This window comes from Dysidea avara, chromosome 10, assembly GCF_963678975.1.
Source record: "Dysidea avara chromosome 10, odDysAvar1.4, whole genome shotgun sequence".
Lineage (NCBI taxonomy): Eukaryota > Metazoa > Porifera > Demospongiae > Dictyoceratida > Dysideidae > Dysidea > Dysidea avara.
This window is the reverse complement of record NC_089281.1, coordinates 23,858,989-23,968,495: the sequence shown is the minus strand read 5'-3', so window position 1 is coordinate 23,968,495 and position 109,507 is coordinate 23,858,989. Positions and strand designations below refer to the sequence as shown.

Sequence of the window (109,507 nt, the reverse complement as noted above, 5' to 3'; positions counted from 1 at the left end):
ACAAATCACCCTGTAGGGAGATCAGCTAGAAACTACACACAATGTAAGGAGTTCAGCTACAAACAAATCACCCTGTAGAGAGTTCAGCTAAAACAAATCAACCTGCAGAGAGATCAGCTACAAACAAATCACCTTATAGACAGTTCAGCTACAAACAGATTACCTGTAGAGAGATCGGCTCCAAACAAATCAACCTGCAGAGAGATCAGCTACACACAGATCAACTTGTAGAGAGATCAGCTACAAACAAATCACCCTGTAGAGAGATCAGCTACAAACTACACACAATGTAAGGAGTTCAGCTACAAATAAATCACCCTGTAGAGAGTTCAGCTAAAACAAATCAACCTGCAGAGAGATCAGCTACAAACAAATCACCTTTTAGACAGTTCAGCTACAAATAAATTACCTTGTAGAGAGATCGGCTACAAACAAATCAACCTGCAGAGAGATCAGCTACACACAATTCAACTTGTAGAGAGATCAGCTACAAACAAATCACCCTGTAGAGAGATCAGCTAGAAACTAGACACAATGTAAGGAGTTCAGCTACAAGCAAATCACCGTGTAGAGAGTTCAGCTACAAACAAACCAACCTGTAGAGCGATCAGCTAGAAACAAATCACCCTGAAGAGAGGTCAGCTACAAAAAATCACCCTGTAGAGATATCAGCTAGAAATAAATCACCCTGAAGAGAGGTCAGCTACAAAAAATCACCTTGTAGAGAGATCAACTACAAACAAAACATTTTGCAGAGTTCAGCTACAAACAAATCAACCTTTAGAGCGATCAGCAACAAACAAATCAACCTGTAGAGAGATCATCTAGAAACAAATCAACCTGCAGAGTGATCAGCTACAAACAAATCAGCTTGTAGAGAGATCAGTTACACACAAATCAACCTGTACAGAGATAAGCTAAAAACAAATCAGAGTTCAGCTAAAACAAATCAATCTGCAGAGAGATTAGCTACATACAAATCACCTTATAGATAGTTCAGCTACAACCAAATTACCTTGTAGAGAGATCGGCTACAAACAAATCACCCTGTAGAGAGATCAGCTAGAACTACTCACGATGTAAAGAGTTCAGCTACAAACAAATCACCCTGTAGAGAGATCAGCTACAAACTAGACACAAAGTAAGGAGTTCAGCTACAAGCAAGTTACCCTGTAGAGAGTTCATCTACAAGCAAATCAACCTGCAGAGCAATCAGCTAGAAACAAATCACCCTGAAGAGAGGTCAGCTACAAAAAATTACCCTGTAGAGAGATCAGCTAGAAACAAATCACCCTGAAGAGAGGTCAGCTACAAAAAAATCACCCTGTAGAGAGATCAGCTAGAAACAAATCACCCTGAAGAGAGGTCAGCTACAAACAAAACACTTTGCAAAGAATTCAGCTACAAACAAATCAGCTTGTAGAGAGATCAGTTACACACAAATCAACCTGTAGAGAGATAAGCTAGAAACAAATCACCCTGTAGAGAGTTCAGCTACAAGCAAAACACCCTGTAGAGAGTTCAGCAACAAAGAAACCACCATGTAGAGAGTTCAGCTGCAAACAAATCACCCAGTAGAAAGATCAGCTAGAAGAAGTTACCTTGTAGAGAGTTTAGTTACAAAGAAACCATCATATAGAGAGTTCAGCTACAACAATTCACCCTGTAGAAAGATCAGCTAGAAGAAGTCACCTTGTAGAGTGTTCAGTTACAAAGAAACCATCATGTAGAGAGTTCAGCTGCAAACAAATCACTCTGTAGAGAGTTCAGCTACAAAGAAACCGCCATGTAGAGAGTTCTGCCTCATACAAACCCCCTTGTATAGAGAATTCAACTACAACAAATCACCCTGTAGAGAAGAAGTTACCTTGTAGAGAGTTCAGCTACAAAGAAACCATCATGTAGGGAGTTCAGCTACAAAGACACCACCATGTAGAGAGTTTAGCTGCAAACAAATCACTTGTAGAGAGTTCAGCTAGAAACAAACCACCCAGTAGAGAGATCAGCTGGACGAAGTCACCTTGTAGAGAGTTCAGCTACAAAGAAACCATCATGTAGACAGTTCAGCTGCAAACAAATCACCCTGCAGAGAGTTCAGCTACAAAAAAATCACCCTGTAGAGAGTTCAGCTAGACGAAGTCACCTTATAGAGAGTTCAGCTACAAAGAAACCATCATGTATAGAGTTTGGCTACAAAGACACCACCATGTAGAGAGTTTAGCTGCAAACAAATCACCTGTAGAGAGTTCAGCTAGAAACAAAATACCCTGTAGAGAGACCAGCTAGAAGAGGTTACCTTGTAGAGAGTTCAGCTACAAAGAAACCATCCTGTATATAGTTCAGCTACATTTCAAGTCACCCAGTAGAGAGATCAGCTGCAAAAAAATATCCTGTGGGGCATAATGGGCATGTAATAAATATATGTATATAATTTGTATAATTACTAATAAAATCAAAAATAATTGAAGTACTAAAATACTTCTTTAAGTTCTTTTCTTCTTCCTGTAGTAAAGAAAAAAACACATGGGTTAAAAAAGCCCCAAAGCCAGCCATAGGCCGGCTTTGCAGTATACAAATACAAAAAGAAGTGATATCTAATCAAAAACAGCCAAGCTGTAAACAAAATTCACCTGAATTGTTGTTATTAAAATGTAACCATTAACCTACCATCACAGCCATTTCTTGGCTGCCACCTTGGATTTCACATCTTTTTTCACCATGGCCTTTTTGGGGGCCGCACCTTTTTTTACAGCTTGGCTGTTTTTGATTAGATCATATTTACGGCATACAACAGCATGCTGTGACCTTTTCTAATTTTTTTTATTTTGGTCTTCAACTTACAGCATTTCTAGATCTGCCACTGCATTATATTCAGAGTTCTTCATGCTGCAGTTTGCTCACTAATGTGAATTTTAAACCTTTAGATTTATACTGGTCAGTATCATAACTGACACATAGTCTGTAAACAGTACTGATATGCTAGTTCATGCCAATGCTCAGAATGCTATAGCCTTTCCACAAAGGTACAGCACAAGTCTACTAGTTGAACACAGTTGTAATCTTCTCACCAGGTATATAAGTACTTTGATCATGAGTTTTAAGTGTTGTTAAATGATATTGTTTTTGCATTTTGTTTGGAGTGTTATTGTGAACATAAATGGTCAACTCTGCATGTTATCACTTGTGCTTATGCTACATGTCTTCTTGTGCACGTACATACCTTCATTGTGCTTACTTACTATTTCTCAGCCTCACAACTAGACTAAGCACCCTTACTTAGGCACCATCACTCACATTTTATCCACTCAAGTTCGCTCCTCACAGCTAACTTCAAGGCTTATATAATAATATTATTATGTTAGCTTGGGTGTAGTCTCCATCAGTTGCAAAAGAAATTTGTTGGAGGCATTATATGTATGCAGGGCTGTATTTTTATTTAGATATTTCTTTATTTATGTATTTACTATAAGATCACCTCTTTACAAAGACCACCTCTTCATATTGCAATAATAGCTATAGGTTCCTACCATCTTATGTCAGACCACTTTATCAAAACAGCTATCAGACTAGGCTCTTCATTGATACAGTAGGTTGTAGTGTACTAGTTATACATTTTACTTGCGTGGAATATTTTTGTATGACACATTCTGGTACCGTAGTATTATCTATGCTGGTACAAACTAAGCGATGATGGACTGATGGTATATGACTTGTGGACAAAGAGATGATATTGATATGAGTCTTGAAATACATGTTTGAAGCTTACCAAATATCACCATGTAAAGTGGTGGTCTTTATCAAAGGTGACCACAAAGTGATACTTAGCCATCTTAGAGATCTAATTACAATGTGGTCTTTGTACATAGGTGGCCTTTATAAGAAGGTGATCTTTAAGAACCCCAGTGAACCCCGCTGATTTGGCTGGTAACAAAGCCAAAGTTTGAAGTGCCAATATAAAGAATTGCGCAAAATCTGTTTTTATGAGCAGGGTAATACAGTGACCTCAGTGTAATGCAGCGAAGGGTCATTGTTTCATTATAGAAAAACGTACGTGACAAGTCTGGTGAAAATTGTATGGATTAAATTGCAATTTATTAATTTCACCCAAAATCTCGAGTGCTTTATGAAAACAAAGTACATAGCCTTGAAGCCTAATTGAAGGATGATCTGATTATCTAATGAACCCCATCGTTTTTCAGTTTAGTATTGCGACTATTGAGGATCACGTGAAATACTAGTGCAAAGAATGCAATTAAGAGCAATATATTTAAGTAGCGCTTAATGCGCGTCCAACTTCCTCTGAATGCACACATGGATTTTTTCCATATGAAAATTGTAGACACCAGTCTGGTCATAAGGTGCGTGTAATTATCATTTTCAGAGGAGCTTTTTGTATGTTTAACACGTTCTTATGCATTACCTTGCCCAGAGTTTCTGTTAGTAGAGCAGTATTTGCATCCACATTGTTCTGCTAGTTTTTTGAATAGCCGACTTATTCTAATAGTCTGTCTTGATAACTAAAAGGTGATAGCAGTGAGCTGGGTGGTAAACAACGTGTCACGTGTACTTGGATGTTTTTAGTTTGTTTTGCTGCTCCCAAATATCTTAACATTTACTTCATCACATGCACTTAACAAACAGGTGTCTACCACAAGTATATGCATCATGTGTGCTCAATAAGCATATGAACCTAAAAAACCAGTACCACAATGCTATACTTTAGACACTCCTTTTATTTCAATTTCAACATGGACTGTCTTTATCAATGCTGGCCACATCGATGAAGGTAAAGCCATGTATTAAGACGTGCGGGAGACCAAAACACAGTGGTACAGTTTGGTGTAAGAAGAGGAAAGTTATAAATTCTGAAAATATCCCACCTATAAAAAGGGTGAAATCCAGCACAGAAGACGTAAGTGTTAATTATATTTATTAACAGCATGTGCTCTCAGTTGCTGTAATTATTTTGGGAGTATTTAAGTGTGTACACACCCAACCAAGTTAGCCAAATGTTTTAATAGTAAAAGCAGCAAGAGTAAGTACTCCCTCCATAAACTCTGGAGTAAACTTAGCAGTCAGGTGAAGGGTTGGTATAAACAGTGGACCTGGGGACCGAGTACCTGGGACCAGGGGACCCGCGGGAACCCAACTTTTCATGGAATTTTTATACTTTACAATGTTTATACACTCTATACTTGTACTAGATATCTTTGCATATCTCAACATGTAGTCTTGCACAGCCAATCCACTTTTTCTTCGTCACACTGAGTACCTAATGTGACAGAAATTATAAGCACCACTGAAAAAGAGTCTATTACATCAAGTTTAGAAACTGTGAGCAAGCAAAACATCTTCAAGTGATCGCTGCAAGTTACCAGCAGCTCAACAAGCACTGAGATTTCATGTGTCATGTACTGCTTGCATAGACCACTTCTTCACACCCGGGGTATTAATCGAGGGCTTTAAATTCTTACAAGGCTTTGATTTTGTGCATCACATGACACATGAAATCTCAGTGCTTATTGAGCTGCTGGTGACTTACAGTGATCGCTAGATGCTGTTTTGCTTGCTCACAGTTTCTAAACTTGACGTAATAGACTCTTTTTCAGAGGAGCTTATAACTTCTATCGTGTTAGGCACTCTGTGTGACGAAGAAAAGTGGATTGGCAGTGCAATACTACATGCTGAGACTTGCAGAAGTATCTGGTACAAGTATAGAGTGTATAAACATTGTGAAGTATAAAAGATTTCGCGAAAAGTTGGGTCCCCGCGGGTCCCCGGGTCCACTGTTTATACCAACCCAGTATTGCTTGGAAGCATCTATTTTGTGTCAACAATGGTAAAACTGGTCTGTAGAAATGTAACCAGCTGAGCAAAGAAACCAGACCCGTTTGCACGTTCCTCAAACTCCATGTTATAGAATCCCTGTTATCTATTGTAATTATGAAAGAGTGGAATCCAAATGTTTCTTCAGTCTTGTATGATGAATAATTTAGGAGTGCACTTATGAAAAAGCTAGAAATTTGATTTTCACAGCAACAATATGGGAAATAATTTACAAGCGCTCACTTAATCATAACTCACAGACAACCAGCTGGACAGACGGGACTTGGATTAAAATTTTCACTACTTTTACCATAGGTGATGAACACCACATGGCATACATGTAGTAACTGGTTGCTTAACGATACTTACTAGGTAACTGTTGCCAAAATAAATGTACTTTTGGGCTATAGCAATGGTTGCTAAGTGTGGTTGTCTTTTGAAATGATTGTTTTTAAATGTTTTTGCTTAGCAACCATCTAGGACGGTGTTTGTCCAGAACCCATGTTAGCAAAAAAGCAGCCTGTGTAAGAGATATGAAGGCTGTATAAGACCTGTAATTACTTTCTGGGTAAGTAAGATTTGCTTCTAGGTGGGTTGTTCGTGCCAGCTTAAAATATGGGTGAAGCAAGTTCTTGAATGCGTTGTGAAAGCCTTTCACAATGAGCTGTACAGGAGTAAAACAACCGGAAAAGGAATATCTAGCCTAGTAGACTACAAGGAATAACAAATTTATTTGTGATGAAAGGGGGCGTGTCCTGTACTTATGCGAACGGAAATGAAGGGCAGCCTTGTGGCTTTCTCAGTTTCTCTAAAGAATTTGTATCGGGAAACACAATAGGCAGATTATAAAACACTCCTGTGCATAATTTGTAGTTTGAATATAGTGTGAGATGCACTAGGACTATTCCAAAAGAGTAATTTTCGTCACGTATGATATTTCTATGCTGGTTTTTCATGGCCTTGTTTTTTCAGGTATGCACCATTTTAAGGGCAAGACCTACTTGAACAGTACTACTGTACTATTTCATACAGTGGTTGTAGCAAACCCACATTTGTTTCTTAGCTGTTTGAAGCTTACTTAGGGTATATCCTAAGTGTATATGGCATCCACGGCATGGCATCCACCCAACCTTAGAATGTTTTCCGCAATGAAAATAACCTCTATGGAATAATCCTAGTGCATCTAGCATCAAATCGACCAGAAGATACTTACAAAAGGAATTTAAAAGAAATCTCCCTGACCAAAATTTAAATAAGTTTACAAACTTTCAACAAAGATAAGGGACATTAGTTTGCTCCATAAATTATAGTATAGGTATTGGTCAGTTGTGGTTACTATCTTCACCTGGTAATTTTCATCATTTAAGCACCATGTCAGCAAGGTATGTGTAAAATTAGTCTTATTGAATTTTTTTTTACAGAACACCCTGGGAAGACACCCCCCAATAGAAAATAAGACAACATGTAAGGAAGTACATTCTGTATGAAATACTTGACATTATTATGTACTGACAGCGAATCGAAAATGAACTCGCTGTGGCAAGTACAGTGGTTGCAAGCACCCAAACTGTGGAATTTGCCCTGAATGTTTGGTTATGAAGCAGTTTGGGGGACAAGGGCGAAAAAAGAAGGCTTGTAGCATGAGAAAATGCTCAGCCCAGTCAGTTGAAACCATGACCTCTGCAGTTCATGGCACAGGTACATACATATGTAGGTTTATGTTTTTACTCAGAAAGGATGGGCATGTGCATGAGAGCACAAACATTTGTATTGATTCAGAAATCATTCCCAAAGTCCTTGTACGGCATCCCATAGTTCAGCCTAACACTGATTGAAGAAAGTGGTACATGTATAATGCTACAGTCTGCGGTTAAAAGAAGTGGACACCGCCAACACATCGTCACAGAAACGAGAAGCCTTTTCACTTGTTTTTATTTGGATTCTATAGTTTTTCACAACTAAATGTAATATCATGGCTATTGCCAAGACTTCTTATTATGTCATCTTTATGTTCCCGTTAGTAATATGTAATTAACTGTAAAAAATCGCTGTGCTTCCATCCTCTCTGACTTTTACTTTACCCCACCCAATTCATTTTATTCCAATTAACAGACATCTCTCAAAAAGACAATAAGAAATTGTTAGAAGTAAGTGTGTAGATAAAATAATATTAATAACAAATGTGACTGAATTTTTTACAAAACCGTCAATGTACGCACTACATTACTTATGTAATAAACAGCATTTAAAAACAATTGGTAAAAAAACACAAGTTCTACAAAAACAACTTACACAAGTATTTATCGCCTCACTAGTTAGTGAATTAACACTCTACTCAACTAATCCTGGGTACCATTGGGTTTGCCTGTCCACTGGGAGTTTGGGAAGCTTTGTTTCATCTCCGTACACAGATTAATTTCCAAGTTACATCTGTTTGTTTACGTTGCTGTGACAAAAGAATTTACTGACGATCTTTGCTCAGTGAATACACCTTCCTTATCGAGGACAGACGTATATATTGAACACTAACTATACCTCAGTAGATTGACAAATTCATGGTGAACGTTTCAACTTCATACATCATTGCATCAGTAAGTTATGATTGTACACAGCTCAACTTACGAGGCTAAAACTTGGCAAGCCCATTCATCTGTTCCTATAGATAACATAAAACCAATAAAACAAAATTTTAAAAGTGTGCGTACATTGACGGTTTTGTAAAATTGGGTCACAAATGTATCCAATGATGTTTAGAAACCTGTAGGCACAACAAAGTTGTCACTTGCACCAGAATCCAGTAATCTAGCTAGTTTGGTCTCCGAGTCTAAGCCACCATCATCAATGCTAACAAACATTACAGATTTCTTGAAAGATCAAAATCATAAAGTCCACACTGTGGCTGCTGATGGCAACTGCATGTACCGTGCTTTGTCTCATCAATTGTGTGGCAGTGAGGAAAATCATTTTTTATCTACGTAGTTTGTTACTGCAAGTGGTCAAGGGTAACAGTGATATTTACAGCAAGTACTGGATTGATGATATGTCTTGGGAGTTGTTTTATTTGACCAACACGTAGAAGACATTGGAAAACCTGGAATTTGGGGGGACTCAAGTAGAACTTCAAGCGTGTAGTGATTTTATTAATCTGGATGTATATGTTTGTTCACACAATGCTTATGGTATTGTCCGATGGGAAAAGAAGGCTACTCCCAAAAATTGGATGAATCAGATTCCCCACAATCTATGTACAACTACAAGATGTAGACACATTGAACTGTCTTTTAGCAACAGCCACTACAACAGCGTTGTTCCCACTCAGGATGAGGTGCCACCACCTACTATCTTAGAGCAACACTGTGATGCTGTTGTGATTGATTAAGTTATACGTATAATACAGCAGCAATGCAGAGAAACTAAGTAACTTCCTTGTATTTCCTTTGCTTATTGAAATGTTATGTTTGGTCATCAAAATATTTACTTTGAACGATTTATTAGTACAGTGGAGCCTGTGTTACTGGTCACCTGAATTAAGTGGTCGTCCTCATATAGCAGTCAAGGGACAAAAGTCCTGAATATCTTCCCATACAAATGCATGCGTTGTGGTCTGTATTGATCGGTCAACTGTCTAATGTGTATACCAGCCAGTCACAAATTCTCTGAATCTCTGTATACACTATACATACATGTAACTTCGACTCCATGTTTAGCAGTCACTGCCTTATAATGATCAGCTAGTGGTAGTTTGTTCGGTAAACACTTAATGTACCATTGGTATACTGTTTTAATTTACACGCAATTGTTATACTTTAATGAACACTTCATACCTGTCAGGCTTAACATATTTATTAGCCATTGGAAACCAGCTGACCTCTTTTGTAACCGTACCACTGATGCTAAGTACTGTTCTATGGAATGTTGTGGTTAGCGGATGTCTCTTAATATTAATTACCTTTTTTATGATGGTCGTAATCACTAAAATGCTGCTGACCGTTCTGTGCAGGTTTCTCTAGCCACCTATACATATAAATGCCATTGATATCTGGTCCCAAGGTTACTGTAACAAACAGGTTCCACTGTAGTGTTGTTGTGATATAGGAAGTTGGTCACATATCATTTGACGAATGGAAGTGTTGTGGTACATGGAAACTTGCAAACTACACAAGACAAACATGGTATTTTTGTAAGCCAGAAGAAGTTTAGTTGCACTGGGGTGACTGTTTGCATTTTGATATTTCAGCTACTTTTAATTAATATCAACAATTACAGTGAAATGATGGTTGTAGGTTCACTCAAGCCCACCAGAGAGTCAAGACAACCTTAGAACAGGCTAGACTGATTTTAGACATGTTTTAAGATGCAGAGTTTAAAAACTGATACCCACAAGGACATCAAATATGTTAGAGGTAAACTAAATACCTACTGTAATTAATGTCCACTTTGGGATCAAAAAAATTCATGCAATATAGCATAGCTAATACACCTATCAATATTATTGAGTCAGCCACACTCCCTTCTTTTCAGGTAAATGTGGGGTAATAGCAGGTGCTTTGATCCGGTTTGAACCTAAAATTTCTCTCACTGGTAGGGCATTTGACTACCACAAATTTATTTTGGTGCTGGACACTGTAAAGCTGAATAATAATAATATTAACTGGTTGCCTTCTGTAAGGAAACCTGTTTTCAAAAGTATCTTGAAATTATTGAGAATTAAAGTCAAATCCCACTGCCCGTAAGTGGCAGTATTGACAGGTATATTAGCACAGTCTAAGCCCTGGTAATTTGGAGGGGGGGTAGGACAAGGCCACATCCATGCATAATAAAATCGTGTAAGTAGTGAAAATATTCACGTGAGCTGAATAGTCTCTGTTGAAAAAGTAGGGCAAGGGGCTCAACAGGGCTCGATGCATATTTCAGTTCTACTTACAGTAGCTTGTTGTTTGCAATGGTGTGATTCACAGTCAGAAAAACACAGCTGTTACAAAGTAATTAGACACACAGTGATGGTGATTAGTGGTGGTCATGACTTTCATGTTAACAGAAGCAGTACCATGATCATCAATGATCATAATACAATAGTTGTATGATTTGTTACTTTCAACAGTTGGTATTACTACGTAAAAACTAAATTAAAATATTTTTGTTAGCCTTTCATTTAGCACTTCGTAGTGCACGTGGTCCTGTCCTACCCCCCCTGCTGGTAACTGGAGCACAATTGATCTGCATTCATGTTTAACCGTACATTTATGCACTTGTCATTCATAACCCCCAGTACGGGATATGTAGGGGAGATCTTTGCCCACAAAATATCCTCTAGTCTTGTGCCCAGACAAGGGTCTAGTTGCCACGCAATAGAAACACTTGACTGGGTTACACAAAGCCATATAACATTACTATGACATCACATGTTACATAATCAAGGCCCATGACCTACTCCATTGGGGATAGGCGGTTTCTGCTTAAGCTGCAAGTGGTAATGTGAATACCATCAAAAACTATTGTCCACAGGAAATGATAAAAACATGAGTTTTAGTCACATGAAATATATAGAATACATTAAACGCATTCTTGATTCTGATGGTGACTAATTTGGTCAGTTATAATCAAATTTTTTCTATTGTGTGTCACCAGACCAACATGGTCTGGGGAGGAGAATAAGTATCCCCAGGTGTAAAATGTTTTCCACTGAAAAGTTTTTCATTTTGAACCTAATGTTTCATTTCAGTTTACAGATGATAGTAGAATTCCAACAGGGGGTCTAATATAGTGGGTTCAAGGAATTGTCAAATTCCCACCCTGGGGGTATGGGGTTAAAATTGATAGGTGCATTATTAACCCCAGGTTCATAGATTTAAATCTATCAGTGGTTTGACATAGGGAGCCACATTTCTGTTACAGTGATGTAAAAATTATGCCTCAACTCACTTAAATAGTCCACCTACAACAACAGAACCAAGTCCTGCAATACCAGTAATCAACACGACCAGAGTTCTGATAATAAATTCAAACCCACAATCATAAGGTTAGCTCTAACACACCTGTACACCGGTGGCGCGTACTAATCAGGTACCTCGTTGGGATGGTGATCGTCATCAAAACGTATCTATCTCAATTGCACAATCGAAGGGGTTAGAGTTCAGCTTTGGTTTCTTCTTCACCTTTAGGGTTAGGTTCTTCTTACTATATACAGCTTATTTCGTTAGTCACATTTATAAGATACAAAAGAAGGGAATCAAGGGAGCTAGCAGCGGTAGCATAATCGGTAGCACACTGGACCATCACACTGGGATCCTGGGTTCGATCCCTCTTCAATACTGCACTTTTTTTTCGCCTTTTTGGTTCACCGTTATTTTTCTAAGTTCTGTAGGGTTATGAAATAGGGTGAAAAGAGTGATACCCCAATTTATAAACTGCGCAAATTCACAGATTATTATTATTATTATTGATTAGCAAAACCCATTGGGTAAATCGCTAATGTACAAAAACAAAATTTTAGTATCTATGCATTTTGCAAACGGTTCTTGAAAGAAAGTAAGTAATTCTATATTGTCAAGATATTCCATATCTAATCAAAAACAGCCAAGCTGTAAAAAAAGGTGCGGCCCCCCCAAAAGGCCATGGTGAAAAAAGATGTGAAATCCAAGGTGGCGGCCAAGAAATGGCTGTGATGGTAGGTTAATGGTTACATTTTAATAACGACAATTCAGGTGAATTTTGTGCCACTTGGTCTTGGCACCAAATTCACCTGAATTGTCGTTATTTTTTTACAGCTTGGCTGTTTTTGATTAGATATCACTTCTTTTTGTATTTGTATACTGCAAAGCCGGCCTATGGCTGGCTTTGGGGCTTTTGTAACCCATGTGTTTTTTTTTCTTTACCACAGGAAGAAGAAAAGAACTTAAAGAAGATTTGTAATAGTTCAATTATTTTTGATTTTATTAGTAATTATACAAATTATATACATATATTTATTACATGCCCATTATTTCCCACAGGATATTTTTTGCAGCTGATCTCTCTACTGGGTGACTTGAAATGTAGCTGAACTATATACAGGATGGTTTCTTTGTAGCTGAACTCTTTACAAGGTGACCTCTTCTAGCTGGTCTCTCTACAGGGTGATTTGTTTGCAGCTAAACTCTCTACATGATGGTTTCTTTGTAGCTGAACTCTCTATAAGGTGACTTCGTCTAGCTGAACTCTCTACAGGGTGATTTTTTTGTAGCTGAATTCTCTGCAGGGTGATTTGTTTGCAGCTGAACTCTCTACATGATAGTTTCTTTGTAGCTGAACTCTCTACAAGGTGACTTCGTCCAGCTGATCTCTCTACTGGGTGATTTGTTTCTAGCTGAACTCTCTACAGGTGATTTGTTTGCAGCTAAACTCTCTACATGGTGGTTTCTTTGTAGCTGAACTCCCTACATGGTGGTTTCTTTGTAGCTGAACTCTCTACAAGGTAACTTCTTCTCTACAGGGTGATTTGTTGTGGTTGAATTCTCTACAAGGTGTTTTGTTTGAGGCTGAACTCTCTACATGGCGGTTTCTTTGTAGCTGAACTCTCTACAGAGTGATTTGTTTGCAGCTGAACTCTCTACATGATGGTTTCTTTGTAACTGAACACTCTACAAGGTGACTTCTTCTAGCTGATCTTTCTACAGGGTGAATTGTTTGTAGCTGAACTATCTACAAGGTAACTTCTTCTAGCTGATCTCTCTACAGGGTGATTTGTTTGTAACTGAACTCTCTACATTATGGTTTCTTTGTAGCTGAACTCTCTACAAGGTGACTTCTTCTAGCTGATCCCTCTACAGGAAGATTTATTTGTAGCTGAACTCTCTACAGGGTGATTTCTTTGTAGCTGAAATCTCCACATGATAGTTTCTTTGTAGCTGAACTCTCTACAAGGTGACTTCTTTTAGCTGATCCCTACAGGGTGATTTGTTTGCAGCTGAACTCTTTAGGTGGTGATTTCTTTGTAGCTGAACTCTCTACAAGGTGACCTCTTCTAACTGATCTCTCTACAGGGTGATTTGTTTCTAGCTGAACTCTCTACAGGTGATTTGTTTGCAGCTAAACTCTCTACATGGTGCTTTCTTTGTAGCTGAACTCTCTACATGATGGTTTCTTTGTAGCTGAACTCTCTACAAGGTGACTTCTTCTAGCTGAACTCTCTACAGGGTGATTTCTTTGTAGCTGAACTCTTTAGGTGGTGATTTCTTTGTAGCTGAACTCCCTCCAAGGTGACCTCTTCTAGCTGATCTCTCTGCAGCGTGATTTGTTTCTAGCTGAACTCTCTACAGGTGATTTGTTTGCAGCTAAACTCTCTACATGGTGCTTTCTTTGTAGCTGAACTCTCTACATGATGGTTTCTTTGTAGCTGAACTCTCTACAAGGTAACTTCTTCTAGCTGATCCCTCTACAGGGCGATTTGCTTATTGTTGAATTCTCTACACGGTAATTTGTTTGAGGCTGAACTCTCTACATGGGTCATTCCATGTCAAATCAACAAGGAATTTAGGGTCACCTCTCGGATTTTGACGAAACTTGGTGTGTTTGTAGTACCTGTGGTGCTTATCACTCATGCAAATTTTTAGCTCCATACATTCCATAATTTCTTATTTACGACCACAGATATTTTGAATATTTCATGAAAATTTGGTCCATCTCTAGTTATAAAATTGAATGCAACTTTGTACTGTGTAAATATTTTTAAACACAATTTTCGCTGATGGAAGACTGTTGATTGACCTTTCCAGTGATCCCTAAATTATGGGATATCTACTTAATTATGGTTCAAAAGTACTTCATTGAAAACTTTAATCCTTTATATTTTGAAAAATGCTGCTTGAAATTTTTCAAATTCTTTTGTGAATAATAATTGGGTCATAGTCTATATTTGATAAAATTTTTGTGGTGGGACCACAATGGGTTCAAGAGATATAATGAATTATGTTGTGGTATGTAGTGGAATTTGCAGTCTATTATTGCTGTATTAGAGTGTATACCTCCAATAACCACTCACAACAAGGCTATGCCAAGTTTATCTTACAGAGTGAAGGTGTCTAGGTACATTGCAACCTGTATTAGTGACCACCTGTATTGAAAGGCCATTTATGTGCTGCAGTTAAGTTATACGTCTTTAATGTATAGCACCACAGCATCAACCCTTCTAGCTATCCAAAAATGGTCCTTATTAGACAAGCTGACTATAAATTACAGATCTGACCACCATGTGTCCATAAACATCATGTAAATGTTGTACCATCTCTTCACAAGTACCTTCTTTATTAAGTTGAATCCCACTGTAGTGGACTTAGCCATATTTAAGTTCTGTATGTGGCTGCATATATACATACAACAGAACTCCTCAGAAGGGATACCTGGATACCTTGATAACCAGGACACCTGTTTATACACTGTACTCCCACTCTAGCGGTGCACATACATTTAGACCAAGATACTTCTGTGGCTTCTGTAATATGAGCACTTTATTATGGGAGGGGTTTTACCATATACATGCATTAATTGTACCTCAATGTATGAAATTAATTACTACATTACTTTATATTCACGACCACTTTTAAGATCAAGTCATAAATTCATACAAATACTCATGTAGGAAATAAACATGTTGACCACATATTTAACATTTAACTGTACTGATCTTCAAAACGTGAACACAAAATATTTGACAAACCATTAATTTTAGTAATTACAGTACTATAAATCACGCATTGAGGTGCAAGCAAATGTTAATAATATAAAAACTCTTGGTACAAGTAATGCATCTACTGTATATAGTGTAACTCTTCTATTCCCTAGACCATTGATGAAGTGTTCATTGTTGAGAAACCACAGACTTATCTTGGGTCCAAAATGTACGCACAATTATAAAGTGAGATCATGAGGCTATCAAGGTACCCAGATATCCTTTTTGAGGAGGACTATTGTACCTATACAGGGGCGGATCTAGGATTTATAAAAGGGGGGGCTAACTCAAGGTACTAATCTCTTGGGTAGAGGTGTGCGAAGCACACTTTCTAGCATGTAAAGCATGCTGGAACTAGGGGGGTCTGGGGGCATGCCCCCCCAGGAAAATTTTGAAAAATAAATGCTAAAACACTGCAATTTGGAGACATTTCCACATAAAATTCATAATATTTTCTGCCTGTAGATATTTTATATACTGCCTTTAGATTATAGGTATGGCTCTCTGAAGCATTTTGCTAATGGAAAAGTTTGGGTAGGTACAGACAACCAAGTACATGATGCACCCCTCTCACAATTGCACAACACTGAATAGGTGCATGTTAGAATAATGTTGAAAGTGAAAAATTTTGAAATTTGAACAATACAAGATTGAATCTGAGAGCATTTTCAATGGAAATTGTGAACCTGAATTAAGTATTGTCATACATATTAACTACAAAAGTAGATGAATGAAGCCCTTTAAACAGACCATTTCATTGCATGTATAGGTGCTGGCAGATTTGGAAAAATTCCATAACAGAACCAACTACATGTTTCCGGTGAATGTTCTATTAGAGTAGTTAGCTGACTGCTCTATTAGAGTATCTTGATCTTGTAAACTTCCAATGCTGATCCGGGTCCTTGTTGCATAAACTTTAGCATAAATCCACTGATAATACCTTGGAAAGATGTTTATAAGGTGATTTTATGAGTATTTGTATTATTAGTGATCCTAAGACAAAATTTCATTATAATACTCAGCATATTGATCAAGTAAAGCCTAAATATGAAGGGGGGGGCTTCAGCCCCCAAAGTCCCTCCCCTGGATCCGCCCCTGCTATACAGCCATATATGTAACTTGAATAGTGTAGAGTGGGGATATGTATGTAAGTGCAGTATGGCAAGATTTTGCTTAATACATAAGGTATAACTGAAGAAATGGTACAACATTAATGTGTTTATGGATGCATGATGATCTCATTTATAGTCAACCTATCTAATAAGGACCATTTTTGGATTTGCTAGAAAAGATTGATGCTTTGGTGCTATACGTTAAGATCCAATTAAAGTATAAATTAGCTGCAGCTTATACAGCGTACAAAATATAGATGGTCTTTCAATACAGGTGGTCACTAATACAGGTTGCAATGTACCTAGACACCTTCACTCTGTAAGACAAACTTGGCATGGCCTTGTTGCGAGTGGTTATTGGAGGTGTACACTCTAATACAGCAATAATAGACTGCAAATTTCACCGCATACCACAACATAATTCATTATATCTCTTGAACCCATTGTGGTCCCACCACAAAAATTTTATCAAACATAGACAATGACCCAATCATCATTCACAAAAGAATTTGAAAAATTTCAAGCAGCATTTTTCAAAATATAAAGGATTAAAATTTTCAATTAAGTACTTTTGAACCATAATTAAGTAGATATCCCATACTTTAGGGATCACTGGAAAGGTCAATCAACAGTCTTCCATCAGTGAAAATTGTGTTTAAAAATATTTACACAGTACAAAGTTGCAGCTGATTTTGTAACTAGAGATGGCCCAAATTTTCATGAAATATTCAAAAATATTTGTGGCCATAAATCAGAAATTATGGAATGCATGGAGCTAAAAATTTTTATGAGTGATAAGCACCACAGGTACTACAAACACACCAAGTTTCGTCAAAATCCGAGAGGTGACCCTAAATTCCTTGTTGATTTGACATGGAATGACCCACATGGCAGTTTCTTTGTAGTTGAACTCTCTACAAGGTGACTTTTTCTAGCTGAACTCTATACAGAGTAATTTGTTTGCAGCTGAACTCTCTACATGATGGTTTCTTTGTAGCTGAACTCTCTATAAGGTGACCTCTTCTATAGCTGAACTCTTTACATGGTGTCTAGTTTCTACGTGATCTCTCTACAGGGTGATTTGTTTGCAGCTGAAATCTCTACAGGGTGATTTGCTTGTATAGCTGAACTTCTTACATTGTGTCTAGTTTCTAGCTGATCTCCACAGTGTGATTTGTTTGTAGCTGATCTCTCTACAAGTTGATTTGTGGGTAGCTGATCTCTCTGCAGGTTGATTTGTTTGTAACTGATCTCTCTACAGGGCAATTTGTTTGTAGCTGAACTCTCTATAAGGTGATTTGATCTCGATTTGTTTGTAGCTGAACTCTCTAAAGGGTGATTTGCTTGCAGCTGAACTCCTTACATTGTGTCTAGTTCCTAGATGATCTCTCTACAGGGTGATTTGTTTGTAGTTGATCTCTCTGCACATTGGTTTGTTTGTAGCTGAACTCTCTACAAGTTGATTTGTGTGTAGCTGATCTCTCTACAAGTTGATTTGTTTGTAATCGATCTCTCTACAGGGTAATTTGTTTGTAGCTGAACTGTCTATAAGGTGATATGTTTGTAGCTGATCTCTCTGCAGGTTGATTTGTTTTAGCTGAACTCTCTACAGGGTGATTTGTTTCTAGCTGATCTCTCTACAAGTTGATCTGTGTGTAGCTGATCTCTCTGCAAGTTGATTTGTTTGTAGTCGATCTCTCTACAGGGTAACTTGTTTGTAGCTGAACTGTCTATAAGGTGATAGGTTTGTAGCTGATCTCTCTGCAGGTTGATTTGTTTTAGCTGAACTCTCTACAGGGTGATTTTTTTCTAGCTTATCTCTCTACAGGTTGATTTGTGTGTAACTGATCTCTCTACAAGCTGATTTGTTTGTAGCTGATCTCTCTGCAGGTTGATTTGTTTCTAGCTGATCTCTCTACAAGTTGATTTGTTTGTTGCTGATCACTCTAAAGATTGATTTGTTTGTAGCTGATCTCTCTACAGGATAATTTGTTTGTAGCTGAACTCTCTGCACAGTGATTTGTGTGTAGCTGAATTCTCTAGAGAGTGATTTAATTGTAGGCGAACTCTCTACAGGGTGCATGACTTGTTTATAGCTGAACTCTCTTCAGTGTGACTTGTAATGTTCTGAATCTCTACAGTGATATAATTGTAGCTTAGCTCTCCACAGGGTGACTTGCTTCTTGCTGAACTGTCTATAAGATTAACTTTTTGCAGCTGAAGTCCCTACAGATTAACTTGTAATGTAATAGAATTCTATAATGGAGTAAATACATTAGCTGAATGCTCTATTAGGGTGAATGTTCTATTAGAGTATCTCGATCTCGCATTTGCTACACAGAGTTGGCTTTCGAATCATAACTCAGTGGTTTGTAATCCAATTCTTCTATACTACTGCAAGGACTTTCTATGAAGATTATTCCAGCTATACACCGATTTTCAGCTCATTGCTCTTAGCGGTTTGCCTAGTAGGCGTGAAAACTAATATTTTTTTATTCATAAAAATCGATCGCGTAATTATGACACAGGTTGGGTTTTGTGTCATATCTCCGTGGTCTTAATCTCGATTCCTTTCAAACTACCAAAAGGCACTCCTACGATGGTTACTTCATCTACATAGCAATTTTCAGCTCATTCCATGAAGCGGTTTACCCTGTAGGCGTGACAACAAATCGATCTTGTTTTACGCGAATAATTGGTCGTAACTCCTGAATCATTCATCGGATTTGCACCAAATTTGATGCTAGGATGCGCCTTGGGCTCCCTTTCTGTGTGCCAAATTTCAAGGCGATCGGAGCACGCGTTTGCGTTTTATAGCAATTTTTGCAAGTGTGCGAAAAGACGAAGAAGAAGAAAAAAAAAACGAAGAAAAAAAAACGAAACTTTGGCCGCTCATATCTCGGAAATGGCTTTAGTGATTTCCTTCACATTTGGAATGTAGACTCCCCTAGCTGGCGGGCAACTCTGCAGCAAATTTGGTTTCAATCGGATAAGCCATCACCGAGATACAAAAGTGTGAAAATGACGTTTTCTTTCTTCCTGTCAATATACTCACGGTGTGGCGCGCCGGCTTCTTGGGCCGCACGACACACTATCGTGTGTCTTGATCCAGTCTGGTATTGATCTTGGTAAGAAAGAGTTACTATATCGATTTGTTCTAGCATACAACTGTAACAGATTGCGCCTAACATATTTATGTGACGCTTAGAGCGCGTCCAACCTCCTCTGGGTCTATAGCCATGCAGATGTTTTGAGAGTGTGTGGAGAAACTACGGCCTTGTTACATGGAAAAAAACCTCGAGACTACCATTTCCTACCCATACTAAGAAATTCTCTTCTACATGGTTTTATTGAAACAGGAAATGAGATGAATCGAAATAAGCCCTACTGTCACAGTAGAGCAGATATGGTAGTTATAAAAGAAATCATAAGTCAATTTAGTGATGATTTTTTAAGTAAATACTCTTTGTCCACACCAGTGGAGGTGTTATGGAATGAATTCAAACAAATGTGCTTCAAGTGCTTAGCTCAAGTACCATCTAAGTTTTCTTCCACTAATACAAAGCAACCATGGGTGACCTCTCACATTAAGCGCTTATCTCGTAAAAAACAACGACTTTACAACTTAGCCAGGTGCTCAAATTGTAATCATCACTGGGATACTTATCATAGTTTTAAACACAAAGTTCAACAGGAATGCCGTAAAGCTTACAATGATTATATTGAAGGGCTAGTTGATTCAAATGGTTCTGTGTCAAAAAAGCTTTGGACTTACATCAAGAGTCAAAAGAAAGACCACTGTGGTGTGGCACCATTAAAGGTTAATGATGTTGTAATCAATGATAGCTTAGTTAAAGCACAAACACTCAATGAGTACTTTACATCAGTATTTACTCCAATTACAACAGAGACTCCTCCAGAGTTACATGTCCAATCTGCACCGGACATAAACCCTATCATAGTTGACACTAATGGTGTTTCTGAGCTGCTGCAATCTTTGGATATCCATAAAGCTTGTGGACCTGATGGAATACCAGCCCGTCTACTGAAAGAAACTAGAGAAATTATTTCTCCCTCCTTAGCCTTCATTTTTCAAGCCTCATTACAACAATGTTCGCTACCTTTAGATTGGAAAAGGGCAAATATTGTACCACTCTTTAAAAAGGGTGATCGTTCTCTTCCTAGCAATTATAGGCCTGTTTCATTAACATGTATCTGTTCAAAACTGTTAGAGCACATCGTTTATTCACATATTTACTCCCATTTTGCTAAATATAATCTTCTGTGTGATCAACAACATGGGTTTAGACAAGGTCGCTCATGTGAAACTCAGCTACTATTGACAATCAATGACTTTGCCGAAAGTTTAAATAACAATGATCAAACCGATGTCGTACTACTAGATTTTTCAAAGGCATTTGACAAAGTGTCCCATCAACACCTGTTCCATAAACTCCACCATTACGGTATCCGAGGTAATTTACTTGACTGGATTAAAGACTTTGTACTGCAGAGATCTCAGTGTGTGGTGGTTGAAGGTCAACAGAGCCACTTAACAGCAGTTACCTCTGGTGTTCCTCAAGGTACTGTCCTTGCTCCACTTTTGTTTCTCTGTTTCATAAATGATTTACCAAATAACATATCATCCAAAATCAAGTTATACGCTGACGATGTATTACTTTATGCCACCATTCGCACAGAACAGGACTGCAATCAGTTGCAGAAGGATTTAGATGTACTGGGAAAATGGGCAGACAATTGGAAAATCAGTGGTGTTTAACCCACAAAAATGCGAATTTCTTAGGATAGCTAACAAGAAACACACAATACTAGCTCAGTATAATGTTCAAAATAAACCAATCAAGGAAGTCAACCATGCCAAATACTTGGGTGTAACAATAAGCCAAAATCTATCCTGGTCAGAACACATAAAACAAATAACTTCCAAGGCTAACAGAACTAAAGGTTTTCTTCAGCGTAACCTCCACAATTGTACACCAACAATTAAGGACAGGTTGTACAAAGCAATGGTTAAGCCAATTATAGAGTATGCAGCTGTTGTCTGGGCACCTCATACTAAGAGGGATATTGATATGATTGAGAGAACACAACGACAAGCAGCTAGATTTGTGACCAGCAACTACTCCCGTTACGCTAGTGTCACGCAAATGCTTACAGACCTTAATTGGCCTACACTTGCACGATGCAGAGATGAACTGAAAGCCATAATGATGTTTAAAATAATTAACCACCTTGTTGACATCCCAGTAAATCCGTTTCTGACATCCATATCCACTGTACATAGTACCAGAGGTCATAATATGAGATTTATGCAACCAATGACACGGATTGATTCTTATATGTACTCCTTTTTCCCTTCGGCAATCAAAATCTGGAATGATCTACCCCAAAATGTGATTGACTCCAATGATATTGATCAGTTCAAACAAAAACTAGCTATTATTTAATTTGTATACTTGTATGTATGTTGTGACCTGTGCACTATACTCTAATAGAGGTCTGCACAGTATTACCAATAATAATAATAATAATGCTATAATTGTAGTAACGTGACAATGAACAGACTTTATTACTTAATGAGTGTTGATGTAATTGTACGGTTGTATGACGTCATTAAGTAGCTACACTTTTATACTTGTAAGATTGTGTTGTAAGTCAGTTGCTATATGTGTTGAGTTAAGTTATTAAAAGTATATAGCTATTTATTAAGCGTGCATGTTTTGAACTAGCTTTAGGCTCCGGCTAGAAGATACAATAATTGGCGACGAGGATTAAACTTTATAAACAATACTGAAGATTCTCAACACACTGAAGTCAATAATATGGCTACTTATGGAACGCCCAGTAGCTTATGCCTCCCACACCTTAACACCTGCTGAGAAGAACTACAGCCAGCTTGAGAAAGAAGCCCTAGGTGTGGTTTTGTTGTCAAGAAGTTCCACAACTACTTGTTTGGGAGACACTTCATAATTGAGTCAGATCATCGCCCTTTGTCCTACTTGTTCAATAGTTCAAAGACAATTTCTCCTACAGCTTCCTCAAGAATTACAAGATGGACATAGACCTTGGAAATGCTGATGCACTAAGTCGATTACCACAACCTCAGACTACAGATGCGGATTGCCAGCCAGCAGAACTAATTCACCTATTACAACATCTGTCATCAACAAGAATCAATGCTGCTAGCATCAGAAGATGGACAGATACACATCCAGTATTGTCAAAAATCCGTCAGTTCATCCTACAAGGGTGGCCAAATAACCAGCTTGATGAGGAATTTCAACCCTACAGCAAACGAAAGACTGAGCTGTCCGTGCTTGATGGTTGCATTCTATGGGGAACCAGAGTTGTTGTTCCACCACAGGGCAGACAATCTGTTTTACAAGAGCTTCATGACACTCACCTTGGTGCCAACAAAATGAAATCACTTGCAAGAGCTTATATCTGGTGGCCTAAGATGGACACAGAAATTGAGAACCTTGCAAAGTCATGCCTCACCTGTCAGAAGACCAGTTCATCACCAGCCAGAAGACCAGTTCATCACCAGCCAAAGCTCCACTACATCCTTGGAATGGCCAGCACTTCCTTGGAGTAGACTACATTTAGATTTTGCTGGACCCTTCCTTGGTCATATGTTCCTAGTACTAGTTGACGCCCACTCAAAATGGCTTGATGTTCAGCTAATGCAATCAATCACATCTGAAAACACCATCTCAAAAGCTTAAAGATATTTTTGCAATTCATGGATTACCTCAGAAAATTGTCACCGACAATGGACCATCCTTTACCAGCTCAACCTTCAAGGCCTTCATGGAGAGAAATGGTATCAAACACATTTGTTCTGCTCCTTACCATCCTTCAACTAATGGCTTAGCGGAGAGGGCAGTCCAGACATTCAAACAGAGTTTACGACAGATCCAGGGCACTTCAATTAAAGAGAAACTGAACAAGTTTTTGTTTAAATATTGTATAACACCACACACTGTCACAGGAGTGGCCCCAGCAGAATTACTCATGGGAAGACGTCTCCGATCCCACTTAGATTTATTGAAGCCAGACTTAACTGAGACAATTCAAAGCGAGCAATTAAAACAAAAATTGTCACGTGATAGTGAGAAGTCTTTTAGAAGATTCAGTGAAGGTGACCCAGTTTGCATTGAAGATTTCAGTCATGCCAAGTCAAAATGGGTTTCAGGAACTATTCAAAAGCCAACAAGCCCAGTGTTATACAGTGTAATTTTGTCTGATGGGAAAATAGTAAGGAGACATATTGATAACATCAAGGCTAGATACAATGCTACAACCAATGAAACTAATGGATCAGAGTTTGACTTAGCTTTTCAATCAGAGCCAGAACCAACTGAAAATACACAGCATTCTAGTATTCCTGATCAGTTAACCACATCTGATGACACTACTGAAACAACTACAATGTCAACATCAAGACCATCACAAATTAGAAAACCTCCTGCTAGATATGATGACTTTGTTGCTACTGATGAAGCCTCAGAACTTGAAGGAGGAAATGTAGTAACGTGACAATGAACAGACTTTATTACTTAATGAGTGTTGATGTAATTGTATGCTTGTATGACATCATTAAGTAGCTACACTATTTATACTTGTAAGATTGTGTTGTAAGTCAGTTGCTATATGTGTTAAGTTATTAAAAGTATATAGCTATTAAGCGTGCAAGTTTAGAACTAGCTTTAGGCTCCGGCTAGAAGATACAATAATAATATATACATGTACTTTAATTGATACTTGTTTATGCATCAAGCAAGATTCCAGGTGGTAGTTTTCTCTGTGCAGTGCTTAGCAATTAGACATTATAAACGTCTACTCCAAAGAATCTGGGGACTCTACAATAACCTCTATCAAAATGATGTCACAAACAAAATGGCTGCTAGGACTTCTTGGCTGAAATATGACCAATCAAAAATTTTCTCCATAGGCATCTGTATTAATCCCCTTCCCCACTATTGGACACCATTTTAGGTTTGTGATGTCATTTTGGATAGAGGTCATAGAAAAGTTTTGTGCCTGGGTAAATGAGTATTGATTGGCCCTTGACCACTTTCCACAGTTGGCTTCAGCTAGGTCACCTTATCATTACAAACTAGTTTATGGTTGGCTGTAGGACCAAGCCTTTAAGAGAGGATGAAGGGTGCACCAGGATGAAGCCAACTGTGGCTATCCACATCTCTTATGAAATGGTCATGGGCCAGTCAACGTTAACATACCCAGGCGCAGAACTTTCTATTGTAGAGTAAACTTGGTTTAAAACAGGTGTCAATTAAAAGTGCATGCAGCGCTACTGTGCATAATATGGCAGGGGCGTATCTAGACCAATTGTGATGCCCGGGCAAACCACTAACCTTGCAAGCAACTAAGTGAGCAACCTGTGGGATGTTCATACGTACACTCATTAAAAATTGTTTTTATTGCAAAGCATGGCTAGCTATTCTGTATAGCTGCTAACTCTATCTGTATGGTGCATGAACATAAACATTTATACAGCCTATCTAGCTAATCGCTACTGCATGATAGTAACCATTAGGGAAAGCACATTAGCATACCGTAAATTATCGCGTAATCTATATCACTTGATTAGTCTGGTCTTCCTGGCCACGAGGTAATGATGAAATGCCTCGCGGAATACAGTACGGATGTTCATACGACTGGTTAGTCTTTTATTTAGTCTATAGAGATTAGAATGGTAGTGAAGGGACACTTTCCTGAGCCTGTTTCGTCTCGAAGTTAGAGAACTTACTCGCTTTAATGTCACATCGGGTAGTAAAAGTTAGGTTAGGGTTAGGGTAAGAGTTAGGCAATCATTTATAATCTGCTAGGTTAGGGTTAGGCAATCATTTCTATTCTGTTAGGATTAGGGAACTGGATACGGGTAGTAATATTAGGTTAGGGTTAGGAAGTAGTTTTAAAATATATGTACGAGGTTAGGGTTAGGCAGCCATTCAGAACTCAATAGTGTTTGACTTTTATAGCTAGAATTAGGAAGTATTATACAAGTAGTCACAGTAGCGAAGCGGTAGTGCATGTGGCTTGAAACCGAGCGGTCGGAGGTTCGATTCCCGCTGTAGTAAACTTTTTTATTTTTCACTCGAGACTTTTCAGTTTTTTTCTAAGTTCAGTACAGTCTGAAAACGTTTTCAAGACGTTGTTTATAGATACCCACCATCGATTTCAGCTAGGAGGGGTATAAAAATGATGCACTGAAATTCACACTTGATGTGGCCTTGGAGCTGCAAGTCCCGGAGTGAACGCACCCGGACGATGACGTATCACACAACGTGTGTTTGTGTGACGTCATAAGGTCACGTGAGCTTTAATTTCACGGAGTGCTAATGTGCTCTCCCTAACGCCTAGTCTGCATGATTGCTACCTAATCGATTGTGTAGTAGTAGTAATCACGTGCAGCGCCACAACACACTTAAGCGATCTTGTGTGATAAGTCCTCCTCCAGTCCTCCATTGAAGATGTGACTCACTAAACATGACAATTCATCCAATGAATGGCTCTGCTTCAGTGAACCCAGGTCTACAAAGAATGGCGGCAAAACTGGCAAAAATCCTGGTGATCTCCCACCACTGCGACTAATACAATTGTGTTTTAATAATAGCTCACATCACATATCACACTCCACTCCTAAATCGTACAACACTGACTCCACACCTCGCTCCACACTGTTCCCCTTGTGTCGCGTTGTATCTAAATAAATTCGGGCTCTATTAGAGGACTCTGTTTAGGCCACTCCAAATAAATTCTCTGTTTCCCGTCCACCGCCCGCATCTGGTTACTGTCAGCTCTAAATATTCCATTATTCCGTATTCTTCTATTATTTTCCGATTATTCTTGCAAACTGACAGGCTTAGTAAAGCTCACGTGTCAGCAGTGCTATCAAGTCAGTACAAACTTCACGTTTGTGTTATTTTTGCAATTTAAAAAGGAAGGACAAGCTTAAGCATGCTTTTATGCAGCTTTTTATATGGTTGTGCTAGGAAAATACAGGGAAAAGCTGCCATTCTTATAATGAAGGAATGGAAATGGACCGCCCGCCCGCATGCAAATATGCTTGAGTCCAGGACGGGAAACAGAGAATTTATTTGGAATGGCCTTAGAGCAATATCACAGACCTCGCACCAACTACAGTAACAGCCAACTGTGAACACTCACACGTCACGTGGAGAACACATGGCGCCATTTTCTGATTTTAACTAAACGCGCAGCGCTAATTGTTTCATATCGCGGCGCACCCCTTTTTAGAGAGGGTGCAAGTGTCGATGGCAGGCAGAAGCTGTTGGAAAAATGGCGTAGAATTAATGGTAACGGTGATGGGGAGGATTTATGTGCTAAACGCGATATTTTGAGCGGCTGCGTGACCCAACTATTTTCTGATGCCTGGGCAAAGTGAAGTGATGCCCGGGCAAATGCCCGGGTATGCCTAGTCTCGCGTGGCCAGACCGCTTTTTCCGTATATTTATTAATACTTTACAGAACTGTACAGATCAATAAACAAAATTAAACAATATTTAAGAGCTTATAACAATTAAATTACAGAACTGAAGGTCTACCAGTGTCTTATTATTATTATTGGTAATACTGTGCAGACCTCTATTAGAGTATAGTGCACAGGTCACAACATACATACAAGTATACAAATTTAATAATTGCTAGTTTTTGTTTGAACTGATCAATATCATTGGAGTCAATCACATTTTGGGGTAGATCATTCCAGATTTTGATTGCCGAAGGGAAAAAGGAGTACATATAAGAATCAATCCGTGTCATTGGTTGCATAAATCTCATATTATGACCTCTGGTACTATGTACAGTGGATATGGATGTCAGAAACGGATTTACTGGGATGTCAACAAGGTGGTTAATTATTTTAAACATCATTATGGCTTTCAGTTCATCTCTGCATCGTGCAAGTGTAGGCCAATTAAGGTCTGTAAGCATTTGCGTGACACTAGCGTAACGGGAGTAGTTGCTGGTCACAAATCTAGCTGCTTGTCGTTGTGTTCTCTCAATCATATCAATATCCCTCTTAGTATGAGGTGCCCAGACAACAGCTGCATACTCTATAATTGGCTTAACCATTGCTTTGTACAACCTGTCCTTAATTGTTGGTGTACAATTGTGGAGGTTACGCTGAAGAAAACCTTTAGTTCTGTTAGCCTTGGAAGTTATTTGTTTTATGTGTTCTGACCAGGATAGATTTTGGCTTATTGTTACACCCAAGTATTTGGCATGGTTGACTTCCTTGATTGGTTTATTTTGAACATTATACTGAGCTAGTATTGTGTGTTTCTTGTTAGCTATCCTAAGAAATTCGCATTTTTGTGGGTTAAACACCACTGATTTTCCAATTGTCTGCCCATTTTCCCAGTACATCTAAATCCTTCTGCAACTGATTGCAGTCCTGTTCTGTGCGAATGGTGGCATAAAGTAATACATCGTCAGCGTATAACTTGATTTTGGATGATATGTTATTTGGTAAATCATTTATGAAACAGAGAAACAAAAGTGGAGCAAGGACAGTACCTTGAGGAACACCAGAGGTAACTGCTGTTAAGTGGCTCTGTTGACCTTCAACCACCACACACTGAGATCTCTGCAGTACAAAGTCTTTAATCCAGTCAAGTAAATTACCTCGGATACCGTAATGGTGGAGTTTATGGAACAGGTGTTGATGGGACACTTTGTCAAATGCCTTTGAAAAATCTAGTAGTACGACATCGGTTTGATCATTGTTATTTAAACTTTCGGCAAAGTCATTGATTGTCAATAGTAGCTGAGTTTCACATGAGCGACCTTGTCTAAACCCATGTTGTTGATCACACAGAAGATTATATTTAGCAAAATGGGAGTAAATATGTGAATAAACGATGTGCTCTAACAGTTTTGAACAGATACATGTTAATGAAACAGGCCTATAATTGCTAGGAAGAGAACGATCACCCTTTTTAAAGAGTGGTACAATATTTGCCCTTTTCCAATCTAAAGGTAGCGAACATTGTTGTAATGAGGCTTGAAAAATGAAGGCTAAGGAGGGAGAAATAATTTCTCTAGTTTCTTTCAGTAGACGGGCTGGTATTCCATCAGGTCCACAAGCTTTATGGATATCCAAAGATTGCAGCAGCTCAGAAACACCATTAGTGTCAACTATGATAGGGTTTATGTCCGGTGCAGATTGGACATGTAACTCTGGAGGAGTCTCTGTTGTAATTGGAGTAAATACTGATGTAAAGTACTCATTGAGTGTTTGTGCTTTAACTAAGCTATCATTGATTACAACATCATTAACCTTTAATGGTGCCACACCACAGTGGTCTTTCTTTTGACTCTTGATGTAAGTCCAAAGCTTTTTTGACACAGAACCGTCTTGCACTGGTAGCCATAATTAATTACTTATACAAATTACAATAAGCTATATAATTACAAATAATAATTACAAGGGTAGCTATAAAGAGTACAAGTTAAAGAATAAAATAGTTTGTAGGAGCTGGAATGTTTAAACATTGGAACAGGGGCAACGGAAATAAAAAGTACATAGGTTATTACTGTCAAAATTGTTAACAAAATGATTCCAAAAATAATTCTTGAGTTTGAATTTGATAGTTAGGAGGGTTTGGGATAGGTCAATTAATGGTAGAAGTAGGAATTCATTACACTGTTTTTAGATGCTATCATGTGGGTGGGGAAAAAAGGGTCAGGTGCAACTCCAATAGCTGTTTACTTCTGAGCCGTCCCCACATTCCGGGGACGCTAATTGAATAACATTGGTCACAAAGGAGGTGCCATGACGTCAGTAAAACTATGAAGTATTCCCACACTCCTGCTCCGGTTGTGAAACTTGTTACACGATGAGGATTAACTTTCAAGACGCTATAAAAGAGACGTCGGAGCAAATTAAGATTCGCTTAAAGGATAAACAGACCTCTAGTTAACTTACTGACGTCATGGCACCTCCTTTGTGACCAATGTTATTCAATTAGCGTCCCCGGAATGTGGGGACGGCTCAGAAGTAAACAGCTATTGGAGTTGCACCAGACCCTTTTTTCCCCACCCAATATACGGAAAAAAGCGGTCTGGCCACGCGAGACTAGGGTATGCCCGGGTGTATAGCTACGCCACTGAATGTTCTGAATCTCTAGTGATATATTTGTAGCTTAACTCTCCACAGGGTGACTTGCTTCTTGCTGAACTGTCTATAAGATTAACTGTTTGCAGCTGAACTCCCTACAGAATAACTTGCAATGTAATAGAATTCTATAATGGAGTAAATAAATTAGCTGAATGCTCTATTAGGGTGACTGTTCTATTAGAGTATCTCGATCTCGAATTTGCTACACGGAGTTGGCTTTCGGATCATAACTCAATGGTTTGTAACCCAATTCTTCTATACTATTGCAAGGACTTTCTATGATGATTATTCCAGCTATACACCGATTTTCAGCTCATTGCTCTAAGCGGTTTGCCTAGTAGGCGTAAAAATTAATACTTTTTTATTCATAAAAATCGATCGCGTAATTGTGACACAGGTTGGGTTTTGTGTTATATCTCCGTGGTCTTTATCTCGATTCCTTTCAAACCACCAAAAGGCACTCCTACGATGGTTACTCCATCTACATAGCAATTTTCAACTCATTCTATGAAGCGGTTTAGGGGGCATCTCCAAACTGATTTTGGTACGCTTAACGTCATAATGACGCTAACTTCAGATCCCCCTCCCCCCTCCTTAACGTCACACTATGAAAACAATGCATTGGCAATAGAAGCACAAAACGTTATATTCTTTACCTGAAAACATAGTATAGCTGCTTAATCACATCACTTTCTCTGTTCTATAGCTGTTTACACTATAACTGCTTTAGTAAAAATTAATAACGTCATGGGCTGAACCCCCCTCCCCCCTAACGTCATTATGACGTTAAGCGTACCAAAATCAGTTTGGAGATGCCCCCTTACCCTGTAGGCGTGACAACAAATCGATCTTGTTTTACGCGAATAATCGGTCATAACTCCTGCACCATTCATCGGATTTGTACCAAATTTGATGCTAGGAAGCGCCTTTGGACTCCCTTTCTGTGTGCCAAATTTCAAGGCGATCGGGGTACGCGTTTGCGTTTTATAGCAATTTTTGCAAGTGTGCGAAAAGACGAAGAAGAAAACAAAACGAAGAAAAAAATCAAAACTTTGGCAGCTTGTATCTCGGAAATGGCTAGAGCGATTTCCTTCAAATGTGGAATGTAGACTACCCTGGCTGGCGGGCAACTCTGTAGCAAATTTGGTTCCAATCGGATAAGAGTTCACCGAGATACAAAGGTGTGAAAATGACGTTTTCTTTCTTCCTGTAAATATACTCACGGTGTGGCGCGCCGGCTTCTTGGGCCGCACGACACACTACCGTGTTTCTTGATATTGAATTTCTTGCACCAGTAGCAATTGGTTCACAAAAGGTCTAACTATGAGAGCTTAATTCCTTGAAAATAGATTGATACTCCCTAATAGAGCACTCAGTGGAAAAAGCAAACTGCAATAAAGCTCTCAAATGCATTGTGCATAATTCCTTAGATTGATACTTTCTAATAGAGCAGTCACTTTTCAGTAAATAGTGAATTGTTCTAATAGCATTCACTAGCATGGTCCAAGATTATTGTAAGAAATGTTATTAACTTAGGAGCATAATGGGAACACCTAAGAGCATAATTGGTGGGAAATCCCTGAAAGCATTTTGGGCAAACTTTTGCATATTTTACTCCAGTATAGTTGTGTGCCAAGTTCACATGAGCAAGTGAGTTAACATATCAATGTTAACTTAGCTATAATTAAGTGCTAATAGTATTGGCCTATTAAAATTTTTTTTATAGATGTTCTGATCATGTCTGGTGCAAGGCCAAGTCTAACTCTCCAGTTGGAGAAACTGGCTATATTGTAGATTACCCTTCCCAACCTGGTTGTGTACGCTAGAAATTGTGGACTACTTGGATTAAAGGGGGATTTGTTAATATAAATTGGTTGTGTTCGTGATGATAAGGTGATCTACCAAGCATCAGCATATTGAAGAAGACAAAGAGAATAGAAAGCTAGAGATTATCAAAGATTACTTGAAAGATAATGACAATATCACTGATCTCAGTTGTGAGATTATCTTGATCTTCCATTTTGTTTCTTGACCTCTGAACAGTAGCTGTCACGTGTGAAACTAGGGGGTCTGGATTCAGTGGAACGGAATGGAATATATAGTACTAGTGGACTGGAATGGAATGGTGGAAGCTTGGCTCAGTGTATGTACAAAAAAGGTGTACCCACAAAACTAATAGTAACTGACAACTAAAACTAGGAGCAAGCTAATATCTGGTGAGGCCAAGAAATGAATGTTAATCTATATAGCATTGATCCTTTATCATTGACTCGTGTAGTCTGACTGCATTCCTGATTAATTCACTGTAAATCTAATTGGCTAGTGAATTGGTACTTTTTCCAATAGCCATTGTAGAGAAGAAAAAAGGCAGCCAAATTACTACTTATTAGCCAATTAGAGTTACAGAGAATTAATTAGGAATGCGGCAAGACTGCATGAGTCAATGATAAAGGACCAAATTTTTATAAATTATAATTAGTTGGCAGTATTAACATTCATTTCTTGCCCTTAACAAATATTAGCTCCTTTAGTCATCAGTTATATAATTACTTTTAGTTTCATGGACATGTCATTTTTGTACAGCCAAGCTTTTTTGCAAGGGATATTGCTGTATTACAAATTATTATATATAACTCTGAATTTTCTGGGCATGTTAAAGACCATCCTATGGGGATACACTCTAAACCAACAAGGTAGCAGCAATTTAAACATTAAAAGTAAAACGGTCTTTATAAAGAGGTGACCACTAATTGAAATTATTGTTCCATTCCACTGAATCCAGACGTCCTGTCACCAGTAGTTTTGTTTTAAATATTTATGTGATGGCTGTACAACATTTAATTCATAGCTACACCTCCTACTGTTCATCTTCAATGGTAATGGAGTACTGCAGACCATAAGATGGTTAAGATTACAACACAGCCACAGCTGTATACATTTTTTAAAATGGAGGTCATGGAAACTGTAGCCAAGTTCTATGTATGTAGCTAAGTAAGCACAATGGTTAAAAACTTGGAAAGCTTAACTGTCAACAATAAAATCTATAATGTTCAAAATAAATATAGTATAATATGGTGACAACTAAAAATAAAATTAATAACTCATTGAGTAAAGTTTAGTGGCTTTAGTCTAAGTGTTGTCTTTGATTGCTTCTTGAAAAGTTTCAAAGAATGTCCCCTGGTGTTTGATAAGTTTAATGTAAATAACTGCAACCATTCAATATCGTAGTACCATTTCAAAATCTTATAGATCCCCTCGCTTACATTGGCAGTAAAGTTAATATAACGCTATTTTCTGTAATCTGGTTATATATGGAAGCCTTTCAAATCCTTTAACAAGTTTAGTGGCTCGTACTAGCACTTTTTCAAGAATATCTATACCCTTAGCCAAATAAGGGCACCACAATTGCATCAATTTCTTGTTCTCATTTACTCTATTAGTTAAGGTGGTTAGCACTATATAGCCTTACACCAACCATTGTATGCAGTACAATAGATCTACAATATAATTAACTCGGAACAATAAAACGTGCAATTAAAAGCAGTCAGCAGGAGTGTCTATATTAATAGCAAGAGCAATGACTCTTGCTTATAGTACTATGCACATATAAAGCAATGGTAATTATTATCATGCGGTCACTCTTTTATTCCTTTAGTTGCAAGTTCCTCAGTTACTCTGTTCAAGTAGGCTGGGTCTGGATAACCATAGCTACAAGAAAAGAATTCAAAGTATACTTACCACTTACATTATAATTATTATATTTATAATGTATTTAGGTAGCTTCTTAATTCTTCTATAAAATGCACACCCTTTATCACTTTGAGTATGAATTTGTTAAAATGTGATCAAACTGGGCTATTATTATGCAAATAGTTAACACCATAATTTGAAAATAAAATTAGCTATGAACTAAACTAATGTAAATTATTAAACTTTATTAAAGTTTACACACATGTACTGAGGTATTGATAGCATTAGAAGAGTAATTAATTGTTACACAAAGAAGCTTGGTAAAATTTATATCATACATGCTGTACAATAATAACCTTTGTGGTCCTCCCAGTTTGCTTGTCTTATGATGGATGTCATTCCAGACCACTACATTACTAACACCAGTTGTATGAGAGGTCCCGATTGTAAAGACCAATTTAGCATCAAAAGCTTTCCTAAGTAGTCGATAAACTTTTTGTCCTTCTGGTGAGTCTGGCAGGTAAGCAGTACGTGATGTGCCATAAAAACGCTGTCCAGGATTAGGATGCTCTGGACCTTGTGTTCCACCAGGAATAAAGTAGTTAATAGTGATGGTACCATACTTCTTGTAACCAGGTAAGCTTTGACGTGTAGTGTATGAATTCATGGTACTACCTTTTGGTTGATTTCCAGTTATTTTCCTCAATGGTAAGGTACAAGCAGGACAGTATGGCTTGTACTTTAGAGCTTCATCCAAACATGACTTACAATATGCTTGCTTGCAGTGTTTGCAAGATGTCACTGCTGCAAGAGGAAGATGTTTTAGTGACTCCAGGCAGATTGGACAACCTAAATATAATGATAGCATAATCATGCGCATAGTAACAAACATAATTTCAGCTATCACAGTTGTAAATGTCATCGCAAAAAAGTTTACAGGCACAATAGCTTAGTAATATTGTGACAACTCACTGTCTGTTTCTTTCTTTTCTTCCTTTGTAGTTGGTGGCAAACTTTTGTTAGGTAGTGTAACAGCTGCAGAGAAATTGGTTTGTCCCTTAGCTCCATTAAACAATCTTTTCTCTTGCCTGTTAACTCCTTGTGAGGACAGGTTCGTGGGCTGTTGACTTAAGGGATCATTAGCAGCCATCTCTAAATTCAATGTTGGTGTATTAGCAGTTGCAATAGTAGTTACAGCAGACGAATTATCACTGTAGTATTTACTGATGCCCATTTCTGCACCAAGTAAAGACTCCAAACTTTGTTTCTCTCTATGGAACACATTGAGGAACACTTGATAAGTAGGATCATCAATGATGACAATGCGTACATCTGTCAGAAGTACAGGATTACTACATTTGTAACTACAAAGTGTTGAGAGCATAGCATCAGCCACAAGCTCTTTTGATACACCAAATACCCCTGAACTGATTGGTGGGAATGAAATAGACTTGACTTCAAACTGTTCTGCTATTTTCAAGGCACTTGTACAAGCATTCTTCAGTAAGACACCACACTTGTCTCCGTGCTGTTCTGCCTTGGGGCCAACTGCATGGATAACCATTGTACATTTTAAACCTCCTCCAGAAACTGTTGCGACTGCATCACCTGTCGACACACTTTTGCATTGACTAATTAATTTTGTAGATGCTTTCTGTACTTCACCATTACTGGCTCTATCAATAGCAGCAGCCACACCCCCAATGTGTGCTAAGTGATTATTTGCAGCATTAACTATGGCATCAACATATTCATGTACAATGTTACCAAACTTTATGGTGACTCTCCTGGAGACTTTCGGCAGGTCAATAGAAACTGATTTTGTTAATGATGCAGAGCTTTGAGCTGAAGCAGCCATTTGAATTGAAGCAGTAAGCCTCTTTTTTACATGTTGCATCTGTCGAGCATCATTAGATAAGCATTTGATTTCTCCTTTCTCTGCATCATACTTGAAATAAGTGTGGTTGAAGGTTTTGTTGTACTCATCAACTATTGCACTTGCCTGTTGTACATCACTAACTGATACTGAATGTTCCTTTAGTTTACCACCCATCATCAGCTCACGATAAACAGTAAATAGTTCCTCTTTAATCTTCTCCTTCTCTGTAGCGTTGTCACATTCAATGTTAATGGTCATTGTCTGTTGATCATAAGACACTGCTGAGCGTTGGTAGGCTCCTGTCTTCTCCATTAAAGCAAGGATGTCAGGATTGAGGTTAGATCCTTTAGCGGAAATGCTACCAACTAAATCTTCTGACACATTTTCTCTCAATTCTGGCTGGTCAGTAGCAACTTCACTGCTACGATCAAGTTGGCTGGTGGCTGACTCATCAGGGCTAAGCTTTGATACAACAGTAGAAATGCCACCATTGGAATTATTAGGGATAGTTCTTGCTGATTCTGGATAGCTAATGGCTGCTTCTTCATTTTGACCAGGGTCAGTAGTGTTGAAATGCCTAGATAGTTCATCTACCATTGACCTTTTAAAGCAATCACGAAATATTTGGATACTCAACCAGTTTCCTGTTAACAAATATCTGGAGTCATTGGCTGTTAACTGAAGGTCTTCGGCTTGAATTATGTTTTGCATGGCCTTTGAAAATATCAGAGTTTGAACAAACGAAGAACTTTTAATCTCTATAGTAACTGTTTCTGTTACCTACATAAAAGAAATGTTAGAGAGACTGAATTAACAATTTTAATATACACCCCTGCATTTATATGTACAGTATATACAAACAATCTGTTGTTGACTAATATCTGTTACCACGCAGCCATGCAACTCAATGTCTATATTATCGTCTTATAGGATTCGGATTCAAACTGATCACCAAGTTGCTCTATTTGTTGTCCTACTCGTTTAAATCCACTTCCATCACATTGTACTGTAAAGTTAGGGAATGACAAGAGGTTTGTGATTTGTAGCCAGAGGTGGGGTTGTTACTCTAAAAATGTAATCAGCTACATATTACTCGTTACTTTTATGCGATGCACGTAGCGCGCTACAGTTACATATTACTTGCTGAAAAAGTAACGAGTTACATATTATTCACTACTCTGAGGGCTGTAACTAGCTATTACATATTACATTTGTTCGTTACAAACTGTAAAGTAAGTCCAACCTTCTAAATACAAGCTACCAGCCTACAACTACAAGTGACATGAGTGAGACATGTGTTTCTCTTGTTGTAATGAACGATTACATAATTGTATTATTTATTGTGTAATTAATTAATAAACGTAGCTATAACGTTGTATATAAGATCCAGGAATTTCTAGAACAATCTTTATCTGTACCTATAAATTGTGCTTGTACAGATTTTATTCTTACTTTTAATAAATCAGTTCTGACAGTGAAGTTGTTGCTGTGGCGCTCTTGCGGTGTTGTATTTCGACAGGTTATGGGCCCAGACACCGAGTAGGACAGGCGTGAACGAAAGACTTCGCTGTGACTTACGAACCAGATATTAAAACGCTGTGGTACCGTGGCATAACGAATCTACTAATGGTACTCTGGAAGGCAAGCGAGTTTTTCACGTCTGCATGGTCTGTTGTTGTTGGTTGTTTTCAGTTACAGCTCTACTGAGACTCGCATTGCTAAGACACAATCTGACTGGAGCGAACCATGGCTGCATCATTTGAGAAGATATTCGTTAATATTCCACAATTCATCAACGAAAGGGACTGGCTGGTGTGGAAGTTTCAAGTCCAGCATGCGCTGAGGGCGTCAGGACAATGGGAATTTATAACAGGAACTGCCAGTCAGGAGGCTGAAGGTTATGAGAACAAGAAGCAAAAGGCCTTCTACTCAGTAGTACAATGTATTGGCCAGAGATTTATGCCAATGGTGATGGGATCTCAGACTCCTAAGGACATGTGGGATGTGCATTTTGAACGAAAGACAGTAAGTAACAAGGTTTTTACACTGATGCAGTTGTATGGTCTGCAAATGAAGAGAGGCACACGAATTCAGGAGCACCTCCGTCGGTTGGACGAGCTGTCTGATCATTTGGCAGCTATTGGTGAGGTAGTAAGTGATGTTCATAAGGTAGCTGTATTACTACAAAGTGTGCAAGATAGTTATTCAACTTTAGTGACAGCACTCTTGGCTCGAGGAGATAATGAACTTACATTAATGTTTGTTACGCAAGCGCTACTGGATGAAGAACAAAGGAGAGGGAGACTAAGTGACCCAAACAGTGGTGACACAGCACTGAGAAGTGCTTGTCGGTTTAGCAATAAGAAGTGGAAGTCAGGTCCAAGCACGTGTTTTAACTGTGGTCAAGCTGGACATTTTGCTCGCGATTGTCCAAAATTGAAATATAAGTTTGCTAAAGGATCTCATCGTGCCAAGAGGGCTGAAGAACAAGAAGACACTGACACTGATTCTGGAGGTAATGAGATGTTTGTTGCTACAGTTGGACTGAAGGCAGACACACGAAGTGATGATTGGATTATTGACTCTGGTGCCAGTCGACACATGACTTTTGATATCAGTTTGCTATGTGATTATGAGAAGTTTGAGAGCCCAGAATCAGTGGGGCTTGGTGATGGCTATTCAGTATCAGCTATCAGATCTGGTAAGGTCAAGGTTAACACACGCCAAAACAAAGGTGAGAGAGTTGTTTGTTGGATGACAGATGTGTTGTATGTTCCCAAGCTTGCTAATAATTTGTTTAGTGTTCATGCAGCAACCTCTAAAGGGAACACAGTACTATTTAGAAATAGAGAATGCTGCATCAGGAACAATAATGGAAGGGTCATTGGTACTGGGTCATCCTTTGGTAAGCTCTATTTTCTTGACTGTGAGGCACATCATAATGTATCTACTGAGAAGGCTATAATTGCTGGGGATCCAGCAAGCAGTAGCAAGATTGATCTGTGGCACCAGAGATTAGCTCATGTTAATCGCAAACAATTGTTTCAGCAGGTAGAGAGCTCAGAAGGTTTTGACCTACAGCCACAAGGTACTCTGGCCTTCTGTGAAGCCTGTGTTCAAGGAAAGTGCCATCGACTACCACACCATGCATTGAAGTATGGAAAGTCTACAGAGAAGCTTCAATTAGTACATACTGATATATGTGGTCCAATGCAGACACAATCCTTTGGTGGGAGTCGCTACTTCATTACATTCACAGATGATTATTCTCGTTATTGTAGAACATACTTCTTAAGGAGAAAGTCAGATGCTTTTGAGAGATTCAAAGAGTTTAAGGCTTCTGTGGAAACTGAGTCTGGAATGAAGATAAAGGCTTTAAGAGCCAATAGAGGTGGTGAATATCTGTCAGATGATATCCAATCTTTCTTGAAAAAATCTGGAATTCGACCAGAATTCACAGCAGCCTACTCACCCCAGCAAAACGGAGTATCAGAACGCTTAAATCGCACGCTAGTAGAAGCCAATAGATCAATGCTCACCCATGCAGGTTTGAGGAATGCCTATTGGGCTGAGGCAGTTGCAACTGCTACATACCTTCGTAATCATATGGTGTCAACAGCCCTAAAGGTTGGAGAAACTCCTTACTTGTTGTGGTATGGTGAGAAACCCAACTTGAAGCATATTAGAGTGTTTGGCTGCATGGTATATGTTCATATTTCAGATCGCCAGAAGCTAGATAAGAAGGCTCAGAAGTTAAGGTTCATTGGCTACACTGAGACTGCTAGCAATTACAAAGTCTGGGATGAAGAAAAGCGGAAGTGCTATATTCGTCATGATGTGGTTTTCAATGAGAATGATTTTGGAAAGAGCACAAATGCTAGCGAGTTAGAGCTGGAGAATGCAGATGAAGTAGTTGCAGATATTCCAGTAGAATCCAAGAAGGAAGAGAGCGAACAAGAAGGAAGTGAGCAGCCAGAGCAATTGAGACGATCTGAAAGGGTGAGGAGACCACCTGTTCGTTATGGTGTTGATGAATATATTAACACTGCTAATGTAACTAGTCGACATGTAGCTTACCAGGCAGTACGAATTGAAGAGCCAACTACTATCGATAATGCCCTTAACGGTGAGTATTCTAAAGAATGGAAAGCTGCAGCTGATCTTGAGTATGGTGCCTTGATGGAAAACCAAACTTGGAGTTTAGTTGAGCCACCCAAAGAGTGTAATGTTGTCGGATGTAAATGGGTATTCCGAGTGAAGTATGATGGTAATGGTAATGTGAAGTGTTTCAAAGGCAGACTTGTTGCTCAAGGGTTTTCGCAAAGGCATGGAGTCGATTACGGAGATGTGTTTTCTCCTGTTGCACATTTATTTTCAATCCGTGTCCTTCTAGCATTCGCAGCTGAGAATAAGTTACAGATTCACCAGATGGGTGTTGTTAGTGCCTTCTTAAATGGTGAACTAAAGGAGGAAATCTATATGAGGCAACCCCCAGGATATGAGCTAAAGGGAAAGGAGGAGTTAGTGTGCAAACTAAGGATATCCATTTATGGTTTGAAACAATCTCCGCGCTGCTGGAATGAGAAGCTCTGTAATCACCTTAAATCTCTTGGGTTCAAAGAGAGTGGAGCAGATTCATGTGTTTTTATTCAAAGTGGAGGAAAAGGTATGAAGATAATAGCTGTCTATGTTGACGATTTGATTCTCATTGCAAAAACCCTAGCTGAAATTGAGCAGATGAAAGAGGGATTGTCGGAAACCTTTAAGATGAAGGACATGGGTCAACTCCGTTATTGCCTAGGCATCAATTTTGAAGTTACCGAACAAGTCATTTCTCTGTGTCAGAAGCAGTACCTAATAAAATTATTAGAAAAGTACAGGCTCTCAGAAGCAAATACCGTGGCTACACCAATGGATCCTAGTGTTAAACTAGTAAAGGATGATGGCTATAGCAAGAAAGTTGATCCAATTCAATATCAATCTATGGTGGGCAGCTTGTTACATGCAGCAAAAGCTACACGTCCTGATATAGCACATGCTGTTGGAAAGGTGTCAAAATTTTGTGCTGCACCAACACAAGCACACCTAACTGCAGTCAAAAGAATCTTCCGGTATATCAAAGGTACTATTGATCTGAAGTTGCAATACAAACCAGTTAATGAAAAGCTATTAGGATACTCTGATGCTGATTGGGCAAATGATTTGAATGACAGGCACTCAACAACTGATAATGTGTTCATAATGTCAGGAGGAGCTGTTAGTTGGTTAAGCCAAAAACAAGCAATGGTCGCCTTATCTACTGCTGAAGCAGAATACATTGCCTTGGGTTCTGCTACTCAAGAAGCCATATGGTTGAAACAGCTTTTGGCTGATCTGAACACTGCTCCAAAGAAAATCGAGATACTAGAAGATAATCAGAGTGCAATTGCAATGGCCAATAACTCAGCAGGACACAAGAGGACAAAGCATATTGATATCAAACATCAGTTTATTAGAGAAGCAGTACAGACTGGAACGATTACTTTGTCTTACTGTCCAACAGCAAATATGCTTGCTGATGTATTTACCAAACAGTTACCGAAAACTCAGTTTGTGAATTTAAGAAGAAGATTGGGACTGAACTAAACAATTACTAAATCGAGGAGGAGTGTTGTAATGAACGATTACATAATTGTATTATTTATTGTGTAATTAATTAATAAACGTAGTTATAACGTTGTATATCAGATCCAGGAATTTCTAGAACAATCTTTATCTGTACCTATAAATTGTGCTTGTACAGATTTTATTCTTACTTTTAATAAATCAGTTCTGACAGTGAAGTTGCTGCTGTGGCGCTCCTGCGGTGTTGTATTTCGACATCTCTGGTGTAGTTCAGCCACAAATACATACTTTGTTGTTGTACCTTGGCCTCAAGGGCATTCCCCATAAACTATCATTCTTTGTCCATGCCTATAACACTATCTCCAGTCTTGTCTGGACCCGAAAAACAATCAAACACGTGCCTGGATACAATGCACCTTCAAAGGAAGTAACGCCTTACATTTGTTACAATTTCCGGATGTAATATCCGTTACATATTACTCGCTACTTTGTCATGTAACGCGTTATATTACTCGTTATTTTAAAAGTAATATTATTACATAATGTAACGCGTTACCCCAACTCTGTTTGTAGCATAATGAACCTTATCTATGTGAGACTATTGGCATCAAACTGGATGATAATCGATACATGCTACAGAATACTTTCACAACTTCATGACAAGAAGTGATCCATGAAAATTTGCTTTCAGTCCAATTTACAGCATACAAGTGTAAGGAAATCTTACATTTTAGTAGGGATCATAGAAATAAAAAGCAATGAAACAAGGAGGATCATCTACAACTACAGTGGACATTTAATTCCTACTGTATACTTAAAAAACTTTGGTGGTAAAAAGTTTGGCAAAAACCCACTATTGAAAAATTGGCAGAAAAATCTTTGGTGAATGGGGACCCACCTTAATTACTTAAATAATGAACACTTATCTGATCCAACAAATGATAGATTATAAGCAGCGCGAAATTAAGTATGCTACCTCTATATAAAGTATCACGTGACAGTGTGCCATTCGCTGGTGTTATAAATGATGAACTGCACCTTTTTCCTTATTTCTTGCCAGCCAGTACTGTAGTTTAAAGCCGATTTCAGTGATGCAATGTGGTCTCGCTATACCTGCTGATGTGATGACTACTAAAAAATGGTGGAAAACTTTGGTGATTGAAGCTCTAATCATCAAATTTGCCAAAATCTTTTACCTATACTATACAGTACTTTATGATCAGTCATATACAGCAGTTACATGCAGCCTGATATGAAGTAGGAATTAAATGTCCACTGTATGTATAGCTACAAGTGTAATGTTTCATTGCTTTCTATTTTACAAGTAGAAGGAAAATTTAGGAATTTAAGTTTATTATTAATTTCTTTCATTTTTCCTTTTTTACAATAACTGCACACCCATACAAGCAATTACTTTAATACAAATAACATGTTGCATGCTACTTGTGAGTGCAATTCTGACAAACATTAGAACAAATGTTATCTAGTTGTGTACTATTCTAAATGTCTGCAAGAAAACTGCTACAAAACAAGTCTTAGGAGGTAGTTGTAAGGGAATTCGCCAACTAAAATGTGACCTGCTGAGCGAAAACCAGCTGTTTTCGCAAAATTATATTTTGCCATAAAACTGTGTTGAAATACACAGGGCAAAAATATGTGTGCTACATGAAAAATTTATGCATGCTTTAATCGCATTCATACGCACTGAAATTAAGCTCAACTTAATAAAACCTATACACTACTGGATTTGCCTGTTTATGGAGAATAAGAAAATTTTTGTTTCGTGTTTGCACAGCAAAGGATACATGAGTTATGGGCGTTTATGTACAATGTGGTAAAAACAATGTTCAGCGTTGTCATTTCTTACTTGGAATGGCCTTCTTTTTCGTCAATGCGGAGAAGTACAGGGAAAGTACTACTATACCTTGATTGATTTGCCAGTTCATGGTGCACAGATTGAGCCAAGTCCAATTTTCATAGTTTTATCAATTGTGAGTTATGATCAATTATCTAAGCGCCTGTAATTTATTTCCCGTATTGTTGCTGTACAAATCGAGTTTATCACTGTTCCAACTGTCAAATGCTACAACTCCAAGACCATTCATCATAAAAGGCTTAAACTTTGGCTGTCCACTGTTTTGTTACTATAGATTACAGAGATGCAATAAAATAGAATTCGAGGAATGTGCTAAAATGGCCGGGTTTTGCTCAGCGGGTCACAAATGGTCTTGAAATATTCAATGTTCAAACATTGGGATCTCCGTGGCAGTGAAATAGAAGACTAAAGTGATGAAAACCTTTGCAGATGTTCACGACATATTTCATCTAACACAATGCACCAACCAATAGCTGCAGTATGACGATGCCTTTCAAGAAGTGTAAACTGTGTATAAAAATTGTGTATAACACAACTGTTCAACAAGGTGCTGCATATGATCCAACTTAGACAATTGGGTAGCACTAGCTCTCATCATCAACACACTACTGTATTATGCAAATAAAAGCATGAAGACTTGATAGGCCAAAATCAAGCCCTCCATACCAAGGTACTTTGAAAGATGTTAGATTAGGGATCAAAGAAGAAAAAGTGGAACAAGGTAATAGCTAAAAAGAAGTGAAACAAGAGAGGTGTCTATACCTGCAGATATACTAGTGGACATTTAATTTCAGTCTATAATCTTGGGATTTAATGTCCACTAGAATATCTGCAGGTATAGGGCAACCTCTCTTGTTTCACCACTTTTTAGCTATTACCTTGTTCCACTATTTTTTTTCCTCGAAATTCCTAATTTTTCCTTCTAAGTCCTTTTGTAATAACATAATTATGACTAAAAAACCAGCACATACCATATCATAAGAAAGAATGGCACCAGGCATGCCATAAAATTAATTTGTGTCTAAATGCATGTCCCAATAATCAATCACTGAAAAGGTGAAGTGGCCATTATTCTTTGTTTTCAGCAATGTTCCGCCCATTACACATGAAGAACAGTACGAGAAGCGTCTCTCCAATCAATCCAATTGCTACGGAAAACATGGGTGATAAGTGTGATAGGCAATCACAGGGAAACCGTACCATGAATCAATACCTTTGCGTTGTCAGTGAAAAGAACGGAGGACAAAAGTATGTCCATGATGTGTGTACATTGTAGCTGCTGTAGTTGGTGAAAAGGCACATCTCGAGCAGAAGCAAGGTCGAAAAGTGAAGAAATCAATTCTGTAGTATTATCCAATGCTTGGGTGAAGGAAACAGTCAGCCAGTCAATTAGTTAGCAGAAAATCCTGTTAAGTAGTCAATTTTTATAATTACATAAAAACTTTTTGGAGGGGTTTGGGATTGCTCTGAAGACATCTATGGACTTGGTTATGCCTAATCAATACTGTGAAACTGTCATGAAGGAAAATCGAGGCTGGATTTAGGGTGATACCTTTGACCACAAAAGTCAAAACCTTCATGATCCCAACTAGTGCACAGCAGGGGCGGATCCAGACTTATGGAAAGGGGGGGTCAAAATGAACTGAGGCACTACATTGCCTGGTTTGGTAAGGTGAGACCAAAAAAAAAGGCTGACAATAGCTGCCCACCTCATCAACTACGCATTTAGTGTATGTTAAAGCATCGCTGCAAGTGCTATATGAAAAATAAAGTACAAGGCATGCAGCTGAGATGCTAATAAAGCATGAGGCAGAACCGAGTGCTTCATTTTTCATATAGAGCAAGGCAATGCTTTAAATGATTTATGGAACTTTCTAGTTGTGTAGCTTCACCATACACTAAGACTCGTAATTAACACACGTTGCACAAACTATTAGCAGCCTGAATGCACACAAACTAGTTTAACAAAGTAACTCACGCATAGTTCACCATATTTTGGCATAGCAGACATTCATCATGTATTTTGGCAGGTTACAGTCAAAACCCATAATTGATTCTATTGTGACACATGGTGAAGTATTTCCATGATATCTCCAGGACTTGTCCATTTACATTAACAAACGTAACAGCAATGTTACCTTCTCCCACCTATCATCAAAGCATTTAGGTATGTCTATAAAGCAATCCAGTGGTAGAACTTGTATTGGCTGGGGTGATTGATCAATCAGCACAGTGAGGCTATCAGCCTTCACTGAATTGGGTGATTAGTCATACTAGCGTGAGTGTCGCAGGTTAATAGCCTGCACTAAGGCACGTGCTTTATTGCCCACAAAGAGTGCTTATTGCACTGCAAAGAGTGCTTTATATGTACAACAAAGCACTCTTTGCGGTGCAATAAAATACTCCCACAAAGTGTGCTTTATTACACCGCAAAGAGTTCTTTATTTGTACAATAAAGCACTCTTTGTGGTCAATAAAGCACTGTTTGCTGGCGCAAAGTGTACTTTGTGAAATTAAAGTACACCTTTTCCTTTGATCTCGCCCACGCAAAGTTCTATAATAGCTGATAAAGTACATAAAAATCCTTACATATCTCACCACACACTGCTCTAATACTGTGACTGCTTTATTAGAGTATCTTGATCTTGGTATACTAAAAAATTTTTGAGGGGAGGTCAAGAGTGTAAAGTTCTATAATAGCTGATAAAGTACATTACATAACTCACTACACACTGCTCTAATACTGTGACTGCTTTATTAGAGTGACTGCTCTATTAAAGTATCTTGATCTAGGTATACTAAAAATTTTTGGAGGGGGATCAAGAGCCCCCTTTGACCCCCCCCCCGTTATCCACCCCTGGTGCACAGTATTACTATCATACTGCATGGTGATCCCTATTTATTTTCCTTGTACTTGTTTGTTTACTTTTTTGTAACATGATTTATGCCTGGTGAACCAACACATATCACATCAATGGTGTTGTCCAGATAAGATATAAAAATCAGTTGAGCTACTGAATGTGAGCACAATTATACACGTCAGTGAATGTGCAACAAATTGCAAAGATATTGATATAGAAATATTTGCAAAAATTGCATGTAAACAATGGTATTTACATACAGTTTATTTGAGTATAGTCACAAATTTGGACTAAATATTTTCTACTAATTCACATATTCAATCACTACAAGTTATATAATTTGTTTCACATTGCACTGCTATAAAACTTACTAGTGGATAAAGGTTTAGTGGCTGGTCATCAATAAAGTGTTCAACTGCTTCAACTTGTGACACTTCTGGTAGGGAAACATACACAGCCAGTTAAAGCAATAATAAAAGAACAGTGCAATGTTATTAGTAGTAACTGTTAATTTCTGACTATATACTAACCAGGCTTCTATGAATATTAATAGAATGTATTAATAATATGTTACCATGCTAAAACATAATGAATATAATGCACTCAGATATGGTAATGTACTTTAGTATAAATGATGGTACCTATAGTAAAAAGTGATTTAAAGTATGTTTTGTTGGGTTAGTTTTCCAGTAGGTGTGACAACAAATTGCAATATCACCAACTGCTCTATTAGAGTATCTCGATTGCATGATGGAAAAAAAGTTAACAATATTAAATAACAAAGTTGATAGGCCATTGGCTTCTTGTTATGTCCATATCAATTCTTTAAGGCCTTCTGGTATACAGGCTCTGCCTTTACCAAGTACTTTAATCATAATAATACAATGTCCATTTGGTTCCACTTGGAGTACTTAGAGATAATAATTCTCACTCTCTAGGGTTCCTATGAATACAAATACATGAAAATAGTAAGAAGAAAATATCCTGACTGCCCGGCGGACTCCTGTAAGCGTTCGAGCATTAATCGGATGGCTGCAGGTTCGAGGCTGCCCAGGTCCTGTCATGGATTTTTTCTTTCTCCTACTTTTCAAACATACTTAGTGAAGTTAACACAAACATCTTTAGTGGGACCATGTGTCCCATTCTGGCATACAGGTTCTGCCTTTACCAAGTATTTTAATCATAATCATAGTTAAAAGATTCTGACCTATTACAGTGGATTATCTACAACTTAGTCTTACATGGCCAGACCACTGTTTTCTTTGTCATTGGGTAGGGAGAAAAAAGGGTCTAACCTGGTTCGAATTCCACAATCATCTTGAGACATCACGTGGTTACGTCACAGGTATGCAGTATTTATGGCCCCATGTGCTTAAACTCCACTGTAATAAAACTACCATAGTACAACAATAACCAAAGACTCCATTTGTCTGTGAATCAAATAAAAGACTAATAACTGACCTAACCATTGGTAGATGCCAAAACAGCTTCAAACATTGATTGGTTTGTATATGTGTGCTTGTGATTCATAGACGCGAGTGACTATTATTTGAAAATGTATCACATTTCTTTGGTCAACCCTACTCAATTATCCAGGTAGTGTCAAGACAAGTATGGGATTCAACTGGACCAGACCCTTTTTTCTCCCTGCCCAATGACCAAGCCAATGACAAAGAGAAAAAAGTGGTTTGGCCACACGAGACTGTACTATTCGGGCTCAATCACACAACCAAACAACGTGCACAACATTAATAATCACGTGATCATCGTGCTAATACAATTATGTCTGTATGCATGTGCAAGGCTAATAATAGTCTGTTCACACCAGAAGCAAAAGAGAAATTTTGACCGATGGCATAAAGCTATTGAACCGACAAGTTTCAATGAGCTGTATTTGTTGCTACCAGGCACTGATCCTTTACCAGGAAGGGTAGTACAAGCGACTAGAAACAGATCTTATGGAATTTAGACACCCTCAAGAATTGTTAGACAAAATGGAAATGATATTCATGCTAGACCCAAAGAATCCCCTACCTGGATGATAGGCCTGACACAATGCCACATGCAAGACTAGAAGCCCAGTCATCCCCCGATCACAAACTGGAGCAAATATATGATCTCCAGACTGACTAGATTTATAGCGGAAGAAAGGGGATGTGCTTAAAACTTTCATTAATTTTCCAAAACTCTTTCAGGTCAAGCCATTTGGGAACTAATGTCTCTTCAGGTGCAGGCAGAGTGGAGTAAATTTGTCTAATTGGGCTGGAGACAGTCTACACCATGAGAATGGAGTTGATCAATATGACAAGAGGACTACATTGGGATCACAATTGCATTTAAGTAAGCTCTTCAGCTCGCTCTGCTTTACCATTCCCTTGGGACTGCTTGTAAGGTGTTGGAAGTTGTACTCTGCAGCAAAGTGCTTGAACTCCTGGGAAGCATATTGCAGGCCATTATCTGAGATAATCACATCAGGTACTCCATGCCTTGTGAAGATTGACTTCATGGCAGAAACAACACCCTTTGTAGTGGTAGCTGACAGTTAGGCTACTTTTATTACCTTGAGTAGTAATCTAGGTATGCAGTACTTTTGAACTCAAACAAGACAGTTCCAATTTTTTCCCCATGGACAATTTGGTATTTGTGAACGGGATCATGGGCTCACTGCAACGCTGGAAATTCTGACAGCATTCCTTGCAATTCTGTATCATCATACTGATCTGTTGTGATATCCCTGGCCACCAAACTGATTCAGAGGCATGAAGTAGACATGTCACAATTCCCTGGTAACCATAGTGAATGTAACACAGAATATCACATTGAAGCCCTGTGGATATTACAAGTCCATTACCTTGTAATAATAATAATTGATTATGAAGAGACAACTCACTACGTATACACCAGTAATGTTTAAGCATACCTTTGATAATGTGTTTGGCTGGCCACCCTTCTTGACAAAATTGCATCACTTCAGAGTCCTTAAATGTATACTCTCTAGTTGATCAAAGGCTTGCTGGAAGTGATTCCACTACTGTAGAGACAAATTGTTCCACTGACTCCTGTAGATCAATGGGCTCAGAAAATTCTCTTCTTAAGGGGGCGGGTATTGGCAGTGAGTAAAGCTTTCCCAGCAACATGAATTATATGGTAGACATATTGCTTTAAACGTAACGAAACTGTAAAACCCTTGAGGGTAAGGCATCTAAATTCTTCTCTCCAAACAGTGAAATCAGTGGCTTGTGGTCTGTTTCAAGGATGAATGACCTCCTCAACAGGTACATAGAAAAATTTTCACAAGCCCATGTAAGGACCAGAACTTCCTTTTTAATTTGCGCATAGTGCATTTCTGTCTCAGTGATGGTGCAGAAAGTGAAGGAGACAGCTCACCATTCTGGATTGCTTTTTTATCTTTGCAGGATAACTTCCCCCAAAACAAAAGATGCATCTGTAGAAACCTTAGTATCAGCGGGAGGGTCACATAATGCGAGAAGTGGAGTGTTTAACAATGCTTCTTTAACCTTTGTGAAGGCCTCACTCTGACTTGGTCCCCAAGAGTAAGTGTGTTTGGAACTGAGTAGCTCAGTTAAAGGCTTCATCAGATCAGCACTGCAGGGAATGAATTTGGATAGCTGGTTGGTCATACTGACAAAACGTCGCATTTCTGATACATTCTTGGGTGGTTTTATACAAAGGATTGCATTTGCCTTATGGCTATTACACCATTGCAGTATATAATGTGTCCCAATTTTAATTCTGACTTAGAAAACTCACATTTCTAGGGTTTAGAGTTACTCCTGCAGAAACTAAGCACTTCAATACAGCCTCTAAATATGCATCATGCTCACCTAGATTCTTGCCAAATATCAGGACATCGTCCATCATACAAACCGCTCCTGGCAGTCCCTGTTATACTGAGCTCATGTGATGTTGGAATAATTCTGGGGTACTGGTGATACCAAAGGGTAACATTTAATAATTATACCATGGCCACGAGGGATTGCGGCCCTCGGGCTTGGGCATATATATCAGGCAAATCCCTCGTGGCCATGGTATAAGTAATCTAATCCAAAACAGCCAAGCTGTAAAAAAAGTGTGCGGCCCTCAGAAAGGCTATGGTGAAAAAAGATGTGAAATCCAAGGTGGCGGCCAAGAAATGGCTGTGATGGTAGGTTAATGGTAAAAATTTTAATAATGACAATTTAGGTAAATTTTGTGAAGCGGCACAAAAATTCACCTGAATTGTCGTTATTAAAATTTTTACCATTAACCTACCATCACAGCCATTTCTTGGCCGCCACCTTGGGTTTCACATCTTTTTTCACCATAGCCTTTCTGAGGGCCGCACACTTTTTTTTACAGCTTGGCTGTTTTGGATTAGATTTCATTTCTTTTTGTATTTGTATACCCCAAAGCCGGCCTATGGCCAGCTTTGGGACTTTTTTAACCTATGTTTTTTTCTTTACTACAGGAAGAAGAAAAGATGTAGTAGATGTACTTTAAATATTTTATCAGTAAATGTACAAATTATATATACTGTATAATACATATGTGTCCGGATTTGCGAAAAGGGGTCTTCCACACACATCCAATTTGCCAACTTTGACAATTGATAACTTCAGATTGGAAAGAGCTATTGCCTTGATATTTGGGCAGTGGTGAGCACCACTATAGCTGAATACATGGTGAAATTGTCAGGTTAATATGTTACTTGAACACTGAGTTATGGTCTCCAACGTTTACGGAATTGGATGCGTGTGGAAGACCCCTTTTCGCAAATCCGGTCACATATATTGATTACAGAAATCTCCATGGTGGTTTCTTTGTAACTGAACACTCTACAAGGTGACTTCTTCTAATTGCTCTCTCTACAGGGTGAATTGTTTGTAGCTGAACGATCGACAAGGTAACTTCTTCTAGCTGATCTCTCTACAGGGTGATGTGTTTGTAGCTGAATTTTGTATAGGTGATTTGTTTGCAGCTGAGCTCTTTACAGAGTGGTTTCTTTGTAGCTGAACTCTCTAAAAGGTAACTTCTTCTAACTGATCTTTCTACAGGACAATTTGTTTCTGGCAGAATTTTCTACAGGGTGATTTCTTTGCAGCTGAACTCTCTACATGGTGGTTTCTTTGTAGCTGAACTCTCTACAAGGTAATTTCTTCTAGCTGATCTCTCTACAGGGAGATTTGTTTGTAGCTGAACTATCTACAAGGTAACTTCTTATAGCTGATCTCTCTACAGGGTGATTTGTTCGTAGTTGAATTCTGTACAGGTGATTTGTTTGCAGCTGAGCTCTTTACAAAATGGTTTCTTTGTAGCTGAACTTTCTCCAAGGTAACTTCTTCTAACTGATCTTTCTACAGGGTGATTTGTTTGTAGCTGAACTATCTACAAGGTAATTTCTTCTAGCTGATCTCTCTACAGGGTGATTTGTTTGTAGCTGAATTCTGTACAAGTGATTTGTTTGCAGCTGAGCTCTTTACAGAATGGTTTCTTTGTAGCTGAACTCTCTACAGGGTGATTTGTTTGTAGCTGAAATCCCTACAAGGTAACTTCTTCTAGCTGATCTCTCTACAGGGTGATTTGTTTGTAGCTGAACTCTCTACAGGTGATTTGTTTGTAGCTGAACTCTCTACAAGGCGATACTTCTAGGTGATCTCTCTACAGGATTCCTTGTTTCTAACTGAACTCTCAACAGGGTTATCTGTTCATAGCTGAACTTTCTACTGGGTGATTTGTTTGCAGCTGAACTCTCTAAATGGTGGTTTCTTTGTAGCTGAACTCTCTACAATGTGACTTCTTCTAGCTGAACTCTCTACAAGGTGACTTGTTTCTAGCTGATCTCTCTACAGGGTGACTTGTTTCTAGCTGAACTCTCTACAAGTGATTTGTTTGTAGCTGAACTCTCTACATGGTGGTTTCGTTGTAGCTGAACTCTCTACAAGGTAACTTCTTCTAGCTGATCTTTTTACACTGCATATTTGTTTGTAGCTGAGTTCTCTACAGGGTGATTTGTTTGCAGCTGAACTCTCTACATGGGAGTTTCATTGTAGCTGAACTCTCTACAATGTGACTTCTTCTAGCTGAACTCTCTACAGGGTGACTTGTTTCTAGCTGAACTCTCTACAGGTGATTTGTTTGCAGCTGAACTCTCTACATGGTGGTTTCTTTGTAGCTGAACTCTCTCTACAAGGTAACTTCTTCTAGCCGATCTTTCTACAAGGTGATTGAGTTTTTTGCAGCTGAACTCTTTACATGGTGGTTGCTTTGTAGCTGAACTCTCTAAAAGGTGACTTCTTCTAGCTGAACTCTCTACAGGATGATTTGTTTGCAGCTGAACTCTCTACGTGGTAGTTTCTTTGTAGCTGAACTCTCTACAATGTGACTTCTTCTAGCTGAACTCTCTACAGGGTGACTTGTTTTTAGCTGATCTCTCTACAGGGTGACTTGTTTCTAGCTGAACTCTCTACAGGTGATTTGTTTGCAGCTGAACTCTCTACAGGGTGATCTGTTCATAGCTGAACTCCCTATAAGGTAACTTCTTCTAGCTAATCTTTCTACAGGGCGATTTGTTTGTAGCTGAGTTCTCTACAGGGTGATTTGTTTGCAGCTGAACTCTACATGGTAGTTTCTTTGTAGCTCTACAATGTGACTTCTTCTAGCTGAACTCTCTACAAGGTGACTTGTTTCTAGCTGATCTCTCTACAGGGTGACTTGTTTCTAGCTGAACTCTCTACAGGTGATTTGTTTGCAGCTGAACTCTCTACATGGTTTATTTCTTTGTAACTGAACTCCCTGCAAGGTGACTTCTTCTAGCTGATCTCTCTACAGGGAGATTTGTTTGTAGCTTAACTCTCTACAGGTGATTTGTTTGCAGCTGAACTCTCTACAAGGTAATTTCTTCTAGCTGATCTCTCTACAGACCGATTTGTTTGTAGCTGAACTCTCTACATGATGGTTTCTTTGTAGCTGAACTCTCTACAAGGTGATTTCTTCTAGCTGATCTCTCTACAGGACAATTTGTTTGTACCTGAACTCTCACATGATTGTTTCTTTGAAGCTGAACTCTCTACAAGGTGATTTCTTCTAGCTGATCTTTCTACAGAGTGATTTGTTTGTAGCAGAACTCTCTACAAGGAAACTTCTTCTAGCTGATCTCTCTACAGGGAGATTTGTTTGTAGCTGAACTCTCTATACATGATTTGTTTGCGGCTGAATTCTCTACATGATGGTTTCTTTGTAGCTGAACTCTCTACAAGGTAATTTCTTCTAGCTGATCTCTCTACAGGCCGATTTGTTTGTAGCTGAACTCTCTACATGATGGTTTCTTTGTAGCTGAACTCTCTACAAGGTGATTTCTTCTATAGCTGATCTTTCTACAGGGTGATTTGTTTGTAGTTGAACTCTCTACATGATAGATTCTTTGTAGCTGAACTCTCTACAAGGTGATTTCTTCTATAGCTGATCTTTCTACAGGGTGATTTGTTTGTACCTGAACTATCTACATGATGGTTTCTTTGTAGCTGAACTCTCTACAAGGTAACTTCTTCTAGCTGATCTCTCTACAGGACAATTTGTTTGTACCTGAACTCTCACATGATTGTTTCTTTGAAGCTGAACTCTCTACAAGGTGATTTCTTCTAGCTGATCTTTCTACAGGGTGATTTTTTTGTAGCAGAACTCTCTGCAAGGAAACTTCTTCTAGCTGATCTCTCTACAGGGAGATTTGTTTGTAGCTGAACTCTCTATACATGATTTGTTTGCGGCTGAATTCTCTACATGATGGTTTCTTTGTAGCTGAACTCTCTGCAAGGAAACTTCTTCTAGCTGATCTCTCTACAGGGAGATTTGTTTGTAGCTGAACTCTCTATACATGATTTGTTTGCGGCTGAATTCTCTACATGATGGTTTCTTTGTAGCTGAACTCTCTACAAGGTAACTTCTTCTAGCTGATCTCTTTACAGGGTGAATTGTTTGTAGCTGAACGATCTACAAGGTAACTTCTTCTTACTTATCTCTCTACAGGGTGATTTGTTTGTAGCTGAACTTTCTACAAGGTGACTTCTTCTAGCTGATCTCTCTACAGGGTGATTTGTTTCTAGCTGAATTCTGTATAGGTGATTTGTTTGCAGCTGAGCTCTTTACAGAATGGTTTCTTTGTAGCTGAACTCTCTACAAGGTAACTTCTTCTAGCTGATGCATCTACAGGGTCACTAGTTTGTAGCTGAATTCTCTACATGGTGGTTTCTTTGTAACTGAACTATCTACAAGGTGACATCTTCTAGCTGATGTTTCAACAGGGTGATTTGTTTGTAACTGAACTCTCTACAAGAAAACTTCTTCTAACTGATGTCTGAACAGGGTGAATTGTTTGTAGCTGAACTCTCTACAGGGTGTTTTGTTTGTAGCTGATCTCTATACAGGTTACTTATTTCTAACTGATCTCTTGAATTCTGTTCAGGGTGACTGCTCTATTAGGATGACTGCTCTATTAGAGTATCTCGATCTCGCACTTGCTACACCAAGTTGGATTTCGTGTTAAAACTCCGTGGCTTTAAGTCTGATTCTTCTACACCATTGAAGAGCCTTTCTAAGATGATAACTCCATCTGTACAGCGATTTTCAAAGCATTACCCCAAGTGGTTTATCTGGTAGGCGTGCCAAGCATAATAATAATAATAATAATAAAATAAAAAAATTAAAATTAGCTAATCTCGATTGCATAATTGTTACACACTGTTGATTTTTTCGCTGTATCTTCCTGGTTTTTAGCTCGATTTCTTTCAAACCAGAAAAGGTTTGAGGTTCAATAGTTAACCTATTCACCCACCGATTTTCAGCTTCTTCCCATACGCGGTTTACCCTGTAGGCGTGACAACATATTGGTGTTATTTTTCGTGCATAATCGCTCATAACTCTTTGCCTGTTTATGGTATTCCAGCCAAAGTTGGTACAGAGATGCGCCTTTATACCCCCCTTCTGTGTGCCAAATTTCAAGGCAATCGGATAATGCATTCGCGTTTTATAGCAGTTTTTGTAAGTGTGCGAAAAGAGGAAGAAAAATAAGAAGAAAAAAAAAACGAAGAAACTAAGCCAATTTTTGAAGTCGCATATCTCAGGAATGCCTGAAGCGATTTCGCTCAAATTTGGAATGTGGAGTACTGAAGTTGGAGGAAATGTACACAGCAAAATTTGTCTTGTTTCATCAAGGCAGCACAGAGCTACGGAGGTGCGAAAATTGCGTTTTCTTTCTTCCTGTCAATATACTCACGGGGTTGCGCGCCGGCTTCTTGGGCCGCACGACACACTACCGTGTGTCTTGATATATACCACTCTGGCATGCTCACCTAATAGGTGAAGGAAGACAAACCTGCATTCACCACATTACTTTTATACAGAGGTTTGCAAAAATCGATTGTGGGTTTAAATTGTGGGCATAAAAAAGGAATGATTGTGGGTTTCACTTGTTGTAGTGATACCATTTTAAACCAAATAACCACTTTGTGGATGAATAAAGTTACCCAAGGTGCTAAAATAAACACTTAGACATATAGGTTGTGAATGTTTGAGGCATCTTTTCATGCAGTTGAAATGTACTCTGTAGAAAAACAATCCCCACATTGCAAAAATGATTATTTAGTGATGCTTAGTAACTGAACTATGCAATGCTGACTCACTCAATTCTTTTTACTTCACAACAATGCCCCTAACTAAATCAACATGTTTAACTCAAACCCACAATGCAAAACTTTAAGCAGCTCTAATTCAAACTCACAATGCAAAACTTTAAGCATCTCTATATAAATAATCAAAGGGAATTGATGCTTTGTAGCTGCCTCAGCATCAAAGGCAGTTGTGGTCAGGGCTATATCATGATATTACCCTAACCACAGGGCAATATGCCCTAACCACAGGGCAATATCTAGATATTGCCCTGTGGTCAGGGCAATATGTGATATATAACCCTGTGGTCTCCTTTGATCTGAGGTGTCAAAGTGGTATATATTGAAACAATAATGACCAAAGGGAGTAATAAATGTAGTTAATAGATGTGACTTTCTGGCGAGTGGTATTTGCCAGAACCCACTGTTAGCATCTAAATACCTGGGCGCTGGTGAGCTGAGCGAGAGTTTCTTCTACCCGCAGTAAGGGATGGAATTCTCTTTGAACACTCTCATTTAGGCAGTGGCTACGTAGCCAAGGTGGGGCAAGGGGAGGCATTTGCCCCCCCGTCACTAAGTGATGTTTTTTAAAACTTCCGTCACAAGCTTTCCAGTAGCTGACACGCATCCCAAATTACTGTTTGTGCAATACTACGCGAGTGCACACAACATTCAACTCGTTTATGAATGATGATATTAATACGATGATTTCTTGCACGTTACAAGCAATTAATAAAACAATGCGCTAAAAATAAGGTATGCCCGAATCCCTTTGGGTTCCCCGTGTAGACACTATGCCTTCACCGAACGAAAATATTAGACAAAATTCTATATTTACCCTACACTACCCACGTGATAATGCATTTTTAAACCAGGCGCGCACCCACAAAAAGGCCGGCTGTGGGCGCGAGCCTGGTTTACTGAAATTGTTTTCGTAAAAGTGTGTGTGTGTGTACCTATCTACTTATCTATGTTTGTCCGTACGCACCCACGTGAGCAAAATCGTTTAATAATGGTAAAAGCAGCTTTTATGTAAGAAGTAAAAGTGAAATGAAGTCTGTATTAAACTTCTGCACAGGTGAACTTTGCTCTGAGGTGATTTCTTTTCGGCGGACTGAAATACGGGTGTGGCGACTTTCCTCAGACTACCTTCCCCTTGAGGTTTTCAGGCGTTTAGCAACTGAAAAACAATGGTGCAGGCCTCGTACACTACCAAGAATAGCCTATCGCTTCGAGTTGAAAGGGGGCGTATCCCTTATGTACGTGAACGAAAATGAAGAGCAGCTTTGAGGCTTTGTCGAGAGAATTTGTGGAAAAAAACACGTTAGTCACACTATAAAACAGTTTAGAAGATGCTTCTGTGCGTAATATGTTGGTAAAAGTGGTTTGTTTAACAAACGCTTCCTTAGCAGTGCATAGCAATGTAATTGAACGAATTACGAATATTTCATGAATTATGAAATACGAGAATTTGCTAATAATGTTATTGCACAACCCAAAACTACCCTATTGTAAAGTAGTAATACATAGTTGGTTAATTCATAGTAGCATATACTGTCTATAGATGAGTTAGCTAGCTGCATGGTGCCTGGTTTTTAGAAGTAGCACATCAACTTGTTCGAATCTAAAGACAGATAACCCGCTCAAAGTGACTTCGCAAGAGTCGCAACTCAGAAGTGACAAGTGATATGCAATGATGCTACAAACCTACGAGGTGATAAAGTGTTAAATGGACCAACTTTATTTTCCCGAGTTAATCACACTGGATCTTCGTACAGTGTAGTGGCATAGATATTACCTATGGTAGTGGCATGCCAGTTTAATTTTTTTCACTTTGTCAGTCAGTCAGATGATCCGTCACAAGCTTACAAATACTGCTAACAGGAAAGGTATACAGTTGGGATTTCGTGCCAATACATGACGTTTGAATTTCGCTGGCTGAAGTGAGTGAGCTCGTCATACTATGCCAGTATGCTAGGACTGCAGCACAGACTGTGGCTGACGTAAGTAACTGTGAGACATTGTATTTGTACTAAAATATTCACAATATAGTTCTACTGGATTGTGGACGAATTTGTTGGAGTACAGTTGTGACACGTGCGATGATGCTCGGCAAAAATATTTCCATTGGTAAGTGATAACTGGAGCAATCAGTAATGAAGTAGTTATGTAGCTAGTTACATAAGCTGTAATAATACAACACCGTATGTTGGCTAGCCCATCATTGGGTCATTAGCCTTTTGTGCAACTATGAACAATGTTGAGTGTTTTGTGGTGTTTGAGGTACACACATATTCGAACTTGTCTTGAAGATTTGGGACCACCACCATACCAGCACACCATGGGGAGGGATCACGAACTAGGGAGATGACACCCAATGATTCCATCTGATTAAGTTTACCTTAAAGCTTACTGTGTAAAGGCAGTGGCACATTCCTGGCTGTGTGGAGAGCAAGCAGTTTGGTATTGGTATCTTTTATCAGCGACACTTCATACTCCTCCCCAGATGTGCCAAGGCCATGAAAAAGCTGAGGATATCATTGCTGGATCTCACCTGCTCTGGGCTGCAATGAATCTAATCTCGATACCAGGTTCAATGAGGTAATAGCAGGCAGCCCCAATAAGTTGCGCTTTAGGTTTTTTTACCACAAATACATTCTACTTGCAGGAAACATGCCTGAAAGTGAGACTTGCTGTAAAATGTCCTAATACTGTAAGAAGTGACAATGCTGGACCATAGAATATCCTAGCAGTCTTCTCTATTTTGACATTTTGTAGCTGGTTGAAGGTGACTTCACTAATTGCTGAGACCTCTGGCCCTGTGTCAAGTTTGAACTAACTGGAAAATCATTTACCCTGAGCTCCATCAGCCACTAGCTGTGTCTGACCTCTTATGGTGACAGCACCAAGAAAATCATCATCCTCCTCTTCAATGTCTTCTATCGTACGGGCTGGGTCTTCGTGCGGTTCCACTGTGTCTGTAGTTGTTCTCTTTGACAAGCACATACTACCGTAGTGAGCCCACTTGCGGCATTTAAAGCAGACAACATCTTGTGCAGGACATCTATCTCTTGAGTGCTTACCCTTTCCACAACATGTACAGTTTTTAACAAAGGATTTGGCATGTGTTGACATGCTTGCTGATTTCTTTGTAGGATTTCTACATTTATACCTAATGTCCTCCAGATCATTATTTTGTGAGTAGCACTTCTGATTTGTCCTTCAATATCTCTTGTTGTTGACCAATAGCTTCCTTTTGACGTATTTTAGTTTTGACCAGTTCCAGAGTTTGGTTAGAATCCATTTGTAATTGCTGAGAAAAATGCTAATCCCTATGCTAATCTGTCACGAATCATCTCTGACTTCATATTCTCATGTTTCCGCAAGGTGATACAATGTGGTGATGCACTGTTTGGCACTTTTGCCACCCAACTGTGTTCTCGTTAAATTTCACCCGTTCAACAATCACATTTTGTTGGACCTTAAAGAACACGTCAAACTTTGCTAAAACATCATCAAACTTCTTTGGCTCCTCTTCCAATATATTTGTAGAAGTCAGAATGTTGTCTGCCTCTTTACATACATGATAAAGTAACATACTGACTTGGTGTGACTAACCGCCGCTTGAAAGGCCAGATGCTTCGTGAAATGTTTCTCCCATCTTGGCCATTTGTCTGGTTCTTTGAAGTTAAATGGTTTGGGGGGGGGTCGATATTCATAAGTCTTTACTGGTAGGATGCTATTTATCCCACTCCTGTCGCCATGTACTATTTGGGATCATGCAATCACACTACCAAACAACGTGCACAACATTAATAATCACGTGATCATCATGCTAGTACGGGATATCCAACCTCGTATGGTTAGCACAGGGCTGTATAATCTTCTTTAACAACCAATACTTACTTTCATCAAGTTATCACTAAATGAAATTTTGTTCCTGGATGTCTGCGCTTCAAAATAAAATTTATTTCAGCTTATTTCGTTTTGTAATTACGAAGTTATCGTATTTCAAAGTCAAAAATCCATTAAAGCTGATAATTAGAGACAAAATGTACATGTATTACAGTCATGGCACCAGCTAGCTGTTTTATTAATGGTGTTTCCGTGACATTGCAGCTTGAGTTAAGGGGGGTTTCATGGTTTAAAGGTTTCAATAGTGCTGATTTTCATTTTAACAAGCGTACAAGCCACACACGCAAGGTATGGTTTGCATGGCTGGCATTTATACTGGCTGTATGCAATATAACGCTCATGTACGCACTTTAGTCAAGTATATAAAGTTACTTTTGATATTTTAGTAACATAGCTGAGCTGAGCAATGTGCATACTAGCTCCGTAATCCAGTTTGATTGCTTTGTAGTATCATTGAATGGATGGAATTATCATAGGACTGCTATGTGATGAGATAGGGCTGTATACTGAAATGATGCAAAAGATTTTTTATGGAAATTATTGGTCTAAATGGGATTACTGAAGGCATCGCTCTGGAATTAAGCTAATTTTGCAGAAGCAATAATTTTTCCTAGTGTAAGTTTGATTCATGGTTGAAAGCACAATGTCCAACTTCTTACATGTAGACATGTTAAGAACAATTTTAGTGGTTTATACAAACAATGTGAGTTGGTCTAGTTTTATTAAAAAACTAAAAATCACTAGCTAATTTTCCCTTCAGTGCTATGTAAAATGGGCCTAATTTTTAAACCAGGCGTGTGCATAGGCCGGCTATGGGCTCATGCCTGGTTTACTGAAATTGTTTTCCAAAAAGTGTGTGTGTTTGTATGTATGTAATTGTTTGTCTTTCCATACCCACGTGAGCAAAAGTTTGTTTGCTAAAAACAGCCTTTACATAATAAATAAGGCTATATAGAGCCCATACTAAACTTCTGGGCAGGTAAGCTTTGATTTAAGATGGTTAATACATGCCGGTTTGAAATACGGGTGAAACAAGTTTATGAGGACACGGTGAAGGCCTTACCCAAAGGGCTCTATGGACGTCCAATAGCTGGAAAAAAAAACAGCTGGTCTCCTAGGCTACCGGGTATAACGAATTCCTTTGAGTTGAAAAGGGGGTGTGCCTGTACATATGCAAATGAAAATGAAGAGCAGGTTTGAGGCTTTGCCTGGAGAATTTGCGTAAGAAAATGTTATAGATGAACTATAAAACAGTTAAGAAGATACTTCTGTGCATTATTAGTGGGTTAAAGTGTTTTGTTCGAGGTACACTTCCTTAGCAGTGCTTAGCAACATAATTACAGAATTACAAAATATTTCATCAATTACAAAATACGAATTCAATTGCTTATGTAGCAACAAAGCAAAACCCATGCAATATAAATTAGTTTAGTACACTGTTAATTAATTTCAGTTAGGCTTCTTTGCTGCATGGCGCCTGGTTTTTAGAAGTAGCACAACATTAACTTGTTTTATGACATTGTAATTGCTGTAACTTCATCAATGGAGCAGTTTCAGCACGTGATCAAAATTACATAAACCATACCGACACCACTTGATAGACACAAAGTGCAGAATGTAATGCAAGGTTGTCAAGTTAAGCTGAAGGCCTTTCCGACGAAGCAAAGGAGCAATACAAAGAGAAGCTATCTATCAAAGATGGGATTGGCTCGTTTCTTAGCAATGTAGGCATTTTAGCCGAGTTTTCCTCCTGTGGAATCGATTGATACTGTTTCTTACTTGGTTTTACGGACTAGTTTTGTCACAGCAGAGCAGTTTAAAGCACGGAAAGGCCTTGAAGCGTACAACCAATTTGTAAGTGGTTGGGTGAAGGATGTTAATAACAGGAAAGTTGCTGAAAAGTGTGCTGTCACTGGCAGGGTAAGATTTATTAGTTGAATGATACAAATGCTTGTTGTACAGTTCATTGTACATATATACATACATGCATACGTACATACAAAGTTATAATTATTATGTGTTGTGTTGTGTAGGTACGTCATTCACAGATGATGAGTGAAACACCATTATGTACGTGGAGGAGTCAGGTCAGGTCTGCTGTGTACATTGCAATTGCTTGGCAGGCCTTGGAGAAGTCTGTACACATATAGCAGCAGTGCTGTTTTATCTGGAGACAGTTTCAAGGATACAGGGTAAACAACCTTGTACTCAAACAGAATGTGAGTGGCTTATTCCATCTTATTATAAGAACATTGAGTATAAGCCAGTAAAAGAGATCAACTTTACATCTGCTAAAGGCAAGAAAAGAAAACTTGATGAGATGTTGGAGAGAAGCCCTTCACCAGAGTGTACTGAGGATGGTGATGATGGTGGAGAGACTGTACCAAAGCATGGTTGTCGCTCAACTGATGCAGATCTGGATTTGTTATTTGAGAACTTAAGCATTGCAGGAACAAAACCGGTATTGTCCCTTGTACCAAAATTTTCGGACTATGTTCCAAAATCTTCCAGGGATATTTTCCCGATAGTCCTCAAGTTACTTCAGAAGCAATCATATATAGGGCTAAGGTATGACCAATTGTTGGAGGTATGCAAAAGTGTCTTTGAGTCTTTGACAGTATCAAAAAAGATGGCAGAATCAGTAGAAAAAGAAACACGTACACAATCTAAATCAACTTTATGGTTCCATATCGAGCGGGAAGGGTTACTTCTTCACATATGAAGGCAGTATGCCATACAGACTCCACAAACCCTGCTCAAAGCTTAGTTAAATCAATATGCTACCCAATGGAATTGAGTTTCAGAAGCAAGGAAACAGACTGAGGTCAAAAGCATGAGAAAACAGCAAGAGAACTTTACTTCAAAAGACACAAATCAATGCATGAAGGCCTGGCTATTACAGAGAGTGGATTGGTTATTATCCCACAATGGCCATTCATTGATGCATCACCAGATGGAGTCGTAAACTGTAAATGTCATGAAAAAGGTGTTTTAGAAATTAAATGCCCTTATACCCATTGGAATGAAGGTATAGAAGCAGCAGACAGCAACTTTTGCTTACAAGAACATGAAGGAACATTGCGTCTTGATTGCAATCATGCCTCAAGTGCAGACACAGATGTTTGTCTGCGATGTTAGTTACTGTGACCTTAGTGTGTGCATGTTTCTGTCTCGTTTGGAGGACTCTGCATTATTTGTGGAATGGATAACAAGAGATGAAAATTTGTGGAACACCATTTTACAGAAATCTAAGCAATTTTTTTATTACTTGTTTATTGCCTGAAATCTTGGGAAATTGGTATACCCGACCTGCCCCTGCTACAATTGTAATACCATCTAGTTCTCAGTCTACTGACAATGACATGGATAATGCTACAGTGAGTACAGTCACTGATAATCAGAAACTATACTGCTATTGCCAAGGTCCAGAGGAAGGGTCCATGGTTGGATATGACAACAGTGACTGTAAATATGAATGGTTTCACTTTAGTTGTTTGAAACTCTCAACTGTTCCAAAAGGAAAGAGGTACTGCCCTGATTGTAGAATTTTGCCACAATTTCTGAAACGAAAGGGCAAGGGTAAAAAAACATATTAAGATGTGAGGCATGTCATAACATTATAAATAAGTTTGTGCCAACTTGTACGTACCCTGTTCTTGCAGGCCAGTCACGTTTATATAAATATTAATTATTGTATATGTTAATACTATTTCTTATGCTTACTGTACAATTGCCTATTAGTTACAGATTGCATAATTTTAGTCAAATGGTACTACTGAATCACACACATTGTTTAAGGCACAGCAAATAAGGATTATTCCATCAATTAAAGGTTTCTCTTCACCTTTTCTGATCATCAAAAATGAACTGGTAAAGTACTTTGTAAAATTGGAAATCTCTGTTGGACAGAACCGATGACACGTTCCACATGTATGCGGACATTAGCAATGGTTCTAGTTTGTTCAACCTCTGTTGCTGACAGTTGACTCTTCCCCTTCGTGAATGCAGGAATGTGTAATGCAGCCTGCATAGCTCCCATAGAGTTGGCAATGTCAAATCCATGGTCTGCTAACACTATATCTCCTGGCAAGAGTTTCTTCAGAATACCACAGTGTTCTGTTAAGTATTTGTCACTGACACGCCCACCCCAACTCTCTGAGACACAATTAATGATACCACACCCTGCGGAGTAATACCTAAAAATATTTTGATGGTATTGTGGTGCTTATAATTTGACCATGTCATTGCTCTGGCTTGTAAATTGGAAGGACATTCTACAAAAATTTCAAAACAGCCTAAAATGACTGCCACTTTCTTTCCAAATGATTTTTGAAAGCAACTTGGCATTGTTTTCCTTAGGGCATCACGATCTGGCCATATTATTAAATCTTGTAGCCGAATGTCCATTTGTATCAGCCACTTCAAAAGAATTCTTGAGATTGTAGAAGCAGAAACACCAAAACTGTAACCCAGGAGTTTATTCGGTGCATTTGTCCGCAGCTTCACCATTACACATATAAATTCTTGAAATTGTGACAATTTGGTAGCTCTCTCAATTGGCAATGTCCTGCTCACATGGTCAAATACAGCCTTCAGTACCTTTAAGTTAGGTAAACTAGTATGTGTTACAGTGAATTCATCACTCATAAAACCTTCCTCGCAGAATGGTGGTAAACGTTCAGCTCCTTGCTCAGTTAGGTTATCAATAGCTTTCTGGCAATCAGCAAGCTGATCCTGCAACTCTTTGACAGTTCTAGAGCAATCACATTCCAGCTTTTCTTTGTCAACATTCACATACTCTCTTCCAATTTTGATCTGTTCTGCACAAATAAGCATACACTCTTCCACAGCTACCATTTCAGCTAAATCAGACACAATGATCCCTATCTGTTCAACAATTTCTTCCCAAACAGCCTTCTTTCGCTCTCTATCTTTTGCTTTTTCGTACCTGGCTGTAATCTCTGCATCGTTAGCAGCTGTGAATTTACTGTGCCCCATATGCTAACTTGGCAACCAGTCCAAGTTGGTAACTTCGTACAAACTAGCCAGTTTGCCAGACAAGAAATGTCTTGAGCAAATCCTGTAATCATGGCCTTCTAATGAATTGGGATCAATGTCATCCCTAGAGATAGCTGCTAGAAATCCAGCTAAGCGTTTCTTTCGAAGTTCAAAATCCTCCTTCCCGTATCGATCAGTAACTGCTGGGAGTCGAAAAAGGGAAACATTTGTGTTTGACGTATGGCCATCACAACGGTCAGAACGATTCCTACAATTAATTACTGCACAACCGACCATACCACTACAGTATCTCAGTACATGGTGCACCAAAATGGCAACTATTAAAAATTACGCAATTTTGATCACGTGCTGAAACTGCTCTATACAGTATTGATCTGAAATTGTCAGTAGAAGTTGCATGTTAGTAGTACATTATATGGGGTATGTCACTTCACTGGTGCTAATTGAGAGGTGTTAGTTATTGTTGAACATCACTACAATTATGTTTGTGTGCACAAGTTCACACCAAAAGACTACATCTACTTTGTTATAATAGGGCTACGTACTTACTTACCGGATGCATTTTCGAACATCAATAAAGCTGAATCAGACTTAGGTCCTAGAAATTTGCATTCTTCTTCCACTACCTCACCACCGTTGTGCCTCTTCTTTTTCTGAAAGTGTGCCACGAGTCTTGATTTGCTCGTGCCGCTCGGAATATTATCAACGAGGTATAGGACAGAGGGAGCTCCCTTTAATTTACAGTGGTTATTACTTGGTAGGGTGGGTTCATCATCCTTCATACTGAGGTACTTCGTTGTAGCCATCGCAGCAAGGGAGATCACCTGTCAATTCCAGGAAATTGATTTATGGAAGTTGACAAAGTCGTTTTCATCCGCTTCCTTCCGTGTCCCCACGGAAGGTAGTATAGTGTATATAAATTATTTCCGTGTTTGTATTGTAGAGCTAACAGCATGGTATAGCTGCATGAATAAAATAATTCTGTGGCTGCAGAGGAAAATCTATCGTGCATACATACACTTGCAGAAGATATAGGACTACTGTTCAAATAGTATGTGAAAAAAGGGTTATTTTAATGCCAATGGTGCTTAGTTCAATGGTAATGCACTCATTATATGTGTACACAAAACTTATAATTTATATGCAAGAGATCTCTACTGTCTAGCAACAATACTGGTGGCTAAATAAAGGGCCTTGAGGTACAGCCTCCAGCCAAAGACAAACTCTGAACTTTGAAAAGATTAAAATACACATTTAACCAGTAATTTTAACAAAGCCCCATTTTGCCCTTCAGTGACTTCCTTCAGTGACTTCATCTTAGTAAACAATCTGCTTTGTTTTTATTTGACAAAACAAAATTTTTGGACTGTTTGCCAGTTTGACAACAGTAATGGCTACCAGTGTTGGGAGTAACGCGTTACATTACATAAGTAACGCGTTACGTAATATTATTACTTTTGTGGTAACTAAGTAATATAACGAAATAAGCTATAAAAACAGGTAATATAACTCAAGTTACTTTACTTACAAATGTAACGCGTTACCTTAGTAATATAATTACTGTAACGAATCTAATATTACGTAATATTATTACTACAAGTAACGAAGTTACTAATCTCGTTAGTAATCCACTGAGTAACGCCTAGCTAATAAAGACTACTGAATGAGGCTTATTCACCAGCTTCTTACTTATAATCAAGATTTGCACATTGTCCAACAACGCAATCGTGTCACGTGATAAGGTGGTAGTTTCAAACGTGACAGCTTAAGGCTGTGGGCACAAAGTAATATAATATGTAATATTATTACAGTTACTTTATTTTATTGGTAATATGTAACTGTAACTAAATAGTTCAGCTGCAAGTAATATGTAATATGTAACTAGTTACTTGTAAAAGTAACTTGCCCATCACTGATGGCTACAGGGGCGGGTCTAGGATTTATAAAAGGGGGGGGGGGGGGGGCTAACTCAAGGTATTAATCTCTTGGATAGAGGTGTGCAAACCTCCCAGCATGTGAAGCATGCTGGGGACAAATTTTTCAAAAATAGATGCTGCAATTTGGAGACATTTCCACATAAAATGCATATTTCTGCCTGTATATACTGCCTTTAGATATATGGCTCTCTGCCGCATTTGCTAATGGAAAGGTTTGGGTAGGTTCAGACAACCAAGCACATGATGCACCCTCTCACAATTTCATGCATGATAGAATGATAATGTTGAAACTGGAAAATTTTGAAATCTGAATGATACGAGATTGAATCTGAGAGCATTTTCAATGGAAATTGTGTACTTGAATTAAGTATACAATAACTATATACACAAGTAGATGAACAAGCCATTTAAACAGACCAATGCACTTCACTGTATGTATAGGCACAGGCAGATTCCATAACAGAACCAACTTTTATGTTTACACTGAATGAATGTTCTATTAGAGTAGTTAGGTGACTGTTCTATTAGAGTATCTCGATCTTGTACACCTCCAATGCTGATCCGGGTCCTTGTTGCATAAACTTTAGCATAAATCCACTAATAATGCCTTGGAAAGATGTTTATAAGGTGGGTTTATGGATATTTGTATTATTAGTGATTATATAATCTAATCCAAAACAGCCAAGCTGTAAAAAAAGTGTGCGGCCCTCAAAAAGGATATGGTGAAAAAAGATGTGAAATCCAAGGTGGCGGCCAAGAAATGGCTGTGATGGTAGGTTAATGGTAAAAATTTTAATAACAACAATTCAGGTGAATTTTGGTGCCGCTTGGTCAATTGGCACAAAATTCACCTGAATTGTCGTTATTAAAATTTTTACCATTAACCTACCATCACAGCCATTTCTTGGCCGCCACCTTGGATTTCACATCTTTTTTCACCATAGCCTTTTTGAGGGCTGCACACTTTTTTTACAGCTTGGCTGTTTTGGATTAAATTTCACTTCTTTTTGTATTTGTATACCCCAAAGCCGGCCTATGGCCTGCTTTGGGACTTTTTTAACCTATCTTTTTTTCTTTACCACAGGAAGAAGAGAAGATGAAGCAGATGTACCTTAAATATTTCTGATTTTATCAGTAAATGTACAAATTATATATATAATACATATATTTATTACAGAACTGTCCATGGTGGTTTCTGTGTAACTGAACACTCTTCAAGGCAACTTCTTCTAGCTGATCTCTCTACAGGGTGATTTGTTTGTAGCTGAACTATCAACAAGGTAACTTCTTCTAGCTGTTCTCTCTACAGGGTGATTTATTTGTAGCTGGATTCTGTACAGGTGATTTTTTTGCTGCTGAGCTCTTTACAGAATGGTTCCTTTGTAGCTGAACTCTCTACAAGGTAACTTCTTCTAACTGATCTCTCTACAGGGAGATTTGTTTGTAGCTGAACTCTCTACAGGTGATTTGTTTGCAGCTGAACTATCTAGATGATGATTTCTTTGTAGCTGAACTCTCTACAAGGTAATTTCTTCTAGCTGAACTCTCTACATGGTGGTTTCTTTGTAGCTGAACTCTCTACAAGATAACTTCTTCTAACTGATCTTTCTACAGGGCAATTTGTTTGTGGCAGAATTTTCTACAGGGTGATTTCTTTGCAGCTGAACTCTCTACATGGTGGTTTCTTTTTACTGTAGCTGAACTCTCTACAAGGTAATTTCTTCTAGCTGATCTCTCTACAGGGTGATTTGTTTGTAGCTGAATTCTATACAGGTGATTTGTTTGCAGCTGAGCTCTTTACAGAATGGTTTCTTTGTAGCTGAACTCTCTACAAGGTAACTTCTTCTAACTGAACTCTCTACAGGGAGATTTGTTTGCAGCTGAACTCTCTTCATGATGGTTTCTTTGTAGCTGAACTCTCTACTAGGTAACTTCTTCTAGCTGATCTTTCTACAGGATGATTTGTTTGTATATAGCTGATTTTTCTACAGGGTGATTTGTTTGCATCTGAACTCTCTATATGGTGGTTTCTTTGTAGCTGAACTCTCTACAAGGTGACTTCTTCTAGCTGACCTCTCTACAGGGTGATTTGTTTGTAGCTGAACTCTCTTCATGATGGTTTCTTTGTAGCTGAACTCTCTACAAGGTAACTTCTTCTAGCTGAACTCCCTACATGGTGGTTTCTTTGTAGCTGAACTCTCTACAAGGTGACTTCTTCTAGCTGATCTTTCTACAGGGTGATTTGTTTGTAGCTGAATTCTGTACAGGTGATTTGTTTGCAGCTGAGCTCTTTACAGAATGGTTTCTTTGTAGCTGAACTCTCTACAAGGTAGCTTCTTCTAGCTGATGTCTCCACAAGGTCACTAGTTTGTAGCTGAAATTTCTACATGGTGGTTTCTTTGTAACTGAACTCTCTACTAGGTAACTTCTTCTAGCTGATCTCTCTACAGGGAGATTGGTTTGTAGCTGAACTCTCTTCATGATGGTTTCTTTGTAGCTGAACTCTCTACAAGGTGACTTCTTCTAGCTGATCTTTCTACAGGGTGATTTGTTTGTAGCTGAATTCTGTACAGGTGATTTGTTTGCAGCTGAGCTCTTTACAGAATGGTTTCTTTGTAGCTGAACTCTCTACAAGGTAGCTTCTTCTAGCTGATGTCTCCACAAGGTCACTAGTTTGTAGCTGAACTTTCTACATGGTGGTTTCTTTGTAACTGAACTCTCTACTAGGTAACTTCTTCTAGCTGATCTCTCTACAGGGAGATTGGTTTGTAGCTGAACTCTCTACAGGTGATTTGTTTGCAGCTGAACTCTCCACATGATGGTTTCTTTGTAGCTGAACTCTCTACAAGGTAACTTCTTCTAGCTGATCTCTCTACAGGGTGATTTGTTTGTAGCTGAACTATCAACAAGGTAACTTCTTCTAGCTGATCTCTCTACAGGGTGATTTGTTTGTAGCTGAATTCTGTACAGGTGATTTGTTTGCAGCTGAACTCTTTACAGAATGGTTTCTATGTAGCTGAACTCTTTACAAGGTAACTTCTTCTAGCTGATGTCGCTACAGGGTCACTAGTTTGTAAATGAATTCTCTACATGGTGGTTTCTTTATAACTGAACTCTCTACAAGGAAACTTCTCCTAGCTGATTTCTCTACAGGGAGATTTGTTTGTAGCTGAACTCTCTACAGGTGGTTTGTTTGCAGCTGAACTCTCTACATGATGGTTTCTTTGTAGCTGAACTCTCTACAGGGTAACTTCTTCTAGCTGATCTCTCTACAGGGCGATTTGTTTGTAGCTGAACTCTCTACATTGTGGTTTCTTTGTAGTTGAACTCTACAAGGTGATTTCTTCTAGCTGAATTATCTCTTTCTATAGTTTCATGAATTCCCTACAAGGTAACTTCTTCTAGCTGATCTCTCTACAGGGTGAATTGTTTGTGGCTGATCTCTCTACAGGGTGACTTGTTTGTAGCTGATCTCTATACAGGTTACTTGTTTCTAACTGATCTCTTGAATTATCTTCGGGTGACTGCTCTATTAGGATGACTGCTCTATTAGAGTATCTCGATCTCGCACTTGCTACACCAAGTTGGATTTCGTGTTATAACTCCGTGGCTTTAAGTCTGATTCTTCTACACCATTGAAGAGCCTTTCTAAGATGATAACTCCATCTGTACAGCGATTTTCAAAGCATTACCCCAAGCGGTTTACCTGGTAGGCGTGGCAAGCAGTAGTTTTTTATTAGCTAATCTCGATTGCGTAATTGTTACACACTGTTGGTTTTTTCGTTGTATCTTCCTGGTTTTTAGCTCGATTTCTTTCAAACCAGAAAAGGTTTGAGGTTCAATAGTTAACCTATTCACCCACCGATTTTCAGCTTCTTCCCATACGCGGTTTACCCTGTAGGCGTGACAACATATTGGTGTTATTTTACGGGAATAATCGCTCATAACTCTTTGCCTGTTTATCGTATTCCAGCCAAAGTTGGTACAGAGATGCGCCTTTATACCCCCCTTCTGTGTGCCAAATTTCAAGGCGATCGCGTTTTATAGCAGTTTTTGTAAGTGTGCGAAAAGAGGAAGAAAAAAAGAACGAAGAAACTAAGCCAATTTTTGAAGTCGCATATCTCGGGAACGCTTGAAGCGATTTCGCCCAAATTTGGAATGTGGAGTGCTGAAGGTGGAGGGAGTGTCCACAGCAAAAATCGTCTTGTTTCATCAAGGCAGCACAGAGCTACGGAGGTGCGAAAATTGCGTTTTCTTTCTTCCTGTCAATATACTCACTTGTGTTACGCGCCGGCTTCTTGGGGGGTATCACTCTTTTCACCCTATTTCATAACCCTACAGAACTTAGACAAAAAATGGTGAACCAAAAAGGCGAAAAACAAAGTGCAGTTAGAAGGGGGATCGAACCCAGGATCCCAGTGTGATGGCCCAGTGTGCTACCGATTATGCTACCGCTGCTAGCTTCGTTGACTCCCTTCTTTTGTATCTTATAAATGTGACTAACGAAATAAGCTGTATATAGTAAGAAGAACCTAACCCTAAAGGTGAAGAAGAAACCAAAGCTGAACTCTAACCCTAACCTAACGCTAACACTACTAGATGCTTCCCCTAAGGTCTACTACTCGCGGCAACTACTGGACGTATCCCCTAAAGTCGACTACTCGCGGCAACTACTAGATGCGTGCCCTAAAGTCGAAGAGAGAGAGCAACAACTACAGTAGGAAGTCTGGATGCTTTTGAGCTTAATATTACGTAAGGGTTATGAAAGGTGGTGAAAAGAGTAAAACCCGCTTCTTGGGCCGCACGACACACTACCGTGTGTCTTGATTATGCTAAGACAAAATTTCATTATAATCCTCAGCATATTGATCAAGTAAAGCCTAAAGGTGAAGGGGAGGGCTTCAGCCCCCAAAGCCCACCCCCTAGATCCGCCCCTGGGCTATGATGATGCAGCACACAATTTAAGCTGTAACATTGAATAACAATCTCCCTTATGACATGTGCAGGCTGTTTTAGGATATATGAATATCTGCTCAGTCTGCCTTAATTGTATTCTTATTGCCATCTTCTCCACAGAATGCAGGGAAAACATGTATTGAGGCATCAATTTCACATCATCTTTTTCCTTGCAGGGCATATGAAGTAGCCTACAAACTCTTGCAAGAACATTCACACTAATATGGATAGCAAATATACATTGCAATACAGCAAATTTTAATAGTCAGTAAAAATATTTAAGAGTATTCATTCAACAATTTACTAAAGCAGTATTGTATCACTCTTTTATTCCTTTAGCTGCAAGTTCTTCAGTTACTCTGTTCAAGTAGGTTGGGTCTGGATAACCATAGCTATACAAAAAGTAAAGAATAAGAGGAACATGATAGATATCAATTAAATTCACAAAAAATATAAAAGCAAGCATTATATTTTAATCAATTGCATTTATCTATTAAAGGAAAACAATTGAAAATTCAATGAATCTAGTTAGATACCATTATCATACAGTACAATAGTAGTACTGTATAGCAGGGACCACAAAGGAGTAGGCGTGGCCCATGAAAAAAACACCCAATAACCAGCCTCAATTTTCCCTGACGACAGTGAGGTAGGTAAAACTAAGCCCAAACAAGCTTTCAGATCAACCTGAAATGCTTTCAACAAGTTGTTACAGAATTAAAAAAAAGTCTAACAGAATTTTCTACTGACTGCATGATTGATCCCTTCAGACAAGCGTAACTCGATAAAGCTAAGGCTACGGGCTTGATTCTTTCACTGCTTCTGCCTGAGAGGTGCCATTTGGCATACCGCAGTATATACAATGCATTCTTCATGGACTTACCAGTGTCCTCCTTTGTGTTCCATTCATCTTTAATGAGAGCAAAAAGTGTCTATTTGGTGGTAGCACATGACGGCTTCCCTTCGTATTAACAGAAATTGTTCGTAATTTTCATGGTGGCTACTTTGATTGCAAGATACTTTTTGAACAGTTCTTGATGCTGTGTAACGGGTTGAACATAGCTGACAACGAAGTGTAATGACTTCACTTTTCAGATGATTATTGATATAGTTGGGGTGCGTGGTGTCAATTCTTTCTTTTGATGCAGTATCGTGGGTTCACCAATCATAATAATTGCTTACAAAAAAAGTTAACAAACAAGTACAGTGAAACCTCACTTAGTGGTCACCTCATTAATAAGACTACCTTGCCAGGTTCAGAAAGTCCAGATGTATCTTCCATACTGTTCCATTGATTTCATTTTCATTTTCATTAATTGGGTCACCACATTAATAAGGCCAGTGGCCACATACTGTAAGACCAAACTGGTGAAACTAACACAATATTCCCTCAATAAAGGGGCCAGCTGAACAGACAGTCAGCGCATCACTACAAAAGTTTCTGCTCCTGAGTTCCTGCCAAAAGCTATGCCAATAGTTTTAGCAATGTGCATACTTCATGCTTTTAGTAGACATTATGCCTCAAGTAACGAATAATCCTATCTGTGCATTATGATGAAACCTGTAGTATGCGTATATAGCTGTTACAGCAACTGAGCCTGACAGTTGAAGAGCGGCATAAGTCCAATCATATCCTATGCACTTATGCCTTTTCTCCTTTCATGTAAGTAGTCAGTGTATTTCAAAAAAAAAACTAGTTTAAAATGTCAAGAAATTCAAGTATTGTTGCTTCAACAAATTTTTTGGGTAGTTACACATTACTGTTCCAAAATATACTGTTCAAGCATGATGTACTGTGGACTTATGCGATTCTTCATGTGACTGGCTCATTACTATAGCCAGGTGTTGACTTGTTGAAAACCTTGATAATAAGGCCACTTTGTTTATGGCCAGATTAATGAGATTTTCATTAATAAGGCCACCTCACTAATAGGGCCACTTATTGTGGGTCCCAAAGGTGGCCCTGTTAATGAGGTTTCACTGTACACAAAACTTTTTGGAATTTTAAACTAGAGCAGGGACCACAGCACATCAATAAAAAGTACTGAAACAAGCTTATCAATGTGCTATGGTCCTTACTCTAGTTGAAAATTCTAATTTTTTTGTGTACTTGTACATAAACAACTTGTATTCAACTGTTAATAAAACGCAACTAATTTTTCTTTTCACCTATCTTATACTAGTGGTATCAATAAGACTTTATAATGGTAAAAGCACTGGTGCACTGCTGAAAAACCTTCAGACAGATGAAGCATTGCCCAATTTTTAACACCAAATAATTGATACTGTATGTAGCTACAACACAAAATGACAACCTTTCTGGACCTCCATGTGTGTTTGTCTTATGATGGATATCATTCCAGACTACAGTATCTTTGGCCCCAGTTGTGTGGGACGTCCCCACAGTAAATACCAATCCAGCATCAAAAGCCTTCTTGAGTAGTCGAGCAACTTTCTGTCCTTCAGGTGAATTTGGTAAGTAAGCAGGACACGATTTACCATTAAAATAAATCCCAGGGTTAGGATGTTCTGGACCTTGTTTTCCACCAGGAATGTCATATCTGATACAGATGGTAGCATACTTCTCATAACCAGGTAAACATTCATGCATGATGTGAGTGCTCATGGTACCACATCTTAGTTGATTTCCAGTTATTTTCCTCAATGGTAAAGTACAGGTGGGACAGTATGGCTTGTACTTCATGGCCTCATCAAGACATGACTTACAAAATCCTTGCTTGCAATGCTTGCAACAGGTCACTGCTGTAGGGGCCATGCTTTTCAGTGATTCAAAACAAATCGGACAATCTAACCAACAACATTGAGATTACACTTATGCTGTCAATACAATATACGTAGAGTTCATTTACTATTGCTTGCAAATTTCCACTAACATACATACATAAATTCATTATTCTTGCAGAGATTATGCTGAATACATTTTACATGTGCTGTTTTGGCAAAACATAGAGAGTCAGTGCTACCAATATGCATATAGAACACAAGAAAGCAGTTGGATCTATAGGCATTTAAAGAGAGAGTTGTACAAGGAATTTTACGTTCAATTAGGAATCATAGCAAAAAAAGAAGAGAAACAAGGAAGGTTGCTTTAATCAGAGGACATTCAATCCTTCATTCGTCTATACCGAATTAGGGATTGAATGTCTGCTAGCATATCTACTAGTATATTTAAAAAAAATTAAAAATGAAGTGGGGATCCAAGCAATAAAAAGCAGTGAAACAGGAGATGAATGATGGTATTACAGCATAGCTCTGTGAGAAAATCCCTACTTTGGCATGTCAAAACAATTATTTTGTTAACTATATTTATAATAATAGCAGCACAGTCACCCTAATGGAACAGTCACACGTGTATAGCTGTGTCATAAGCATCAATGTAGTGTATATTACAGACATGCATACTTGTCCTTAAAGTATCCAAATAAAATGGAAAAAACTATCCATTGTTCATCATCTGGTCCCACTATTAAGTTTAGGTATTTTAATTAAATTCCACAACATGGATGCATGTTTTTGCTTCCCTACCACAATGTTGCCAACGTAATAATACCTTTTTACCATCACTGTGGAATGTAAGTGTAGATAAATGTGTGTGTGTGTCTGTGTGTCTGTGTGCATGTGTATTGTGTGAGGTGGTGTTGTTAATTGAATTAGCGATAGTGATAATTAAATTAGTGATGCATGTGCTTTCAGGCTTGACTCCTTATGTGTGTATTGAGTGTGTGTGTGCTTGCATGTGTGTGTATTGTGTGAGGTGGGTGTTGTTAATTAAATTAGCAATAGTGTTAATTAAATTAGTGATGCATGTACTTTCAGGCTTGACTCCTTATGTGTGTATTGAGTGTGTGTGTGTGTGTGTGCTTGCTTGAGTGTGTATTGTGTGAGGTGGTGTTGTTAATTAAATTAGCAATAGTGTTGATTAAATTAGTGATGCATGTACTTTCAGGCTTGACTCCTTATGTGTGTATTGAGTGTGTGTGTGTGTATTGTTTTGTGTAGTGATGGTGTTAATTAAATTAGTGATAAATTTATTTTCAATTACACTAGTCTTGGCTCCTTGTGCATGTGTAGATCTCAATTATTATACCACAAAGCACATAGGATTTGTGCTGCGCTACTGGTACTGACTGTATGCAAGGAAATTTAGACATCAGCAAAATTTGACGAATTTGACAAATTGGTTTAATTCGTCAAATTTAAATTCATCAAGTGTTTATAAGCGCCTTTAAAAGTACAGGTTTTGTCTACAATTTCTTGATTTTCATCAACATTTTTTTTTGTCAAATCTGCTGAAGTGTGAATTCGTCAAATTTTTCTTACGTCAAAATTTCCTTGCGTACTGTACTCCATGATAGGTCACAAGGCCACGCCTATTCTTCATTCTACGTAATACCGATCTATCAAATCGAGACCACGCCTCTTTTACGCTAGCTGTATTTGTGACCACACACCTTCAGGTTGGTAGGCTGATTCAAGATACTCTAGTCTAACAATCGATCGAAACCACAATGACTACACCTCTTTTTGGGCAAGCACACATGACTCAAGGTACTCTAATACAGCAGTCACCCTAATAGAACAGTCACATGTTTATAGCTGGCTGTATGCTTTAACAAAAACTAAATAAACTAAGTATATTAAAAATTATAAATTTAAAAATGAAGTAGGGTTTCAAGCGATAAAAAGTAGTGAAGCAAGAGATGAACAATGGTAGCTATTACAGCATAGCTCAGTGGGAAATCCCTACTTTGGCATTAATCCATACTTTAGCATTGAACACAAAATAATTGTTATACCATGCCAAAGTAGGGATTTCCCACTGAGCTATGCTGTAATAGCTACCATTGTTCATCTCTTGTTTCACTACTTTTTATCACTTGGAACCTTACTTCATTTTTAAATTTATAATTTTTAATATATATTTATATGCATATGACACTATGATAACTAACTTTTACTCTCTGCAGTTTCATTTGTTCCTCCTCTTACATGTGCTGGCAGTGGAATGGTGTGAACTGAAGGAATTTCCATTTGCTTATGAGATCCTTTGAGCAGCTGTTTCATTTTCTTACGTGACATATCCTCATCTTTGTGCTAATAACAAGTAGTACATGTATATGAATTTTCACAAAATAAAGATATAGGTGACCGGATCTGTATACATTAGTGCAAGCCTAATTTTTACAGTATAATGCAATAAACGCAATGGGTGAAATAATTACGAAATCGAAAAGAAATCCATAAATTTTTTGAGCGTTTGTTTCACAGTGAAGGAAGGTGGTAACGGAAAATACCGTGGTACCATCATGATCCCCAAAGCAAGAGGAGTCCGGTTTCATGTCAGTGCTCCCAAGGAGATGTAAATTATGAGCGATAGTCTGCCTCACATTGGATGAGGGGTTTACTACTGTTTTTTGGCTTCACCCTGGTTGTAGGAAGAACCTGGAAGGCAAAATGTACCCAGCACTGGATTCGCCTGTCCATGGAGAATCCAATGGTGTAAATTTCGTCTTGGTAGAAAATTGCATTCGTGCGTTATGACCGTTTAATTAAGCGCCTGTGGTTTATTTTCTGTATTGTCACTGTACAAATCAGTTTTCCTGTTGCTGCCACTTTGTAGCCCTGTATCTTTGAAACTTCAAGGTTTCTAGAGCTGAAACTTTGGTGGACCATTTCTTTGGTTACCTAGATAAAGAAAATGTAACAAAATGGAATTCGAAAAATACGCTAACATATGGGATTCTTTCAGATCCGGTCACATATACACCATGATCATGTGAAACTTTAAACGAGCTGCCAGGTGTGTATTTAGCTCAAACCACAGGTAAGTATATACACGTATGCCTACCTGGAAACAGTTGAGTATATATATATATTTACTCACTTGCGGTTAGGCAAATATATACCACTTTTTGACACCACAGATCAAAGGAGACCATAAGGCAATATTTCATGTATTGTCCTAACCATAGGGCGATATCATGATTAGTACTTCGGGCATCCACAAAGTGGTTATTTGGCTAAAAATGGCATCACTACAACCAGCAAAACCCACAATCATTTCTTTTTGTTCCATCATTTAAAGCCACAATCAATATTTGCAAACCTCTGTATAAAAGTAATGTGGGGAACGCAGGTTCGTCTTCCTTCATCTACTAGGTGAGCAATACCTGAGTAGTATATTTTAGGTATATACCATGGCCATATACCCGCACCCTCAGGCCTGTGGCCCTTGGGCTTGGGCATATATATCAGGCACATCCCTCGTGGTCAAGGTATAACTATTAAATATATTGGTACCTGCCCTACATGCAGGACAATCTCCACGTTAAACATTTTAATTCCAGGAACAGAGACCAAGCATTTAACACCAGCACTGCTCATGTAGCTATGTAGCATGCAGTGATGTTACTTTTAAAGAGCCTTATGCCATCCTGCAAGAATACACCGATTTATTAATGATGAAAACACTGAAGTTGTTTATCTGTGGTTTTGACAGGAATGTACTTCAACGAGTCTTCCCTACCAGTGACTTAACATGTTGGTTGCTGTGGCCCACCCCTGGGAGTAGTGGCAACTGCCACCATTTATTGAGGACTCTATTACACATATGTACTCATATATACACAGTTATTTGCCTAGCTATCCACCCTACCACCGCACCAAGCTCTATCATTGCCTACTTTTCCCTAATGCTAAGTACTTAACATTTTGCACAAAGCCGGTAGTGTATGTAACAATACACAACAATCAACAAGAACATGATGACACCATAATAGTAAATGAGATATACATAAGATTATGCATTACATGACAATATATAGATTATATAATATAGATATTAATTATAGGGCAAGCAGTAAGCTCTTCCATAAACAGGGTCGATTAATGAACATAGCATTTGCGACTTAGTATTATCTGGAAAACAACTGATGATAGCAAACTGCAAATAAATGTCAAACGACAGCAATTGATGACCAGCAACCAAAAATGACAGACATAGCTATGTCACAAACATTAATAATGGCATAGATTGATTAAGCTTTACAGTTACGTAACTAGCATATCTAAATTCCTCCAAATTTTCCCAGTTGCCCAAGCTTTCTTTACTCCACATATAATAAAAATCATGATAGTACACAGACAGTAATATTATTGTAGCTAGTTAGAATAACTATACATAGCACAGACATGCATGAAGCAGATGACACATTCAGATGGTATTTAGCAAATTACAACCATACTAAATGAGCATGCAACTAAGTGAGTCTGTGTGTGTACCAATAGCTGTAAGCAACATGCTAAGCCTGAATGCAGGGAAGTAGAGTTTTTGCAGGACCAGCAGGGACTAATACATGAGTACCTATGAGTATAAAGGAGAGTGCAAATACAGCATGAATATAAAGCAGTGTGAAAATATAGCATGAATGTATACAGTAGGCCTGCAAATGGTTGTATACAAGCATCAGCTACCTGTATGCAGCAACAAATGTACACACACATTAGTGAGCATTAAATGAGTCTGCAAAATTAGCAACAGCCATTAATTGGTATGCACTGTATGTAGCAATTTTTCTTACAAGCATGTAAGCAGAACATAAACATAAGCACATAAGCAGCAGCAACAACAGTTGTGTTCAGAGTTTGAATACAGCAAAGCACTGTACATACAGACATTGGTAAAGCACAAGTAAACTTACAACTGGAGCTAAAGAGGCTACATACATAGTAAATAAGTCTGCAATGATTTTAGACATTGGTTATAGCTTTATATCCACTGATCGCATGAACTCGAATAGAAATATAGCAGTTAATATTGTATGCAGACGCTTTTCAAGTTGAAAGTACATGAGTATTTTTGTGCACACAAACTCTATGCACACAAACACTGACAAGGCAAGTGCAACTGAGGTCTGAAGGTATGTACCCCCAAAACAAGCTAGGGTTAATAAGGTAAGCAGCAATTTATGTGTACAAGGACAAGTGTGGCACATCCATAACAAAAAGTACCTGTAAATATTTAATTGTATAAGAATGTAGATAGGTTGCAGAGGAATGGAAAGCTTGCAAAGAGCCCTAGACAATAACACTTATCCTACTGTTAAGCCAGGGAAACACTGTAGCAAGGTATTATTACATACATGGAGAGCGAATGTGCAATCTCAATATCAATATATGCACCTCCTATTCGCATGCAGCAGCCAATGAACACATGCACATGTGCACGAGCATGGAGCAAGCCTGCAGAAAGTAACAGCCATTGAGCTATAGTTATGCAACAGTCTGGAGATATTACAAGTTAAATGAGCAACCAAATGAAAATAAGTTAATACTGAGCCTGAAAAAAAAAATCACAACCAGTTATTTCCAGGTATATGTGTACAAATAAGTATGAAACTTTAGGGGTGAATATTGTACCTGTGCGGTAACTAAGCATATGCTAGAATGGGACAAGAGAGCAAGCAACTGAAGGAGAAAATGAGGCATACAAGATGGTATGGAAAATTGCCCCACTTTGTGCAGCTGAAGTGCAGCAGCCACACATGCATGTGCGGTGGTGCAAAGTTACTGCAATGTAACTAGCTGGTGGCAAATTTCACATAAGCAAATTTGGAAACGAAATAACCCATGCAAGTCTAAGAGCTGCCGTGCTTAAGGAGATAATGGTATTACTAAAAATAAAAGAAGACACTGTTGACCATTGAGATGCATGCAATTACGGACCAGCTACATGGTTAATGGCATAGAGTTGGGGGAATTGGAGAATGGTTACACATTTGTAGTAGGTTAATCATGGAAGTATAATGGTGTCAGTGACAGTAATGATAATGCATGCATGCTAGTAGTAATAGAGTGGGATTAGACAACTGAGGTGGTCGCTGAATGGTGTAGCAGTCGCATAAGCATGGTATTACGTGCAAGCAACAGATAGGACATGCCTGCCTGTCTGCAGAAGCAGTGATGACTCGCAAACCTATAGCGAGGAGCATACATGCAGTGGCAGCGACACTAGCAATGAAATAGTGGAAGCAAAATACTTGCAGCAGAGTTGTAGTTCAATAGTAGTGTCAGCAGTAATAGCAGACATGCAGCAGCCATAAATTTCATGCAGCAGCACTTTCGTACATCATGCAGTTACGTATCATGCAACAGCAAGTGCATCATGCAGTACTCTGCTAGTCTCTGCACTCTCAGTAAATCATGCAATAGCGGCACCCTCAAGTTCACAGCAGTGATTACATTCATGCAGCCACAATAATGTTTCACGAAGTGGCAATGAAATTTTTTTTGCCAGAGCCATAACATATATGCAACAACAATAATATTCTTGCAGCAGCCGTAAACAGAATTGGATAACTGAGGGGATCACTGGATGCCGTAGTAGCCATACTTGGACAATATTGCATACCAACCAATTAATGTTTGGGATACACATTATCAGAAGCAGTAATAACAATGGCACAGTGGTAATAGGCATGCGGTAGACATAATCTTCATGAAATGTCGCCCTCAGAGTGATAGCAGCAGCTACAATAACATTCATGCAGCAGCAATAGCATTCTTGCAGCAAAGATAACATTAATGCAGCAGCACCTCAGTGCAATAGCAACAGCAATAGCAAATTTCTTGTAGCATGCATGATTCGAAACCCCATGATCCATAACATACAGTACTACTCCCCATTGATCCCTAATATATTAGTACTGTATGATAATAAAAAATCTAACAAACTACAGTAACTGCTCAAACGCAACATCATCTCGCAAGAGCAAAAACTCACTAATTAAAGAGCATGGCACCCATTTCACTCATGAGCATTCATCCTGTTTCGTTTGGAATGAATACTCGTGAGCGAAACTGGTGCCATGCCTTTTAATTAGCAAGTTTTTAAATCACTCGCACTCTGGTGAGATGTTGTTATGCTTGAGGGGTACCATATATAGTGTATTTAGGATCCAAGCGATAAAACGTAGTGAAACAAGAGATGAATGATGGTATTACAGCATTGTTTGGTGGGAAATCCCCACTTTGGTAATGAAGAAAATAATTGTTACTACATGCCAATGTAATCATTTAATACCATCATTCACTACTTTTTATTTCTTGGATTCCCACTTCATTTTTAAAAAATATACTATTACATACATAGATGTTACCGTATAGAGGGGAATTTTTAGGGTTTTCATTTTCAGATATTTCAGAGACTCCTCATGTACCGTGGTATATTACTCGTTATTGTATTACATAACACATTGCATTGCCCCAGGGTGATATATGATCACCTTTACTTTTTAATAGAACTTTTTATTGTAAAAGTCCTGCTAGCTTGTAAAATTATTTAATTTTTTCATAAACTTGTAAAATAAGCTTTCAAAATTTCGTTGATTACCCTCCTTTTATTTTTGCTGGGAACCCACATTTTTAGCGATGGTCACACACCACAAATGTACATCCTACACACTTTAATGATAAACCTACTTTAGCAGTAAACCGTATTTCTGTATCAACTTGCTTCATTTGCTGTGGACTACTTGCTAGTTGTGAACCATTTCCCTCTACATCTTTAGTAAATCTCCATTTCAAAATTTTATCTATTTCAGATAGTTGATGATTTTGGTACTCTAGCTCTTGCTGAAGTTGACAGATTTGTTGTTTGTTTTGAAGTAACTGATTATTTTTGTGTTCTAGTTCACGAGTTTGTTGGGAAAGTGCTTTATTTGCTAGCTGTAACTCTTGATCCTTTTGTGGTAGTTTTACAGTTCTCAGTTGTTTTATTAGCTGATCTTTCATGGATAACTCTTCATCTTTTTGTTTCAGTGCTTGATCTTTACTTTGTAATTGGAATGTCTGCTGAGCAATTACTTGATCCTTTTGTGGTAGTTTTACAGTTTGCAATTGTTTTATTAGCTGATCTTTCATGGATAACTCTTTATCTTTCGTGGATAACTCTTCATCTTTTTGTTTCAGTGCTTGATCTTTACTTTGTAATTGGAATGTCTGCTGAGCAATTACTTGATCCTTTTCAATTATTGCTTTCTTACAACTAACCTCATGCTGCATGACAGCATTAAAAAGGTCAATAATGTTATCACCTTCGTGTGGTGAATGGCTATACTCAATACCCTTCAATGCTGTAATGACTTCTCCAATAACTGGCCTATCTTCTGGTTTCTTCTGCAAACAACTTTCAACTAAACGTCTCAATGCTGGTATTTCAGACATCTTAACGAAAAGGTATTCCCTTCTTTGTACTTCAGAAAGGACAACATCATTTTCTGTTACTCTATCCTTTGGTGTTGGCCACTGCATGCTGGTAACATGTACACACACACAACCAAGTGAAAAAACATCGATCGGAGTACCATATACTGGGTTGATTGACAATGCCTCTGGAGGCATAAACACCATGTTACCAGGAGTTTGTGTGTGTCTGCTAAAACCCGGTGAAATCATTTTAGCCATCCCAAGATCACTTATTTTAGCTACCAGATGTTTAGTAAGGAGAATGTTACTGGAGTACAGATCCCTGTGGATGATGTTCTGGCTGTGGAGGAACTGCAAACCCTGACACACATTCAGGAAAATGGAAAACTTAAAATGCAAAGGAATATCTTCTTTCTCGTATTTCTCAATTAGGCCGGTTAGGCTGATGTGCATCAACTCCATCACTAGCCATGGCAACTTCGCTTTCTTTCCTCTCGCGTTAGGATAGTAAATTCCCAGGAACTGTACTATGTTAGGATGAAGAATTTTGCTACAATTTTCACACTCCGCAAGAAACACTGACTTCCATTTCGAATCTTCAGTGTTCACCAGAATGGGATGCATTTCTTTTGCGGCACACACCGTCTCGTGTACGATCACTTCGTAGACACTTGCATACGAGCCGACTCCTATTGGCTCTTCTTTTGTCTTTGTCACCACAGACAGTTCAAAACTACTTTGTCCCTTCAATGTCGCCATTGCTTTACTTTATATTGACGGGTACGCCCTACGCGCCGCCCTCCTCAGAGGTAGCTTCCGCGTTTGAACACACTAGTGCGTCACAATGACGTTATTACAAGTGTGACGTGATTTCATTCACTCCCTGCTTGCTAAGGCCACTCCAATTGGTTATTATGTTTCTGGTCCACCGCCCGCGTCCTTTTTTACAGAAAGTGAAATTTCAGAAATACATGGGGAATATGTTCGCATCAGATTTTTGAAAAAGCTGGATTTCAGAAACAAATATTGGGCTGCTACAAACATGCTAAATCTAACCGCTTAGCTACGTGTCTTTATGTCTTTTATCAGTGAAAACCTGCAAGAAATGAGCATAGTGCATAGTACAGATCGATATACTCTAATACAACAGTCAGAAAATCACAAAAACATTCTAATTGAGCAGTCACTTCATTATTGCTTTGTTGCTGAATTCCGCCCGCCCGCATCTAAAACTAAAGATTTAGATTTAGATTTAAGATTAGGTACTGGGCAATCAGCTCAGCTGGTTTGCCCAGGGGGTGAAAACCCCAAATGGTACAATCAAATACATACATACATACATGCAATTTGATAATTAATTACAGTAGTGAAGGTTAAGTACATAAATAAATTCATCCAAATTTCTTGATTCTATTATATTAATTGGCAACTCATTCCAGTCTTTAACAGTTCTAGGATAATAACTATATTTATAGGTGTTGAGGGTTGCTTGTGGCAGAATGAAATGATTGGGGTGATGTTGCCTGGTACAAAATTGAGTTCTTTGATAATGTGAGGGGATGGAGATCGGTAGTGTATTATTAATTATTTTATAGAATAGTGTTAATCTTGATGACTGATGGCGTTGTTGTAATGTAGGTATACTAAGAGAGGACAATAATGACGTAACACTATTTCTGGAGTAATCTGATAAAATCCATCGAGCAGCTCTTCTTTGCACCTTTTCTAACTTATAAATGTCAGTGTTATAATACGGATCCCAAACTGGGGCGGCATATTCCATAATTGGTCGAACCAATGTTAAATACGCTGTTCTTTTAGTATCAGATGGGCAGTTGTTTAGGTTTCGTTTAATAAAATTTAGCACTTTGGTTGCTCTGTTACTTACTGTTTGTATATGTGATGACCATGACATAGTGTTATCAATCGCTACACCTAAGTATGTATGGCACTTCTTTATATCGACATTATGACCTGATATGGTATACGTATATTGTATGGGGTTCAGGAAACGAGTACACCTCAGCACAGCACATTTCTCAACATTTATTTTCATTTGCCATTTGTGAGTCCATTCACATATTTTATGTAAGTCTTCCTGTAACTGCTTTGAATCTTGCGGTGTTGTAACAGTCTTGTAAATAACACAGTCATCAGCAAACAATCGAACTGAAGATGTAATGTTTTCATTTATGTCATTAATATATACAAGAAACATAAGGGGGCCTAGTACAGTACCCTGTGGTACCCCAGACTTAACAGTTGTTGCGCTAGATGATTCTCCATCAACAATTACCCTTTGATATCGTTTGGTTAGCCAGGAAGAGATCCATTGAAGAAGAGGCCCTCGTATACCATAGAATTTTAATTTGTTTAATAGTCTTTTGTGAGGAACTGTGTCAAAAGCCTTAGAAAAGTCTATAAACAATAAATCAGTCTGTTGCTGGCTATTCATAGATCGTTGGATCTCATCTATAAAATCAACTAGTTGTGTTTGGCAGGAGTGGTTGGGCCTGAATCCATGTTGTAGAGGATTTAAAGTGTTTAGTGATGTAAAAAAGGACATTGTATGGTGAAAAATAACATGTTCCATTACTTTACAAAGGACTGATGTTAGTGAGATTGGTCTATAATTTGCAGGAGAACTTCGATTTCCCTTCTTGAAGACAGGGGTGATGTTAGCTGACAACCAATCCTGAGGGAGAGTAGCATGTTCTAAAGATTGGGAATAGATGGTCTACAATACAGGAGCGATTTGTGGTGCACAAAGCTAAACTTCAGATGACCAGAAACATAAAAACAAATTGGAGTGGCCTAACTGTTGAGTGCACGGATGGTCACATGTGTGACTCGTTATTAAATTTGGCAGATGCATGATCATGCTGGAAGCAACCCAGCTGACATAATTACGATTATGGTAGCCATGTAACTAATGGCTCCCCATTTATTGGGGCGAGCCTGAGCGAGCCCCACACTAGCGTACGGTGAACCATTCCCGATCGAAAACGGAAAACTACGAAAATTCTAAATATCGCTCGTACGGTGAACCATGCCACGGAGTACGTGCACGAAAATATCATGCCACTTCTAAATATGGTTCGTACGGTCAACCATGCCACGGAGTATGTGCACGGAAATATCACGCCATTTCTAAATATGGTTCATAAGGTCAACCATGCCACGGTGTGTGTGCACGGAAATATCATGCCATTTCTAAATATCGCTCAGTCGTAAGGTGAACCATGCCAGGATTAGATTGCAGATGGAAAAAGAAGAAAGATTGAGGACAAGGAGGGAGCAGTACAGAGCCAGGTGGAATAGGGAAACCCCCGAGCAAAGAGAGGAGCGACTTGCAAGACGTAGGGAATATGATAGAGGCAGGTATGCACAGATGACTGTAGATCAACGAAGGGCTTTGTCGCAACGAAGAAGAGAACGTGTTGTATCCGAAAGGAGAACAAGTTGCTGCTACGGATTGCAATGATAGTGCTGTTACACGCCAACTGCCATCATTTGACAACCCTTTTATAAAGTCACCATTTTCAATGATATTCTAAATCAGATCTTGGCGTATGCAGTGCCTCACACAAGCAGCATCGACCTTGAAGACCAGTTGCTGTCAGCACCTGTACTGGTGTATACCATTAATTCAAAGGACACAGTTACTTTCGTATCACAGGTTGCGTCATGAACGTACTGCTTATTAAATGACACTTGTACATACTTTGCAATTCATGAGCATCACTACTTAAGCTCGCCCCTCGATGCTATAGCATCTGTCTAGTTATATCAGTTGCTAGGAAGCTGATAGGTGAATCCTTTGGTTGCATGCCTCACGTAATAGCTATCATGTGCATCCCACTCATAGAGGGATATACAGAGGTTTGTGGAATGTTTGCAACAAAACCGTAAAGCGCCAACTGAAAACGTGATCCATCAACTTTGAAATGCATCACCACAACTTTGATAGGTCACGTTTCTGGTGACTTCCTGTATTGCAAAGGTTCATGTACTTGAGTAAAATGTGATTTTTATATTTTGTGCTGCAACAATGTAATCAATTAAACTTGTCATCTATAAACTTTACTATACAAATACCTCTGTACTTTGGAAGCAGAAATAAAAAAAACATTTTAAAATCACTGAATTATGGAGCGCCAAATGCGACAAAAATCGATATTTTGAATTCGATAAAAACCGTCACATCGATGTTTTTTTACTCGATGTGATCGATGTTTTGTAATCGAAATTACAGCATCGATGTTACAGCATCGATCTAAAAACATCGATGATTTTGCATCGATCTCCGAACATCGATGCAGAATCGAGGTGTCAAATTCTTGCAAATATTTAAATCGCGAATTTTAAAGTATCACTTTAAGCGCCCTTAAAAATAATCCAGGAGTAAAACATGTGTGATGTAAGCAACCATAAACTCAACCAGAATGTACGAAGATTGCACAAACAGGTATGAGAACCTATCAGTCTCAAACCCATCTCCAGGGTCTCCTCCATACACCAATTGAGGACTTAACATCCATGCTTTTGTCCTATTCGTATGGCCTTTGATGGCTGTAGTTTGTTAAATCAATTGTTTCTGTGTTATGGTCGTTAGTTTTGATATTGTATATAAATTAATATTTTATTGCACTAGTTTGTTAACTTCTTTTGTTAAAGGATAGCTATGAATTACACATGTGGCTGTGACTACTTTTATTAGATAGAGTATCTCAATCTTCCCACTCAGCTATACAGAAGATCAATCTAGTTGGTGTGTGGTACAACACTTTGTTTTTCTACAGATCTAGATTCTGTGGCATGTTCTGATCATTTAAGGTAGCGTGGCAATCTTTGCATCCAGCCTACAATCCTACGCACAGCATGACACTCTTTTATTACAAGGAAATTTGCTACTAAAATACCCTGTTGTACCTGTAGGTTGGGAATTACATAGATAGGTGCATAAAATAACACTACCAATAATCTGAGTGGTATTAAGACAAGTGTGTGATTTGAGCTAGACACAGACCCTTTTCTCCCTTCCAAAATTATAAATTGTGTTTCATAAGGAGAATAAAAACTGTGTTGCAAAAACGATACCACATTGTGATCAACCAGTGGTTCCAGCAGAGCATTTATATCAAACAACTGCAAGTGGTGGGTGTTCTGTGTCTCATATAAAAAATTCTTTTGGATAAATGTCTTTTGGCTACTTTAATTGAAAGTCTGCTCTCTGGGATACTGAAATTGAAATGAATGCTGTAACTAAGAGGCTTATTTGTTATGAATAGCAGTAACTCACACTCAAAATTCTTGCTACATGGTTGGTCAGCTTCGATTGTGGGTTTAGTAACATCAAATCAGATATTGAAATTTTAATTGTGAAGTAAACGATACTTGTTGCAAGTTTACAGGAGCTGCCACCATCAAGTTAAGGATCATTAATTTTTATGAAGAATATGCATATTTCTTTACCAAAAAGTTGTACCAAGTTGGTTAAACAGTATTGTTACATAGCTGGCTGGTACAAAAAATAGCCATTGATTGCAAAAATATGATTGAGCTGGCTGCTATATAGTAAGGTTCCCCTCACTGTTCTCTATTATTGCTGTGTTTTCTTGATTAGGATAGAGTGACAATGTCTGATGCTGGAACGACTGTGATATAATCTTAGGAGCAGCTGGAGTTATACGATGGAGTGTTGTTGGCCCCCAGACAGTCAAACAGTAAAGAATTCTGACATAGTAACTCAAAACAAAACAAAAAATTAAATACTTGTGTAACATATATGCCATTATAATATTACTGAGAAGTTTATTTAATAGTGGAACAGAAATTTGTTGCTTGGCCTGTACAAAGGTGGTATCCTTTGGTAGGGATATTTAGATTGTGTGTTCGTGCTTGTGTGTGTAGCAGGGCTCCCCTGAGACAAGACAAAACCACTCTCAAAATAGTAAAAGTAGTAACAGTGTTCTATAGTGTGGAAGGATCATTGACAAAGTCCCTACTGCTGGAACAGATGTGTAATAAATACAAATAATAGTAACTACTTTAACTGAGGATGTTTTGATTAAGGATTAAGTTGATAGTGGTAGAAGCGTATTCCACTCAGCAGCGGATCCTCACTAATCCGAACAACTATGTTCTCAAGTTAACAAAAAGTCTGTACAGGTTAGTGAATTTGTTCGGATTAGTGAACCCACTGATTATATACGGAGACCAGTTCACTTACTTTAACAGAACATACAAAATTTTGTCTGCAAAATACTCTAATGCAACAGCCATGTTTGTACTAGTGAGGATTCACTGTTTAGCCTTTTACAAGTTGTTTCAGTAAAACACTAGTTAACCCTTCAACTCAACTTTGAATGCAAACAAGTGTTGTAAGAGGAGATCCATCTGATGCTGCTTATTAAAACCATATCCACAGTAGCTTAAGACTATCAAAACATTAAAATTAATGTGTACAGATTGCTTTATACTACACATTTTCACCAGTACTGGTTATACTAGAGTAGGTTACTTTCCCCACTATAGTGCTAATGCACATTTTTCATGTGACTGATTTAAAATTTAACTTAGTAGATGAGTCAACAAGAACATTAAGAAACATCAAAATTAATGTTGTGTGTCACATATGACTTCCTCGTATCATCCTGTTGCTCCCTGCCGAGTCATATCCATGTTCCACCTGATCCAAAATAATCACCTGTTTATTGGAATTCTTCACTCATCATGAACGCACTGATGACGTGTGTAAAATAATAATCCTGGATGGAATGGACATAGGAAACACAAAACATATAATTTCATGGAGTTACAATATCCGTTGCAGGTTACTGGATCTGCAAGAATTCCACATAAAATGCAAAAAGGGCTTATAGTGAAACCTCATTAATAGGGCCACGTTTGGGACCCACAATAAGTGGCCCTATTAGTGAGGTGGCCTTATTAACGAAAACCTCATTAATCCAGCCATAAACAAAGTGGCCTTATTATCAAGGTTTTCAACAAATCAATACCTGGCTATACCATAAACGGGGAAGTTTCACTGGGAAAAAGTTTCATGTTTTTAAAGCAAACTGCGAAAGTTTCCCCACTAAATCAATAATTTACACTGTACTGTATAGCTATGTTTAAGCTCTATCGCAAAACTTTTACCACGAATAGTCTCAGTAAGCTTTAACTGTGAAACTTTCAAAACTTTCCCCGTTTACGGTAGTTGCTATAACAGCTAAATACTGTATATATACTACAGGTTTCATCAGTACACACAGATTTATTCAATACTTCAGGCATAATGGCTGCTAAAGCATGAAGCACAATGCCAAAACTATTGACATAGCTTTTGACAGGTACTCAGGAGCAGCTACCTTTGCAGTGACACCTTGACTGCCTGCTCAGCTGGTCCCTTTAGTGAGGGAATATTGTGTTAGTTTTATCAGTTTGGTTCTGCAGCAAGTGGCCACTGGCCTTATTAATGAGGTGGCTCTATTAACAAAAATTGATTCTATGGAATAGTGTGGAAGATGCATCTGAACTTTCTGGACCTGGCCACTAAACAAGTACTTTACAGTAGAATGCATTAACCACAATGAGAAAAATGATAATAAATATTAGAGTACTTCTTGTGAAGGAAAGTGCTAACGACAAAACCCTTGTGTCATCATTCCCCATGGCAAGAAGAGTTTATTGTTTGGTTTCATGATTATGCACTTCTGTAATAATTTCATTTTGTGCTCATTGCTTGCAGTCTTTGTATAAAAAGGATTGAAGAGACACTTTGAATTCAAATTGCTGCAATGTGGCTGGTCAATAATGGGCAGGTTTCAGGGTCATACTACGTACATTCTAGTTCATCCACCAGTGAAGTAGTATTACCGTATGCTTTCAAGCAACTTTCACCAAGACCCAGTAGCCTGGGATCAAGTTATTTCAAAGAAATAAATGTGTAGATGGCTTTTTGCCTAGGATGCTAGTTTCTTGCAAGACAGGCCACTATTCGAGACAATGGATAGGGTTTCCAATGTAAAAAATCTTCAAAATAATTTGTTAACTGATGTTACATGTCAGACTAATTCTCACTTGAATACAACTGCAGTGGCGATAAATTCCTTTATAGAAATTGATCTGCAATATGAGACTACAAGCTGAGACTACAAGCTGTAACTCTCGATAGCCTTGACCTTTTATCACAATACAGTGGAACCTCAGATATCCAAACCTCTTGGGACCAGGGGTAGTCCATAAGTCTGAAAAGTTCATATCTCTGAAACTGTGTATAAATTACCTTAAAGGAACTTAAAAATATTGGTATTATCAACTACCTTAATAGAACAGTCACTACTCTAATAGAGCAGTCATTTCCGTAGTTCGGTTAACCAAGAGTCCGGATAAGTGGGATCCAGATAACTGAAGTTCCACTGTACTGGAGTTCAACCTTCTTCTGTGAGCATTGGTAGTTTGATTGGTAAAGTAGGTTTTCTCATGAGAGCACACTTAATGGTATATCATATGGGTTTTTGGTAACAATATTGGGACCCACCCATTTTGTCAAAATTTCCACATCAGTCACTGATACGGTATGTATTGGTTTATCAGTACAGTACAGTTCTGTTTTAGTTTTATTTTAAAGCTCCTGACCTTGCTGCTAGCTATACTTTATGGATCTTACAGTTAGTTTTTTACACCCTAAATTTCATATTTAATCAGTTGAGTGGTAGTCAAGGTGTGAGTTTTGCCCTATTTCATGCACACCCAGATGTTCAAATTTAACATGCTTGATATGTGACTTCTTTGTCGATGGATGACTACTACTGTGGTGTAAGGAAGTTTTAGCTATCACTTGTTTGGTCTCCGTAAATAAAAATCCATAACACAGATACAAAACTTAATTATAAAATATACATACTTTGCCATGATTGAGCCACCTTATGCTCTCTGTTATACAGCAATCAAGGCTGGGTATGCTACGAGAAGTCACAGAAATGTGTGAGCGGATGACATTTCTAACCATACAACAAAATAGAGGTGAGCTATAAAAGCAACCATGGGCGGAAATAGTCTCAAGCCCAGCCAGATTGGCCAGCCAAAATACTGGATCGTACTTCTGGGCCAAGCATTGTCACCAGACGGTGTTTGCACATTAGCGTGAGCCAGAATTGAGGAGTTTTAAAACAGTGAAAACCATTCTAGGAATAAAGTAAAAGTCAGAACAGGGCGTTTAGTAGATGTGATCTCTTCTACTATGAGTATTAGTAGAGGGTAGCATTTCATTTCTGGTGAAACGTTGAGTCACGACTCTTCATCCTTTAAGGTGAGATCGGAAAACACAACGTGACAACTAATCTCTTGAACAAACTAGGTCAATAATTTCTACTGAACGGCTTTAAATTGTCTGCTTTTTCGTCTATTTCCAAAACATTCATGTGATTGTGCAACTTCTCGATTCTGATTGGCCGCCCAATATTCTGGTTGGATCAGTCACAGCAGTATGTTAAATTTGAACATCTCTAACCATAAGGGTAAACGTGAAATAGGGCCAAAAATAGGGATAAATATTACAGTGTGTAAAAACTGTTAATAACACTGCATAAAACATCAAGTGTTGAAATCATGATTATGTATTGTGATAAAGTACCAAGGGTACTAAGAGTTACAGGTCATAATCTTGGATTTTGCAGATACTTCGATTGATTTCTATCCCAAGAAGGTAGTGACCTACTACACCTGTGATGTAACCACTAATTACAATGGTGGGCCATATCCTTTTTTTCCCTACCCAATGAATAATGTACAGGAGTGCAATATCTATAGCACGGATAACATATAAGTTGCACATGTATTGGAAACAACTCCGTAAATCGTACAAAACAGTGAAACATTCCTTGTAATAAAGTTTACGGGGAAAACTTAATTCATGGTGAAACTAGCCATTCACGCAGAGAAAGACAATGTTTTATATGAAACTGATTCTAGTACTTATTCTTTATGGAATGAAGAGTCCCGTTTGAGTTTCTGTGAGTGCGTACCAGTAGTTTCTGTTGTCAATTGCAAATGTTTCACTGTGACACAATGCTAACTCACCACATTGTGCTGAAAAAGAAACAGAACAGATACTGCTCTTTCATGTGTGTGCCAAGCGTGTGTTAGTACACACTCCCACTACCATGATTTGCCTACACACACCTTCTGTTACATTCATGCTTCATCCACTTGATAAATCAGTATTGACTTATCCAACATTGGGTTTCAATAGCTAAAGAAATAAAACACAGTTATGCTATCCTTTTTTTCACCATTACCTAGTTAGAGATTACCCTACACAAACATACCAGAGCAATTTACTAACCACAGTTATCAGACTACACAACGCCCAACAACAAAACAAATTTAGAGATGATAACAAGACATTTCTAAATCCTATACATTTCAAAAACGTTCTGAAACTAAGAGAGAATCGCACTATTCTCCACTACAAAGTCCATAAAATATTGTGACATTGCATTGTATGCTATTGGTAATACATTCTATACACGCGTTTCCAATCTAAGTGCAACATAATTATATATTATCCATGATATCTATAGTCTGGCCACATGAGACTACCACATGCATGCATACCAGATGTTTCACACTCCAGTATAACTGCTGCTCTTTAGCTCACTTAATGAGCAGCAGTTATATCTGGACTATTGATTGATTTAACCTCACGGTAATCGGCACAGCCATTATTCCTCACGGAGTGAGAACACATACATCTACATTACAAAAACCAACAAAGAAATAAGTATACAATTACAACTACAAAGAAAAACAAAGCTAAATAAGACATGCACATAACAAGCTGATTACAAACTACAGAGAGAAAACCAACATTGAATAAAATGTACTTAAGTTAGGTGAGTAAGTCCTCGGGCACACACACAGCCACAGATAGGTGTGGCTAATTACTCCAGAAGTGGGTGTGGCAAGGAAATACAGTAAAATTGAAAGAAATTACCCCTAACCATTCTGGGCTATCTCTTGCCAAGAAGATTCTTCTAGAAGAAACTGTTACTCTTAGTCTAGTTGCCAAATCAAAAACACGTCTGCAGCTGGATTTAGTTCATTCTGAATAAAGTTAACACAGTTTTGAAAATAAGATAAAGAGGATGGCAAGAAGTGGCCTAAAATACTTAATTCAATGGTGCTGTAAAAATTGGGTATTTCCAGGTGATCAAATTCAGGCAATTCTTGGTATTCTTTATTCCTTGCTTGCAATCCCTTGCAGATTCAAGGTGTTCAACTGAGTCCAAGGGACATGTAAGTTCTAACAAGGCAACTGAGTTACTTCTCCAATTGTAAAGGACGATGTCAGGGTGATATGGGGTGATAAGGAGAAAAGGGGAAACTGTAGCCTGTGGGGAGTCACTAGCTCGCAATCCAGACAAGGCAACATACCATGTTCACTTCAGTTTAAAGTTTACAAAGTTCACTACTTAAGCAGTGTAAAACTTGGTCATGCCGATACTTAAAGCGATACTTAAAGCGGTCCTGCGTCAATTAAGAGTTGTACTGATAATCAGATCAGTAATCGTAGAAGCTGATAATTAGCTGTTTTTACCATAATCAGAAATCAGTTGTAATGGGCTGTGGCCAGCAGATTACTAGTCTATTCAGTTTCAGCACCACTGGAGGGCTGGTGTCAAAGGCTCTGGTATGTACTTGAGTAATTTGTTTATGGTTTGTGGTAACCACAAAGATAAACAGTGATGGTTCAGGCCCTAGCCCACTTGTCTGACTAGCAACTTTGATAGGGTCCGCAATTCGAAAAATTAACTTTCACAAATCAATCCCCCTACCATTGTGGGATGTTCATTGTAGTATCCCATTGCTAGATCCACTATGAAACCGGAGGCACGATTGTTGTCTTCACAGAACTATCGATTTTAGTATTTCGTGAGATGCAAAAATTATTTTTAAAATTTCGTGCTCTACACAAAGAACAGGATAGAACTTACTGCTTAGCTAGGTATTATCTAGAGTTACTGTAGTTAAAAAGTACGCACAGTAATAAGCAAATGATTGACTGGGTTACCGGCACAGGGTTGCTTTCTCTCAAAAAGCAGAAAACAAAACACGAATTTTCAAATTCAAACTGCCCTACCAGCTGTTGTGTACTTACATATGCTTGAAAATATTAGAATCACGAGGTATCACGCGACTGAACATGTTGTTGGGGTACAGGGTTGGGACGTGACGAGCACCCGCGAGGACGCTGATACGAACCCTCCACAGAGTAACTTACATGGTCCTTCGAGCCGGAGACAGCGTTCTACCGATTCATCGCTCAACCACTAAGGTAAATGCGGGTATTTCCGGACAACGTACAATTCCGGACACTTGGGTACCTTTATCAAGCTAGCCGAGGAACGAAACAACGGATTGCCTTGAAATTTCTGCTGTGAATAGCTATTCTTATAGGGATTATAAAAATCGAAAAGTGTGTTCTAGTTGATTCATTCTTGGGTGCTATACACGAAGTGTCCGGAATTGTGCGCTGTCCGGAAATACCTGCATTTACCTTAGTACACCCGCGAGCAAGCCTTCGTGGGAGACTTGCATCCGAACCACAAACGAGAATTCCTTGGTACCGGGTGAATGGTACCTGAAGAGGCGAGTCCCAAAGTGTGTTACGGATTAGTCTGTTTTTGTCTGCCTTGTATTTAGTTGGTGCTCTCCAATTGGAGAGTGAAGATTGGCGGGAATCCTGGTGAGCCGCTTGCTACCATAGGACACACCGAACCGTGGAGTACGTGAGTACTACTATATAGAAGTAACTAGCAGTAGGCTAATCTGAATATGGCAGAAGGCTTGAGTAGAAAAAAGAAGGTCAGAGGTGGGCATCGCTCATCCACCAAACGTACAATTGTTACTCTGTATGAGGCCATAGAGTCCACAGAAAACCCTGATGGTATCTTAACTAAGCTAGAGCAGTGCAGAATTACTCTTAATGAGAAACGTGATACCCTAAAACAGTTGGATGATGAGATTTTAGAACTTGTAGAGGATACAGAAGTTGATGATGAGATTGAGCAGGCAGATGTATTTAGAGAGAGGATCCAAGTAGCTATTATTGATGCTACTGCTGCTGTTGACAGTAGGAAATCTAAGCGAGATCAACCACCTGAACCTCCCACACTTGAAACTGACGACGTCAGCAGTGCTGTCACAGAACCTACCGCTACCTCTGTCTCTGCTCCAACCAGTGACAGTCCATCCTCTACTATTTTGAGCTCAGTTGGTGATTCACATACCATTTTGACATCACCTACCACAGTGAGCTCAGCTGACGAGTCACATACCAATGTGATACCATCTACTACAGTGAGCTCAGCTGTCGAATCACACACTACTTCCACATCAATTGCAGTCACCAGTACAGTTTCTAGTGCTCTGACAACTGTTATGGCTTCAATAGAACTACCACGACTATCAACTCCCATATTTAGTGTTCCCTCACTATACCCACCTGCCATACCAAGTGTAGCTACAATTTCAACAGATCATGGAATGATGTTTAGTAGCCCTCTCCGTCTGCCCCCACTTCCACCTGCTGGCCATACACCAATAGCAACATCCATAGAGCACGTTGCAAAGGTGAAATTACCCAAATTGTCCTTAAAGAGATTCAACGGAGACATTACACAATGGTCTACGTTTTGGGACACCTTTCAGTCATCCATTGATAGTAACCCAGGATTATCGAACATTGACAAATTTAATTATTTAAAGTCATTGTTAGAAGGGCCTGCATCGGAAGCTGTGAGTGGACTGAAGCTGACAGCCGCTAATTACACAGAAGCAGTACAAATTTTGAAGAAGCGATTTGGTAACAAACGACTCATTGTGGATAAGCATATGGAGAACTTGTTAAGTATTGATGCTATTACATCCCACAACAACTTGAAAGGTCTCAGACACCTTCATGACATGGTAGAGTCACAGATCAGGGGTCTGCGATCTCTGGGGGTACCTGCAGCCTCCTACGGTAGTCTAATGTCTTCTGTACTAATGGCCAAATTGCCCCAGGAATTTCGGCTCCTGGTGAATCGTGAGGTACATGATGAGGAGTGGAACCTAGATGGACTCATGCAGTTAATTGATAGAGAAATTGATGCCAGGGAAAGAGCTTCCATGGGCACTCATAATCTGCGGAGGACTCGCACAGACATATCCACTGCTGCTGCACTGTTATCTAGTGGTACATCCCAACCTAAGTGCTCGTATTGTCGTCAGAACCATTCGTCGACTTCCTGTAAGACAGTAGTCGATGTTGCAGCTCGTAAGCAGATTCTGCGAAGGTCTGGGAGATGTTTTAACTGCTTACGAAAGAATCACATGAGCCGGGAATGTCGTTCAAATGGAAGATGTAGCAGGTGTGGAGGTAGGCACCATGCTAGTATCTGTGATGGTTCCTCTGCAAACAACACTAGAGAGGCAGTAACTCAAGATGTAGCATCAAACCATCAGCAAGGAGAAGCTTTAAATCTAACCAGGGTGACGAGACCAAACACTGAAGTAATTGCCACTACATCAGCTTATTGTGGCTCAGTTAGGGCACCTGTGTTACTACAAACTGCTAGAGCCTTAGTGTTTAAGATTACTGATCCCCAGAGGAGGCTAGAAGCTAGAATTATGTTCGATAGTGGCAGCCAACGATCATATATAACACAAGAATTTGCTGATGCCTTGTCTCTGTCCCCACAGTGCTCAGAAACAATGTTAATTAGGACCTTCGGCTCCCAGTCAGAAGCAAGGCAGGTTTGCGATGTGGTGTCACTTGGTATGGTAACGAAGGACAGACGAAGCCTGCAGTTCTCAGTCTTGACAGTTCCCTTTATCTGTGAGCCGTTAACTAGCCAGCCCACTTTATATGCTTCAGAGAACTATCCCCATCTGGCGAATTTAGAATTGGCAGACTATGCAAATGAACAAGATGAGTTAAGTGTTGATGTACTTGTTGGGTCAGACCATTATTGGAAGCTGGTGACCGGTGATATTGTTAGCGCTGAGGTCGGTCCTACAGCTGTTCGCACAAGGCTTGGTTGGGTTCTAGCTGGTCCAGTTGAAGGAATCTCTTCTCACACCTCCACCAATCTTGTAGTAACACACACCATGACAACTGATGCATATGTTTCACAAGACACAGACCAAGAGTTAGACAGGAAGTTGAAACTGTTCTGGGATCTTGAGTCACTTGGTATTCGGCCGAATGAAGCCACAGTATACACCGAGTTTGAAACCACCATTCGTTTTAGTGGTGGAAGATATGAGGTCTCCCTTCCATGGAAGGAGTCACACGCTGCTTTACCTGACAATTATGATCTCTCCCTAAAGCGACTAGCTGGACTTCTCAAGCGGCTTAGACACGATTCCAAGATCCTTCTACAGTATGATGCCGTAATACGTGACCAGATTAGGAGAGGAATTGTTGAACCCATAGAATCAAAGACACCAACCCACAACCGTATACACTATTTACCACACCATGCTGTCCTCCGGGAAGACAAGACTACAACAAAACTCAGAGTTGTATACGATGCATCTTCTCGAACACATGGTCCCTCTTTGAATGACTGCTTGTATACAGGACCTAAATCAGGGCAGAAGATTATGGACATTCTACTGCGCTTCAGAGTTCATCGAGTGGCAGTAGCAGCTGACATAGAGAAGGCCTTCTTGATGATTGCTGTGAGAGATGAAGATCGTGACGCTCTGAGGTTCTTGTGGGTGAAGGATGTAAATGATGATGTGCCACATGTTACTGTTCTGAGGTTTACTAGGGTGGTGTTTGGTGTATCAGCTAGCCCGTTCCTCTTGAATGCAACCATTAAGCACCATATGGAACAATACAGTGTACAAGAACCAGACTTAGTCAGCTTGTTTATGAGGTCAATTTATGTTGATGACATTAGTGCTGGTGCGGATGATGACGATTCTGCCTTTCAGTTTTTTACAAGGTCCAAGGAGATTTTAGCTAGAGGAGGCTTCAATCTGCGCAAGTTTGTATCAAATTCAACGTCACTCAGCCGTCGCGTAGAACAGTTAGAAGGAAGCAATGAAGGCTTGACCCATGATACACCTAATGTTGTTGAAGAAGACAAGAGTTACACCAAGGACGTACTTGGTAGCAAGCAGCATTCAGATGGTGAACAGAAGATATTGGGGGTTAAGTGGAACTTTGTTCAAGACACCTTAATATTTGACCTCAATGAACTTGCCAACGTAATGAATAGCTTGAAGGCCACGAAGCGGCAGATAGTTGGCGTAACTGCTAGACTCTATGATCCTCTTGGATTTATGTCACCGGTTATTGTGAAGTTAAAGATGTTTTTCCAAGAATTATGTGCAAGTAAAGTGGAGTGGGATGAGCCCCTTAGTGGCCAGTTATTGATCAAGTGGAACTCTTTGTTGTCTGGATTTAAGGGAGTTGTGACCTCTATCCCAAGATGCTATGTCTGGAGTGTCACAGAGGAAGCAAGTAGGTGCAGCTTTCATGGATTTTGCAATGCATCACTTGGTGCTTACGCTGCAGTGGTCTATGTGAAGATCGAGACGCCTTGTGGGATCACAACAAGCTTTGTCGCGTCCAAGACCAGGGTTGCTCCAGTGAGCAAACAAACTATACCACGTCTAGAACTCTTATCAGCACTCCTGCTTGCCAATCTAATCACCACCGTAACAGATGCATTAAAGGATGACATGCCTACAGATTCAGTGACATGCTATACTGACTCTAAGGTCGCGTTATGTTGGATTAAGGGAGTTACGAAAGAGTGGAAACCTTTTGTGCAGAACAGGGTCAACACTATCAGGAGATTGGTACCACATGACCAGTGGAGGTTTTGTCCTGGGGAAGACAATCCAGCTGATCTTCCTTCGAGAGGTGTGTCACCTTCTGATTTAGTGGGAAGTGTTATGTGGAGATATGGCCCCCAGTGGCTGACTGAAGTAGAACCAGAAGGCGAAGATGAGCTGATCACTCCTGAAGAATGCATGAAGGAAATAAGAGTTACGTCCCAACATGTAATGGTAGTATCAACTGATTGTGGTGGTGTTGGAAACATCATGGACTGTGCACGGTTTGGTACCCTAGGCAAGTTGCTGCGAGTTACAGCATATGTGTTGAGGTTTTGCACAACATTGAAGGCCAAGATCCAACGACAAGAGCTCAGGATGCCAGCCACACTGGGAGCATCAGAGCTACAGGCAGCTGAGGCTCTTTGGGTCAGAGAGGCACAGTCTTGTTTAAAGAAAGTTCAGAACTTTAAGATGTGGGAGCAACAATTTGTGCTCTTTCGGGAAGCGGGAGTGTGGCGATGTAAGGGAAGGTTGGGAAATGCTGACATTTCTTACACTTCTAAGTACCCTGCACTACTGACTAGAGAGCACCCATTGACAACAATGATCGTTGAAGAAGCACACAGGAAGGTCATGCATAATGGTGTCAAGGAGACCTTGACTGAAGTCAGGTCCAAATATTGGATTGTTAAGGGTCGTCAGTTCGTTAGAAGAGTCATTCACCGATGTTTTATCTGCCGGAAACTAGAAGGACATCCTTACAGCTTACCACCACCTCCTCCTCTTCCCGAGTTCAGAGTCACTGAGTTGCCTCCATTTTCATACACTGGTGTGGATTTTGCAGGCCCATTGTATGTTAAGACGCAAGGTTTGGTCAAAACCAGAAAGGTATGGATATGTTTATACACATGCTGTATTGTCCGAGCTGTTCATTTAGAACTTGTCCCTGACATGACCACAGACAGCTTCCTGCGCTGTTTTAAGAGATTTGTTGCTAGACGGGGCATCCCTCAGAGAATGATTTCAGACAATGGCAAGACCTTTAAGGCAGCAGCCAAGAACATCAACATGTTATGTAGGCACGACAGAGTGCAAGAACTCAGCTCCAGTGTTGGTGTGGAATGGTCATTCAATTTAGAGAAGGCTCCCTGGTCAGGTGGAATATTTGAAAGGATGATCAGAGCTATGAAGAGATGCCTTAAGAAAACCATTGGCCGAGCTAACATTACCTATGATGAATTGATGACTGTTGTCACTGAAGCAGAGATGATCTTGAACTCACGTCCCCTCTCATATGTATCTACAGAAGACATAGAGGAACCACTCACACCATCTCACCTTCTTATTGGACGTCGTTTACTGAGCCCTCCAGCTGTGGGCGAGGAGAGTCCACCTGAGGTCTCACAAGTAGCATTGAGCAAGAGAGTAAGGTACCTTGATCGTATAATGTCTCACTTCTGGAAGCGGTGGAGATCTGAATATCTGCTTGAACTACGAGAATCTCATCGACGCAATGGCACTACTCAATGTATGTCTCAGCAAGAATTGAAAGAAGGCGATGTTGTGCTCCTACATGACGACAATAACTCTAGAAGTTTCTGGAAATTAGCAAGGATTGAAAGGCTTCTGAAGGGATCAGACAAGCAGATTAGAGGTGCAATGATACGTGTCCCCTCAAGATCTTCAACTACCATCCTGAGACGACCACTAAAGTGTATCTACCCATTGGAGATCTCTTGCCAAGATAGGAGCACCCCCAAGGAAGACGAGTTGAGGAGTGATGGAATAAAGAATACAGAAGTTATAGAAGAGACACCTGTGGTAGGAGACACAGTTACCAGTAACCGACCCAAACGAGCTGCAGCACAGAAAGCTAGAGAGTGGATGAAGACCATGGTTTCTCAACTGAATAATGTTTAACACTTGTATGTATGTATGTAAGACATTTCTAGTTAAGCTGTTGATTTATCCTTGGTTGACCAGCCTGTAACCTGGTCAACGGGGGGAGTGTTGTGTACTTACATATGCTTGAAAATATTAGAATCACGAGGTATCACGCGACTGAACATGTTGTTGGGGTACAGGGTTGGGACGTGACGAGCACCCGCGAGGACGCTGATACGAACCCTCCACAGAGTAACTTACACCAGCCAAGATAAGAAAAGCCAACTCTTCCTCATAGTGATGTGATAAGGTTGGATGCATAGTCTGTCTATGCTGTTAGTCTGGAAAGGATTTGAGACTTCTCACCATCTGGGTGAAGAACGTCAAAATTTTTGTGCGTCATTTCAAGGGATTCTCGTAGTGGTACCAAAGTGCTTTCCAGTACTTCTGATGCCACACTGGTCACTTAATTTTGTTTAGAATGATGATAAAAGATAGTTCAAAACGTTTGGTAGTAGTAGTAGTTAGTATTTCTGTGATTTCATATGATGCAGTATACCAGCAGCTCACCAGGAGCTCCACCCAGCTCGAATCAAAATGAAAGATTTTGTGAATTTTTTGTTTTGTTTTGGGATGTTTTGAAGCATAATGGTGATGTAGGGTGATCTAGTGAAGATTTGAAGCTGCTGTGGAGCGTGAGAGGTGAAGTCAAATTTGGACGATTTTGCTGCCTCCCTTGGTGCATAGCTTAGAGCGAAGCGTGGAAGCTGTGGATGAAACAATAATTGACAACCGCTATTACCAAATTTTCAGAGACATCTTTTGCCATAGTTTTAATCTATAATTGGTGATTGTTGTGGCTGCAGAAGCGCTGGAAATGGATAGAAAGTGCGACACAATTCTTTGATGCTGCAGAAAATTTTGATGCTCGTCACCCAGATAGTGAGAAGTCTCAGATCTTTTCCAAACTAACAGCATAGACAGACTATGCACCCAACCGTATCGAAACACTATGAGGAATAGTTGGCTTCTCTTGCCCTGGGTGGTAGAGCAATTTGAATTCGAAACTTCGTATTTCTTTGTCTGTTTTTTTCAAAGAAAGCAACACTGTGCCGGGCACCCAACAAATCATTTACTTATTTCTGTGCGTAGTTTTCAAGTACAACAACTCTGGATACGATTTAGCTAAGTAGCAAGTTTCATCCGGTCCTTTGTGTGGAGCACGAAATTTTAAAAATAAATCTTGCATCTTGTGAGATACTGAAAATGATATTTCTATGAAGACAACAATCGTGCCTCCGGTTTCATGGTGGATCAAACAATGGGATACTACAATGAACATCCCACTATGGTAGGGGGATTGATTTGTAGAAGTTGATTTTTCGGATTGCGGACCCTAACTTTGATAAGTGTAAGGTAAATGCGGGTATTTCCGGACAGCGCACAATTCCGGACACTTCGTGTATAGTACCCAAGAATGAATCATCTAGAACATACTTTTCGATTTTTATAATCCCTATAAGAATAGCTATTCACAGCAGAAATTTCAAGGCAATCCGTTGTTTCATTCCTCGACTAGCTTGATAAAGGTACCAAAGTGTCCGGAATTGTACGCTGTCCGGAAATACCCGCATTTACCTTATAATTTCACAGAATTGGCTTTACTAGCTCTACTTTTAATGGAGTGTGCACAAGTATAATTGTAGAGACCTACAATCGGGTATCGGTTAACTATCGGTAAAACAAGATAAAAATATATCGGATATTGGTTTTCCCGGGAAACGGAACAACTCTAGTGTCAATGCAACAGGGCAGCCACCCAAATACATGTGCAGTGGTGGGCTGAAGGATAGATAATATAGTCCTTACCCGGGATTAGAAACCGACACATTAACACATTCTCTTCACACCCGTTAGGCGCTCGCCGGACTGTACTCAATTGGAACCGGTCCAGTTCACGTGCTCGTAAATCGCAATGGCTGGAGGAACCAGTGGTGAAGATCAGCGACATGTTAGCAGAGATGCCAACCTCTGAACAATTTTAGGAGTGAGACCTCAAACACTACCAGCAGTGTGGACCAGATTCAAGTGCAGCTCCAGGATTTTTGGTAGTGAAGACCAAAAAAAAAAAACAGTACTTGACTTAAATCAACCTTTTTCCACCATTAAATCACAGTTACTCAAGATCTTTTGGCAGCATTTTACAAACAATTTTAACTCTGACAATCATCACAGTATGCACTTTGTTTGCCCTTGTAGTACCTGCTCCAAGTCTCCTCGTCCACCAAACTTCAGCAGTAATTAATTTTTTTTTCTTCTCGCTCTCTCTTAAAATAAGTACTTAGCTATATAAGTAAGTTTATTATTAAATACACATGTAAGTTTTAAAATTATAGGATAGTTCAACTATATACCAAATGTAAATGTATGTAATAACCTTAGCCAGCTAACTTAATTTCATTGTAATTTTATACATTCAATTGTAAATGTAAGTTGTACGTATACTTTTTCTGGCTGTGGGCACCAGTTGCCCACAGACCATTAATGCAGGCCTTGCCTGCATTAAAAAGCAGTTAAAATAAAATAAAATAAAATAAAAAAAAGGTCGTCGCATGTTCTAAGTACAAAAATAAGCACAGGTCTGCCCAATTTTAAGCACAGGGCTAATTACGAAGCAGATCAGGCGTGAGAAATGCGTGAGAACTAAGCTGAAAGAGTGAGAAACAGAGGGTTAGGCGTGAGAGCGTGAGATTACTAGCCAAAGAGTGAGACTCACGCCTAATGCGTGAGAGTTGGCATGTCTGTGTTAGTGAGGAAACTCGATTAATAAGAGGTGTTCTTGGAGGTATTTTATCGGATGATAGTATGACACTACCCACGGAGGGTAATAGGAAGTGTTTAGAACTGGCTAGGGCAATGATTCAGTGCTATGGCTCTCTGCCCTCTGAAGCAACATTGAAATTTTCCCACTGGATTGTTTCAACACTAAATGGCATCATTGTTAAGGCTCAAAAGAAAGGCAAGCCTAACGAATTGAACCAGGAGCGTCTTTGGAGGAAATTTAACATACTAACTAATTCTGATGAGTTCACCAAAAAATGGCAGGACTTTTTAGAAGCTAACCAGTTGGATGACCAACCGGTGTTTTATCAGCATTTTACTGATGAACTGTTCGATAATTTGGTACAGAATAAATTGAGGGCTGTTCTGCATACTGACAGTACTGGCACTACTAGTATGGAAACTGATGACTCGGGCAGCGATAACCTAAGTTTTGAGGAGGAAAATGCTGTCCGATACATTGGTGGATATGTGGTGAAGAAGCTACAGGAGAATCCTGTTTGCTCTGAATTTAGACCACTCTTGACTGAAATGGTCTGTTCTGATAAATCAGATGAAAACAGTCCATCTGCAGCTTGGATGAATGCTATAAACAGAGGTGGCTTAGTGAAAATAACACCGGAGGCCTATCAGATATTCTTGGCAATTGAATGCTGTGTCCGATGTTACCTTAATGTCAAAAAGGCATCAAAGATGGATGACAGCTTTAAAAGATATTTACTAAACATGCTAATCCATGATGATGATATACTGTTTTATTGGTGTATGGCAGGATTTGATGACGAGGAGAATGAAAGGTGTCTTCAGCATATCATTGATAAATGGATTACGATCCGTGGATTTTCCTTTGCTTCATCTATGATGGAGATCTACAAGCAAGAAAATAAGAAAGGGACTGGAAAATCAAAGTCCCTGAGAACAAAGTTGTATTGTGATAAACAGTAGTTACATAATTATTGTGATGGATACATACACCATTTTATTGTGACATTAAAATGAACAGTGTCTGCGTCTCTTTGGCAAAGGCTTATTTAAATATTCAAAGCTAACAGATTCTAAGTCATATGACTTTCTCTTGCTTCCACGGCAATTTCCTGTAATGTCATCTACCCAAATAGAATTTATCACTCGTATATTTTGAGAGCTTTTTAAAACTTGGGCGATGGTTGGGTTTTCATTAGCTCTACCATGCTGTCTCAGCCTCCCAAAGTAGTTCTCAATAGAATCCTGGCTGAGCTTTTCACTCAGGAATGCACATACTCCATCAATATGCAGAAGAATTGGTACCAGTTCCAGAAATGACTTCACTACAGTAGAATGTACATTAAAGCCTCGACATGTAGTATAAACACTCACACACACCTGTGATTCTAACACCATTATCAGTTGCAGCACTTAGTAACATGTGCTTCTTCTGATCACCATCAAACCCAGGTCTGCCGTCAACAGTAGCTTTCCATTCATCCAGATAGCTTATGAGTTCCTTTAGAAACTGAAATGTATCAGCATACATTTAAATATCATTGCACAATAGCTTTGCTAAGAAAACAAGAGTATAATGATATGCTTCAAGTAAAATTGCAAACATAGGCATCTGATACACTATGTAATTTGCAAATACAATGTCCAGCAAAACCTACCTCCATTCGGAAATCATTATCCTTATGATAGGGAGATAAAAGCACTTTCGCGTGTTCTTTCCTTCTGTGAAGGATGACACATTGAAACAGTCAAAAAAGTGATCCATGAGCCGAACAAATTTGACTGTTTCACGAGCAGCTTCCCCAAACTTCAGCTCTAGCGCAACTGCCACTGACTCCGACAAAGTCTAAAGTATAGTCAATTAAAATAAACATAGATACTTGTAGATGTGACATTTACCTGAACAGCTAAATCAACCCGCATCTTTGAAAAATTAGTGAGGTGAAGATGTTCATATTTTAGCTTGTGAACAATAGATACCCCTGGTGTCTCAGTGATTCGTCCAGCATTAGCCTCATACAACTTAGTCAGGAGCTGCCAGTCAATATTCTGTCCATTACACTGCAAAAAAATTATCGCCATAAAAGCACGGACAGAAACACGCATGCTAGTAAATGTAATACACATACAACCTATAGTATTAAGCAAGCTACAAACATACCCACAATTTTCCTCTTGAAAAACAATTTCGAATTGTTTTGATTAAATGGCTTGGATCTGATATGAAAAAAATAGGATGACCTGTATTGGTATAAACATTCTTGATCCTATATGCGGTTTTGTCATTGTTTTTGTCATGCAAACTAAACAGCAACCTGTTTTCACTTGCGCCATCACATGTCACTGTCATGATATGCAAGCCAAGTCTAGTTAATCGTGCAATAACCTTCCGCAGGATTGGGAATAGTTCAGCACCTGTAATGCTTGCAGTAGGAAAATGAGCATAAGGAAACTTCAAGCTGTTAAAAAGTCCTCTGATCATAAATACCAGTACAGATTTAGCAAGTGGACGTCTGGAATTTGCACTCTTCTTATCCTGCTCCAGTTCCATAAACAAATTGTTCACCTCACCCATGTCAGCGTAGCCTGTTAATGATCCGGTATGCTTGTCATACACCAGAGACTCCTTCACATACATTTCATCTAGCACAACACCAACATACTTTGCAAGATTTTCTGGCTTCTGAGCGTTGACCTGTTCCAACAATTGCTCATCTAAAGACTTAGAAAAGCCAGCAGACGATGGTGAAAAATGTCGATAATCTTGCAGAGTTCTCTCTGTTGGGAGGTATAACAAGCCTGAATTTCTGAGGGTTTTATAGCATCCACTTGAACGGTGATGCAAATACAAGCACCATCGAATGACTGCTGGGTGCCAGCGCATCTGACGAGTAGAGTCCAAGGAAGCTGCCTTTAACTGTTGGTCCCAAAAAATTTTCATGAATGGATTAGACTGATCCTTTTGAGCAAGTCCACCATATTCCTTCATCATGGAAACTAAATCTGTATGAATGTCTTGGTCAACTACTATTCCTTGATTTGCTACTAGTCCGTTTATCTTCTCATGGAGACAAGCAATTTGTTGATCCCTATTATGAATCACGGCTGCCATGTTCTTCATTCTTTCGGACTTCTCAGATGAGGTAAGGAAACGAAAATTTGTATGACTGCTAGCCTCTACAGATTGACTAGTGTTCTTGTCTTTGAGAATTCGTGCTAGTCTACCACGTAAAACGTTCTCACGGAACCTACTGCACTTTGGACATATCCTTGACTGTGAATCCAGTGAAATCTGTTTTATGCAATCTACGTGGTGTATCCCTCCATTCACCTGGTCAACATAGCCAATCACTTTTCCTGAGTTCAGAATAAATTATTACGGTTATGATGGTGTTATTGCTTACCTGTAGCATCCTTCAATAAACCATCACATTTAGCAATCAATGAAGCATACTTTGCATCAACAATTCCTTCACACAACTTCTCATTTCCAGTCCTCACTGCTTGGTGCACTTGCGAGACAACATCCGGCTCAGTCTGTGTACCTACTGTAGCAGTAACAGGCTCTCTTTTCTCTAGCTCTGTTTGCACTTCTTCATCACTAGAGAACCACTGATTCTCAGTCTGGGTTCCAGCATCCACCATGGTAGGTTTAGGTTGAGAGAGATCTAGAGTCTTCACAACATTTTCAGTCAATCCCATCTTCCTAGTATCCTCAGATGAACGTTTCTGCTTTCTGACATCTTTCTGCTTCCTGACATCAAACTTTAACCTTCTTCCCATAGCAATGTTACCTCTACAAAACAGTATTTAATTATATAACCAACTACTTTCAGTGTAAGCCACTATATTTGTAGCATGCAAATAGCACTATCACACAAACATGCATAACTAGCATCAACGAATGCTGTGTACAACTTTCAAGCATTAATACTAGCTCTATACAGCATCCTGAAGCAAAAAGAACAGTCTATTCCATTGACCAGACTAGTAACCTTCACTATTCTAGCAAGAATCACTTCCTACCTTTAAACCAATGAACAGGATAGGTACAACAAAACACATCATTTCTTGAATAAAAATTGTATTGAATTAGAACCATCAAGTGTCCTACGTAAGTAAAACAATGTTATTCCAGTGGTAAACGTCCTCAAGGCATCGTATCTCCAGTACAAACCGCTTAAGAGCTCGTGGTAGAGAGATACAGTGCAAAACTCAATTCGCTGGTTTTCAAATGTACGTGGCAAAGCGATCCATAAGCCTAAATTCGACCCAGATAGCATTCAGCTACGCTTATATTAAACTTTGCACACTCACAACTATCACTATCGGTAGAGAGTTCCCATCTGCTAGCGATTTCGGCCAAAAATATCTCTCAGAAAGAACACGCGGTCCACTACACTTTTGGCGGGTATTCGTATATTCATGGATATTATTATCGTCACTTGCAAATGTGTTAATAGCAAGCGGGTGCGGATAGTCTTGGATTAAAGTACAGTGTTGAGCTGGCGTTTCTAATCCCGGGTAAGGACTATATTATCTATGGCTGAAGGCTGCCACACAATGTACATTTTGCACCATATTGTACATGCCAACATGTAAATTGACAGCTGTGAGAAGAGTGTCAGAAGCAGCACAGAGAATGAAAGAGAAATGGCCCAGGTTGCAGCTAAGTAGCAGTCTGTTCCAGGTTATTACTAAGCCTATTACTACTCATAAAGCAACAAATGAACATAAATACCCAACTGATATTAAGCAACCTGGACCAAAAAATGGTCCCTTGTAATCGAGTATTTATTACATCACAGATGATCGACAATCTATAATTTCTACTTCAACAGGCTTCCTCAAACTTTCAACAGCTTACCAGTAATTGACTTAACTCAACCTTTTGTTACCATTAAATTTCAGCTAACTAAAATCCTATGGCAACATTTTATGAGAAACTTCGATCCAGACAACCAACATAAGTTTCCATTTTACATGTCCTTGTAGCATCTGCTCCAAACACCCCAAGCCACCCAACTTTGGTACACTTAGCGGCTAATTGCAATTATATAAGTAATAATAAGTACTTAATCTTAAGTTATGGGGTTTGGTACTTACCAGATTACCTTTAGTGCAATTGTACACTAACTCACTTTTATTGTTGTGTATACCATGTACACCTTAATATTTCACTATAAAGTTTTAAATTGAATTGACATGGCAGCATGGTGAGGACTTGGCGCTCTTTATTTAGAAATATTCCACCAGCCAATACATAACAACCCTGATATAACATTAAACGCTCTCGTACCTGTTTGTGCAATCTTCGCACACTCTGGTTGAGTTTATGGTTGCCTACTCCTCGCACACGTTTGTACTCCTGGATTATTTCTAAGGGCGCTTAAAGTGATACTTTAAAATTCGCGATTTAAATATTTGCAAGAATTTGACACCTCGATTTTACATCGATGTTCGGAGATCGATGCAAAATCATCGATGTTTTTAGATCGAT

General features: G+C 38.9%; 5 protein-coding genes and 1 long non-coding RNA gene across 6 annotated transcripts; 2 read left to right on the top strand and 4 right to left on the bottom strand.

Annotated features, from left to right (window-relative positions):
* The first annotated feature begins 4,557 nt into the window (after positions 1-4,557).
* Positions 4,558-9,299, top strand: LOC136236375 (uncharacterized). The gene is made up of 5 exons (XR_010692108.1): positions 4,558-4,912; positions 7,248-7,290; positions 7,342-7,524; positions 7,939-7,973; positions 8,581-9,299. It is a non-coding gene; the product is annotated as an uncharacterized lncRNA (long non-coding RNA).
* Positions 9,300-33,268: 23,969 nt separating this feature from the next.
* On the bottom strand, positions 33,269-65,175 carry LOC136269289 (uncharacterized). Its single transcript, XM_066064826.1, has 5 exons — positions 64,890-65,175; positions 46,115-46,179; positions 34,496-36,182; positions 33,880-34,372; positions 33,269-33,541 (listed from the first exon to the last, which is right to left on the bottom strand). The coding sequence occupies exons 1-5, from the start codon at positions 65,140-65,142 to the stop codon at positions 33,469-33,471; spliced, it is 2,571 nt and encodes an 856-aa protein (XP_065920898.1). The 5' UTR covers positions 65,143-65,175; the 3' UTR covers positions 33,269-33,468.
* Positions 65,176-71,424: 6,249 nt separating this feature from the next.
* On the bottom strand, positions 71,425-83,162 carry LOC136269290 (uncharacterized). Its single transcript, XM_066064827.1, has 4 exons — positions 81,730-83,162; positions 76,203-76,344; positions 73,545-74,037; positions 71,425-71,621 (listed from the first exon to the last, which is right to left on the bottom strand). The coding sequence occupies exons 1-4, from the start codon at positions 83,077-83,079 to the stop codon at positions 71,549-71,551; spliced, it is 2,058 nt and encodes a 685-aa protein (XP_065920899.1). The 5' UTR covers positions 83,080-83,162; the 3' UTR covers positions 71,425-71,548.
* Positions 83,163-95,298: 12,136 nt separating this feature from the next.
* On the top strand, positions 95,299-101,220 carry LOC136236858 (uncharacterized). The gene has a single exon (XM_066027090.1). It carries the CDS (start codon positions 95,299-95,301, stop codon positions 101,218-101,220), a length of 5,922 nt encoding a protein of 1,973 aa, XP_065883162.1.
* A 3,556-nt stretch (positions 101,221-104,776) lies between these two features.
* On the bottom strand, positions 104,777-105,678 carry LOC136269293 (uncharacterized). The gene is made up of 3 exons (XM_066064831.1): positions 105,666-105,678; positions 105,388-105,517; positions 104,777-105,332 (listed from the first exon to the last, which is right to left on the bottom strand). Exons 1-3 carry the CDS (start codon positions 105,669-105,671, stop codon positions 105,016-105,018), a joined length of 453 nt encoding a protein of 150 aa, XP_065920903.1. The 5' UTR covers positions 105,672-105,678; the 3' UTR covers positions 104,777-105,015.
* A 40-nt stretch (positions 105,679-105,718) lies between these two features.
* Positions 105,719-107,790, bottom strand: LOC136236857 (uncharacterized; the record flags this gene model as incomplete). Its single annotated transcript, XM_066027089.1, has 4 exons — positions 107,412-107,790; positions 106,169-107,364; positions 105,907-106,068; positions 105,719-105,853 (listed from the first exon to the last, which is right to left on the bottom strand). Coding segments are annotated over exons 1-4 (1,872 nt in total), but the record flags the coding sequence as incomplete, so codon positions are not given.
* Between the last annotated feature and the right edge of the window lie 1,717 nt (positions 107,791-109,507).

Excerpts from the sequence above, each read along its gene's own strand:
- LOC136269289 (XM_066064826.1), bottom strand. The coding sequence starts at position 65,142 with ATGGCTACAACGAAGTACCTCAGTATGAAGGATGATGAACCCACCCTA. Across the intron at positions 46,180-64,889 it reads GATGTTCGAAAATGCATCCG|AAGTGTCACAAGTTGAAGCA; the intron begins GTAAGTAAGTAC and ends TTTCCCTACCAG. Across the intron at positions 34,373-34,495 it reads AGAAAAGAAAGAAACAGACA|GTTGTCCAATCTGCCTGGAG; the intron begins GTGAGTTGTCAC and ends CATTATATTTAG.
- LOC136269290 (XM_066064827.1), bottom strand. The coding sequence starts at position 83,079 with ATGCATCCCATTCTGGTGAACACTGAAGATTCGAAATGGAAGTCAGTG. Across the intron at positions 76,345-81,729 it reads AAATACGGTTTACTGCTAAA|CACAAAGATGAGGATATGTC; the intron begins GTAGGTTTATCA and ends ACTTGTTATTAG. Across the intron at positions 71,622-73,544 it reads ACACATGGAGGTCCAGAAAG|CTATGGTTATCCAGACCCAA; the intron begins GTTGTCATTTTG and ends CTTTTTGTATAG.
- LOC136236858 (XM_066027090.1), top strand. The coding sequence starts at position 95,299 with ATGGCAGAAGGCTTGAGTAGAAAAAAGAAGGTCAGAGGTGGGCATCGC.
- LOC136269293 (XM_066064831.1), bottom strand. Across the intron at positions 105,333-105,387 it reads TAATGGTGTTAGAATCACAG|TGAAGTCATTTCTGGAACTG; the intron begins GTGTGTGTGAGT and ends ATTCTACTGTAG.